Source organism: Rhamphochromis sp. 'chilingali' (assembly GCF_963969265.1).
Source record: "Rhamphochromis sp. 'chilingali' genome assembly, chromosome: 5".
In the NCBI taxonomy this organism is placed as follows: Eukaryota; Metazoa; Chordata; class Actinopteri; order Cichliformes; family Cichlidae; genus Rhamphochromis; species Rhamphochromis sp. 'chilingali'.
This window is the reverse complement of record NC_137932.1, coordinates 10,399,980-10,531,172: the sequence shown is the minus strand read 5'-3', so window position 1 is coordinate 10,531,172 and position 131,193 is coordinate 10,399,980. Positions and strand designations below refer to the sequence as shown.

General features: G+C 42.8%; 3 protein-coding genes across 4 annotated transcripts; 1 reads left to right on the top strand and 2 right to left on the bottom strand.

The window, feature by feature from the left end:
- The first annotated feature begins 19,435 nt into the window (after nt 1–19,435).
- Nucleotides 19,436–64,715, top strand: LOC308396437 (tyrosine-protein phosphatase non-receptor type 14-like). The gene is made up of 20 exons (XM_080881730.1): nt 19,436–19,844; nt 33,575–33,987; nt 35,754–35,929; nt 49,483–49,580; nt 50,977–51,044; nt 51,437–51,507; nt 51,613–51,700; nt 51,788–51,876; nt 51,987–52,074; nt 52,272–52,354; nt 52,595–52,655; nt 54,185–54,263; nt 55,219–55,688; nt 55,780–57,057; nt 58,353–58,493; nt 59,480–59,698; nt 62,743–62,871; nt 63,092–63,326; nt 63,439–63,602; nt 63,878–64,715. Exons 2-20 carry the CDS (start codon nt 33,814–33,816, stop codon nt 64,004–64,006), a joined length of 3,840 nt encoding a protein of 1,279 aa, XP_080737856.1. The 5' UTR covers nt 19,436–19,844; nt 33,575–33,813; the 3' UTR covers nt 64,007–64,715.
- Nucleotides 64,716–65,771: 1,056 nt separating this feature from the next.
- On the bottom strand, nt 65,772–78,026 carry LOC308396438 (N-lysine methyltransferase SMYD2-like). Its single transcript, XM_080881731.1, has 12 exons — nt 77,659–78,026; nt 76,004–76,067; nt 74,513–74,623; nt 74,352–74,412; nt 73,443–73,567; nt 71,792–71,859; nt 70,075–70,177; nt 69,281–69,391; nt 68,141–68,261; nt 67,438–67,612; nt 66,771–66,879; nt 65,772–66,102 (listed from the first exon to the last, which is right to left on the bottom strand). Exons 1-12 carry the CDS (start codon nt 77,826–77,828, stop codon nt 66,022–66,024), a joined length of 1,299 nt encoding a protein of 432 aa, XP_080737857.1. The 5' UTR covers nt 77,829–78,026; the 3' UTR covers nt 65,772–66,021.
- A 21,556-nt stretch (nt 78,027–99,582) lies between these two features.
- LOC308397017 (prospero homeobox protein 1-like) lies at nt 99,583–130,828 on the bottom strand. Of its 2 annotated transcripts, none has more exons than XM_080882740.1 (5): nt 130,446–130,828; nt 125,345–127,399; nt 121,338–121,445; nt 116,166–116,360; nt 99,583–104,572 (listed from the first exon to the last, which is right to left on the bottom strand). In XM_080882740.1, exons 2-5 carry the CDS (start codon nt 127,331–127,333, stop codon nt 104,387–104,389), a joined length of 2,478 nt encoding a protein of 825 aa, XP_080738866.1. In that variant the 5' UTR covers nt 127,334–127,399; nt 130,446–130,828; the 3' UTR covers nt 99,583–104,386. The 2 variants fall into 2 exon arrangements, with proteins under 2 accessions (XP_080738866.1, XP_080738867.1); XM_080882741.1 differs by lacking the exon at nt 130,446–130,828 and adding an exon at nt 130,153–130,397.
- Between the last annotated feature and the right edge of the window lie 365 nt (nt 130,829–131,193).

Sequence of the window (131,193 nt, the reverse complement as noted above, 5' to 3'; positions counted from 1 at the left end):
AAAGAACCACAGCTCGCTGGATATTTTCTCTTTTTTGGCCATTCTCTGTAAACCCTAGCAGCCTGCCCATCACCAAAAACCATGCCACATTCAAAGTCACTTAAATCCCCTTTTATGCAGATTCTTAGTTTGCTTAGTTTGAACTTCAGTAGCTCGTCTTGATCATCTCTGCATGCATAAATGCAAAGATTTGCTGCCATGTGACTGGTAGATTAGATATATGCATGAACAAACTGCTAATAACGTGGTTGGTAAACGTATATACCAACTAAACCCAAAATTGTGAGACTGCTTGTGAAGATATTTTAGCATCTGTTTTGAATTTAATCTTTTTTTTTCACGGAGAATAGTTCATTCTCTCCCTGCCCCTCACTTTCTGAAAATCATCCAAAGAGCTTCGTGTCATGTCAAGAATTCCTGGTTTTCTCTGTTGTCACATGTTAAATAGGGCTGAAGTGACTGTGTAGAAAAGTCATTCAGAGTCAGCGCTTCTTGGTCTGCTTTGTTTTTCTCATATTGCCAGTAAAGCTTTGAAGCTTCTAATGATGCAGTTGATCCGGTGGAGTTTTCCAACTCTGGAGAAGCAAAACACCCCCAGACATGAATCTTCCCACCTCGGTGCTTCACTGTGGGTTTGATACACTGTGGTGTCATTATTTCTCCTGCTCATCTCCTTTACATACTATTTTCTGATACTCCCACTAATCTCCTAATGGATTGATCAGCAAATAGCTAAATTTTCCATCCTTTACTGTGAAATACGAGGACACACCGACACTGAAACTGCAGCCTTCTTGTGAAAGAACCTCTGCTGATTGCAGTCTTGCTTTCTTTATTTAGAAAATTTTGTAGCTTCAGTCTCTAGGACCACAGTGTATTGATCTTCCCTTTGGGTCCGCCTGGACGTGCTTTGACCACAGCTTATCCCGTTTTCACAAAGTGTTTTAGCGAGCCATGCACTGCCACACTTGGAAAATAGAAAATTTGATCAGTAACAAATAGAAAAACAAAGAAATTATTACAGTAATCATATTAAAGCTTTGGGTGAATTGTGAATTAAGCATAAAATTAAAAATGCTGATTATTTAACCACTTATACAAGAATCAATCTTTAAAATATCTTAGCCCCCTCAGATAAACCTTTAAATACTCTAATATTGCATTAATACGCCTAAATGTAAAATCAATATCTCTACTTTATATACAGCATTTTCACACAAAATATTACCTCTGTTTTTAGGTAATGATGCTTAGTTTCTATGAATATCACCAATACACACCAAAGGCTGAAAGGCTACTAGTTACTTAGATGAATGTGTTTCCTGGCAGCCCTTTAGTTACATCACAAATCCCGGTCATCACTGTCGGCAGGAAGAGAAAAAGATAAAACCTTCCAGATCACAACTCTCCTGAACCGCCTAAGGCTCGGATAATCATCAGTGATAAGGAAGTATAACTCTTTGGTTATATTTAGGGGTATGATGTTTGTAGCTTGAAGGCGAGACAGGAAGTGGCATTCTGAAGTGGGAGCTATTCTCTCCTCTCTCCGCAGTTTTAACCTGCTTAACCTCCATGTGGCCCTGCTCTGCAGGTGGTGTTTGTTCTGGACAGCGCCTGCTTGTGAATTTGAGTCATTACTGGATGCGAATGCTAAAACAAAAAGGACATGCTTGCTAAGCCTCCTCTTCAGTGGAGAAATAAAGGTTATAACAAACAGAGATGATGCATTCCTACAGCACTTAGGAGTGTAATTCAGCTCCCCGCTGATGTTGATTGCTTCCACTATTTAATAACACTGCAACCCCAAGGCAGGTCTGTGCAGGATGTGAATCACCACCAAATAATAACTCTGTCTAAACACCTACCATTTAAGTATTATCATCTCATAAATCCGTTTTAGGTTTTAGAAGTGTTACAGATGATGGTGGAGAAGAAACATGACTTGTTCCTTCATTAAACTGTACAGCTTCACAGTGAATGAGTGTTCATAACCAGCATATATAAGTGATGTCATGCACATTATTTAAAGTGTCCACACACTAATTCAGTATATGTGTAGTATTTCAGCTATTTTTAGGAATGTACTCTAGTCAGTCTCCCACTCATGATATAGCATCAGCAGCATCTGTCTCCTCCTGTGGCCCCTGCTTATTGCCGTTGGGTTTCTAATGGCTAGTGGGCATTAGTTACATGGATCTGATTTTTACCATTGAGTTGGTTTCTAAGCACCTGTCCTTTGCAATGTAGGATCATTTTATTGCAATGAGAATAGTTATTGCTTTAGTGGATTCCTAAATATAATTACAGTCATCGTGAGTACTATAAGGATATAGGTTTATTATTTTGACAGAAAACCTGACCCTGTTTGTAAGATACGGTACTGCATCTTAAACTACCCATCATTTCTTTGTATTTTTGCAAGGAAAATGGGAGGCTGGTGTGAAAGTTTAGGCTTCATTTTTGGATCAAGGCTTTCTGTTTAGACAAATTCTAGCCACTTCAGTAATGATGAGGTCCAGATTCTGAGGAGGCTACTCCACAATTTACTTCTTATTCTGTCTTCCACCTGCAGAGTTTCCTCTGTTATTTTAAGGACATGCTGCACACCATGACATGGTCCGGTTGAGTGGCTGTGTGTTTCCTCCAGGCTCTGGTCTCTGCCCTTGAGTGGAGCCTCTTCAGCCTTTTCATTGCCTACACCTGCTACTAATCTCCGTGGTTGGGAGATTACAGGGACGTAATTTCCAGGGAGGTTAGGGGGGTTATGACCATCCCCAATAATCAGACCCAACCAATATAACCCCCCCAATAAAATTAGGAATTATCTTGCATAATTAGGCTGTTGATTTTCTTTACTCATTTCAGGTATTAACAGCAAAATAGTTGCCTGTTTAATAATCTGGGAATTTACCCGGATTTATTTATTTAGACAGAGATCTTGACCCCCCCAATGTTCAGCACAAAGTTGCGCCGATGGCTGTATATAAGACCAGTGCTCTTCGCCAGATTGTCTGCTAACCTTCGTTAGTCCCGGTGGCTAACTAATGTCTAATCTAGTGTCTAGTCAAGTCTTGTATTAGGGCTGTTCGACATAACGATATATATCCAGTGTTGGGAAGGTTACTTTTAAAATGTATTCCATTACAGAATACAGAATACATGCCCCAAAATGTATTCTGTAACGTATTCCGTTACGTTACTCAATGACAGTAACGTATTCTGAATACTTTGGATTACTTAATATATTATCGTGCTTTTTACAACAACGTGAATGTACTATTGCTGTGTGATTTATTACTATTACTGAAGGTCCGCGACTCCGAACTGTAGTAAAGGGACCTCTGGCTAATACGGCAGGGTCCCTGTCGGCTTGTAGCCGAAAAATAGCTTTACTTTGTTGTGTGGGTCAACTTTTCTTGCGAGAGACAGAGAGAGGCGTTGAAAGACTGCTCCAACGGAACTTATTGTTTTCGGAGGAAAACACGAACACGGTGTACAGTCGAGTTTTAATAGCTTACTTACAACTGGGCTCGTCAGGCACTCTTCTTGGCTGAAGTGGTTATTATTATATTTACATGCTTCCAGCTCCCGTTTTTCCTCGATGACATCTCGTACCTTTCCACTCCCCCTTTTCTCCCTCCTCGCGCTCACACACCCATAACGTGTATAACCCATCCATTCTCCCTGCAACACGGACTACACTGCTACATTCTTTAGAGCTATGCTTGTAGCATTCTGCCTGTTAGCTTAGCACAACAACAACAACGAAAAGGCGCTCTCTCACCCAGGAAACACACAGTCGCAGAGAGAGAGAGAGAGCGTCGCCCTGTAACCATGGCAACCGTAACGCTGCCGCCTGGAACGACAGAACGTAGCTGTCAAACAAAACCCAAACAGTCCTGACCCGCGACAAAATGAAACAGGAAAGTACCGCAGTGTAATCCATTTATTTCAACAAAGTAACTGTATTCTGAATACCACCTTTTTAAACGGTAACTGTAACGGAATACAGTTACTCATATTTTGTATTTTAAATACGTAACGGCGGTACATGTATTCCGTTACTCCCCAACACTGTATATATCAGATGACGATATAAAAACATCTATCGTTTCATTTTACGCTATCATTTTGTTTCGTGGTGTCGCAAAATAAACTGTTTAAGGCAATATTTTTTATCGTTTTGATGGTCACTGTAGTGGCTATATTAATTTCTTAAAGTTCTCTCTTTCTCTTATATTTAATATAACCACACTACAGACGGACAAGCGCCTGTTCTCATGCGTTGTCCGCTTGTTTATTTTCCACATAAACCTTTCACAATAAAGCTCAAGATCCTGTTGAGACTTTTCAAAATAAACTGAATCACGTGAAAGAATATGCAGAGTATTTACGGATGAGAAGCAAAAAAAGAGCTGTCAGGTGCTAAAAAATAAACCTTAGACTCAAACGTTAGAACAGGCTTCGGTGCCCCGGAGGCGTCCTCGTCAACCGACCAACCGGTGCGATGAGCCTGGCCACGTGGCGCGTGACTGCCCAGCACCAGCCCCGAAGACCAGAACTACGCAGCCTCAGGGAAACGAGGAGGGAGCGGTGTAGCGAGGGGACCACCGCTCCAGCTTCCTGCCCCCCTCCAAGGACGATGCACGGTGGTGGGCCGAGTTGGGAACCTCAAGGGACTCTACCTGAGCTGCTGTGTTGAGGACCAGCCATGCCAGGCCCTGGTGGACACGGGGTCTACCATTTCCCTGATACGACCTGGCATGCTCCCTGGAACATCCGGGCCACTGGTGAAGGGTTGGTTGCCCATAGACACCCAGCTGATGACAGTGACGGGGGAGAAAACTGTTATGCGGGGGAAGAAACCGTTGGGAATCCAAGTGAAGGATCTGGAGCTGGTGCACGACTTCTGGCTCGCCGACATTCAAGACCGGTGCATCATTGGCCTGGATCTGCTGAGCCGCTGGGGGGCCTGCGTCGACATCGTGAAGCTGGCTATCACTCTTGGCGCAGAGACTTTTGCCCTCCAGCGCGGCCAAAAGCAGGGAGCGGAGGGGACCAGACAAGACAGGCGTCGGGCAGCTGCCGCTCAGCTGGATGGCAGCCCGAGGTTCTGTGTGGACTATCGCCGTCTCAATGCAGTCACCAAGAAGGACTCGTACCCGCTTCCGCGGATCGACGAGGCCCTAGATTACGTTACCGGCTCCTGCTGGTTCAGCTCCCTCGACCTACGCAGTGGTTACTGGCAGGTGGAGCTAGCCCCCGAAGCAAGGCCTAAGACTGCATTCACCATTGGACAGGGCCTGTGGTAGTTCAGGGTCATGCCATTTGGGCTCTGCAATGCGCCAGCGACGTTTGAGAGGCTGATGGAGAGGGTGCTCGTGGATATCCCTCGTAGCCGCTGCGTTGTGTACCTGGATGACCTGTTGGTGCACGGTGGCGACTTCGACAGTGTACTGTCTCACCTGAGCGAGGTCTTGAGTGCCATCCAACGAGTTGGGCTGCGGCTCAACCCCGCGAAATGCCAGCTGTTGGTGAGAGAGACCCCGTTCTTGGGCCATGTGATCAGCGCTCGAGGTGTCGCCACTGACCACGCAAAAGTGGCTGCAGTCCGGGACTGGCGGACTCCCTCGAATGTCCAAGAACTGCGGAGCTTCCTGGGCCTAGCCTCCTACTACCATCGGTTCATCAAGGGGTTCACGACGATGGCCAGCCCCCTCCACCGCCTGACTGACAAGGGACAGCTGTTTGGCTGGGGGGATGCCTGTGCTGGGGCTTTTGCACAGCTGAAGGAGGCCCTCACCAGAGTCCCAGGCCTGGCCTACCCCCACGCCCGGCAACCTTTCATTGTGGACACTGATGCTAGCAATGTAGGAGTCGGGGCGGTCCTTTCCCAGCAGGACGAGGCTGGAGAATGGGTGGTGCGTACTTCAGTCGTGCCTTGGGGCGAGCCGAGAGGAACTACTGCGTGACCCGGCGGGAGCTGCTGGCCGTAGTGCTAGCGGTGCGGCACTTCCAGCCATATCTGCACGACTGCCGGTTCCTCCTGCGCACTGACCATGCGTCTCTGACTTGGCTCCTGAACTTCAAACACCGAGAAGGGCAGGTGGCCCGCTGGCTGGAGGTCCTTCAGGGCTACGACTTCGAGATCCAGCATCGGGCAGGTCAACAGCATGGCAACGCTGATGCGCTCTCCAGACGGCCCTGCGTAGCCGTCGAGTGCCGCTACTGCCTGCGACAGGGGGAGCGGGCTCAGGAGGTGCTGGGGGTGGCTACTGCTCAGGCCACAGCTGGCGGAGGGGGGTGGCTCCCATTGACAACGCAGCAGCTGAAGCGGGAGCAGGAGGCCGACGCGACGTTGGTTCAGGTGGGGGCCTGGCTGAGGCGGCGCAACACCCCGCCTGGACGGGGGTGTCGGGACAGGAGCCCGAGGTGAAGGCCTACTACTCCCAGCACAACAATCTTGAGACCCATGACGGCCTCCTGTACCGGAGATGGCGGGCTCCCGGTCAGGGCAGAGATCTCCTGCAGCTGTTGGTGCCTTGGTCGCTGCGGTCACAGGTGCTTGAGCTGGTCCACGACTCGGTGGGGGCAGGACACTATGGGAACGCCAAAACTCTCCGCCGCCTCAGGGGATGGTTCTACTGGCCTGGCTGTCGACGGGATGTGGAACTTCATGTGCACTGCTGTGACACCTGCACGGCACAGAAGGGCCCAACTCAACGCTTCACTGCCCCCCTTCAGCAGTACCTGGTGGGGGCCCCAATGGAAAGAGTGGGAGTGGACGTCCTAGGGCCTTTTCCCATCACAGAGTCAGGGAACCAGTATGTGTTGGTGGCTATGGACTATTTCACGAAGTGGCCAGAGGCCTATGCGGTGCCGGACCAGAGCGCAACGACGACGGCCGAGAAGCTGGTGGAGGAGATGTTCACCCGTTTTGGGGTCCCGGCTGAGTTCCACAGTGACCAGGGGCGTAACTTCGAATCAAAGGTCTTCGGGGAGATCTGCCGGCGGCTGGGGGTGGAGAAGACAAGAACCACACCGCTCCACCCTCAAAGCGATGGCTTGGTTGAGCGCTTCAACCGCACGCTGGCCACCCAGCTCGCCATTCTCACCAGCCGCCACCAGCGGGATTGGGACTGACATCTGCCCCTGGTCCTTTGGTCGTATCGGACTGCGGTTCAGGAGTCCAGCCAGTGCACACCTACCGCTCTGATGTTTGAACGGGAGCTCCGGACGCTGATGGTGGGCCAGAGATGGACTACTACAGGAGGCTGAGGGAGCGGCTGCAGGTGGTTCATGACTACACCCGCCAGGCCCTGGCCAGCGCCGGAGTACGACAGAGAAGAGCCTACGACACCAAGTGCTGAGGGGGGGTTTTCATGCCAGGCGACAAGGTTTGGGTATACTGCCCAGTCCACAAGAGAGGAGTGTCCCCCAAACTGTGCAGTCACTGGCAAGGGCCCGTCCTCTCGCTTCGCCTGCTTGCCTCCCTGCCTCCCTTCCTTCGTCAGTCCGGACTCACTGGGCCTCTGGAGTTCGTTTACCTTCACTAAATGGACACTCACCCTGATTTCAGCACCTCCCCCATCAGCGTAACTTTGTGCTGAACATTTGTGTGTGTGTGTGTGGGAGGGGGGTATATCAAGATCTCTGTCTAAATAAATAAATCTGGGTAAATTCCCAGATGATTAAACATGCAACTATTTTGCTGGTAATACCTGAAATGAGTAAAGAAAATCAACAGCAGTGAAGTGAAGATGAGTGAAAAAGCAACCAACGAACCATTGGATATAAACAGAGAGTAGCAGGTTTACTATGTTCAGCAAAGACTTCCCAGCCCCACAGAACTTAGTGTGCTGGACATGTTGGAGTGACTCCCTTATGTTTGACTGACACTTGCATCAGCAATGCTCAGTACAGAGAGGCCTCAAAGGAAACAATAATAAGAACAGCACACAGGACCTGATTAGATGAACTCCACAAGGTGGGAATGCCATATTCCTGTCTGTATTATAGTTGCTGTCACATCCCAGGCTGATGTCCATGAGCTATAGATGTCTGGATTTGTATTAATGTGTTTAAATGTTTCGTTTTTTTGATACAAACAAGTATAAAAAGTACACCTTTTGCTTTTTTTTAGGAGTACATTTTCCATTATAGTACCTATAACAGTTATAATAGAATGATTCATTTCCGGTTATGAAGCCAGTCGGAGGAAGAGGATGTTATGAAGCAGAAACTAACCGTTCATGGAAAAGGTTGACGTTAACAGACTTAAAGACTTTGTGGATCTTCTGTTTGGCTGGTTTTCTGAGTTAACAGTAATTCCTGTGCTACTGCGCTGTAAACTAATCCCACAGGAGTCCTGGCAATTAGGTAATAATGTTTCCTCATGCCCTCTCTCCTGCATAACAGTAGGTCCATCCCTGGAGCTTTTCTCCAGTTATTTAAATCCTCATTGACTGTCTGCAAACCTCTAACCCAGATATTGATTGTTGGCCAGCATCACTTTGAATGTGTCAGCTGTTTGAATGCATTTTAAATCAAAGCCAACGTTTGCTCTTGCAGACTTCAACTGACATTTTCAAAAAAAAGGTTCACGGGGTCTCTGATGAGAAAGCTCTTCCACTGATGTTTTCCATCCTACAAAGAATCACTGATCTGCAGTGGGTCTGTGTTAAGTACAGGGATACAGAAATCCAATACAAAGGGTGCTTGAATGCCCGATTTATAAATTGAATTGGAGGGTAAGGGGATACAACACCTTACCCGTCTCCTTATAAGGTGTCATTTGAGTCATTATTGCATTCTTATATATTAACTAGAGATAAGTTTCTCATGTTTTTTTCATGTTGAGAAGGTATCTCTAAAAACCAGAGAATATATTTTGAATTTTGTGACAACGCTTAATGGTTAGGGATTCTTTACAGCAGGACTCCTTATATATTCAATTCAGTTCAATTCAGCTGTATTTATATAGTGCTAAATCACAATGAGTTGCCTCAAGGCCCTTTATTGTAAGGTAAATACCCTACAATTATACAGAAAACAGCAAAAACCCCAGATGACCCTCTATGAGCAACTGCTTCGGTGACAGTGGGAAGGAAAAACTCCCTTTTAACAGGAAGAAACTTCAGGCAGAACCAGGGAGGGGCAGCCATCTGCTGCGACCAGCTGGGGGTCAAAAAACCAAACATAAAGGTTTTCATAGGACTGTGCACTCCTGTGAAATATGAAGTACATGCTTATTGCTTCCATAGGAGCCAAGTCGTGCTAATCAAATGCACTTGATTAACTGATCCTCAGCAAGTGTGAGCATCTCTATAAAAAAAATAACTTCGCTGGTCTGAAGCATTCAGGTCTACATTAACACAATGCCACTATCCAAGAGGGGTCATCCCAGCAAATGTACAACAAGGTCGGAGCATGCAATGCGCTGAGAAACTGGAAAAACAAACCAAGAGTTAGATGTTTAGACTCTTATTTAGTGTGTTAAATGTTAAAGCTCATGACAGTACAAATAGAAAAACACTGACTATGGTTATACTATGGTTTACTTTGAAGGATTGCCACAGAGAAAGCTTCTCTCTAAAAATAACATGGCAGGAAGGTTTAGGTTTGAAGAGATGAATCTGAACCAATGACAAAACATCTGGAAAAATGTCTTTCAGACACATGAGATGTTTGGCCATAGTGCACAACACCACATTAGGTGAAAATCAAACACAGCTTATCAGTACAAACTGTGAAGCACGGTGGTGGAGGGGTGACCCACCACCTTGTGGAAACCTTGTGCACTAAAGTAAGGTTAAGACAATGAGCACAGCCGTGAATCTACACCAGAATGGCTGAAAAAGAAAAGAATCAAGGTGTTACAATGATCCAGCCTGAATGAAATACTGTGGTGGGACCTTAAAATAGCTGTGCATAAAGAAATGCTCGCAATCCTTAAAGGCAATATGGTTAAGAGGAGTAGCCAAATTCCTCCACAATGACGTGAGAGACTGATAAAACCAGCCAGAAAGCAATTACGTCAAGTTATTTTAAATTATTGCTTTTAAAGGTTGTGCAAGGGGCCTATGGGAGTCCTGAAACCTTCCTTTTTTATATAGGACTACATTATTTCTGATACCACATTAGGGATTTTCACACGGTGAGAGCAAAGCTTCTCACAGGTTCTCAGTCGGTGACATTAAAAACAAACCAACAAACAAAAAATCTATTTGACATTTTGTGTTTGATTTTGTTTAACGTGTCCTTTCTTTTGTCCTCACCGGTTCCCGTGTAGGAAGTAGAAAGCATGTGGTCACTCTAAGTTTGATTGTGGATGGTGAAAGAAAAACGAAACCCATGTCTACACAAAGGATGTGACCATATTTTTACACCTTGGAGTTATTTGGAGGGTGTGATTTATATAATAAGTGAATCATAAAAAATGTCATGCCACCTTTTTATTAGTCAGCTAGGCATCTTGTTCCTTTCCAAGCATCTCAGCTCAGCCATGGTGACTTATTTATTTCCCCACCAAGCAGCAGAGTAGGCTATTACATCAAATATTAAGGCTACCTATTCTAGAGCCGAATAGATTGACTGTGCCTGTAAACTTTTACAAACTAATTATAGACTTTAGGTGAAATATTTGCCACTTTTCTGACTGTCCAGAGCAATTCATGAAAGCCGAATGTCAGGCTGTGCAGCTGTGCGTCATGACCAGGCAGATGTCACTTCAAGGTATAAAAAAGATTAAGGAGGGATGTCCCATATGGAAAATGCAACTCGCTTTCATTCCTTCCTTGCGTCACGGGGGAAGGAAGCTGAGGTTAGAGAAAACAGACTCAAGTAAAGGAAAGTGAGAAGCCCTGTTTACATGCAGCAAAAGGTTAGAAAGGTCAGATTTTTCAAAAGCTACATTTTCTATAACTACTGTGGAGATGTTTTTAAAGTTATCCCCTTTCAAGGTGGGTCTTTTCTGGGTGGGAAACGCACATCTCTGAAAAAACAAGACAGAGCGATCGAACGTGCGTTTTCAAAAGTATTCATTTATGTGGCCATGGCCTCAGCAAGTAAATAAAATATACCTCTTGTCATGGATCAGGGCTTTGAAGGCCATACTGGCTAATACTTAAACTACTTAAGCTACAGGTTAAAGAAAGTTTAACAAAACGCCTACAAGGTTCTTTATCCCAGGATGAACTTTTTTCACACCATCAAATCCCATAGCATAAGCTTCAGAGAAAAACTGCTCTGGCTTTAAGCCAGGCATGAGCTTGCCTCAGGCAAAGCGATGGACCCTGGTTCATCACACAGCAGGCGAGCACAGCTCGAGAGTGGTGTAGACGTGTGCATTAGAATTTAGCTTATAAAGATATAAACATGCTGTCTGCGAGTCCCAGACCTTTAGAGAGTTTTCTTTTTATTATAGCTTAGTTGACACATTTATTACTCAGATGATTATCATGATTTGACTCATAAATGACTGCTATGCTTTTCTGGCATTCGCTAATTCTTTGTCATGTCTCCAGCTGTTCAGCTAATTCTTTTCACATTTGTTTTTGTGAGGGGGCTTCTTTTTTTCTGCCGCGAATTCTTTGTTCTCAAACTGTGAGTAATATGTATTTTCATTTGAAGAATTTTATATCTCATAAAAACAGCAGATGCATAAAGTTAGGATATTTGGATTGGGTTGATGAGTGGATGTTTATGTATACTCATCAAGGAAATACATTTCATGGTAAATGTGGGAATTGTTCTTTTTCCAGGGGTCAGTGGTTGTGCAGCATACATCTTTAATGACTTTTAAAAACAAGAATTAGGTGCACAAGTTTAAACTTGTTTTGGATTTTCCTGTAACTCACACTCGGTGAAAGTTAACACAAACTTGCGGCAGAGGTAGCACAGTATTGCCCCATCATCAGAAGGTTGGAAAGTCGGGAGTTCAAATCCATCGAACAGCTACCCTTGAGCAACACACTGCTCACCGGGCACTGGATTGGTAGCTGCCCACTGCTTCACTGAATGAATGCGTTAAATGCAGAGGACTAAGCCATTTCCTACGGTATTAATAAAGTATGCATTATTATTATTAAACTGTCCGCAGTGAAGCGAGTTTTACATTACCATGAAGGTGAAGGTGCCAATCAAAAAGAAGCTCCTACTCCAAAATCAACATCTTTATCCTTGACTGAAATATGCAGCTGCCAACATGAACCAGCCTAATGCCTTCTGAAGAAAGGTTTTATGATCAGATGTGGCACAAATGGAGTTATTTGGCCGCAATCAATCCAGAAGCATGTTTGGAGGAGTAGAGGTGAGGCTTTCAAAACTCAGAACACTGTACCAAATGTCAAGCATACTGGTGGGTTCTCTCTGGGTACTCCGGTTTCCTCCCACAGTCCAAAGACATGCAGTTAGTGGGGTTGGTGGGGTTCGGTTAATTGGTGATTCTAAATTGCCGATAGGTGTGAATGTGAGTGCGAATGGTTGTCTGTCTCTATGTGTTGGCCCTGGCGACCTACCCAAGGTGTACCCTGCCTCTCTCCAGCTGGGATAGGCTTTGTTTGATGTGTGTAGCGGCAATTTTCTGACCTTTTGCCGCTTCTGCATGAAGTTTCTGACTCCTGCTTTTTAGGATGAACCTAGATCAAGATCAAACATGACGAATAACACAAATTAGAGATTAAATTAAACATGGCTCAACATATTCAAGTGAAATATTGGCCTGAGTTCTCCACGGCTCTAATAGAGTAAAAAAACACACTGATGTCCAGTCCATTTATGGGTTTCTCGATCCAACATGGCAAGGGTGCAGTCTTGAAAGGTCACATAAGATTGGCACCTGTCTGTGTTTTGGGGTCAGGTGTTCCTCATTTTCCTATACCTCACAGCTTCCAAGTCCTTCTGGAAAAAGAAATCAACATTGCGAACAAGCTTGTCTGCTGATGGGAGCATGAAGTGCTGAGAAATCCCCTGGTAGCTGCGTTGACTTTAGATTTGATCAAACGTGGCTTCCCAAATCATCACAGAGAGTGTGAACACACTGGACTTCTGCTTGTCTCTGCTTTTCCTTCAGACTCTAGGACCTTTAATTTCTTTTTTTCCCTTCTTTTTTAATTTAAAAAGAGGTTTTGGACCACACTGTCAAGTCAGCCATCTTCCTCGTGACTGTGGTTGCCGGTACAGAATTAGACCAAGAGAGGCTGGATTACTGAAATTCTTTCTTTCTTTTTTATATGTATTTTGTTTTTTGCATTTATTTGATTGTACAGTGGAGAGAATACAGGTTAGCTGGAAAGAAAAACATGGGGACCAGGTGCAGGAAATTGCCTCAGAGTAAATTCAAACCCAGGCCTATGTGTTATCCTGGTTGCATATGGGCCACCTGCTTGATTCAGTGACCTAAACTAGTCCCCCGGGTATTACTGGGCTTTAAATGGATTGGCACCTTCATACCTCTCCGACCTTTTCCACCTTTATGTTCCATCCTGTGCTCTACAATCTCAGGATTCTGGCCTTCTAAAGGTTCCTAGAACCAGAAAAAAGACAGTTGGGGAGCGTGCTTTTTCTTTTCGTGCCCCATTCTTGTGGAACAACCTCCCTCAAGATATTAGGCAGGCATGCTCTGTGGAGGTTTTTAAAACTAAGTTGAAGACACATTTGTTCACCCTATCTTACATGTCTTAATTCTATGGCTTTTAGTTTAAATTTAAATTTTTATTGTTTTTAACTTCTATTGTGCTTTTACTTGTACTGCTTTTTATCGCTTTTATTCATTCATCTTTGTAGTTTCAAATAGCTGTACAGCACTTTGTTTGAAAGCGCTTTATAAATAAAGTTATTATTATTATTATTATTATTACTGAATTCTGATTTTCATGAGCTGTGAGCCATAATTTAAAAAAAGGCTACACATGTTTTAGTTTACATGTAATGAATATAGGAAATACACAATCTATATTTTCTCTTTTCAAATTAAATTATGAACCAAAATATACTTTCACAATAAAACTTTGGTTTCAGACCTCATCTCTTCCATTAAGTTGCATTTTGAGTTTATTTGAAAGAAAAATAAACTGGTAGTAATCAGAATTACACATTTCTTGACTATTTTCCACATTGTACACGTGGTTCTGATTTTCTTTGATTCTGATCTCGTTCTCTGGCTCAACATTTTTCTGAACTTAAGACAGATTGAACCCAGCAAGGAATTTAATTTTCTGCATTTAACTAACACCTAGAACCACAGCAGTGGGAAGCCTGTGCAGTGAATTAACATGGCATGTTTTGATGGCAACCAGTGTTTCCAGAGTAAACTACAGATCACTTCCACCAAGCCGGGTTCAAACCCAGAACCTCCTGTCGGTTAACAGGAACGTGGACTCAAATACTGGACTCAGACACTGGCAGCAGTTTACAGATTTTATTCATAGATAATACTGAAACAGAAATAATTAACTCAGGTAAGGGCAGCTCAACAGGAACATGACAGGGGATTCTTTTTGCAGGAGAGGGGTACAAGAAGGGATCCTGGTAAGTTAAATGGCAAAAGTTAAATCAAGTTAAATGGGTGGAACAGAATTTTAGAAACGTAACTCCACAATTGCGTTATACATGTACAATGATAATGAAAGATTCATTTTCCAAACCAAGGATTCCAGCCAGTGTGACGAAAGCAGTCCTTCTTGATGAGATCTTCCAGGAGAGATCTTACTGAATAAACCAGCTTCAGTTAACTAAAGGGCAAACAAGAGAATCAGATTACTGATAGCATATTCTAAACAGGACAAATGAGTTCAGCACAGGGCCTGATTACCCCCATTGGTGACAATGATTTGATGAAGAATGTATGTACCAGCCAGTCCTTAAATGCTGCCTTAAAATCCAACAGAAAATCCAACCCACCACTAACACTGAGACTGAGACAGAAGAAAAAAGGAGCAAACTCTCCAGGGCCAGCTGGGACCATGACACTTCCCCGCTGTAGGGCAACAGCGCTGACCTAAGAGTAGCAGTTGAGGAGAATCAGACATAAATAGAAATAGAAAAAAATCTAGGAAAGACTTGACACAGGACCTGAGAGATACACCTAACCCTTCAGTTGATCCATTTAATGTTCTCTGAAGCCTCATCAGAAATACTACAACAATTCTGCTGAATTCAGGAGTGTTTCAAAGTGTAGCATGGAATGAAGTAGTGATAGTATTTCGCGCTCCCAAGGCATCTCCCAAAGGAAATCTCAGGAAGTAAAAGGCAAGGCCTTTCTCCAAAAATGCCTGAAATTGAAAATAAAGAACATCTATAAAGTTTGAGAAGTTGGCAGTGTGATATTTCATCTGTCGTTCCAAAAGCAAAATGCATCTGCTGCTAATAATTACTCCCCCATGATACCATAGTTTATGATTATTGCTTGGAAGAATAGATGTTTAATATATATAATATATATAAAGCAGGAGAAGGATGGAGGGTGGAATTTGGACCTCAAGGCAACAGCTTACCCCTCCTGTTATGTTGGTTTCCAGGAACACCAATTATGCTCCTGGGTTAATTTGACCCGGGGCAAATTTACTCATCCAAAAGTGTCAGAAACACTGGCATTGATTATTTTACAATTTTCTTTTACAATTTAGATTTTTTTCGTTTTCTGTAGTGATGCAGATGACATGTGACATCTCTTCTGTTCTGGGTCAATCTGACCCGCAACATAACAGGAGGGTTAAACTGTCAGTTTTCTCAGTAGAAATATTTCCTACATAATTCTTAAATGCAGGGGTTTTGCTACGCTGCACATTCAAAGCTGTCCATCCCACAAAACTGCAGTTGCTGCACGCATAAAGTGTAGGGGTGCAACGATACACAAAATTCACGGTTCGGTTCGGTTCGATACTTTGGTGTCACGGTTCGATATTTTTTCGATACAAAAAAAATGTTCATGCCTTTTTAATTTGTCATTTATTAAATTTATAAATATACATTTTAACTCAAAAGTACAGTTTTTAAATTTAACCCTAACCCTTGTGCATGTTTTTTATTTTGACAGCGAATGCGCACCTGCACCTGTGCAGCCCTGGTTATTTAGCTCGTCATATTGCAGCCACAGAAATTCTTTTGTCCATGAAACCATAAAGCTGCACTTTCTTTTTGCCTTATAGTCTGATTTGTCATAACTTCTCCGTTTTGTGGTAAGCTTTTCTTTGGCTGTCACTTCTTCACCCTGACCTGTCTTATTTGGCTCAGCAGAACTAAAATATATATCCTGCTGCTTTTACACACACACTCACATAAGCTCAGCGATTCTCTGCGCGATCAACCTCTCACATGTTTAAGCTGCGGGAGATTTCACTTGTCATGTTTGCATAGTAAGCTAACGATTGATAAGACGATGTCAGAGGAATTGGTGCGCAAATTATCATCACTCACAGATCAGTGCTGTCGCTCTCTATACACAGTTCGCGCGATTGCAAAGTGAAAGCAAAAAAACAAGCGCAAATTCAAACGCGATTTCAATGTCACATATTGACAGTGGCTCACCGATGCCAATGACATAATTACCCAGCTACATTTCTGAAAGAATGCAAAAGCATTGACATATATTTTCCCTACAATAGCCCGACGGGCAGGGCAGAGATAGATTTTGGTAGCCCGACTGAAAAAAATCGCTAGCCCCAGGACGTCGGGCTAGCGATATTGCGAGCCCTGTATCTGATTGAGGAATCACTCATCTTTGGAAAAGAGAGTTTATTACAGAGAAATGTCTCTTTCCAAAATAAAAGCTATACTATCCGCTTCTTCTGGGCTATATTCTCAGCAGCATAAGGAGAATCATGTGCTAACAGCTGTCTAAATGACTCGGCTAAAGTTAGTAGCATGCTTGTTGTTTTTGTCTTTGCACTAGGATGATGTCAGCGTAAATGTGCAGTCATATTCGTTGTGTTCCCACTAGTGCTTTCAGGTTAATCTCGTTGAAATGACCTTAACGCCACAACACGGCAAATCTCCGTTAACGAGCTACCGCTGATCGCCCTGTGCGTGGGGCTGGACGGCCAACACGTTAACGAGCTAACTGCGCTAACACACTAGTTCCCACCCATGTAATTGAGCATTGCATGGCACATCCAACATACTGTTTTACTTTAGTCCATGACTCGCTTACCTTCAGGGTCATACGTCACATGAAAACCAAAATAATTCCAAACGCCAGATCTGAATGAGGGTGGGGGAGGTTCATGTTGTAAGGAGAGCTTAGCTTCTGTCTCGCTAGCTTGCCCTGCGCTCTTCCTTCTGACTATGCTGTCTGTGTTGAGCGCTCAGTGGATCTGCGCTCGACAGTGCAGCCTAGGCGGAGTAGTCGAACGCAGATTCACTGAGCGCTCCACACAGACAGCATCGTCAGAAGGAAAGTTGATAAAATAAATTACAAATGTTGTATTGTTCGATACATATGCGTACCGAACCGAAAGCACTGTATCAAACGGTTCAATATCGATACGAATATCGTTGCACCCCTAATAAAGTGGTAGGCTGTTAAATGCCACAGGTGTAACACAATATTTGCACTGAAGCAATAATTCATTTCAGGTTACTGGAAGTTCCAAAGGCTGGGTTTAGGATTAAAGATGATCGGTTTCAATATGTCAATCAAAATCAACACCTGTATCAAAATTAGAGTCAGCTTTATTACGACTACTTGCCAGATAGACAAGGACAAGGTCATGTCCTTATTTTCTTAGCTTACCTTTTTCACTTATTTCAAATTCTTTGAATGATTTAACTAGTATTAATCAAGATCCTGGTTCCCTGCTCCTGCTTGCTGTGAATTGCATTTGAGCCACAAGAGGCTGCAATTTGGTCACAAATAAGATGGCTTGTGCTACCTTTGAATTAGTGCTAATTTTTGCCCTACAAATAAGCCCTATTTTAGTTTAGAGTAAATTAAAAAAGCTGAGAATTTCGCTTCTTTTATGTGAAAACAATATTTTGAGGTGACTCTACTGTACATTGATTGCTCTTACTGAGCCTCAGATCTTCCCAAAGAGCTCAGCTGAATGCCTGTTTAATAAAGCTAATAAAGCTGTGAGGGATGTTAATAATGAATCTGCGCTTTTTTTTGTTTTAAGTATTTTTGCTCTCCTGTGGTATAATGAAATATTCCGCAGTGGTGTGCTTGTAGGATGCAAAGACTTATCATCAGCAGTGATATTTATGGAGGTTGCTTTGAAATGGTCACTCGGGCTTGTAATGGCATGAAGCTAGTGGGTGAGGCATATTAAACAAGATATATTCTTGCTTTATAATATCCTCAAAGTCACTTATGCAGACAGGCATTGCTCTATACATTACTGTATAATTGTAAGTCTGTCAGTCTTAGGTCAAAACAGTTGTTTATATTTAATGAAATCTGAATATAGTCGACATGCATTTGAAAAAAAGGCTGTAACTCAAAAGATCTGACATAAATAAGAGAGGGGACTCCTTTGTTCGACATTTAGTCACCTCTGTCCCCCCTGGAAAACCATTAAACGAAGAGGACTTCTCCCAGGAGCCCGGCATTCCTCACATTCCTCAGGTCTGATGTCAGAGTAGAGGGGGGCGGCGCTCAGGATGGGACGGCGCTGTTGCGTTCAGGTCCTCTTTGAGAGTGCGACCTCTGAGGTGTGTGTGTGTGTGTGTGTGTGTGTGTGTGTGTGTGTGTGTGGGGGGGGGGGGGGTGCAAATGAGTGGAGAAAACGGCACGTCCAGTCTCATAGCCCAGTTGTCTCCTGTGGGTTTTTTTTTCCAGCCAACTGCATATGACGCAAGACGGCCATTTACTCAAGCAAGAGCAGTAATAATTTAACAATACGAAAACCCTCCAAAACTTTTAAACTCCATGAGTAAAATAATTCATTTTCGATGCTTTGTATTATTGTGTTTATTCAAAATTAGATTAGGTTATTTTGTCCTATCTTATTTTAATGTAAGAAAGCCTGCCTCAGATTAGGCTACTGCAGTCTATCCAAGCAATTGTATTCTAAACGTAAAACTGCAATTTTTCACCAACTTACTGAGACTTATTTTAATTAAAGCTTGCACAAAGGTCGTGGGCAATCACTGCAATCCACTAAGACTGTATTAAGTGTCATAATTACAAGCAGGCCTGCCAAATTCCCACCTTACAGCTTCTGAGTACATTTAGATAAATTCAGTCTTTCCTTCGATTTCTTAATTTGAAAAATGTTATAAATTAATTAATTAAAAAGAGAAATACTCACATATGATTAAAAAAATAACAAATACTCTCAATAAAAAGAAAAACTTTAATATGACAATTAATTAATACGTTTTTTCTTTCGGTCCCCTGTGAACTTCGGCCTCTTGGGACGTTCAACGTAAAGCTCATTTTTCCGATGCCGTCTTCAGCTTTTGAACGTAGCTGCAGCAAGCGCCTCTCTCAGCCTGTCCTGAACGCCTCCATTGGGCTAGAGGGACCACTATAAACATACGAAGAGTCCCAGCGAGAGAAGACCACGTCGCTTTATCCAAGTCGGACAACTTTTTGTGACTGTTTGTGTTCCCTAGAAAAAAGAAAAAAGAAAAGGCAACAAAACTGCGAGAAGAAGGAGGCTCAGGATTTGGTCTGCCTCTGCGACTTTTGTGGTTGTTGTAAAGGTTGAGCTCATTTTGATGTGAGAAGACGCAGATTTTTCTTGTTCACGCCGGATTTTTATACTTTTTTAAAATATATATTTTTAAAGTTTCTTAAATAACTTAAGGTGGATTATCTGATTGCCGTGAGTTCCAAACCTCGACAAGCAAAGAAGAGTTTATTCAGCTGGGAGAAGAAATCGGCATGTAGCGCAGGATCAGGGGTGAGTTCTCTTGCATGGGGGGAAAAAAAGCGAAAATCTACCTCAGTCAAAAAGACTTCAGTTTTGCTCTTCATGGTTTCCTGCAGATCTGGAAGTAGATCCAAACTCTTGTAAAGTCCACAGTAGGAGTGCTTAGATGTAGGCCAAATGACTTGGCCACGTAGGGCAAAAAGGAGATCCAAACTATTTTAATGCCCCCCTTTCTCCTGCACATAAACATGCATCACCATCACAGACAGAGCCTCTAAATCCCCCTCTACATCTAATAAGATAGTAGTCTGTGCGATTCCAGAGAAACTAGGAAGTTGGAGAACCTGTGTGTGGCTGGAAAACCACTGAAAGATTCCCCGGAGTTAATGAAGTAATCATGAAATCACACGACTGAACAGGGCTTTGGAGACCCGAGAGCCCTCTGTAAGACCCAGTTTGGGTTTGGGCAGTGGGCTCATGCCATATGGAGTGCGCAACACCTGGAATATCTGGCCCTTCCTCATTTATTTCTAATTTTTGCATGTGTACATTACATTTCCATAATCGCTGAGAGAGAGTGCGTCTGTAAATTCACCTCGTTGAATTGTATTAAACAAGCTTGGTGGCTGAATGGTGTGTTTGAGTATGAGCAGCCTTCCTCTATAAGATGATGATGGACTGATGTCCTCACACCCTGGCTGCAAACTGTGTGTACATGTTTGTGTAAAAAAGAAAAATGTGTTTGAACATGCACCTTGGACAACTAGCATTACTGTAAAAGGGGAGTAAAGGCAACACAGCATAGCTGCTGGAGGCGTAGGGTGCACACACACACACACACACACACACACACACACACACACACACACACACACACACACACACACACACACATCTGGCTGTCTTTATAAGCTCAAAGGCATGCTGCGTAAATTACATGGTGCCCGAGCAAGTGGCTTGGGTGTACACAGCAGTTTTAAAACACTGGTGGAGATTTTTAAAGGCCTAAAAGGCAGAGTAGAAACCTCCATCCATGCTTATCTTTTGTGCAGTAGAGAGTCACAAATCTCATTTGTCTTTCAGTGCCATTTTTGGCACTCTATTTCCTGCTTTTTATTCAAGGAAAGTTGCTGAAATGTTAATTCCCAAAAGGGGTGTTTTGTTGAAGGTCAGCCCGGTAAGATCATAATAGGTGTTTACTGCTTAATGTGAGCCTGCGTCTAAAAGGAAAAGTGGCTATTGTTTGTGTAGCCAATGGTCATTTGAGTCTAGTGGCCATTTGATTACGGTGTGGTGCAAACATACCTGTAATTTTGGTCAAGTGCTCACACTGCACCACAGGAAGAGAGGGGGGAAACAGGCAGCAGCAGCAGTTATTGTAGTTATTGTTATAACATTTTAACCAAAGTGGAAGAAATGCATCGAATTCCTTCGTAGTCAGCTTGTGGTTCACTTGTTATTTTACACCATAGCTGCACTGCAGTAGAAAATGGAAGGTGTGAAGAAGGCTATGACCTCTTTTTTGTGATTAAAGTGATTACATGTCCAAGGCATTGACTTAAATACAGATGAAATTAATCTGCAATGAAAATAGTTGTTAATCTGCTGATAGCTTCTTCGGCCATACCCAGTATAAAACACTCACATGTGCAACCAAAAGTCTCACATCTAATAGTAATGACACTGTAGTGCATTTTACATAAATCAAGTGTTTCAGTGTGTAAATATTAGTCCCCTATATCACCTTACATGCTAATACTCTACCTTTAAATATACTTTTTGTGTTGGAAAAATTGATGTTTAGCAGTTATTTCTTGTCCTTGCAATGCTTTTAACTTTAGTTGTATACAAAGACTGTATTTAAATGATGGATGTAAGCACCTCTATGCCACCCTTCACTTTGTGAAGTCCTGTTTTGAAGGCTCGATGCTAGTCATTTGCCTTTGACTATGTTGCCGTTTTGGTGTGAGAAGTGACCGTATTTGGATGATTAGGTGAAGCTCCGACTTCTTAGATGGGTTGTTTTGGTTCTTTTAAGCCCACACAGAAAATTATGTTGCATTGTTTCACCTCAGCCGGTCGTGCACCTCTCGATTTCTGTAAACTGGGTTGAAGACACAAGCGTACAATCATGTCAGCTTTTAACACCATTTTAATGATGTATCACTACAGTAGCTCCAACATTGGGAGATGTTGGAGCAGTTTGGAAAAACAAGACTTTTTGGGGGAAAAAGCTAAAGAAAACAAGACGTTTCTAATCCTGAATTTACAATAGCTAATGGATTCTGCACACTGCAGGTGTGAGGGGAGTTTATTCCACAAATGACCCACACTAAATCCTGCCTCATCTTGTTTTCTTCTATTCCTGGGAATGTCAAGTAAACCTGTTCCTAAGAGGCCCAGAAGCCTCATACCCCTCAAGTAGGTCAGCAATATATTTATGCTTTATAAACCATTAGCAGAATTCTAAAATCAATCCTTTTACACACAGGAGGCCAATGCAACGAGTTCAAAATTGATGTAATATGATCCATTTTCAGCATTTTGAAATAGCTGCAGCTGATTAATTGATGTTTTATTAAGTCCAGTAAAAACTCCATTACAGTAATCTAGCCTACTGAAAACAAGTGCATGAATAAGCTTTTCAGTTCCTTTCTTTGCCACAAGACCCTTGGTGAATTAGTGAAGTGTGAATCTATTCCCACAAGGTGCCAGCAGCAACAGCAGCATTAAAGCAGAGATGCAATATGACATCGAGTGACACAGCATAAATCAAATGTAAGCACAAAAAGCTAATGTTTTCCTGCAAATTATAAGTAAAAGTAGTACGTGAGCGCTTAACACTTCACTTTAACAAGAATTAAAGTAACTTAACCGTGTACCTTTTCAGGATTTTGCACAACAAAATGTCAACATTTGTTTACATTTGGGTTGCACATCACTGGCTGCTGGCATCTCCTCCTTTGTAGCCTGCTTGTATTAGATGTCATGTTTTTTGCCTCATGTGGTGGAGCAAGTTTGTTGTCTTCATCTTTAGCGGGAGCAGTTTTTTTTCCACGTAGCTTGTAAAGAGCTTTGTTTGAAATTTGTGAAGTAGCTCCTTTTAAGGTACCTGGGCTTGGATCACATAAAAACGTATAGAGTCTTTATCGCGAATGATATGATCATTAAAATTATCATGCCTCTAACTTTGAGCCCCAAAAAAGTGACCCCCATGCAGTTGTAGTGAAGGATGAGATGTGCACTAGAGACCGAAACAGTTTCTTCTACGCGGCTGTAAACATGTTTATTTCTGCTGTAAAGTTGGACATTATAACATGTGAGCCTATGGGGATTTGCAGGCTTTTAAAGAATGCCTCAAGTGGCCACTCGAGGAACTGCACTTTTAAAAACCTCCCTTGGTGGTACTACCAAGCTAGTTCTAAAGAAGTATTAAAGTTTTACCAATCAGCTGTGCTGGGTCGGTATCAGTAACAATACTGAACTTCTACCTAGGAGCAGAAACGCTCATGAATGAACATAAATCACTTACTTACCAAGAAAGCAGCTATTGTTTACAAAATTTCTATAAAAAGCTAACAAAAGTGATGTTACTGTGAAGTAATAATATAATGGCTGGCTGTAGGTGCAGCGTATGACTGTGAGGAATATCTCTTGTGCATGTGGTGAGTGTATTCAGTCATGCACGGATGCTTTTGTCAGATTTGTGCTCTCTGTGAGCGCTCTGTTCTCTCAGCCCAGCAGACAACAACAGAGTAGAGAGCGTGCTGCGACCTGTCCAACTCTCCCACACTCCACCAGGTGTTTTTCGTGCTAGGTGTCAGTCACTGCTAGCCCTGCCACCCACACTTAACAGGTTTGACCCCCGCTACCTCTGAACAGCCCAGAATTTAAAAACATGTGATTCTTCCTGTGATGTGGGACTCACTGTTCACAGAGTGGTTTGTGAGGAAGTTTGAGCATCAACGGGTGAAATTTTCCATTTGATCCTTCGTTTAAAATGTGACTTTTCCTTCCTTTGAGGCCGTTATGGGTCTTAGATACAGCCGGATGTCAACACGAGCAAAACCAAAGTGTTTCTGCTTTCATAGGCCTGTAAACTCAGTGCTACTGACGTCCCCGTTGGCTCCTGGGGGCTCAGCCATGAGAAAATACTGAGTGGCTTTTGGGTGATTGAGCTTGTGTGTGTGTGTGGAGTTGTATTTGTGTGTATGGTTGTGAGACCGTGATGTGGTTCCCAGGAGGAGATGAGAGGAGGGGGTTATGGAAAATGTGAAGAGCATTGCGGTTTGGCTGCTGCAGACTCGGTGGCTGACGATTGATGGTCCTGTGTTTTTGTTGTTGTGGCTGGGAGCCGCCTGCTATCAGTTCCACTGTCCATGTTTACGCACTCCTTCCTTTCTCGCCATCCTCACCAACTGAACCAACACGATAAGAGCCTGAGAATCACCAGCGTTGTGTCTCCTCTTTCCTTTCTGCTGCCTTTTCCATATCCTTGCTTATCTAAAGCCTTTGTTTTCTCATTCAGGTGCTGGGAATGACTTATATGTGAATTTTGAGGGCACATGTATACACACAATCCAACTCTGTGCCTCTCAGTTAAATATCCAAGTCTGCCTGCATGACATCAGTTCTCCGGTTTGCCTCCTGGAATATGAGTCGGCAGAGGAGCGTCATTGCTGGTTTGGAAAACCAGCATACGGACAGTGTAAAGCATCTGCCTTTGATCCTCCTCCTCCTCGTCATGTTTTAGTGACACTGTTTAGATTTCAGTGCCAGTGGGAAACATTGGGCATTCCCTATCTGTGACTGTCACTACTGCTACTGTAACTTCTATTGTTTTCCTGCACTTTTCCTTTGTTTCTATGGTATTTCCGGTCGTCAAAAGCTAAATATAAGCAGTTTGGCATCTCATTTGAATTCCAGTTCCGGAAAGTGAGGTTATTTTGAGTTTTTTGTGATTGTGACAGTTGTTAGTGCTCACTGGCATGTCTCCTTCACTTGTTTTAAGGTAATGAGTAGCAGCTGAAAAGTAATTTAATCTGTTGATTGAAAAGATATACCGGACAAAATGTGCTGATTGCTTAAAAAAAAACTTTTTATAGACATATCTTTGCTTGGGATGATTCAAAGAATTATCAAAATGCACACAAATGTATGTACGAAACTTTGAATCGAAGCTTCGTTTTGAAGGTTTGCCAGTGCGGTGATCCTTTCAGAGCAGTTCTGTGAATTTCAAAACCGGGCCTGATGTCTCCTTCGCTGATAGCAACGGGTATGTAAACAATGTAATTGGCGAGAGTCTGCTCTCACTTAGTGTAACAATTTTCTTCACCCATTTAAGTCCAGGTTGAAGTGAGATAAAGCTGCGCGCGTGTGTGTGTGTGGGAAGCTGCAGACATGGCCCCTTCGCTGTCTGCACGTCACAACTGTGCGAACGCTTTGCCCTGTGTTTGTGTCACTCTCGCCGCCGTGTCCTCAAGTGTGTTATTTGCGGGTGTGTTTGTCTCGGAGATATGGGGCTGGAGGAGTTAAAAAAAAAAAAAAAAGCGAGCTGGAAAGTGAGAAAGCAGATGCGCTTGTTAGAAACACAGTCTGGTGGCCTGCCTCCACCATCTGTTTGCAGCTGTTAGTGTTTGTGTGTGATATACAGTATGTTTGTGTCTGTGCAGGGTGAGTGAGTGGAGCCTGTGTGCGGGGAAGAAAAAGGAGATGCATATATATATATATATATATATATATATATATATATATATTTTCTCTTTTTAATAAAGTATTTTTTTAGGTGTAAAAGTGAGCACACACACTCACACACACACACACATCCTCTGGGTCAGACAAAAACACACATGGCCAGAGTGTCAGATGACAAAGAGGGGCCTGATCCACAGTGCCAATGTCCCTGAGACGTGTCTGCAGAATAATCTCTGTAGTACTGTGCTTTCTTCAAATGTCTATGACAGGGCATTAGATCCACATTAAGAAAACACACGACTGCTCATTAGGAGTAACAAAGTCAAAATTTTGAGCAAAAAGTCAAAATATTCTTTTAGAATAAAGTCAAAGTTCAATTCAATTCCGTTCAATTCATTTTTATTTATATAGCGCCAAATCACAACAACAGTTGCCTCAAGGCGCTTTATATTAGTAGACCCTACAATAATACATACAGCGAAAAAACCCAACATATGACCCCCTATGAGGAAGAACTTTGGCGACAGTGGGAGGGAAAAACTCCTTTTTAACAGGAAGAAACCTCCGGCAGAACTAGACTCACGGAGGGACGGGGCCATCTGCTGCGACCGGTTGGGGTGAGACAACGAAGACAGGATAAAAGACATGCTGTGGAAGAGAGCCAGAGATTAATAACAAGTGTGATTCAATGCAGAGAGGTCTATTAACACTTTTAGTGAGAAAGGTGACTGAAAAGGAAATACTCAATGCATCATGGGACTCCTTCAGCAGTCTACACCTATTACAGCATAAGGCAAGGCAAGGCAAGTTTATTTGTATAGCACAATTCAACAACAAGGTGATTCAAAGTGCTTTACAGAGACATTAGAAACAAGAACAAATAAAAAGCATGATTTAAAATTGATTAAAACAAGCAAATAAACTAACTAACTAATTAACAACAAACAAACAAACAACAGTATATATAAACAGTATATATAACTATAAACTGTGGAGATTGACGTTGCTTTACCCTCTATAAAATGCCTTGTGTAGATGACTTAGTGAAGTTTTACTAGAATCAGTTTTAGTAATAAGTAAACTACAAAGGAAATTACAATGTAACAAGTTTTTTCTTAATGTGGCCTTAATACTCATTGGTAAATATCAAAAGATGGCAAAGTTTATGTTTTAGTCCTGTACAGATTGTCCAGTCTGTACACCAAAGGCCAGTCAGACAAATACTGCACGTGTCTCTCTACATGAATGGAATGAGTACAGTGCTTTTTCAGATTTCGACATCTGCATACATGTCTTGACATCACCATTGCAATCATGAGGTGTTAGTGATAATACAGCCACATGGGCTACTTTGGTGCATTTTTAATCCACACATGAAACGAGCAGCAGCGGTGATTGTAAATGACGTTAGTCTAGTTTTAGTCAACTGGGAGCATGGGAGCTAGCTGTATGCAGTACTGTTTCCTGGGGGCATATCATATGCGTGTCTAACCTTACACCACAAGGAAGTTACTTCTGATTGGATTGCTTCCAAACTTGTCGCACCTTTCTACACAGCTTAATTAGATCTGATTACATCTCGTGTCATATTAGTTTTTATTTAGTTATCGTCTTGTTTTTGTCAGGAGGAAAAAGGCGGCACCAAGAGGATCGTGTGTGTGGCTAATAAACAGAAAAACACCTGAGGAGCAGCACTAATATTAACTGGGGCAGCTGGATAAACAACTGAAAATTCACCTTGTAGTAGCTGTTTAGGTTGATATTACCACCAGAGAATGAACCTTATGTTGCGAGAACCATTATTTTTAATTGTTGACCTGAACATTTCTTGCAGTGTTCATGTGTTGGAACTTTATTTGTGGTTGTTTATTTGGGTACAAATCACAGATATTCTCCGAATGCCTCACAAACTGACCAAAATGCACATCAGAACAACTTCAAACTCAGTGCTGCTTATCATTAGGTCTCCAGTGATAGTGTGAAGTAGATCGGATAAGCGCTCGTCGAGAAAAGTGAAGGGGACATGGACACACACACACACCTTCATTCACTGCTAAGATAATGCTCTGTCCAGGGTCAGCTAATACTCAGACAGACTTTGGTTGAATGTTTCCAGGAGTGTGTGTGGACTTAGAGGTGTGTTTCCCCCAAAACATTTCACTACTGAACTCAACTTTAAGTTAGTGGGCCACAAGAGGATCAGAGTCTTAAGAAGATTTTAGAAATATCAAACAAAATCTGTCAGTATTACCAAATTCTTTTGATTTAGCTGTGCATGGAGTAGCAGTTCGCTGGGTTACCAGATAGGACAATACAGCAAGTTCACATAATACAAAATAATTTAGGTTAAGTAGGTCTTTGTTGTGACTGTTAACTGTCTGAGTGCTCAAACTATTTGTGAGTTTAGCTGCTGAAAAATGCAAGTGTGTGCTTGTTTTAGCCTTCTATGAAACACTCTATTTGTATTAATTATATAAAAAAACAACCAGTAGTTCCATATTTCTTGATTTATGAAAACCAAATGCTTTAATTAGTTGTAAAAACGTGAATTCTGAGCACAAGTTAGCCGATTTACACTCCAGCTATTCGGTTTAGGTTCACAGACCAAATAGTAAAATGACTGCGCAGGAGGAAGTGTAATTACGAGCTGTGAAGCACCCATTTGTTTTGCTACAGTGCTTGTGTATAACAGGAGGGTAGCTGGGGGTGTTGGGAGGGCAGCGTTGGTATTTCAGACAGAGACAAGCAACAGAGATGAGATTGATTGAGTTACGCACGCTACACTTGCTTCCTCGCCTCTTGGCGGCCTGCATCTAATGGTCTTAGCAGTAGGTGACAAAGTGCTGTTTTGTTCCCGCTATTGTGTGGACGTGAATGGAGCAAAGCGACACAGGGGCTGGCATGAACCAGAGCAGAGGGGGAGCACGCACGTTAGCAGCTCTGCTCCTGAGAAGACGTTATGTTTAAAATGAGTCTTTGTGATGGTAATGTAAAAGAAATGGATATCGCAATTATGCCTGTTTTGATTCTAAGTTAGCAGCTTTAACCACCACCTTTTTTTTTGGCCTGTAAGTCACAGCATGTTTTGATTTGGTAAATTTTTAGGTGACCCCAGAATCTATCCCTGAGTGGGTAGAGAGGTGACTGGCAGAAAAACACTGCAGCCTGAGGCAAGCTGAGGTTTCTGCAGAAAATAAATCAGTCGAGTTGGGGACAATGCAAGTGAAGGAACATCTACTGGTTTTCTGCAGAAATTCCCCAGCTGAGGAAACCCATGTCAGCATTTCTTAGAAGAACACCAACTCATTTTAAATCCATCTTTTGTCAGCTGCTGACCTGTAGCTGGTTTTCAAATCCCGCCCACTTTAGCAACAGTTTTTACACCTGTCAAGCTTTCTATTCTAGCTCAATACAAAGGATCTCACTTGAAATTATTTGGAATTGGTCTCAGTTTTTGCATGCAGGACTTTTCTTTTGTTGGAGATTATGTATCGGAATTTCAGGAGCAGGACCACGCCTCCAAACACGCTCCTTCCGGTTGTCATCTATATAGGTTCCCCCAGTTCTGCAAGCTGTTCATTCTCGTTTACATGCCCCACCCTCCCTACCTCCTTGTTCTCAATTCTTTAACTTCTTCATTTCTATTTAGTGCATGGGGATCTGCCAGGCCCGGGAGTCATCGCCAGTCCCCTTCGAGGCCTTCCCTAAACCGCAGCTCAATTCATGTCAAAGCATTCACTTTTACCTACTAAAACACTGTCAAACCTAAAATGAGGATGTGGCCCCAGCTAGTGAAATGAGTATTTCCTGCTGTGCCCTTGTTTTGATTGTTGGCCTTAAAGGATGGAGAACAGGACAGGTATCTTAGAAGACAATTAGTTCAGAAGCTGATGAGACTCACGGGAGCTTCACAATGATGAAAACAGTTTTTCATGGCTTTGGTATGTGCTTAAATGTTGCTGATGCTGAAGTTTAAACTGTTTGTATTCTTATTTGCCACGTGTCACTTTATAAAAGGCCAGGACTGCTTTTTTTCTGACACTGCGTCACGCAATCTCGCTGAAGTTGCTGAATTGTTGAGCCCAAACTCAGACGTAGAATCCTGAACCAGTTTAAATACTGCAAAAATGGAAACTCCACAAACAAATTTACTTTACTCACTTAGTTAAAGTTGGTTAGTTAACGCAAGAATCTGCTTTATTTTTTCTTTCTGAGCATAATTGTGTGTGTCCAATTGTTTTGACATCCACAGAGTATGAAAAAAGAACATCCTCTCAATTTGTTTCTTTCTGTATGAATCAGAAAGAAAGCTAAAGTGTAGCACTTTTGCCTAAAGGAGCATCCATTTCATTCAAGCCTTTGTCAGATAATTTCACACAATGCTTAGTAACCCTATTAGCGGCAGGCATATCTCTTTGCATTTCAGGGCACTCCAGTGCACATCAGTAGCATTTCTTATGTCAGCTACCAGTAAATAAGCTTTCCAGAAAGGAATAGAAGGAATCACTGAAACTACAAAGGTATATGTAGAATGCACTCCAGACACACACTGGTTATGCTCACAGATGTCACGTTTATTTAGGGTTTTATGCAACAACCTGGGTGACCATCCCTTGACCACTACTTTCACTTTTTTTGTGGAGAAACTCGAGGCACTACTAAGCCAGCCAAGGACCAAATTTGTGCAGACACCTCGGAGGGTGTTTTCTCAGCACCACAACTGACCGGTACAGCCTCTGCATCTCTGCTGACCCCACACCAGTCTGTCTCTCAACCCGTTGCTTCCATCTTCCTTCACCCAGGAGCAAAACCATGAGATACTTAAACTCCTTAACTTGGGGCAGCAACTCCTTGGAGTAGGTCCTCCACCCCTTTCAGACTTGCCACAGTTGGCTGCAAACGGGAGGTCGTTACTAACAGAGTCCCATCAATACATCTTCTGCCGCCTCTTGGCTGTGCCAAGAAATTTTGTCCCTTTAAAACAGAATCATAGTTACAACAACTATGATAATTCCACCCAATATTGACCCGTGGTTTTCTGGAGAGCTGTTACACCTCTGATATTGTGTAGTGACAAAAGCAGATTGAAGCGTGATGGTAAAAAAAACCAAAAACGTAGGACGCTTAAAACATTTTTAATTAAATACTCTCATTGCTAAATGAGGAAGACACAACTCGTGCACTGCAGCGTCAAATGAGTAGTGTTGATTCTTTGATGCACAAGCACAAAAATGCTCGATTAAAGATGTATCTGACACCAACCTGACAGAGAAAATGCAGATGTTTGTTTGCCATGGTGCTCAGTTAAAAGCATGCAAGACTAAAAGGTCAAATTTCTTCTCCTTTGCTCTTTTCGGCTAGCTCCCGCATAATCGTTTTTATCATGATTGATGTAAATGTGTGTAAAAATGTCATCCCACAACGCGTCTTTCAAAAAACCCCTATATACTTGAGTGGTAATGTGGTTTCTGGTCTAAGCACGCACGTTAAAGGGGAAAAAAGCTACTTGATTCCAACTTTCTTACCCCTGTGCAATATCAGTTGTGGGGTAATATAAAAAAACAACAACAACAAAAAAAAAACATAACAAAAGATGGGAATGGTTTCACATATATTTAGAAAGAGCTCACCCCTCTCAAAAAGAAAAACAAGCCTCTTTCCTCAGTTTTCCCTCTCATTTCGTCTGTGCCACAAAATTACAATGTGCAAATTCATAAACGTATATGGTGTTTTTGCACGCTGGAAATAAACATGACGGTCAGGAGAAAAAGTCGCTGGAGCAGAACTGAAGCAGGGCATTTTTGTTTTGTTTTGTTTTTTTTCATCAAGGAGTGGGTAAGAGCCCAAACTATTGTCTGTCTTTCTGTCTGGCTTTACTCTACCACACACTCCTAACCAAGCCACTGATTACTAGTTTAGAGTTGCACCAACTGCTGTCTGGTCCTTTGGCTAACCTCTGAGGAACCTGGTGAAGGGGTGTGTGTGTTTGAGAGAGATCTTGTGTATATGTTTGCGGCGTGCCCTGTTGATGCTTGTCTATGTTTGTACACTACACAGTGAAAGTATGCGTCTTTATTTGTGTCTTTGTGTGTTTGTCTGTGTACTTGTTGACAGTGATCTTGGAGGCCTGGGTGCTCGGGAAACACTCTTGAGTCATTTTGGGAAGGTTTTACTGTCAGCCTGTGATGTCACTTACCCTAAGCAGGAGACAGTGGGGAGGGTCGCAGGGTCTGTGGTTAAGGGTCATGTGACGATTGGGGTCAGCGTGCACATATATCCTTAAGCGAAGCTGATTTACTCAACCGATGTCACTCGTTGAGGTTAGTGCAAAACGGCCGTTTAAAAAGAACGAAAGAAAGAAAGAAAGAAAACAACAACACACGAAGAAGATGATGCCACATTACCGTCTCAGAAGGACTCAGGAGTAAGGAATTTGTTACGGCGCCCAAAGAGGCAAGGCCATTACAAAAGATGAGCGTGAAGCAAGTGCAATTAAAATTGTAGCAAACAACCCGACTCTGTAGCTTCTTGCCCTCTTTCATTCAAGCCTGCCTCCCCTGTGTCTTTTTCTCCTGCTCACTCAGCCTTGTTATACACACACACACACACACACACACACACACACACACACACACACACACACACACACACACACACACACACACACACACACACACACTTTTCCTTCCTTGTGGTGCATACTTGTGTCAGGTGTGCTCTGTTTTTCCAGTCAGGGTAGAGAGGAATCTGGGCCAGGGTCCAAGCTGACTATCAGCAGCACATAGCCAGAGCCCAGGACAAGAAGCAACACATCTTTACTCCACCTCCTTCTCCCTTGCTCCTCACCTAATCGTTGGAACATTGCCTTGTCATGTTTTTGCTCTTTTTCCCTCACATTCATGCATGTGTGTATTTATTTTCGCATAATTTTCCTTGCTGTCTTTTGTAGTGTTCAATTTTGGGTCTCTTTGGTTTGTCTGTGTTTTAAGGAGAAGTTTTTTCCCCCTTCTTTCAAGGTGTGGAGCTTTTTTTTTTTAGTTTTGTAATCTAGTTCCTGTCTAACAAGGCTACAAAGTAGCCACCACCCTTAAAATGACACTGCTTTAACTATTTAAATTTAATCCCATTGATATTAGCGGGATTATTTGAAATTCCTTAGCGATTGCTGGCTAACAGCTCAGTTTAAAGCTTACTTTTTAAAATATGATTGAGTATGTGCGATATACAGAGTACACCCCTACAGGATGTACTCTGTTCCGCCTTTATATCTGTCATGCTCTTTTTCAAAGCACTTTCCTCATTACAGACATGAAAGCTATGAACTGATGAGCACCCCAGTTGCATTCAAAGTCATTCCCAAACACCTAGCTCAACCTTTTAAACTTCCCCGTGTGTGTTCTCTTGTTTACCTCACGAGTTCACACTTCTGTTTCTTATTAACAACAAAGATGTGGGTTTTTTGTTGTTGTTTGGTTTTGTGTCAGTAGCTGGCAAAAAGTGTTTCTGTGGCAACATATGTGCCACCACCGCAGGCGTGTGATCTTACACACACCGCTGCACTGTACTCCACAATGTCTGGCACTGTGCTGCTGTCGAGCAGAGAGAGCAGAGATAAAAAGGAAAGGAAGGGCCTCCCACACAGGCAGATAGAAGCTCCATTAGTTCCTCAAAGCCAGCTGCCGGGTTCAGATGGATGTCTGCGCACGACCGTTTGATGTCTGTTCATCCATAGCCTCACATCTCTGACTCTGTCTCCCAGCTTCGCCCGACACCGGGCCTCATGGGAGTCCAGAGAGCGCAGCTGCCCGAACTATAGGATAAAGCTGTCTGGCTGCTGCCGTACCATTCCTGTGCTGTGCTAATGCTCTAGCACCACAACTACTCCTTTTTTATCTGCTTTAGTTTCTGCTTGTTTATGAAAGGTGGGAGGGATTATTTGAAAGAATATTCACTGATTAGAAAACCATCTTCGTTCTTAGAAAAGGGAATGTATCCATAAAACTCTAAATAGTTTTTTAAGCCAGTTATGTGTTTGACTGACCCTCCTCTCTTATCTCTCTTTGCAGCACCTGTTTGTACTCCGTCTCCTCCTCATCTTCCTCCTCCTCTCTGGACACCTTTGGGAATGGGCCAGCGCCTTGCCAGGTTGCATCTCTCCGCCCGGTGGTGTGGCTGGCGTCGTGCGAGAGTGAGGAGGGCAGCAGCCAGGTCATAGAGCCCGCCCACCCCTCTCTCTGCTTGCTTGCTCTCGAGTGACATTTGACCTCTGACTCTGCCACGGCCCCGCCTTGACCTCCTGCCAGCCATGCCCTTCCGGCTGAAGCTGCGGCGCACAAGGCGCTACAATGTCCTGAGCAAGAACTACTTTGTGACGCGTATCCGCCTGCTGGACAGCAATGTGATTGAATGCACGCTGTCAGTGGAGAGTACGGGACAGGAATGTCTGGAGGCGGTGGCCCAAAGGCTGGAGCTGCGGGAGGTTAGTGTTGTGACACATGTGCACGTTAGTTTGAGATAGTATGACATGTGATAGGTTTCTGACACATTTGTCTTATCTGAGCTTGCAAGTGTTATAAATTGTCTGCCGTTGGCAGCTACAGGATGTAATTAATGGGGAGTTGGAGTGGGCATTTGTTTTTACTCTGAGTTTGGTTGTGTCTGCCACGCGTCTCTCCCCACACCCTGTGCATGTCTCCCTGCCCTCTGCTGCGTCTCTCCTTCACTGTCTTTGTTTGTCTCTAATGAAGCGTGCTTACGTCTGTCCTCTCTTCACTGCAGAAGAAAGACATACTGCTCGTCCTCTTGTCTCCCCTACCCCATGGGTCCTTCTCATTCCTCTACTTCTATTTCCCATTATTGTCAGTGCTTTTTTTCTACCAGCAGGTGGACTTCTGATGATTTTTTCCTTTCCTTTCCTGTTCTTCCACCTTAAAACACAAAGTAAACGAATTGTCTGTAAAAAGCATGGTTTGTCTAGGTCAAAGATCACATGACGATTGTGTGCGTGTTTGGCTCAAGGGTGATTAAATTTGATGAACATCCGTGCTCAAGAGTGTGTCTGCACCTGCTGGAGCTGCTGACAGCGCAGAAGAGCGGGGGGGGGGGGGTGTACTCACACAGAGTTGTGGTATTTGCTGGGTGTCAGTGATGTTATAAATGAGGCGATGAAGCACCCCAGCTGTAGCGGCTGTCTGCCCCTCGTGTGCACACCGTCTCAGGATTATGTGTGCGTCAGAGTGTGCGTGTTGTTTTGGTCTTCGCTGTTAAATCTGAGGTCTGAAGCGTGTGCCCATCTGCACGCATGAATGTGTGTGCGCCGTTTCAGTTACCAGCTTTATTACTTTCTCTCTGACTTTTTACTGGCCAAATCTGTGTGCTCAACCTTTTATGAAACCTATGAAAAATGCACAAATACACAAAATAACCAAACATTAAAAACATGACATTTAAATGACATGTTCTGCCAAATGTACTGCGTGAGATAAAACGGTGGAAAAAAAGTTCACGAGATCTTTACACAGAGACAAACCTGTGCCACTAGTATGTTGTGTTTTTACAAAAGTCAATGGATTGTGAGCTGATGTGTGTGTTTTCATTATGCATGGATTTCCTGACAACATGGTGGCATCTCATATCAACAATTTCTTATCAGAAACATCATACGTGAAGGGAGAAATAAACTGGTCTATTCTTGCTTTTTGTGTTTCACTTTCAGTTTAAATATGTTCGTTTTGTTTGGATAGGAAGACTAATGACTTTCCCTGGATTTAGTGAGCTAGGTAATGATTCCACTTTAATTTTAATAGTGTTACGCTGCTGACGTCAAAGGTTTTGTCGGATTTTAAGGAGAAATGTGTGCTTTTAATTCAGGCGCTTAATCTCTCAATACTTTTCAGTGTATTTCTCAACTCATTTACCATTTCTCTCCTGAGAAATCCCATCTAAAGATGCACCAACTGCAGGTTTCTTGGCTGATTCCAATTTCTGTTTTTTTTTTCTATGCGTGACCTGCAGATTTTGATTTTTGCTGATTCTTTGCTCACTGAAAAAACTGAAAAGTAGGGAAAATAAAGATGTAAAAATAATTGAAAATGAATTGCTGTACACCCACTTTTACCTGATATATTTTACTCAGTTGGTCTCATTAGCCCTTTGCTTCCACTATTGCGAATTAATTTATTTGGCTCTTTTATACTCCTTTTGGTTTACACAACTTATTTTTGTTTCCTCACCCCCTGTATTTAGACACATTACTTTGGACTGTGGTTCCAAGGGAAGACCCAGACCCCGGAAAAACGTTGGGTGGAACTCGAGAAACCCCTCAAGAAGCAGCTGGACAAGTTTGGCAATGAGCCACTGCTCTTCTTTGGAGTCATGTTCTATGTTCCCAATGTTTCCCGGCTGGAGCAAGAAGCCACCAGGTAAAGAATCTTCAAATGGTAACTGTGAGACAGTTACGCAAGTCACTGAGAGAGCCACATAATCAGAATGCAGATGTGCTTTAGCTTTATATAGAGAATTGCAGTAGTAACAGTGCTTTCCAAACGCTGCCATAACACTGCAAAATCGTCTTCTCATGACTCTCATCACTAATTGTCAATATTGGTTGACGTTTCAAAGTGGTTCTGGCTACAAAGAAGTCAAATGTGATCAGTCTCCTAAAGTAGATGATTACTGTCCCATAACTCTTCATTATTTAGAATGCCAGGAGCTTAAAAGCAGTCACTTTGAAAATGTGGAGAAATAAAAATGTAATTTTACATTTAAACACCAGCTGGTTTTGAAAGTCTGGTGGCCTTCATGGAGCTTTTGACTTATTTCATGGTGCCTTTTGGAAGTTTTTTAATGAAATTATCAGACAAATAATAATGGCTTCCTGTGTAGTTAATTAGACTGACTGTCAGTTTTAGTAAATTACATTCTACTTTTTATGTTTATTAACAAGCTGCAATACAACCATAAAGTTTATAGATGGATCTAGCTATCCAGTCTTATTATTCTTAGCCGATAACTTCCACGGCCAACTGCTCCCCATCCTTGTGAGTAATTATGGTCGTTAAAATTCAAGCTAATGTTGAAATTAACAAACAACTATGGTGTTGTCCATCCTTTATATACAGTCTCTTGCAAAGATTTTGGGGAAGGTTAGCCTGCGTCTATCATAAGGTAAAATATATCCATAAAAAGCAGCATAAACCCCTAGTAATTTCAAAGTTATATCATTTGATAGGAACACAAAAAAGTGGAGAATGTTTTGTACTTAGGGGGATTATGCATCTTCTACCTTCAGACAGAGCCAGTTTATTTTTTCTCTGTTAACAATCTCGGGCCTCAGTCTCAGACTGGTCAGCGACCATCTGATAACTAGTACCTCCCTGGTTATATAAACACTGCTCGCTTAGGCAAGGTGTGTATTTTGCAACCGGCTGCTGTAGGTTGCTGGCTAGCGTGAAATACACGATGCTGCACTGAATGGTGCACCTTTTCCTTGGATGGTGAACATTCTCTTTTTCTCATTTTCAAATTTCACCACAGTTTGGTGAGTAAATGGCAAGCGTTTGCAAACAAGTTGCCTTCTTCCATACAAAATGTACAGATGACTGTGGCAATCTGCTAGCAACCAAAACAAACATAAGGAGGTTTTAGGTGTAGCATCCTTTTTTGGCCGATTTCACCACTTGCCATCCGGTCGCGGGAATACAATCATCTTTACCTCTTGACCAGAGGTTGCCAGTGGTTTGCCGACCTGTCTCTAAGCCTCTGTGAATGAGGGCTTACTGGTAAGCCATCCTAACTTCTCCTGGCTTTAGCTTCATAGTTAGCATACCAATATGAAGGGGAAACTGATCAGCAGCTAATTCCCAGGAAGACAGTGAATCAGAGTTTTCCAGAAACTTCAAAGAAACTTCCTTTAACATCTCTTTGATGACATAGATAATGGCATCAGCGGCATCCAGTCTTTCCTTGTGCCACTGTGTGTGTGTGTGTGTGTGTGTGTGTGTGTGTGTGTGTGTGTGTGTGTGTGTGTGTGTGTGTGTGTGTGTGTGTGTGTTTGAATGAGTGTGTGAATGAGCATGTTGGGTATCTGTGAAGAGTGCAGGCAAGGGTCAGTGTGTAATGGACAGTCTGCCGTCTCATATTCCTTCACACACTCTCACACACACTGACGCGCCGAACTCTGCAGGTCTGCCTCACACTGAGCTGGTGAATTTGTGGCTTCTGCTTCTCTGGAAGTGGGAAAGGTTGATTGCAGGTCACAGCTTGACGTTTTCACACTATAGTTTTAAGGTGTGTGTGTTTTTGCCAGCGTGTTAACCCTTTTATAGTAATTCTGGGAACCATGCATGCCGCACTTAGCCTGTTTTGAAAGTGGTGAAGTAATTTATTTGTGAGCGATCTGACAGAGGAGAGTAAATTGTCTAGAGTGTGTCTGCAGGTTTATTATACAGAAGCCAGGATCTGCTCTGGTAAAGCAATGGTATTCATGGAATCCCCTGAGGGCTCTTATGATGTGTGTGTGTGTGTGTGTGTGTGTGTGTGTGTGTGTGTGTGTGTGTGTGTGTGTGTGTGTGTGTGTACACAGGGGTTATAGGGTTGAGGGGGTTATGATGGGGGCTTAGGGGCAATTTAGGAAACAATGGCCGTCTTTTTTTTTTTTCAAGCCCCCCTTTCTCTTCCTTGCAATCACTGTACATGGTGTCACCCGTCTACTTTTTATCAAGAGCAGATCAGCTTAGTCCTACATTTTTGCTCTTTCTCAGTGTTCCTGTGTCTCCTTCACTTTTCTCTTTTCTTTGTTTTCATCTGTTAGTCAGGAATGTTGGCACGACCGTCCAGCGTAGGAGGCGGACCACACATTCCTTGCAGCAGAAGTGCGGGGGGTAAAGGGGATGGAGAGAAGAGAGAAGGGGGGAAGGGGTGGGGGGGTCTGGTTTACAAAACATATGCACACACACACCTCAAACAATCCCCCAAGAATCCTCTCAGAAGCCAGCTGCAGCCCTGTCAGAAGTTACAATACACCACATTGTGAGAGCGTACGCATACCCACGAGGCAGACTTTTCCAAAAGACCCATCCTTTAAAAAAAATAAATTATATATATATAATTATATATAATTATATATATATATATATATATATATATATATATATATATATATATATATATATATATATATATATATATATATATATATATATCCAGGCCTCTGGTAGAGGACCCGAGCTTGAAGGATAAACCGCCCGCAGGGGCGTGCTGGGTGTTTTTATATAATATATATATATATATATATATATATATATATATATATATGTATATATATATATATATATATATATATATATATATATATATATATATATATATATATATATATATATATATATATATGTATAAGGGGTGCAACGATACACAAAATTCACGGTTCGGTTCGGTTCGGTTCGATACTTTGGTGTCACGGTTCGATATTTTTTCTATACAAAAAAAATGTTCATGCCTTTTTAATTTGTCATTTATTAAAATTATAAATATATATTTTAACTCAAAAGTACAGTTTTTAAATTTAATGTTGCTGAAACAAAAGTAATTAAAAAAATAAATATATCTCAGGGCTCTCAAAATTTCAAAATCCCTGGTAGCCCTTCGGGCAGGGACTCTTCAGTTTTTGGTAGCCCAAAATAAATGTAAGTAGCCCGAATAAAAAAAGAGAGCAATTTTTTGATTGATGTTTTGTTTCCTGTTTTGTTTCCTTTACAATATTATACATTAAAGTATAATATTGTAAAGGAAACAAAACATTAATCAAAAAATTGTTGAAAAACAAATTACAACATTGTATAAAAATTACAATCATCAACTCAAATACTTGGTTCTAATTGAACAGAAATTTCTATGAACTTGTAAGAACTGTGTAGAACATGAATCAGTCTGCGTCAGATCCTGAATTTGAAATTTCCGCTGAAGTCACGGGTAAGAGACAAGTGGAACCAAGATCTAGGCCATTTGCTTTTTGAAGTTTGCAAAGACTGCTAAATTTTGCCAGTGGTAGTTCACTCTTTGCAACATAGTACGCTGTTCTAAACAGATTTTTCAGGTTTATTTTTAGTATGTTATTTTCAATTGGTGTTCTGGGAAAGATATTGCAGACTGAGCAATAATGCATTTCTCATGGGTTCTAATGGGGGCCTTTCTTAAAATGACTGGTCCCAGTAACAAAGGCGCTTGTCGACTCAGAAATCGAGAGAAAACCAACAACACACCCGGCAGAACATTATGTTATTTACACGGGTGCACACAAGTGGTCCGCATGTGCGCATTCGCTGTCAAAATAAAAGACGCGCACCAGATAAGAAGTTGCAACGCGCGTTTGCGTCCATATAAAAAGCACTGTTTTTGTCCGCTAGAGTGGGATTTTCACGGCACATTCCGCACCACATCTCTGTGCGTTCATCATTTGTTTGAAGCCAGCTCACCTCCTGCAACCACTTTTCTGAGAATACGTGCTTCTTTTGTGGTTCGGACTCCTGACATTTCTTTGGAGGTGGAGGAACACCAAAGTAATTGCTTAAAGGAGCTTCTTCGACATCTTTAAGAGTTTTAAACAAATGTCTGTTCTCCTCCAGAAAATCTTATGTATGCAAACACGCGTTGCAACTTCATATCTTGTGCGCGTTTTTTTATTTTATTTTGACAGCGAATGCGCACCTGTGGACCACTTATGTGCAGCCCCGGTTATATAGCTCGTCATATTGCAGCCACAGAAATTCTTTTGTCCATGAAACCATAAAGCTGCACTTTCTTTTTGCCTTATAGTCTGATTTGTCATAACTTCTCTGTTTTGTGGTAAGCTTTTCTTTGGCTGTCACTTCTTCACCCTGACCTGTCTTATTTGGCTCAGCAGAACTAAAATATATATCCTGCTGCTTTTACACACACACTCACATAAGCTCAGCGATTCTCTGCGCGATCAACCTCTCACATGTTTAAGCTGCGGGAGATTTCACATGTCATGTTTGCATAGTAAGCTAATGATTGATAAGACGATGTCAGAGGAATTGGTGCGCAAATTATCATCACTCACCAATCAGTACTGTCGCTCTCTATACACAGTTCGCGCGATTGCAAAGTGAAAGCAAAAAACAAGCACAAATTCAAACGCGATTTCAATATGTCACATATTGACAGTGGCTCACCGATGCCAATGACATAATTACCCAGCTACATTTCCGAAAGAATGCAAAAGCATTGACATATATTTTTCCTTCCTACAATAGCCCGACGGGCAGAGCAGAGATAGATTTTGGTAACCCGACTGGAAAAATCGCTAGCCCCGGGACGTCGGGCTAGCGATTTTGCAAGCCCTGTATCTGATTGAGGAATCACTCATCTTTGGAAAAGAGAGTTTATTACAGAGAAATGGCTCTTTCCAAAATAAAAGCTATACTATACGCTTCTTCTGGGCTATATTCTCAGCGGCATATTGTAGCGGGTCAGGGCTGTTCGGGGTTCTGTTTGTACAGTTATGTTTTGTTTATGTTGCCATAGTGACGGGTGACGCCCTCTCCCTGCGACGGTGTGTCCTTCCGGGGTCAGAGGGCGCCCTGTGTGTTGTTGTTGTTGTTGCTGTGCGATTGCCGCGCTGAGCAGTTAGCTAGCGGCAGTGTTCTTCTGCAGATGTCAATAAACGGCTGTGCTCCCTGGCTAGCTCACGGGAAGCAAGACCAAACGACACCTCCTTCTCCTCGTTGTCTGAGCTCGCCACATTGGTGTCAGAAGTGGGATGATGGTGGCACCCCATGTTCTGACCCGAGTGACTTTTCCCCCGCCGGTCGTGACCGGCCGGTGCGCCAAAAGAAGGCACCTGGACATTTGCAGGACTTTGTGTGGGGCAATGGGGTCGTCGGGGACGACTGACCCCTTAGGTGGGGGGCTATGTAGCGGGTCAGGGCTGTTCGGGGTTCTGTTTGTACAGTTATGTTTTGTTTATGGTAAATGGTAAATGGCCTGTATTTGTATAGCGCTTTTCTAGTCCCTAAGGACCCCAAAGCGCTTTACACAACCTGTCATCCACCCATTCACACACACATTCACACACTGGTGATGGCAAGCTACAATGTAGCCACAGCCACCCTGGGGCGCACTGACAGAGGCGAGGCTGCCGGACACTGGCGCCACCGGGCCCTCTGACCACCACCAGTAGGCAACGGGTGAAGTGTCTTGCCCAAGGACACAACAACCGAGACTGTCCAAGCCGGGGCTCGAACCGGCAACCTTCCGATTACAAGGCGAACTCCCAACTCTTGAGCCACGATCGCCATTATGTTGCCATAGTGACGGGTGACGCCCTCTCGCTGCGACGGTGTGTCCTTCCGGGGTCAGAGGGCGCCCTGTGTGTTGTTGTTGTTGTTGCTGTGCGGTTGCCGCGCTGAGCAGTTAGCTAGCGGCAGTGTTCTTCTGCAGATGTCAATAAACGGCTGTGCTCCCTGGCTAGCTCACCGGAAGCAAGACCAAACGATACCTCCGTCTCCTCGTTGTCTGAGCTCGCCACAATATTAAACATATCAGGTCCCCATAAGGAGAATCATGTGCTAACGGCTGTCTAAATGACTCGGGTAAAGTTTGTAGCATGCATGCTTGTTGTTTTTGTCTGCTTCCACTTGTCTTTGCACTAGGATGATGTCTGCGTAAATGTGCAGTCATATTCGTTGTGTTCCCACTAGTGCTGTCAGCGTTAATCTCGTTGAAATGACGTTAACGCCACAACATGGCAAATCTCCGTTAACGAGCTACCCCTGCATGGGGCTAGACGGCCAACACGTTAACGAGCTAACTGCTCTAACACACTAGTTCCCACCCATGTAATTGAGCATTGCGTGGCACATCCAACATACTGTTTTACTTTAGTCCATGATGCGCTTACCTTCAGGGTCATACGTCACATGAAAACCAAAGTAATTCCAAACGCCAGATCTGAATGAGGGTGGGGGAGGTTCAATTTGCCATGTTGCAAGGAGAGCTTAACTTCTGTCTCGCTAGCTTGCCCTGAGCTCTTCCTTTTGACGATGCTGTCTGTGTTGAACGCTCAGTGGATCTGCGCTCGACAGTGCAGCCTAGGCGGAGTAGTCGAACGCAGATTCACTGAGCGCTCAACACAGACAGCATCGTCAGAAGGAAAGTTGATAAAATAAATTACAAATTTTGTATTGTTCGATACATATGCATACCGAACCGAAAGCACTCTATGAACGGTTCAATATCGATACGAGTATCGTTGCACCCCTAATATATATATATCGAGCTGTAAACGATCTCCTCAACTCTCAAAACATCTTTATTATCCAATACGCCTTATGATGGGTTTTACTAAATTCAAATCGCTCTGTCCTTTGAGAAATCAGCCAGTCAGCATGGGAATAGGCACAGTCACAGCTCCCTTTTTAAAAAAATACACGACATTTATTGTCTGAAGGTTGATCGGGATCAGATCCAGGAAGGCACATCCCTGTCATTGCTTCTACACACCTGGTCTGATGAGGGTGAGGTGGGCGGGAGAATGACAAAGGCAAAGAGGAAGAACAAGTGGGGGCAGAGAAAGTAAAAGCTTGGCAGCAGAACTCAGCTCACGTTTGAGCCTTGTTATTTATGTGGTTTGAGCTGTCTGCCTGTGTGTATTTATCGCAAGACCTTTTACATATTTATGTATCCACGTGGTAAAGTCTGTTTGTTTGGGAAAACCGTGTGAGACAGAGTAGATCTGGCATTTTAGGTGTGGTGCTTTGAATTAGTTTTATTTCCCAAAACCATTATTGAGAAAAGTTAAATTAAAGGGCAAAAAAGGTTATTATTTTGAATGCATGCTAACTCTTTCACATTCACTAAGGTAAGATGTGATGCATTTTGGTGCATTTTAACAGCAATTTAGCAATACGAAAACATTAAAAAAGAACAAGTAGAAATGAGACGGGCAAGACATTTGTAGACGTTATCTCTTCTGAGAAGGTAATGTATGGTGTGGTCAGGGCTTTGATGTTCAGTATTTGGCTGATATGTAGCCTGATATTGGATCTCCCGCTCTTCCCATCCGTAGAGTCATCTGTTTCTTCCTCCCTCGCTTCCTTTCTCTGCAGCGGCAAAAATGAGTCAGAGCAGGGGAAGCTGGGGTCTCTGCATCCATTACTGTATATACTTACAAATTCACCATGCAGAGTTCTCCAATATACCCTATAGTCATAATATTTAAATGTTTGGTCACTCCTACTTCAGTTTGTAAAAACACAGACTCTTTGTGCTTGTGTGATGAAATATGTCCATAGCTGTTATAATGTTTTTCTAGGCGTCTATCCAAATTGTTGTCGGATATATATATTTATTTTAATACGTTGGGGGCATTTCGTCATATGTGTCCACTTTCACTTGGAATGAAGGTTGAACCCAATAGATTTTGGTTACAGCTCTCTGCGATCTCACTAAACAATTAAAATATTTCACACTTAGTCAGATACTAAATTGGTGATAATTATCTTTGATTTACTCTTGTTAAATTCCCCATGAGCATTAATTTTTATATATTATCCTTAAATGACGTGGATGTCAACAGTACAGTTACTAGGCAGCAGTTACAGATATACTGTACAACTCACTTGTAAATAGAGCACTTTTACCTGTTGTCAACAAAAACACATCTTACACTCTTGCATAGAGTGAGGAGGTTAAAGCCTTCTGCTACTTGTATGTTTCTGATAGAAAGGAGAGAAAAGCTGGCTCGCAGACTGAAAATGAGGAACCTGAACGAAGAGCCGTTGACTGGAGCATGGCCAGCTGGCCGTAGCAGCCCCTAAGGCTAACAGCACCAATAGCCTTGAAATCCTAGCTTTGTTCAGCTAGTTATCACCAGTACACACACGCACGCACGCACGCGCACACACACACACACACACACACACACACACACACACACACACACACACACACACACACACAGCTGTACTCGGTGGTGCCCCTTGCTGATTCAACACATTTCAAAGTGATATTCTCCTGCCTCCCACACAAATCGTCTAGACGCATCCTGGGGGCTGAGGGGGTGGTCACCTTACCACCACCAGAGGTGGTCGAGATTGAGGAGGGGCTGAAACATATGTACACACATACTCACATTCATGCATGCAAACATGCGCATATGCTCTCAGGCCTGTTGTCCAGACTGCTTGGACATCTGGCAGCATGTCTTGAGCAGGGTTTGAACATGCGTGGGCATATAAAGGGCTCTTTGTGCCTGCGAGGCTGCCTGGACTGCCAGCAGAGCACTCTGCCATAGTGGAAGTCCCATGAAAAGCCCTAGTAAGGAAAGCGCTACCTCATGTCCATCTATGTATATTCACCTGCTGTTACAGCATTGTGATGTCATTCTGACATACATGCCAGGTGCGTGCTACAATAAGGGTTTCTTTGTGCACAAGTATGTGCAAGCATGCAAGTCTTGAACGTCATAAAATGTTTTTCTCCTGCTAGCAATTTTATGTGATGTTTGTCTTGTTCTATGAAAACACAATGAGCTGATTTTACCACAAATTTGCTCCCTTTTACTACAATTTCAGCAGTAGTTTAATCCCCTATTTAAAAACTGGTATCATTAAATGCAGTTGAGTGTTTTAACTCTTTATTGAAGCTCCTACATTTTATACTTGTTTGGTAACCTTGGAAGTTTCTGGATCTGATTCTAAAATCATTTTGTGGTGAGTTTTGCATGTTTTATTTTGTAATTTAGCTAACAGTTAACTGCCATTCAAAGACAGTGCCTACAAAATAGTAACATTTGAGGACTGTTGTATTTATTTTAATAAAGATGACTATTTCAAATTTGTTTAAAAACCCTCTTGAAATGCCACAACCTGGGTCATTAACATAGTTTTTTAGTACTTGCTGTCTGATGGTTTTGCTGCAGTTCATTTCAGGTTTTATTTCAAAGCAACATTTTCAGCTCTGCAGATGAAAATGCACCCGGGGCTATTAATGAGGAATTTAATTTCATGCCATACTTGAGTCAGAAGATTTAAAAGCACTGAAGCATGAAAATGAAAAACAGTGAAAAAAAATACAGCTGTCAAAATATGCAGATTTAAGCTAGTTAGGACTGATGAGACAAACTCATAAAGTGACCTAAAGGCAGATGTTTGTATATGAATATGCAAACTCTATAGGCAAGGAACAAGATTTGTGGAAGCCTTCTGGTTCTTCTTATCTGTTTGGTCATTAAAACCCAGACTATAATCATGTTTAAGCAGGTTGTAGATTAGGATGGAAGACATCAGTGGAAATGAAACCTGGAAATCACTGGCTATCCTTTGAATACACCGAAGCTTTTTATTAGCTTTTTAAAATTAATCTGCATTCTTAAAGAGTGACACGGCATCTTGGCTTGGATATGCGTTGGATACACCAAAAGCCCCCGCCCCCCCAACTTCTCTAATGTACTTTTAGAAATGTACCAGTAGTTTTCTATCTTTGAAAACTGGAAAATCCAAACCCCTCCTTAAAAAGCCAAGACACATGGCGTAAAAGCCTTTGCCACTTTGAGTGAAGAGCTTCCAGAAAATGCTGGAGATGCCTCATCTGTCCAATTGTGGTTGGTCTCAAAACACTGGAAGGATGTGCTCTTTCTAGAATAACCATACTGTAATAACCACAAGCATAAGACTGTGATTAATGAAAAGTGCTGTATGACTCGTATGGGTTTTATTATTTGTGCAGAATCAGGTTGTAATCATAAAACGGGTCAGTCTCTACACTTCTTAGACTCTCTGTAGGCTTATTAACCTCTGAAGCCCCAACGCCCCCTGATACGGGGGCAAAAGGCAGGAGATCAGGTAGGCTTGGGGCTTAAGAGGTTAATGAATAAACGGTTCCGAATTTTAATACATGGCAAAAAATATTATTGTGCTTATTGTCACTGTTACACTCTTAAAAGATTAAAAGCCATTTGATTTTAATAATTCCCTTAATCTGACTTAATCAGTTACAAAAAACTGCACTTGGTAGTTAGAAGCTTACCTCTGCATAAAGGGTAACTAATTTTGGGGTCAGTTTTTGTCAACCTGTAGAGGTTTGATTTCAAGGCCAGAAGCCAAAAATACAGGAAACCACAGCTCCATAAGATGTGGCTGCGTTTGTGGCTGTTCTGTGTAAAGTGGACTCTCCCATGAGGGATGCTCTGAGACTTTTACTGTCACGCTTCCACTTGTTCAGAGTTATTTCAACAGTTTACTGTCCGCCTCACCACTGCTGGCTTCGCGTATGTATAAACACCATCATGTTGTTACCATTGAACCTCAGAATGAGAGCCAACCTCTGTTGACCTCAGCGTTCCTCCAGACCCCATACAGCGATTGCTGGGAAAACATAGAGAGTTTTTAAAAGCAAAGTCCACAATCATTTGAAGGGTTTTGTGTCCCGCTTGGCTCCTCCCCTCTAAACCGCATCAGACTCCGCCTCTCGCTGCAGCCACTGTGGTTGGGGTTGGCTAATTAGAGGGTTGCCACGGGAACGGAATGGCAGCTTAGCCAACGGGTGTAATGACAGGGTGAGGGAGGAGGGCGGGGTCAGATTATAGGCCCAGGAGTATGCTGAGAGGAGCTCAAAAAAGAAGGAAGAAGTGGGGAAAAGAATGCCAAAGAGAATATGAATCATGAAATATGTGAGGAGATAATGGCGGGCATGAAAATGAAACTGGGGGGTGAATAAAAAGATAGGTGGGAGCTAATGTGCAGGCGAGGAGTGAAACCAAGTTTTTCAAAGAAAATGAACTAAAACTTGTGAAGAAGAAAAGTGGGTGAATGACTAAGCATGTAACTTAGTGGTTTCCACATAGATGTTTGGTTACTCTGGCATGGACTTGCATACTCTTTCTGACTGTGTGTGTGTGTGTGTGTGCACATCAGAAAAGGTGTCTCACAGCTTACACTCGGTCTGTGGTCGCCATGGCAGCCAACAGGAAACGGCGTGTGAGTTTTTATGCGGCTGAGCCTGGTCACCCTGACAGTTCTCTCTTTCCTCTTGTGTGGCCACTCCATTCTTCAAAAGACAAACATCCAGCTGGACCACGACTAAAAGTGGACAAAAGGAGCACAGAAACTTTAGGAGCTTGGTGTATTTCAGCCTCTCGGTTTTGGGACTTTTACCACATTTTGTGAACGCAATCTGAGCTGTGTCATCATATCAGCTTACGCTTGGCAAAGCTACCACTGCCTAAAACCACGGTGAAATGACTCCCAGTTTGCCTCACATTTGCACTGCAATTATAATGGTCCACTTTTGTCAAGCTTATGTTGCTCCTGCTGAAGATTAAACCCCGAGTTAGTTGCGTCAGCCCCGTGTAACATGCCTTTTATAAAATCATATTGTGCAGCCCCATTGGCATACATTTGGCATTCCACTCAAGTCAAAAATGACTCACTGCTGTTTCAAATAGAGGTGATTCACTCATTCCTCACTTCAGCAACAGGCTTACTGATATTGTTTTGAGCAGCTAATGCTGTTGCCAATACTTTCTTGACACATACTTTCAGTTGCACAGACCAGAAGCAGAGGAATACATCTCTGTGGTGTCTCAGCAGATGTTGGCCATCTTTCAGTTGCTAATGTGCAGAGCCTTGAGCACAGCTCCTCTTACTTTCTTTGGACAAATGTGTCAAACTGGAACTCATCATGTTTTCCAACTCAATTTTATATAAGTGGTGTTTGGAGACACTGTGGCTTATATGAAAAAAAAGGGTTTTTGAAAGCGAACAACAGTGCCAATGCTGCCACCCACTTAGTCAGTGTTTTGTGCAGTTTGGCTATAAAATGCATACAGATGCAGTCTGATTTTAAAAAGTTATGGTCTGTATGCTTTCTAGCAACTCTGCAAGGCTTTGAGCTAAAAGCAAGCATGCTTACTTTTTAGCAGGTATGGCAGTTTTACCGTGCTTACAGTCAGTTTGCTAATTACCATAAAATAACATGGGGTCACTCCCAGTTTAGAAATCTGTGAGAAAAAGATCATAATTTTCACTTGGTCTGTGACCAGTATAATTTTTCCAAATGATTTTTATGGTCTCAATTTAGTTTTTCCTAGATTTAAAGCTTCCACATGAAGGTATTGAGCTCAAAAGTGACCACTCTTATTTTTTTTCCAAGGGCTCTAGAAGTGAATTTCCCATTCATTTGCTCCACTGATATTTCAGAAAATCCTTATGTTGGATTTTGCAGTCAAGTGACTGCCAATCATGTAAAGTTAACTTGTCTTCTATTTTGAACATGTGACTATGCAGCCAAGTGAATAAGCCTGCAGTCACACAGGCCTAGGCCTGATTGCTAGCAGAATACGGTGGTTGTTTATAGTTTGCATTAAAGACGTTGAGTTGTCTGCAAACACTTCCCAACTACTTTCCAAGTGATAGCAAAATAGGGAAATGTGCAGCACACAGCAGAAATGGAGACTTTCAAATCAAAAGTTGCGCATTTTGATATGTGTTGGGTACAGTGCTGAAACACAGCTTTTATTTTGAAGTTTAACATGCTCCGTTTTCCGGTTTGCATTGCTACGATCATGTACAGACCTTTTTCCCCGACTGCAATCAGTGTTCAGGTGGTTTCTCGACCTGATGTTCGCAGGTTTAAAGATTCCCATGGTAACAGCGCCTTTGATGTTGCTGTTTCAGTTTAGCTTTATGTGTCGAGTTTTGTCAACGATCGCATATGTAACAAAACTGACATTATATAGTCGTGTGGTTTCAATAGGAGTACATACCATTTTGTATTTAGCTTAAAGTAAGTCTACTTTGGATGGTTACAACATAATGGCTCATTATTAAAATCCCTATGGAGATAAATAAATCATAAATCAATGCAAATTAAAAATTTTACTTAACACGGTCTAGGTATCTTTTTATCCCTGTTGTGTGTTTTTTTTACCTTCCTTTCCTGTTTTTTTCTGTAGGTATCAGTATTACCTGCAGGTAAAGAAGGAGGTGTTGGATGGACGTCTACAGTGCTCTGTAGAGCAGGGGATCAGGCTCGCTGGCCTGGCAGTACAAGGTAAGACTACACGAACAAGTCTCCCAATGAGAGACAGACAGCAAGTGAGAGTGAGCACAAACTCACACTTTCTCAGGTCATCTTGACTTCACTACCTTGTATGGCTGCATACCGCAGGGAGAACCCAGTCCACTTGAGTTCCTATGGTATCAGTCCTAACACATGCACATACACACACACCCACCCTCGCTCCATCCTTTCAGTTCCTGGGTGCTGTCTGTGTCCCAGGGGAATGTAAACAGACAGCTTGCTTATCAGCTGCTCCAAGGTTAGCTGTAGCAGCATCAGGAAGGCTCTTATCTGTCGGGAGGTGAGGATCCTGTGCTAGACCTCCTTTTGCCCGGCAAACAGCAGAAAGCTTTTAGGTACTTAGTACAAGCAATATCAGGAGAACTGTACATGTTATAGAGATTGTGCAGGTGGTTTTGTTTCTGTTATGTAGATATTTGTTTTTGTTATCTTTAATAGTATTGCACAGTACACAAGTTCAGAAATATTTCCATCTAATAAAACAAGAAACACTCAGAGACACTTTACGACTCAATGGACATGTCCACGGCCTGAAGAGCACATTTGCTGCAGGTAGCTTCATGTGATTTCCCCTGGGTAACCATGACAACAGCATGACAAAGCATCTACATGGATGAAACCTGCATTGCTTTGACCATTGTGGATGCAGTTGAGTTGAGATGACAGTTGAGCTAAAACAGACTTTTTTCTAATGTTAAGCATTTGCTTTTCTAGTCTTGAGGAGTAATTTTGCAAAGCGAGCTAGCAGAATATAATAGGTATTTGGACAAATGAAATTGCCTTAGTTTTAACTGGAAAGTCTGTATTCATCCCGACTTTTTGTCCTATTGGGTTAGCACCTTCATAACATAAATTTATTTTATTTTTAAATCAGTAGTTTTTTTCTTATTAGGGAAACTGTATAGATCGAAGAGAAAGGCCAACCAGGATACCCATTGAGAACCCACGCAAGAAGCATTGCAGGATGAACACAGTGAGTCCATATTGGACTGTACCGATTCCTTTTTTCTACTCTACTTGACCACTCAGAACTGAGAATTGGCACGTTCTGATTAATGCATCAGTTCAGTATCTTGCCCAAGGATACTGAGCCAGTGCTAGGGATCAAACCACCATCCTCCCTATTAGTAGATGACCTGTTCTCCTCCCTCTGTTACAAGTTCCCAGCTGACCTGCGAACCCAGAACCTTCTCGCTGTGAGGTGGCGCTAACCCTTGCACCATCATGCCACCTCAATTGAACAATATCAAACACAATAACAAACTCACAGTCAGTTTATAGTGTAAAGGCTGCGCATTACAGTGTAAAAATGAAATTCATTGTTTTTGTGTAAATAAATGTGAACATCTGTGTTTGTAATTTTTAGCTGACTTTGGAGACTTCACTCAATTCCTGTCTCAGGACTTCCTCAGGGAGTACGTGCTTTTCCCAGTGGTGAGTCCTCGAGCCTTTACCGTTCAAATACTAGCAGTGTTTGTGTGTGTGTGTGAGAGAGAGAGGCAGAGAAAGTCTGTGTTTGTGTGTTTTTCTGTGTATGTGCTGCCTGAAGGCACACATTCCTGTGACATCTGTGTACCTCCTCCCTCTGCATACCTGACTGACAGGCAAAAAGCAAAAAGAATAAAGAAGAATTTGAGTTGGAGGATGGGATGAATTAATATGAACTGATTACCAAATAGAAACAAAATATTAAATTATGGAGCATTATTTTTTTTTTTAAACATTCCCAACAATATGATGTTCACTTGAACCTATAGTCATAGGTTGCTTTTCCACAGCTTTCTTCTGCATTGCTCTTATTTGCTGAATAATGTATTTTCTCTCAGAACTGGCGTAATGGAGAAGAGGCGCTAGAAGAGTGGACCCAGAAAGTTGCTGAGGAGCACAAGAGTCACTGGTACTGTTAGCTACTTTGTATACTGTATGCACATATATGCATGTATCACCAAGACAAAGTAAAATAGAAACAATAAGATTCTTGGTACCATTCTGTGATTTCCAGTCGAATGCAGGCCGCTGAAGCAGAAGTGCTGTACATCAAGGAGGTAGAAAAACTGGATGGGTTTGGCCAGGAGAGCTTTCCAGCTAAGGTAGATACATTACATCACCCTCAACCTCTCAATCAGTATCCTTTGAGAGATTTTAAATGAGTTCTTGTGTAATACTTTCTTCCACAGGACAACTATACCAATGACATATTCATCGGTGTGTCTTTCATTGGAGTGTTTGTTAAACACAGAAATGGCAGATCCATCATGCTCCACAAGTAAGTTTCTCCTTTCAAAAAAGAAAGAAAGAATTGTCATAATTTCCTGTACTCATGAGGAACCGTTGTTCCTTTTTTAAAACATTTGTTTGCATCTGTGTGTTATAAAGGTGGAAGGACATTGGTACCATTGCACACAACAAGTCAGCCATCACAGTGGAGATAACGAGCAGAGACGACACCATCGTCTTTCACATGGTGAGTGTTGTGTCTGCAGACACAGAGGTTTATAGTGGGTGGTTAAACATGCAGGAAAAGCATGCGTCCACAAAATACCTGTAGAGGGACAAACGAACTGGGGAGAGTTGATTCTTGACTTCACAGAAATACTCATTTTCTGTTCACCTTAAATTTTCGGTGTTATTATTAATTTTTTTCTCTGTTTGTGTCTGCAGGAGGATATGGAAATGGCCAAGTACATCGCCCGCCTTTTCACAGCCAGACACAAATTCTACAAACAGAACAAGATATGTGCAGAGTGAGTTTCAAGGCCACACAGAGAGGCCAGCTGAAGGCCATTAAAACACTAAGATATCAATTGTCTGTCATTTATTTTTTTTAATGGGTATTTCAACAACCTGTTGAAGGTTATACAAAAAAACCCCAACAAAACATATGCTATAAAAGACTGTGTAGCATTCACTGAGCTTATAGTACATGACCTGGGTGCATTTAATAAAATACTAATTTGTCACATAATGTGTCTGTTTCTTTGTAGGCCCACTCACTCACCTGCACCAATGAGGAGGAGACCCACCTGGACTCATCGCCTGTCTCTGGTATGTTGACAAGCATTTGTATGTTTTGAAGTGATTTGATACAGCTATTTAATATTGCCTCTGGTCAATATAAAAGGGACGAGAATGGAGGACAGAGGGGGAACACAGAAACGTCCACAATTAGCAACCTGATCCGCTCTCCCACTCAGGGAAGCTCTTAATCGTCCAGAATACAGACATACAGACTAATAGTGCCTTCCACTCCAAAACTTTAACTCTTTACCCTCTGAAAGCCTATTAGGAGTAACTCTGAGATGTTTCTGTCATATTCAGGTCCAGAGCAAAATGAATGGGTTTGTATCACAGGTTTATGAGAGTGATCTATGCCTATGCAGCTACCCTCGAAACTGTTGCATTGGTCATCAAACCACTGAGGTGTCAAAGCCCATCAATTAAGGGTACTAGGGTGGTCATTTAATGTCATCTTCATGAGGAAAGAGTTTAAGGGGAAAAAGAGAACACTGTGACACCATCAGAACAAATACTTGTGTAAATACTTGTGTACAAATGTGTACATTTCCACAATAAGTTGCCACCAGGTAGATTCCAATACTGGAAAGCATTCTACACAATAGCAAAACCACTTAGAAACATACTATATATATATGTGAAAAGGCTGTATATGAAATATCACACAAAAGAAGCATGTAATCCCCCAAAACAAAACAAAAAACAGCTTAGGAGTAGTTTCTAATTCCAGCCTTCAGGGCTTTCTGTATGTAGTGCATGAATCCAATGTGAAATGATACCTCTTCTTAAAAGAGACGTCGATCGAAAGATTGTTGCTATAAAGGGAATACTACTGGATTCATGCACTACAAACAGAAAGCCCTGAAGGCTCAAATGAAGAACTACTGTTAAGTTCATAGCGCATGTCTGCTGCTTTTGGCATGGTTTTCTATGCAGATGTTTTTCATCATGCAGTTAGAGCTCTGCTTTCTGATTGTTGGAAATTGGAATTTCACACTGATTTTTATTGTGATTGTTGTTTGTCTTATATTGTGCTGATGGCAGTTTATTACTGAAACATGCATCTTTTTGCCCTTTAATAAATATAAAGAAGCATTTTTTTGAGAGTTCTGGCGTTTTCCTTCTATTCTATAAGCTCTTAATTGTGCCATGGAGCCTTGGTTTTAGCATGCGTTGGTGGTGTGGTGGGTGTTGTTGGAAAGTTAGAAAGGGTGTTGCTTGCTCTGATTTCCGGTGCGACAGCGAAGGCTGTGATTTCTGCGTCTCCCTCCCTGCTAGCCAGACAATGGTGGGGCTAAATGTGGCACAATAGATGTTCAGTCAGACCACTGGAGTGCTCAGATGACTGTCTGGAGTACCGCAAACTTTGTCCAATGACAGATGCGCAGCACTAGCTTCAATCTGGCTTGGTCACAGTCAGCCATTGTGATTGATGTGTTAAGACAGAGAAGTAAAGTGATGGTTTCATGTGTGATGTAAAGAAACTGAAATATCACTTTGAGGATCAGGAGATCTTACAATGTCACACTTTATAACCGTTTTACAATTTCTTCATTTAGCCACGGCCACAGTCCTGTAACTTCCAGTCAGTGCATTCCCAGTTTGGAGACCATTATCAAGACACACAGAGCTCTCAAGGTAGGTGTTACTGTTTTAGAGTGGCTTTCCTCCCCCTGCTTTAACCACAGTGTGATTTAAGATTTTTGCCTCCCTGACAATAACTCAAAACAACAGTCCTCCTAATTGTGTCTTTCCCATCAGGCGTGTGACTCACAGCCCATTCGCATTTTAACAGTCTCCCAGCCAATTAGAGCCCAACATTTGGGGTGCAGAGCAGTGACCTCATTTATGCTTCACTCTTTCATTGACGTGTTCACACACTCAGCCTGCCTTATAATCCGAAGAACTTCACTCATGTCAGCTTGACAATAAAAAGCGAGCGAGTGGAAAAACATTCTGGGTGTGCTACTGCGTGTGGGCGTGGGATCGGTCTCGAGTGTGACCTCAGGCATCATACTCCGATTGTGCGGACAGAGATTATGCTTGTCTTCCTTCTCCTTGTGAACATGGGATAGTTTCACACGGGAGAGCGCTCTGCTCAGCGGGAAGGAATAACATGACATATTTTTCTGTGGTGGTTGGTGCAGCTGTGAAACCAACAAAACAGCAGTGATCATTTTTCCCACCTTCGGGATGCCACAAAGGGTGTTTATTTCAGCTTGTTTATAACAGCTTAGACAGTTAAACTGCAAGACTGGAAAACCCCCAGTACCACCTTCACCATACCACTGGCAAGATTACAGGAACATTTGGTCTCCCTTCATTTTTTTTCTTTAAATTTGTCAATGTTCCTTTTTGATTTTCTTTCTTTCAAGCTCCAACACGGTTCATTGTGCAAAGCGTGTGTTCTTTTAAGTTTTTATATGAAATACTGAGGTACCAAGTATTTGAACAGTCATAGAACTTCAAAGATCAATAAAATCTTTGTTTGATTAAGTTTAGCTTTAGTGCACAAATTGCTTAAAAATGTTTGCAGCTCAGATTTTCTTGTGATCCTCTTTACACATTTTTCCATGCCTCCTTTGCTGTGCAGACAGTATCTTCCACGATGACCCGTATTACAAGTCAGAGAGCAGCCTGGATCGCTGTACAGTGGACTTTACCTACCGAAACGGTAACGTGCCAAACGGAAGCATGTACAGCAGCCCCAGCCTGAGCTCCCTCAATCGTTCCCAGAATTTTGTCCCACCCTCGCCCATGTCCTCCAACCTCAGCATCCCTGGCAGTGAGCTCATGCGGCCTGACTACATCCCCAGCCACCGTCACAGTGCCATCATTGCACCATCCTATCGGCCCACGCCTGAGTACGATGCTGTCATGCGGCAGAAGCGGTGCATGCTCCCTGCTCACCATGACCTTCACAGCCAGTCGCTACGCAGTCTCAACATCAGCAATGCCTGTGCCTACAGGCAGCCTGAGCCTCTAGTGTACAGCCAGCCAGAGATGCGAGAGAGGGGCCCTTATCATGGTGTGGCACCCAGCCCTGCTCCGTATACACCACAGGTAAGGGTTAGGATGCTCTGAGATTATTATTTAATTAATTGTAATTAGCTTCCTAGTTCAATGCATCTGTTTGTGACTGTTCATCTTGCAGATCACATATAGTAAGCCGGTGTCCCATGGCCCTCATCAGGGAGGACCAGCCAACAGCCAGGGTCCATGCCATTCACCCCATGTTAACGAAAGTGGAGGCAGCAGCAGCGGTGGAGGTGGAGGAAGCTCCATCTCCCATACAGTCAGCACACCCGAGCTGGCAAATACCAAACAACAGGGGAACAACATTGGAAACTATGCAGCTACAGCCAACATGCTGAGGAACCACATGTCGCGGCCCCCTCCACCTTACCCTTCCAGCTCTTTTCGCCCAGCCACCAGCACGCCAGACCTAGCGAGCCATCGGCATCGCATTGGCGGCAGTAGTCCAGAACTGGTTACCCGCATGGTGCAGCTGTCAGTCAAAACCTTCCAGCCCGACAGCTCAGCTGTGGTGCACCAGTCCCTGCAGGAGGTCAGTGAACCATTAACTGCAGCTGCTAAGCACCGGTCCACGCTGGGCAAGAGACACAGCATGGAGGTTATAAGCAGCATGAGAGGAGCGATGGAAGGCCTTATGATGAAAGGAATGAATGCTCCTCTTCATCGGCGGAATACTCTGAGAGAACCTGTGATGCCATCTCAGCCTCAGTCCATTCCACAGCCCCAGCCTCAAAACTCTCAGTCACAACCTCAGCCGCAACCTCAGCCTCAGCCTCCAACTCAGCAGCCAAAAGAGTTGCCCATGAAGCCTGCCAAGAATGCACCCGAGGCAGTGACTTATCAGCACCAAAAGACTCTTTCTAATGCTACCATGCTCATACACAGCAGTGAAAGTGAAGAAGAGGAAGAGGAAGAAGAGGAGCGGCCTGAACTGGACGTTCAAATTCCAGGTCTCAACGAGAACATTAGCATCAGTGCACAGCTCCAGGCTGCTCTGGCCAAACTTCCCAATAAACCCCCTCCAGAATATCCGGGCCCTCCTAGACCTGCAAGCAATGCTCAAGCTCGCACCCACACTCACAATCACAACAACACCCACCACACCAACCATAATCAAGGACCACAGGGCAACCAGGGACCAGTGGACCAAGGCCATGGCTGCGCCTTAAAGACTGGACAGAGCCAGGGTGTTAGTGGGCCTGGGGGTGGTGGTGGTGGGACACTGACCCGGGGGGATCAGAGTGTTGTGAATGGAGCAGTTTTAGGTCCATCCATTTCAGAACCAGACTTGACCAGTGTTAAGGAGAGGGTGAGGAAGGAGCCGGTCAAAGAGAGGCCAGTATCAGAGATGTTTTCCTTGGAAGACAGCATAGTGGAGAGGGAAATCGCTCAAAGGGTAAGATACTCACTCATTCTACATCTTCACAGCCGTTCCCTCAAATTTTAGAACTAACACATTTCTACATTTTAACACAGTGTAACGATGTTTTTACGTAAAGCAATGTAATGCATTTATTACTTAATATTACAATATAACACATTTACTCAATAATACAATTTAACACATTTTTACTTAAATATAATAATACCATGCAAAACATTTTCTGTTTAATAATACTTTTTTTTAACTTAATAATACAATGCAACATATGATGTTAAATTTTATCTATGTTTATAACATTCACAATTTTTTTCTATTACCTTTCCATATGGAATAAAAATGTTTAGCATGAAATTATTAAATATAATGTCAGTGCCTGACACCTCTGAAGCCATTGTACTGGTATAGTTTTAAATATTACAGTCTGTTGTCTGCTCACTAGTTTCAAAGCTCCTGATTAGCAGTAATCTGGAGTTCAGCACCTAAAAGGGCAGCACTGGACTCTGAATTCCCCGAGGCAGCTAAAAGCCTTACTAAGCCTTCCGATTATTCTTCGAGTTGGGTGTTTTTGTGTCGGTGGGCCTTCTGTTAATATGCAAACATCTGACCCAGCACCAGTCCAGTCATAAATAATTGCCTCCTAGAGATAAACCTGTCTGTCTGTGATTGCAGGTGTGTGTGATTTTAGCCAATAAAACTTAAAGAATGTTTTCTTCTCACTGCTGTCCAAAGCTGCTAAAGCCCTTTTATGCCAGCTGCTTTATCTTATGCATAGAGGGTACCCCTTATGACCCCCAAGCTGTTGTTTTGACTGCCCCATGGGGGATCAAGAAGGTGGAAAGGGGAAGGGCGGCGCTGTCCTGGAGGTTTAATAGCATCAGAGATTAGGAGAGGTAATCCTTCGAGGAAGGAGACGGTGCAATGTGGGTCAGTGTTTGGAAGCGAGAAAGAGAGTCAGGATGACAGAGGGTGTGTTGTAATCAAACAGAAGCTGAAGAGGTAGGTGGGAATAAACAAAGATGAAACAATTAATAACATGTAAGAAGGACAAACGAGGATGAAGGCAACCAGATGGATAAGAACTCTTTCTTAATAGGCTTTGTGTAGTGGGCTTCCTGTTTCTCACCTTTGGACTTATTACAAGGGGATTGGTACGGGCAGTTTATGCACATGCACGGGAAATTCTCCCCACCCACTACTGCTCATGCACATCTGCGTGAACACTGTACTTGTGCAATGGCAGGTCAGTCAGTCTTGCAAACCTGCTGGTGCCTGTAAGCATGACAACAGGATTTTTCTCTCTCTTGAAGACGCTGGAGAGACAGAAGATGTCTGTGGACTCCATGAAGAGGCCGCTGATGATGGCCGCACTCAACGGGCTCTACGTCGCCCGGATGCCTGTCCCCGAGAGTCCAGGGGAGGAAGGCGCCAAGGCGGCTACTGATGAAAGGGTAGGATGCTTGCTTTTTGTACAACATATACATTATTATGGTTAAAGTTTAAGGGTTTCATGACTGTAACTTTGTATTATTCTGTATATTTTGTAACATATAGTAAAAAAGTCCTGCTAATTTACAGACAACCTTTAAAAAATATGCTGCTGGGAATTCATTTTACTCATCTGTTTTGTTGCTACTTTATTACTACATTTACTTTACCCAAAACCTTTGGGATTTACTGACATGTATGTAATTGGAAACTTATCATATTAAAGATAGAAAAGGCTTTTTAAGCTCTTAAAAAAAAATCACAATTACTAAAACGAGTATTTAAAGAACTGATATCAAGAATAACATACCAGAGTTGATGTTCAGGATTAGGTCTTATTTAAGCTTATTTAAACCGAATAATCATAAAAGCTTTAAATCTCCCCAAAAAGTTTGTTTGGTCATCGTCACACCAAAACTCACAGTCTCTATTAATCACATCATTTTAATGAATTCCACTGCCCAAGTAGATCCCCAGTGTGTTTGGCTCCCTTTTGAGCGTGGAGGTGTGAATCCCAGTCTTTGTCCCAACTGTTGCTAAGCTAATGGGGGCAAACCCTAAGTGGGCTGTGGAACGTGTGGCACGGTAGTGCTTATCGCCTCTGGGCCTGCTGGTATGTTAAGAATGTGACCTGAGAGAGAGCGAGCCAGACAGAGAAAGAGAGACAGAAAGAGATTCTGGCCTCTCAGACATGACTGGCCTAATAAACACCACTGCTGCTGCGTATTCGGCTCTTTCCTGACTATATTGATTCAGTATGAATACTTGTGAGCATCATGAGGAGACTGAGGAGAATTTAAAAACGTGAGTGTTATACGATAACAGTGTTGGATTCGAATGCCTTTGTCGGGGTGTGATGTAAATGAATGAGTGCCTTTTTGGGGACTGAAAGAGAGACTTCTGAATAATAAACACCCTCTACTTTTTCTCTCCCTCTCTCTCTCTCTAGTGTAAGACCTTGGAGTTGAAGCTAGAAGAAGAGCGGGTCTTTACAGAGTATGAGCAGGTGCCCAAGAAGAGGGCAGACTGTATTCTCACAACAGCAACTCTGCCCGAAAATGCAGAGCGCAACCGTTTCCGTGATGTTGTTCCTTATGAGGAGAATCGAGTTGAGCTTGTACCCAACAAGGAGAACAACACAGGCTACATAAATGCCTCGCATATCAAGGTATACACAGCCATGCTTATCTGTGTGTGATCCAGGCTTTTGCAGTACTGTTTAAAAGTCTTGAGTTTCCCTTCATTTCCTTTTCTGTAGTCTTCAATAATACTTCTCCATGTTCCTTAATGGATAGTCAGAGGTCTTTTGTTGCCCCTGACTTTCAGTCCAGTTCTTGTGTAACTGGACATACCTCAGGTTTTTCTTACTGTTTAGGCTTCCTTAAGAATGGTGTTTCCTCTTTTTTTTTTTTAAGGTCACACTACACATTACACCAAGATAGCCAAAGTATTTGGCTAAGAGGTTTTTGGGAACCACCTTCCTGTTGAGAAATTACTCAAACGGAAACAGAAAATATGTGTCAAACTGAAACTGTGGAAGTTATCTTTGTCATATTTCATAGATTCAAATATATATCTGTATCTATACATATCTATATATCTGTATCTATACGTATCTATATACATATTTTGTTTCTTTTTTTTATATACACACAAAAAAGAACAAAAAAGATGAGTAATCATGACTCCATGACTCATGCACAGTGCTGAGTTTGACAGATTTAATGCCTTCTGTGTCTGCCCATTAAATTTGTGCATTTTTAAGAGTGATGTCCAAAGAAAAGCTCAATCCAAACTTAAGAAGCTAAACTCATCAATCAAGATATCTTTATCCAAACCAAAATCCGAAGCACATGTTTTTCATTGGACAGCGATGATAAGAGATATTACCCCAACTAATGTAGCTGTGGCTTTCTTCGGGTGGCTCAAATAATGTCAGCTCTGCAACTGTGACTTGATTGCTGGTTGGTTTCAATTTAAGAAGAAATACTTGAGTAATAAAATATATCACAAGTTGTTTTACAATACTTAGGTTTATCTACATGACTCTTAAACAGAATAGCTGTCTCAAAGTGCTTTGCAACACCCACATCATACAGCCTAAATGAAAACAGAGTATAAGGTTGATGCTTTCAGTTTTGTTCTAGTCTTTGTTGCGGTCATTGCTAAGCAGGGAATGGCTCGGAGGAAAGGATGAAAGGCAGCTATTGAAGGCTGTTTGTGCCTTTAAGCTCCCAGAGCTTGTGGAATTCCCAAAGAATGTTGTCCAAACTCCAAAACCCTCTTAAACAACCTGAGTCGCTCTCACTGGCTCTTTATTCATGTTTAGTTGCAAACAGCATGTGTATGCAAGCTTGTGCATACGCGTGTGTCTGCATGCCATGTGTACGTTGTGCACCAAAGCAGCACTGAGTCGCTGCCTACCACAGTGTAACCCTCTTACTCCCCTGTCATTTAAGGTGGTTGCCGCAGAACAAAAAGACCTTGTTTATTCCCCATCCGTCTCTTAATACAGTGTTTATAGTCACGAGGTGGCCTGAGAAATCAGCTGAGACATGCCCTTTATGTAATAGTACTGAAGTTTCTGTGGTCGGAGTGAGCTAAAGATTGGACGTATTTAAGTGTTATTTGTGGTCTTGTGGTTATCAGGAAGGGGAAATGGAAGAAAACTAGAGATAAGGAGTTAATAGAGTTATAAATGAAAGAAAAGCGATCCCGCTGTGGATAAAAGTAACAGGTGTTTACACTGCCCTCCAGTGGTTGTGAATATTATAGATGTCTGTAGGTGAGCTGAACTTCTGTGAGGAGGCAGCACTATTTTTTATTTATAGTTTATATACAGTCATTGACTTTAATACATTGGTTTCTGTCAGTTCTGTTCTGCCCTGTAAGACAGACTTTAAACCTGACCTGGACTCCTTTTAGCTTGCCATTTACTCTGAGCAATCGCATCAGTCTGCCATTAATCATTTACGATAAACTGCGTTAGCTGTTTATCAATGAGTACCGTCTTTTCAGCCATTAGCTTTCATCAGTTATTTTTACTTCCACTGTTCTATTAATCGACCTTTATTCTATTTAGCAGCTGATTATTATCAGTCTAACATTTTCAACAGTTAAACTTTACTTATACTCAGCAATTTTAAACGCTGGCTGTACTTTTATAAATAAATAGTTTTCACTAGACTCTATACAGTTCTGTGATATTCTAGGTACATCTCATGATTCAGTAGCTTGTAGAACGAATGTAATGATTTTCTGTATGGTTTTAATTAGTTGCTCAGATTGTTGTGGAGGAATTTAAGTCCACTCTTTTTTTTATAATGCTGCTTCAGTTCATTCAGGGTTGTGTGCATTCATTTATTCACAGTTCTTTGAAGGTCTTACTGCAGCACTTTAGTCGGTTTGAGTCTGGACTTTTGGCCATTGGAGCGCCTTGATTCTTTCCTTTTTCAGCCATTCGATTGTAGATTTGCTGCTTTGGCTTTTTGTCACATTTGACCCAGTTTTTGGCCAAGCTTTAGCTGTCGGACAGACTTCAGATTTGACTCTAGAATACTTCTTTTCGTGTGGCTGCAAAATAAACCCAAATCATCACCTCTCCTCCACCGTGCTTGACAGTGGGCAGTGGTGTTTGTGCTGGAGGTGTTGCTGCATTATGGCCAAACATCTCCACTGTGGTCTCATCTGTCCAACTTTGCAAACCTAAGCCATGCTTCCATATTATTTTTTTTAGAGAGATGAGGGTCTCTCCTATCATTCCTTCCAAACAAGCCATACTTATTCAGTCTTTTTCTAATTGTACTGTTGTGAAGTTTAACATTAAAGGCCTTAGTTAGCATGTTAAGAGTCTGAGATGTAGCTCTTGGACTTGATGATCATTTAATCAAATGCATTTGATCAGCAGCACCTGGCTGCAACTTTCCAATTTTTAATCTTACTGAAGCAGTGTTGGTGTGCTTAGTTTTTTACATGACTGTATGTTGAATATCTAAACTGCCAGTCATTTACTTTTAGCTACCTGTCAATGTTTCCATTTACCCCATGCTACTTGCAGACATTGTTCATTACTAGACCTGCTCCTGTGTTTGTTTTCTTTCATTTGGCTTAATTTCTTGATAAACAAAAAAGCGTTTGTTTGTATATTTGAGGCTGATTGCATATGCACTGCATACTGTAATATCCACTAATTGATTCTGCATGTCTTCCCAGGTCATGATCAGAGGGGAGGCATGGCACTACATTGCTACCCAGGGTCCACTAGCCAACACCTGTGCTGACTTCTGGCAGATGGTCTGGGAGCAGGGGGTCAACGTTATCGCCATGGTTACTGCCGAGGAGGTACACTGACACACACATACACACAGATGTGGATTTTTTTTTAAGCTTCCTGTCTGTGAGAGAAATGACACTGTGGTGAGTTTGTGTCACTGTGACTTTAGGTTTATTTCTAAGGGCCAGGACTCGTTGTTGACATCTAATTTGCCTCATCTGCTTCTTTTCTTCATTCCCATCACCCACGAATCACTTCTCATCTGGCGCTTGTCGTCCTTTCATCTAGGAGGGCGGCAGGTCCAAGAGTCATCGCTATTGGCCTAAACTGGGCTCCAAACACAACTCAGCCACTCACGGCAAGTTCAAGGTGACCACCAAATTTCGCACGGACTCAGGGTGCTACGCCACTACGGGGCTGAAGGTTAAACACCTGCTGTCTGGCCAGGAGAGGACGGTCTGGCATCTGCAATACACAGACTGGCCTGAGCAGGGCTGTCCTGAATATGTACTGGGATTTCTCTGTAAGTACGGCCGCCCCGTCATTTATTAAAAATATGCTTTATCAGATATGTGTAAGGACAGAGCCAGCATAAAGACTAAACATGACATCAATGTGACTTTTCTTATCTGAAGCATATCTGGAGGAGATCCAGTCTGTGAGGAGACACACTAACTCTATGCTGGACACCTCAAAGAGCCTCAATCCACCTGTGGTGGTGCACTGTAGCGCCGGTGTAGGTCGAACTGGAGTGGTCATCCTAACTGAGCTCATGATCAGGTGTTTGGAGCACAATGAGGTGTGTGGATGATTTCCTTAAGGGGCTGCAAATTTAAAATTTAGTGAAGGTATAGAACATTTTTAGAGTCCCTGACTTTCTTTGACAGTCGCAGGATACATGCATCCCTTAGAAGCATGTTTTTAACTTGGTAAATTAGGATATTTTACATGCAAGATATACATAATCCCACTTTTATCTAATTTTATTCCTACATAAAGTTACACCTCAATCAAAAACATTTGACCGGCTCTCACTGTTGTCCTTTTCTTTCTTTTTTCTTCTCTCCCCTTCAGCCCGTGGAGGTTCCCACAATGCTATCAGAGCTGAGGCAGCAGAGGATGCTAATGGTACAGACCATATCCCAGTATAAGTTTGTCCACCAGGTTCTTATCCAGTTTCTCAAGAACTCCCGCCTTATTTGAACCCGAGCACCTATCGGCTGCTCCGGAGTACTTAAAGTCAGCATGAGGACAGTACAACAAACACAGTATACTGGTAGCTGGAGGGAAGGAAGAACAGAGATTCGTGTTTTCTGTGTGGCACTTCATCTGTATGTAAATTCTAACCCAAAACTCACCTCAAGGGAGGAACGGATCTGGTGGGCTTGTATAGAAACTGACAGCCATTTCTCCTAATCGGTGTATTTCAAATTTTGTTCCTTCTCCCCCTTTGATCTTGGACTTTTTGTGTGAAACATGCATATTCCTTCAGGTTTTTTCAGCTTCAGGTTTCTAAAGAAGTATCTAGAGAAATTAAATCTCAGTTTCAATTAGGAGATATCGCACCACTGGTACATTTCTCATTTAGCCATCATTAGAAATGGCATTATGCTGCATGAACAGTAGGTGGCAGCAGTATTATTGCTATACTCTGAAAGAGTTTGCCAAACAAAAGTATTCTTAAATCGCTGTTCTAAAATGATCCTATTCCTGTATTGATTTAATACAGCAAGTATTTACTTCAAATTTGTAAGAAATTTTTTATTTATTTCTATAAAGGCTGTGGTCACCTTTGCCATGGCAACCATGTTGATCTTTTGAACTCTTTTTAAGTTTTTGGAAAAACTCCAATGTGTTTTTGTGAGGAGGCATTTCAATTAAGTTCCTTTCAGGCAGACAAACAAAGTACACTTTAGCAATTCTTTATCATCTAAAGAATTTTATATATATATATATATATATATATATATATATATATATATATATATATGTGTGTATCAAAACTCTGGAATTGGTGATACAACTTTGTCCATATGCAGCAAGTGCTGTGTATAATGTGTCATTGTGCCTTATTGTAGTAATATGTAACTACGGGGAGAAGCTGATGGGCTGATACACTCTTTGTACTGTTTAGGTTTTTGGCTAAATTCATTACTTTTTAGGTTTCATTGTAGAAACAAAGAAATTCTAATAATCGTATCCAAACCCAGCTGAAGAAAAATGTGTTGCCATGTCCTGTTTGTAAAATTGCGTTCTGAATGATTTTTTTTCCCATATTGCATTAAATATGTTTTCCTGCTTCTCTGAATTGTAATGCAAAGCCAGCCATGTCCAGCATAACTCTGTACATAATGGGCGTGTGAAAAAAGATTTCTGCAAGTGTTTTTATAGTTTCCTTCCTTGACTTGGTACCCTTAAAATACCGCAACATAGTAAACTATGCATGGATTAAAAATTTTTTTCAATGTATATATTCTCTGATAAATATAAGCTTCGTGCTCTCTTGACATTTAAGTGTTTTATTGCACTCCTGTTCTCTTTGACAGTATTTTCTCACACAGCATTCCACTGTTTGTTAATATTTAATTTTTCCCCTCAAGTTGTCTTTTTTAATTTTTTTGGCAGAACTTCTAAATACATTTCAATATGTGTACATATGTTTTGTATATGCATTTTTCAGTTTTCTCTCCCCAGACATGTTTGAAGCTGTTGTACTTGCTCATTATGCAATAAAGCCTTATTTTCTTTAAAAGTGCAGCATCGAGATCACAGTGAAACATCAACATCAGATAAAAGGAGTTCTAGGAGGTGCTGAAGCATCCACCATCACAGGGATACATTAATTTTATTTAACAGGCCCCATATGGTGATGCAGCTCTCCTGATTGCATGACGCATTGATCCTCCTATTTGCGTACCTCCATAAACAACTCAACTCTTGGGTTACAAAGTACAGCTGTAGTCTCAAGCCAAATCAAAGTTATTTACTTGATTTAAAAAACAAAACACCTTCCACAAAGTCATATTTTCATGCAAATTCCACAATAAATACCTGCTTGTTGCAAAAGTATCCTGCGTCTAACTGATAGGAAGATGCAGGATAAATAACCGTGAAGACATACTCCTGAAAAAACCAAGATAAATTATTTGGATAAGACAAAGTTTGGAAAGTGTATGCAGTCCTTATGGATCAGTCTTGATATTTCTCTCTTGTTCTCTTTATTTTTGTGCTATCATTTTACGCAGCTCTTCAATGTAAAAGTGATCCTTCCCATGAGCCACCTCCATTATAGCCATTGCCTGTAGAAATGCAAGTAAATTTATTATTAATTAACATCACACAATTGCTGTATGTATGTTATTTCAATGTGTAGGTATACTGAAGGTGAACACTTTTCTATATTCAGGTAGTCAGCTGACCTCATTTTTTGGGCACATAATACCTGACCAACTCAAGTAAACCCAATCCTAACACTGCCCCCCACAGGCTTGTACTGTAGGCACTAGCCATAATGTGTGCATCACTTCATCTGCTTCTTTTCTTATCCTGATGCCTCATTACTGTGGAACAGGGTAAAGCCAGACTCATAAGACCTTTATTGTTCCAGATCCAATCTTTTCTAATTAACCAATTGATAAGTGGTTTCCTTAGGCCTACACAGCCGTTTGATTCCTGTTTCTCTCTTCACATTGTGAATGTAGAAATGCGCTTGATTTTACTATTAAACATAATTATACATTTCCGACCTGGTTGTTTTAAGAAATAAGAGTTAGTTAGGGTTAGCCTAGACATTTCAATCACTTCAAGTAATTATACAGAGATAAGTGCTTATCTGTTTAAGTTTATTTAAATCCAGCTGGTGACTTTTATTTGGCCAGGCAGTGTAATAGAAAAAACATTGCTATTACCTTATTAATAGTTGTTCACTGGTTAGTATTTATTTCGTATTTAGACAGTCTAATGTTACCTTTTTGAGAGCGCTGGTGCACGCTGATTGCCTCTCTAGTCCCAAGTACAATTGGCCCAGTTTCAGGTAGACGGACGAGACATTAAGGGAGTAAGGTGGATAGAGATGACTGCATTGGACCAAGATCACATAAGCAAATGAAAGAAGAAGAAAAAAGACACATCTAAGATAACACCGATCTTTTTAGATGCAGTACAGTTAGTAAAAAAACACACAGAAAACCCCCAAACTTTGCAAATTTTCAAAATTATACCAGCTTTTGGGAGATTGGAATAAAAATACTACTTGAAAAATGCTTTTAAACATGAGCTAATATCATAACGGTTGATAAAATGCAGCGATTTGAAAAAGGCTGATTTTAAGCTGAAATTATGTATTTATGTATGGTGGCTTATTGGTTTTAGTTGAGCATAATTCATTCATATTTAGATTTTTCTGATGTAAACAAATAGAAGATTAAGGCACAAATAAACTTAGATGAACACATTACCCAGAATAAAGAAACCTGCAGGAATACAGTCTGTAATATCTGACTAATTTTAAGTACCCAAAAAACAACAACAACCCCCACCCTCCAAAACAAAACAAACAACAAAAACACAGCAACAACAAATACATTTGGAAAGAACAGCAGAGGGGGGGGGGGGACATGTTTTTATGTTAATACCTGTAAGGTTTGAGAAGCTTCTCGCCATATCTGATAGCTCCATCTAGATCTTGCATGTACATGCAAATCCCCATGGCTTGGTACATCATGTGGAGCATGTACACATTGGAGTCATCAAACACGGCTCCCATTTCCTCCAGGCTCTGCTCGCACATCTCCAGCAACTCACTAGGGGGTGGCACTGAGTCAAGGTTACAAGCTCATAGTTGGCAAAGGATTCAAATGGGCTTCTGTGGGACAGAAGAATTCCACCTCAGAAGGTCACAACTCAGTACTTGTGTAAATCTCCAATCCTCATTTTGTTCCCAGTTAAACGCTTGTTAACTTTTGTGACTTTATCTTTGATATCAGGGTTTATCTTTATGGCAAACAGTCATATAAACGTGTTAAGGTACAGAAATGTGTTGTTGTTGTAGTTCCCGTCGGTCATGGTGTTGCTGCTGGTAAAAATGTGCAGTAGCTAAATAAATTATTTAAAAATGATAAATGTCAAGCAGCTATTTCATCTGTAAGACAATAATTATAATATACTGACTGGAATAAAGCAGGAAAATGTGGAACTTAGGCTTGAATGCTGAACTATTGCTGATATGTTTCAACTTGTTGACAGTACTCTGACAGTTCTCTTCACCTTTTGGTCCTTATGAAGTTTACGATACAATGTAGAAGGCACAAAACGATATCTATTGATACTGAAGGATATTCTTTGTGTGTTTGAATTCCCGGAACTCTCTGATAGTTTCCTGGGCGTAACGAACCATGTTGTTGATGACATCTGGCTCAATGGAATCACTCTGCTTACGTACTTTTAACTTTGCCTTGTCCTATAGATGACGACAGGAGAGAGAGCGTGAGAGTCAAAACAATGCTTTCCAAATTCCTAAATTATACTCTCACTGTCCACTTTGTTAAGTACACCTCTTCACCTGCTTGTTAATGCAGATATCTTAATGATCCAAGCACATAGCAGTAACTGAGTGCATTTAGGCATGTAGACATGGTCAAGATGCCCAGCTGAAGTTCAAACTGAGCATCAGAATGGGGAAGAAAGGACTTCTTTTTGATCTACTGGGATTTTCCTCACACATCCATCTCTAGGGTTTATAGAGAATTGTGTGAAATGGAGCAGTGCTCTAGGTGAAAATACCTTGTTGATGGAAAATTGAAAAATGTTGCCTGGTCTGATGAGTCTCAATTTCATTTAGATGTTTTCGTCAGAAATTAATCTAAACAACATGAAAGTAATGGTTCAATGGTTCAGGCTGCTGGTGGTCTGATGGTGTGGGGGGTAGTTTCTTGGCACACTTCAGTCCCCTTAGTACCAACTGAGCATTGTTGCTGATCATCTCCATCCCTTCATGACCACAGTGTACCCATCTTCTGATGGCTGCTTACAGCAGGAAAATGTACCATGTCACAAAGCTCAGATAAATTCAAACTAGTTTCTTGAACATGAAAATGAGTTCCCTGTATTCAAATGGCCTCCACAATCATCAATATCAGTCTAACAGATCACCTTTAGACATGTGGTGGAGCAGGATATTTGTATCAAGGATGTGCAGTGGACACATCTGCAGAAACTGTGTGTTGCCATCATGTCTATATGGACCAAAATCTCTGAGGAGTTTCCAGCACCTTGTTATGGCACGAGGAATTGAGGCACTTCTGAAGGAAAAAGGAGATTTAATCCAGTACTAGCCAGGTGTATCTAATAAAGTGGCCGGTGAGAGTACATACCTTGTGGCATGTAGCATTTCCCAGTTCTTACATGTGCACCCATCCAAATGATGCATATTATTAATTTTTGGCTTTAATCTCCATTCTACATATTACCAGGTCTTACCTTTGACTTGCTTTTACATTCCTGGCAGTCACAGAGAAAGTAATAGGACTCTCTCAGCCTGTTATTGCGGTCATCTGTTGGGTAGAGGAGGTCTATGTAGCTGATAAGCACCTATAAGGGGATTTAACACACACATTCAAAATAAAGCACACTCTCTGTCATTGACATTGTTTTTTCTCTTCCTTGTTGCCACATAGCTCCTAAGACGCAGGGCAAAGGTTTTGCTAAAAATAACCCGTCTGAAATCTGCTGCTGCATCCCTCCTTCAAACCAGATCTCCTGCTTCTCTTGACACACTGACCTATCATTGACATGGTGCTTTTCATTAGCGATGTTGCTGTTCTCTACCTTTCCCTTAACAATTTTTAGACTGGTGTGTCAATCACATTGTTCTTCTTCTTTGATCTTTTTTTAAGTAATGTACTTGTAACTTGTCATTCTAAGAGTTTTATGCTGATAAAACAAACAAGATGAGTTCAGTTGAAATAAACTTTATTGTTATAATTGTACCTTTTCACCTTTGCCAGGCTAGCTCTTTTCCCTGTTTCTAGCATTAATGTTAAGTGATTATAATAAGTTGCGATTGCACAGTTTAATTTTTAACATAAAAAAAAATCAGTTTCTCACCAACTTAAAAGTTGTTCAGTCAATCTTCCATTGACAAATAACTCTGACATAACTAGCATGTGCTGCCCTAGCATAGGAAGGCCAGCCAACTCCTCCACACACACTTAAAAGAAAAAAAAAAGATCAAAACCCAACCCCCTCTAATAGCAGCTGTCTCTTTTCCTCACTTCATCTCCAGGTTTCATGTCCTGCACTGCCCGAACTTCAGCCGATGTCCCTTTGTACGTGACTATGACGCTGGGAAGGCAGCTGTGGTTTATCAGGGCCATGCTGTGCAGAGAGAAAGATATCAAAAGAAAGAAAGTGATTTAAACAAAAGCGAACCCTTCTTACTATGGATAAGAAGGAAAAACTGAGGCTTAGTATTACTCCTAGCATTTGCATGATCACTCACTATTTTTAAGTGGTATTACTACAAGGCTAAAACTGTGCTTGCACAGAGCTCTTGCATGACACTGACATATGTTATTACCAGGGCTGCATGCTGGAAAAAAGCATATAACAATAATCAATAATCCAGCTATTCATCAGTATCATGAACAACAACTGCAGTCAGAAGTCAGGGCAACAGACACATTTTTTTAAGCCTGTGCCACAAACTCCCACCATTTTTTTCAAATAGGTTACCACAAGCCAAAAACAGATTTAGCTCGCTAAAGTAAAATAAGGACAACTGCAATGTCTGTAAGCATGGAACAAACCAGAGAAGCCCGTAAACCGCAGGTCCTTGCAGACTGACTGGATGAAGTCACTGTACCAAAGAAGCCCCATCCTAGAATTCCCCATTCAGCAATCATTTCCAATTGACCAGCTTCCTCATGTATTACATATGCGCATATTACAGTACGAGTGTTCAACATGTGGTAACAATATTTAAAATCCTTTACAAAAACACAAATTACTCGCCCATCAGAACTTCATCTTTTGGGTCTTGCACTCAGCAAAGTCACTGACAACCCTGCTCAAATGAAAAGTCCTGGCGGTATACTCATCCTCCTCTCTTCTCTCCTCTCCTTCTAGCATCACATTGTTATGCTGATTTGGTTTTCCGAAGCTAATTTACATATTTTGGGGATTTAAGCTTTTATCCTATAGACATTAGAGAGAGGACAGGTAAGCTGGGAGAAAGACAATAAGAAAATGGCTTTAGTGGTGGATTCAAACCCAGGCCTCTGCATTATTCTTATGGCATATTGGTTGCCTGCTCAATCCAGTGAGCTAAACCAGCACCACTCTTTGCTAATCCTAATTTTTAAGCCAGCTGCACTGATGAACTACTCTACAGTATAAATAACTAGGTGAACTGACATTAACAGATCATGCATATTGCTGCCTGTGGACAGTTAGGCCTTTGGTGACTTCAAACCAAACAAAGTGCCTTTTAAAGCTAAATAAAAAGTCTGACATCCATAGAAGTCATTAGAAAACACAAAGTGCAGGAAATCAAAAACAAAACAAAACAAAACACTGAGACACAACAGTAGGTAGAGTTATGTAAGGAAGTACTTTGCAGTATATGTGCTGCTGAAACCTTACATGTGTTCATAAAACCTTTCATGGTGTGGGGGTTGTATTTAAGTCAATTCCTGTTTTTAAGGAAATCCCAAAATCAGTTTCACTTAGCTCTTCTACTTCCTGTGTTCACTTTTCCCCTCCAGTTGTCAGCACGCGCTGTTGTAACACTGTCTCTTCGGACTTTAAAGCTCATTTCAATTCATTTCATAGTTTGATTACTTCCATATGACCTTTGAGCCAGTCTCTTGGACTTTTGCTTTCTCTTCCTATTGTCATATATTATTGTTTTATGAAGAAAAGTTATGCCCATTCCTTTGGGTCATCAATCAAAAAGTGCTCATATGCATGTGCGTGACATTTCTTTCTTACTCTGGATAGACTGCAGTACCCAAGTGGGAAAGTTCATCATCCTCTATAGTGAAACCATTGCAGCCAACCTATTGTTTAAGACAAAGAGAAGAACAGAGAAGAGTTATGATAAAAATTAGACTACAACTGTGTGTGCTGGCTTGGCTTAGCTATCAGCTAACTAGCTGGCGTTTGACACGTCACCCAGAAGTCAGTAAAATCCAGTTTGGATCAACAGACCGTATTGATTCCTTCCTATACTGATGCAGAGGTAACACAAGTGACTGTGGAGAATGGCTGTGGGTAATTAATGGGTCCTTACCACCAATGTTCCCTCTAATTTTTCACTTGTCTGAGCGAGCACACAAACTCCCTGAGCGGTCCCTTGGACCACTGTGAGCAACAGCAGACGTGTGCACTGTGGTCACGCCGGCATCTAATCCATCCAAGTTACATGGTTTATTAAAATAATCAAATTACAGCATTTACATTTATGTTAGATTACTTTTAATTAACTGCTTTAGCCCACTTACCATGAAAAAAAAATCTATTCATTGACCTGTGTAGTGCACAAATTATTTGTGCCACTCCAAAAAATTATTTCTGTCCACTATGAGATAAAGAAGAACAACAGCCTGATACCTGCAGGCCTGACAACAGCAGATCACTCCTGTAACACCTGTAACATTCAGTAGTGCTTCCTTGTTCTGACACAAACAACAAAACTATTGACTACACTACACACTAACTACAAAAGATTTGCGCTAAACGTCTCAAATCTCTCACATCTCAAAACACCGCCGTCACTCCTAAAACTTCACCCCGTTTCTTAACAACTAGATGCCACGTTGCCATATCATTTTTTGATTGGTCGACATCGTACTTTTTTGGACGAATAGGAAAGGAAGAGGGGGTGGGGGTTGTTTTTGCTCACAGGTGGAGAGCGCTTTCGAGTCTTTTTTTCTTATAAAACGCCGTTTTTATCGTTTCTTCCCGCAGTAAATATAAACAACGATAGTATTCAGGAAGAAAACCAAACATTGCATTTTTTTTTAATCACTACTCTGGTTTTACGTGGCCTATCAACACAATTTAAAAACTGGTATAAAGTCTACACTTTTTCCATCAATTGTTCCGTCTGTCCTGCTCACATCTCCAATGGTTGTACACGTTGTCATTAACGTGGCTTCACTCCACATCAGCCACGCCGCTTTGCCAGCTAAAACACCGGTGTCGGCACATAAGGACGCTGTCATAGCCTGTCAATGGCGTTGATTGGCTGCGTATATACGCATTATTGGCTGAACTATGGGATAAGGTGGCATCGTTCTAATCCCAAATGGGAGCAGCCAGTCACTCACTGACTAACACTGCAAAACAGGATTGTTGAAGTATTAATTTTAATTTCAATTCAGGTTAGATTTTTTTTGTGCGCAACGCAGATTTTCTGTGCGCAGAGACCATGCCAGCAGTGCGCAATTGCGCACGTGCCCAGCTTAGAGGGAACATTGCTTACCACCCTCTGCACCACTTTTATAACACCCCTTTCAGCTCAGTGGCCACAAGGACAGATACAGAAAACTTTTACTACTTCATACCACAATACCTGCATTTATTTTTGATATTTAAGGTCCTCACTGTATCAAAATTACATGGTGTAACAACGCATTACCTGGGAGAAGAGCGTGAGTAGCTCTTTGTAGTCCGGCACATCCAGATGTTTGGAGTAAAAGCGATGGAATCTGGCAATGTCTGCCTCGGTCATCTCTCTTTTCTCATTATCTTCATCCTCTGTGTCTGTTACAATAAAAGAATTTGGTTTCATTTAAAATAATTTATTGTTTCACTGGTTTCACGGTGCTGTGCTTTTTTCACCCTAAGATTTTCTTTTTTGTTTGGTTATACATGTTGATGGGTCTAGAGAGGTCTAAAGTGTGTGGATTCCTATTATTTTCCTGTCTTATCAGTAATGTCGAGGCTTAAGTCTAATATATTTTTGAGCTCTGGTTACATTTGAGTTTTTATTAAATATTTCTTTGAACTCTGAACTAATGTTCAGCCCAGTCCTCGTACCAGACCATTTTTTTTGTTTGTTAAGCCACTAAAAACGGATCCACTTGTACTGAACTCTATTTGCGTTTACATGATTTATTTGGATTTTCACATAAATTAACTAAATGCATTTTTAATGGTTTGCACTGCACTAAGAACTATAAGTTTCTTCTTGTTAACTTGGTCAAACATCATTTGACTTGAGAGACACTTATGCAATCTGCGCTGTGTTCCCAAGAGCTCCTATTTCACGTTCAAGCATTTACACTTGTTATGTAGTCTGGACACCACTTGACCCACATCTATAGGGTATATATAGATGTGGTTGAGGGTGTTTCTCAGTGGATTTTTCTCTGAGATATCTTGAGGGTATCTAGGGATCTCTTGGACTGACTTGTAGAGTGTTTCTGCACAGACACTACACAGGTGGCTAGATAAGTGTAGTTCATAAAGAGCAACCACAGCCAAGTCACCATCAAGAAATCATGTATGTTTTTTCTCCTTGTGTTGTAAAGAAATAAGTACTCACGTGATTGCATCTCTCCTATGAGCAACATCTTCTCACAAACGCATCGTTCTTTCTGCATTTTCTGCAGAAAATAGACATGTTTAGCAGAAATGACCTTAAGAAACTCTGGACAGCGATTAAAAAAGAGATTATTGTATTTTATGTATTATTAACTGCCCAACCTTCTTTGCAAGGATTCGCGCCACCAGCCTGGATATCTCTGACGGGCACCAGTTCTCTCCAAAAGCAACCATTGCCGAACACTCCAGCTTGTGCATGGCCCAGTCCCCTTTCTAAGGAGCGCGTAAATGCAATAATAGCATAAAAAAACAAAAAGCCCCTCTTTACTTTATGGCCAAGTGAAATGTGAGTACATTCAATTCAGTCAACTATTGACAGTTTATGTCCCACTACAACAGAAGGCCTAACAGTTGGCAACCCCTAAGCGACACCACCAGCTGTGGCATTAAGCTGTAGCATGGTGGCATGCTGGCACTCTGTTAATCTAATGTTACCCTTGCTTCTTCACTCCTCCAACATGGAATGGCCCACTCAATTATCTGCTTAGTCCCCAACTTTATAAACAACACTGCATCCTACACACTCCATAATAGAGCATGCTATGCATGCATATAGAAGTGCATAGAACAACCAAGTTCAGCTAAGCTGTACATCTGCTGAGACTACATTAGAAGACACATGAATGATATATTTATGTCATTGGACACTGGATATGAAAACTAAATTCTAATTTGACAGGTCTGAGAGAGAACTAGACGAGTACACCTGCTCTGGGATCTGTTTTCAGGCTAAAATAATTGAGCAAATGTTGGGAGACTTTGGCCAATAGCAGGTCTTTTGAGATATTTAACTAAAGATCGTAGAAATCCTTTCAAGATGTAAGCTAAGCTCTCATGGTGCAATGAGTTAAGCTGATGACTTTCACCAAGGAGAATCAGGTTTCAATCTTACATAAAATCAAATGTTATAATTGACTTACTTTGTTTATATGTGCACATGAAGCATCTGCAAATGCCTGCGTTTGTCTGCTGGGAGGAACATTGAGAGCAGAGCTGCAAGAGCAGGATAATTTGAAAATCTTTTTGGCTTTTATCACTTATTGTCAACTGTACCTTTAGTAGTACTGAAGCAGAAATATAGAGCTTAGCTTGATGATGTGTCGCCACTTGTTTGTCCTCTCTACAGTCGCACATTTTTTTTTTGTCATTTTACACTTCTTAGGATTTACATTTGAAGAGCCTAAAGACATTGATTAGATGTCATGTTTACCCATAAAATAATGATGACATATGTAGTGAATGCAGTGCATGGAACAGTGGTTAGCAAACCAAGAGGGTTCTGGGTTCAAATCGAATGATTCAAAGAGGCCCCATGCCTGTGTAGGTTTCTTCCCACGGTCCAACTGGTAGATCTATTTTGGCTGTAAGTATGAGATGTGAGGGTTTGTGCTTGTGGGTTTGTGCTTTCTCCATGTGTTGGCCCCTTTGGTGGACAGGCGACCTGTCAGCGATGTACCCTGGCTTTATGACTACTGGAATAGACTTTTTAAGCTCCAAGTTTTAATATAGATGTGTTTTGTTTTTTTTAATTATTGCGCAGTGCACTTTAAAGAATTCACACAAGAGCTGTGACTTTGCAGGATGTTTTCTTACCTGACATTTCACATTGCAGTAGAAGGCTTTCTTGCACTTCCCACATCTTGCCAAATGCTGTGTCCTATAAATTACAAAAACAGTTTTTTTTTATTACCCTGCAGATGGCACTGAGTTGATATAAAAGAAATCACCCTGAGACCGTACACATCTTTGCACCATTTATTTTCAAAGGGCCAACATATCCACAAGAATGCATCTGGTTATGTAATACTGAATTGTAGTAGCATAATAGTATTCAGTTGTGCATGTATAGACATTTAAATGTTTGCTCCATAACTTTGACACATGAAATAGCAGTTGCTAGTAGCTTGTTGTAACTGATAGCAATGGAGGGCTTTAAAACCTACTGTGGTATTAATAGAGCAGACCCTCTGACAGGCCAGCTGTCTTTTTAACACACTGAATCAGTAAAGCTGCCAAAAAGTTCACCAGTATAATTCTGAGGCTCTTACCATCCGCAGTCACACTAGGTTTACATAAGGCACTTACGGGCCGGAGCAACCAGTGGGAAAGCATGACACACTAAAACTACCTATTGCAAAGAGCAACTGTAACTCAGGGGTCAACTTACCACTGAACTGTGTAAAGTTGAGCAAGTCACAAAGGACGTTGTCTCTAGGATGCTGTCTTTTGCTCAATTGTTGAGTTAAAGCAAGCTTTACACAACTGATTTTAATGGTTCTTGATCAACAATGATCTTTCAGTATGTCGAACCAATTTATGAACAGATCTGCCTCCACAGGTTCTGTTTCCAAACTGAAAGTTAATTAAAAGCCTTTCCAAACCCCTTTTCTTCTACTTTTCTGCTAGAATATGTCACACATCTCTTAGATTGACATGATTAAAGCCCGGACACTGTGATAACATATTACCAGACTATATTTTTTCACTTTAAATTGCATATATGTTGCAAATTTGTGGAACAGGCTATGTATAATGTGGCATACCTTTACTCTTGCTACTTTACAATTTTAAGTGCCAAAAACTAAAGTTAAAGGAACTTCCTGTGTTACAAGAAGTTTGACAGACTTTCAAAATAAAATTCTAGAAATAGTAAAAATATCTTTTTAATTCCTAAAACACTTGGCAACTGACCAACAGTCTCTACATTTTGTTAGCCAGATCTTACTAGACTGTCAAAATAAACACAAATATTAAACCTGCAGCTTGGGGCTTATATGAGATGCTGGCTTTTGAATATGGCATAACAGATTCTGGTGGTTGATTTAGGGTCTCTATTTATGACAATTATTGTGTAAATAGGATGTTAAAATGGCCATTCAACATCTGTTTGTAACTGTGAAGCTAACTTTTATGATCAAGCTACATTTTCTCCCCAATACGTCTTGCAACCTGGCAGCTCAGAAGATGCACTGGCAGTCATTTATTCAAATTTCTTGCATGCAGAAACAAAAATGTCAGACAGCACAAGCACCGATATTTGTGTTTAAATATGCAGAATTTATATGATCCTGCAGGAAAAAGGAGTAGTGCATTAGTTACAATTCACATCGTCCTAACTACTAATAAGCACATTTCCAGTAAAAAGCAAAACAAAACATCACAGTGGCTTTGTAATTTCCTAAGAGAATGCGCTTATATATGTATACATTTAATGAGGTGAGCAAAAGATGCACTGCCAAAGTGTTAACCTGGTGAAGCAGAACTCGCAGTAGCAGCCTCTCTCTTTCACTGACAGCACGTGGGAGTAGGCTGGGCAGGAAAACAGGAGCTCTCCAACTTTAAATGGTCTGGTTACCCGGAGCCCTCGTCCCTTCCCCGGGCTGTCAAACCTCTCGAGTCCTTTGATGCTGCCCATCATTGTGCCTTCTGCCCGGGGTGTCTTCTCTCAGAATGAGCCCAGAGACTTGGAAGAGAAGGGGGATGTGGCATCAAGTGTTAGGGCGTTACCATCCCAATAATAGTTCACAGTGGCATCCAGGCACAGAATGGACCCAGCAAACAAGCAGCCGATGGGTTTTCGGAGCTACACAGCGATTTTACAGCTATTAAAGTGTTAAGCCTCTTGGCAAAAGTCACTCATGCCCTCACAAGTGTAAATGTCTTCATCACTGAACTTGTCCACCCCATCCTCCCCACCCCCCCAGGTTTTTGAAAGATATGTGGAGCAACCAAAAATGAGTGCAACATCGCCCCTAGTGGACACGGAGTTAAACGAGTAACAATCGACAATCAACATTACAACATTACACCCAACAGGAAATTAGTATGATTAACGTGAAACATTCCGCATTCCTGCAGGTGTGATGTTGAGCTCTTCATCTCCGTGAAAGGTATGGATTCTCTTTGGCGTCAAGTAATGTTTTACAAATTCACCGATACATTTCTCTCTGATACATCTTCAGTGCCGTTGAGCTTTCTTTAACCCCAGCGTTGCTAAGTTGCTGGAAACATTGCTCACAGACTTTTGTCCCACGTTTCTTGTTCTGGTGTTTGTGGAGAGCATCTGAGTATGCCAGGGAAAATGTCGCCCACATCTTTACAGCACTACCATGAGGCCGAGGCGTTAATAAAGGGCAGGATACACCACATTCTTCTTTTGTCCAAATTTGGTGAGCCTGTGCCAATTATAGCCTCAGTTTCCTCTTCTTAGCTGGCAGGAGTATCATCCAGTGTAGTCTTCTACTGCTGTAGCTCATTTGCCTTGTTGTGCATTCACTGATGCTCTTCTGCATACCTTGGTTGTAACAGGAGGTTATTTGAGTTGGTGTGGCCTTCCTTTCAGCTCAGAGCAGTCTGGTCTTCTCTGACCAGTGTTGATGAGTTGTTGAAGTGAAGTGACCGGTGTGCGTAGATCAGTTATTTACTTAACTTTAAATTTATAAGTGAGAATCATAACCAATTTATTTTTAATTTAGTTATCAGAGTGATTTGGCTCCTTCTGAAAGTAAAAGGTAAAGTAATGTTTCATTTATGTATCACCTTTCAGTATAAATGGCACAAATACCACAGAGTCAAAAGTTCTTAAGCTCAGTGGGAGAGATCCTGCACAGCCTGCAGGCCCCAATCACATGATCTCAGGGACCTGCTGGGTACGTATGAATATAAAATTTCTCTTCATTAAGTTTGTTAAGTCTCGTTTAGTTTTGATTTATTAAAAATATTATATTGGTCAGTGTTTATTTTCTTTTAAGTTTTTATTTTTGATTATCTAATTATTTGAGCTTAGTTTTAGTTAACTATATAATAACCACGACTGGTTGTTCAGTCACCTGTGCAGAAGGTGTTGCTTTTAAGAGTTTCTTAATCCTTTTAATTTGTGGTATAGCTAATCATTGTATTGGAACAATAACCAGTTCTCTTATTTTCAGTTATTTCACTATTTCAGTTTTTTCTTTCCTGTGCTGCATATCTTAATGGACTATGAATACACAAGAAAGGTGTAAGACATATGTATGGCCTGCAGTAGATCCACAGTGTTATGTTCTTAAGTGCAATTCAACAAGGCCATCTGGTGGTAAAGGCCAGGAAGGTCTTGACACTTGATGCTCACGCTGTGGTACAGGTTAAGTCGTTGAGTTGTGGGCGCTGTTTTTTGAAGTTACCATAAAAATAATAAAGTTAAACATTTAGCTATAATAATATTTGATTACTTTGTGTAATAAAAGTGGGACATTATTCATCTTGGAGATCATGAATGCCCAGATTAAGAGAGAGAGAGTTTTCCTTTTCTATCTGGCATCCACATTTGTCACATTGTGCCATCATGTGGTGCTTTATTGTAAGCACAGCCTCAAGTGATTGAGAACCCATTCAGGAAGCATCACAGTCCACAAGCCACCTTAGATACAGACAGATTATCTGATTGGACAACTAGGACTCCTGTGGGGTTTTTTTTTTTTCGGGGGAGGTTGTTTTGTTTTTTCCCCACTAGTGCAGACAAGCTCAGGTCAGGTACTTGATCTTGAGCAAATTGAAATATTTCATAACCAACCATTCCCAAACATTACAGTACATGTGCGCGTGCCTGCTCGCTTTCTCGTACACATGCACGCACATACAAGCACAAACCACTGTGAAGATTTGCCCCTCATCTGTATCTGAAGGCTTTATCCAACCTTGCCCCAGATTCCCCCGATTTATTATAATTCCATTTTTCCAGTCTTTCAATCTAAAGATTTGTTCCTCCTCATTTTTTAATAACGTGGCAAGCAAGGGAAGCATGTCCCTGGGAGATTATGCGGTCGTCTCTGGCGTCTCGTCTTGATTACATCAGAGGAACCTGATTTGATTTGGAAGAAACCCCCTTGTTCCAGTACGATATCTCTTTAGACCTCCCCGTTGTGCTGATTTCTTGCTCTGTCAGAGGGGATGATCTTGATGAATATGATCTAAAAGAGAGGGAGGTAGTAAGAGATTAGGTGAATGGATTATAATTTTCCAATGATGAGGAACAATAAGAAACAATAAATCCTAAGTAGATTTAGTTCTCAAGAAAACCCTGTTAGGGCAAATCAAAAGACGAGACAGGACAGAGGTATTAAATAGATACAGTAGGTCTGACCTGTTTGGCCTAAAACAAGTTCAGTTTTTTTTTATCTTGCTGTCAGGAATTTGATTGAGCCCACTTTGAGATATTTTACTGATACTTTATGATAACATGTCTCCTGGTTGTCTACCATCGATCTAATTCGTGTGAACGGGAGATCTCTTGAATGCATTTCTGGGATTTCACAACAAACTTGAATAAACTCAGTTTTGTGATCAAGGGCTGAAGGTATTTATGACCCTGTGAAACACATTTTTGGCCTCAATTTGAGTATTTATTCAAATAATTCAAACAGCACTTGATTGATCATATAACTGACCATGCAAATCAAATCAAATCAAATCAAATCACTTTTATTGTCACATCACATGTGCTGGTACATTGGTACAGCACATGCGAGTGAAATTCTTGTGTGCGAGCTTCACAAGCAACAGAGTTGTGCAAAATACAATAACGTAAACAGGCAAAATATACGAATGGCTAAATCTGAAACTAATAAATATACACTGAACAAAAATATAAACGCAACACCTTTGTTACTGCTCCCATTCCCCATGGGATGGACGTAGAGACCTAAAATTCATTCCAGATACACAATATAACCATCCCTCCCAAACAGTGGTCACAAATCAGTCCAAATGTGTGGTAGTGGGCACATCTGCTATATTGAGATAATCCATCCCACCTCACAGGTGTGCCACATCAGGATGCTGATCTGACATCATGAGTAGTGCACAGGTGTACCTCAGACTGCCCACAACAAAAGGCCACCCTGGAATGTGCAGTTTTTTGCGCTATTGGGGATCTGGGGACCCAGAACCGGTCAGTATCTGGTGTGACCACCATTTGCCTCATGCAGTGCAACACATCGTCGCATGGAGTCTATCAGATTGTCAATTGTGGCCTGTGGAATGTTGGTCCACTCCACTTCAATGGCTGTGCGAGGTTGTTGGATATTCGTGGGAACTGGTACACGCTGTCGTATACGCCGGTCAAGCACATCCCGAACATGCTCAATGGGTGACATGTCCGGTGAGTATGCTGGCCATGCAAGAACTGGGACATTCTCAGCTGCCATCTGCCCTGAACAATGTGAACCATGATTCATCCGTGAAGCGCACACCTCTCCAACGTGCCAGACGCCATCGAATGTGAGCATTTTCCCACACAAGTCTGTTACGGCGAAGAGCTGGAGTCAGGTCAAGACCCCGATGAGGACGACGGGCATGCAGTTAAGCGTCCCTGAGACGGTTTCTGACAGTTTGTGCAGAAATTGTTTGGTTGTGCAAACCAATTGTTCCAGCAGCTGTCTGGGTGGCTGGTCTCAGACGATCTTGGAGGTGAACCTGCTGGATGTGGAGGTCCTGGGCTGGTGTGGTTACACGAGGTCTGCGGTTGTGAGGCCGGTTGGATGTGCTGCCATATTCTCTGAAACGCCTGTGGAGACGGCTTATGGTTGAGAAATGAACATTCAATGCACGGGCGACAGATCTGGTTGACATTCCTGCTGTCAGCATGCCAATTGCACGCTCCCTCATTGCTTGTGGCATCTGTGGCATTTTGCTGTGAGACAAAACTGCACATTCCAGGGTGGCCTTTTGTTGTGGGCAGTCTGAGGTACACCTGTGCACTACTCATGATGTCAGATCAGCATCCTGATGTGGCACACCTGTGAGGTGGGATGGATTATCTCAATATGGCAGATGTGCCCACTACCACACATTTGGACTGATTTGTGACCACTGTTTGGGAGGGATGGTTATATTGTGTATCTGGAATGAATTTTAGGTCTCTACGTCCATCCCATGGGGAATGGGAGCAAAAACAAAAGTGTTGCGTTTATATTTTTGTTCAGTGTATGTACAATATATAATAGTATATGCAAAAATAAATAAATAAAAAAAAAATTCTGGATGTGTATACTAAATGTTTTTCTACGTGTGTGTGTGTGTGTGTATACACATATTTTACAAATTAAATAGAGTCAACAATAAATAAAATATATAAAAATATACAGAGTTGAGACATGTGCAAAACAGTGGCATTACTGTACAGTATGGAGTGCAAAATGTTGAAGTTCCAGTAGTGGAGGTGAGGTGTCTATGAAGTGTTCAGCAGTCTGATGGCCTGGTGGAAGAAGCTGTCTCTCAGTCTGCTGGTACGGGACCGGATGCTGCAGAACCTCCTTCCTGATGGAAGTAGTCTGAACAGTTTATGGCTGGGGTGACTGGAGTCCTTGATGATCCTCCCCGCTTTCCTCAGGCACCGCTTCCTGTAGATGTCTTGGAGGGAGGGAAGCTCACCTCCAATTATCCGTTCAGAGCACCGCACTACTCGCTGGAGAGCTTTGCGGTTGTAGGCGGTGCTGTTGCCATACCAGGTGGTGATGCATCCAGTGAGGATGCTCTCAATGGCACAGTGATAGAAGGTCCTGAGGATGCGGGGGTTCATGCCGAATCTTTTCAGTCTCCTGAGAAAGAAGAGGCGCTGTTGCGCCTTCTTCACTGTTTTGTTTATGTGTACTGACCACGTAAGATCCTCAGCCAGATGTACACCAAGGAACCGGAAGCTGCTCACTCTCTCCACAGCAGTGCCGTTGATGGTGATGGGGGTGTGTACTTCTCTGCACCTCCGGAAGTCCACTATCAACTCCTTTGTCTTTGCGACGTTGAGGGTGAGATGGTTGTCTTGGCACCAGTGGGTCAGGGCGCTGACCTCCTCCCTGTAAGCCGTCTCATCACCGTTGGTGATAAGACCCACCACTGTAGTGTCGTCCGCAAACTTCACAATGATGTTGGAGTTGTTAGTGGCTGTGCAGTCGTAGGTGTAGAGTGAGTACAGGAGAGGGCTCAGTACACACCCCATGTCTTTGGACTGTGGGAGAATATCGGAGAAAACCCCACGCAGAAAAACACAGTCAGGGCTTAAACCACTGACCTTCTTCCTGTGAGATTAGAGTGCTAACCATGGTACCATCCCATAAAGATGACATTTGTAACCATTAGAACAGTTTCTGGGTTTTTCCAAGGGTAGCCCTAGTAAACTGTAGAGGCAGAGATCACTCTCACTCTCTGATACCCAATCATTTTGTTCTAGAAGCAGACCTGAAATATGACACAAACTGCTGAGTTCAGAAAAGAAAAACAAGGGTTATCCCTACTTGTGTCCAAGGGGGAAAGAGTTAAAGTTAGAACAAGATGTTGTAGACTCAAGGCCTGTTTGGCCCAAAAGAAAGTCTTTTGTATAAACAGGTAGATTTTTAGTCCTTGGGTTAAACCAGGGGTAGGGAACGTTGGTCCTCGAGAGCCGGTTTGAGATCGCACCCTGGGTCACCACACCTGAATCAAATGATTAGTTCATTACCAGGCCTCTGGAGAACTTCAAGACATGTTGAGGAGATAGTTTAACATTTAAATCAGCTGTGTTGGATCAAGGACACATCTAAAACCTGCAGGACACCGGCTCTCGAGGCCTGGAGTTCCATATTCTCTGGGTTTAACCCTAAAGAAAATAAAAAAAGGCTGTTACTCAGCCTTCCCAGTTTAAACAAGACTGGGCCAGTGAATTAAAGAGTGTGTTTTCACGCTTTGGAGATGTGGACTAGGTAAGAATATGCAATTGTGTATAGTGTCAGTGCTGGTTTGTGTAGTTTTTTCCAACCTGATCAAACCAAAAAGGTTATAACAAATCAGTTTTACCATCTTCATATCACCAGATCTCTTTTTCTCTCTCACTTCTTCTGTTGCTGTTTTCAGGCTCTTATAATTGTGGCCACACTATTAATGGAAATATGCAGTATAGCGTCGCATTGTTGAGCTCGTAAAACAGCACCGGCTAATACCTCTTTACAGTGAGGTCGTGGAGGAGGGTTGTGTGTGAAATCCATTGTGGTTAAAGACCTTTCCTACTTTCGGATTTGGAGAGGCAGTGACCGAGCCCTCGTCACCTCGTACTCGTGACCTTGTCATCGCAAGCTGTTTCCAGGCTGCTGTGCTAACTACAGGTCAACAGCAGTGCACGGCTTGAGAGATGGACAGTGTTGTGTGTTTGCATGTAGTGGAGAGAAGTGAGGACAGAGTAATTGATAATTCCAGGCTGTGTTTTAGAAGTGGGTACATGCCAAGACCCTGTGTAATTGTCCCTATATTCCCCACAGCTGAGTTGAGGCAGTTTACAGTAATTCCTCAGTCTTTCTGATGAACTCGTTGACTTGACTGAGACAGTGTCTTTCATCCTACTTTGTCCTTTGTCTTTCAGCTGGGGAGCCAACCCTAAAGCCTTAACCACACTGTCTCCACTCCTGGATAGGGGGGGAATGCAGTCCCTGCTTGCCTACTCTGCCGTCTTAGCTCTGTGAGCTTTGCAGGCGCAGACCCTCATCTCCCACTGTTTATCCATGTGTCTTTGCTTTGGCTCTTGCCTTACACTATAGGGCTGATTGGGGTCTACTGCCCTGTGTCACCCACCTAAGCTCTGCTTTCACTGTAGGGCTTAGCGCCTCAGCCATCGGCTGCTTTATGAGCAGACAGCTGGGCTATTCTGTCTCAGTCTTCCTCTTCTTTTACCACTTGTGACAATGAGACCATTATTGTTTTTACCTTCTGAGCCTGTCCGTCACTGTGTGTGTGTGTGTGTGTGTGTGTGTGTGTGTTTGTGTTTATCAGTAGCATCAAAACCATGCAAGACACAGTCAAAAAACTTTAAAGCCATCTGGTTTGTTCAAAAGTAAGTAAATAAAGTACTTACTTAGTACTGTATACGCTAGTTGAACTCAAAACAGAGGATCTCTCAGAGGCATAACCTCTGAGTTCATGGACTTTGAAGACAATGAAGATAAATATAAATAAGGTTAGATATTATGCAGATCAATTTAATCATTTTAATCTTATTTGAATTAAAACCACTTTAGGTTACAGAACACAAAATTCATCCTAAACAGAAACGATTTAGGAGTTTTTGAATATTCAATTTTATTTGTTTTTAAATACAAAATGGAGCTTTAAATGATGATTTCATTTATTAAAGGAAAAAAGTTATCCAAACCTTCCCTCTCAAATAATCAAGTTCCTCACCCTGTCGCTAGTATTAATAATTTTCAGTCCGTCTTCCTGAAGTCTACAACCTATGGGCATTAACAAATACTGTGTTTCTTCCCTTGACATGCAACAAAAGAATTTCTCGTGTAAAGGAAATGACATCTTCTTCAGTTCACGAAACTGATTTGTCGACTGGAACTCCATAATATGAATATCCTGTTCCACCACATACAGATTTCTGACCCAGCTTTCTGAATGTGGCGACAGAAATTGAGATTCATCACATCAGGCACATTTTGTCCAATCTTTTTTGTCCAGTTTTTGGTGAGCCTTTGTGAATTGTAGCTTTAGTTTCCTGTTGACACTCCTGTTGGAGCGGCCCTCGATGTGGTCTTCTGCTACTATTACTGTTACCCTGCTTCAGCACGAAGCTGTCCAGCTATTCTCCTCTGACCTCTGGCATCAATAAGGCATAGTCACCCAGAGAACTGCCTCTCACTGGGTATTTTCTTCTTTTTTTTTTTTTTGCTTTTCTTTTTTAGACCATTCTCTAGAGATGGTTGTGTGGGAAAATCCCAGTAGATCAGCCATTTCTGAAATTCTCAGACCAGCCTGTCTGGCACCAACAACCACACCACATTCAAAGTCACTTAAATGACCTGTCTTCCTCTCGTCCCCATTCTGATGCTTGGTTTGTCTTCACTAGGTCGTCGTAACCATGTCTAAATGCTTAAATGTTGCTGTGATTGACTGATTAGATATTTGGTTTAACATTCAACCGAACATGTGTACCTACTTGTAACATTTATTTTTTATTTTTTGTATTCTCTCATCCTTCCGTAATTCAGGCTTTAAATCAAGCTTGAGTTGGTGTTTAAACTTCAGTATTTAATGTTAATTCAAAGCACTACTGTCTCGGGTTTATTGAGCCCATATGCTCTGGATGCAGTATTCAATTTAACCTTGGCTGTACCAAGCAGCTTTTGTGTTGCTACAGAATTTCCACTGGCAATGCAAATGCAAGAAAAAAGCCCTTGAAGGTTTTTAGTTACTGGGGAGCTCCCAAGTTTGTAGGGAATCCACAAAACTGTTTGGTTCAAAACTGTCTTCAGTTCCTCCCTATCTTCTTTCTGTCCTCCATCTTTCCCTACCCTATTCCTATCCTCTTCCTCCTTCCCTCCTCCTTCTTCTCTTCGCCGTCCTCTTCAGCCGTCCAGCTAAACTTAGAAGTGACAACAGTTGCAGGGTGACAGCAAGGGCTAAATAAGACCAGAACAATAGCTTCTCCCCCTCTGTGCTTCGTCTCACCCCCTCATCTTCCCCTTTAATAGACTGCCATTGTTCTCTCCCTCCACTGTTGCTCTTTCAGGGAGTTTGTTAGCTATGCTAATGAAGGTTGGGCTTGTGTGGGTTTAGCGAGTGGGGATTTGATGCTCTTTAACTGGGCACTTTTAGAAAGGAGAGGCGATCATAAGTGTGGCTGGGCAGCTATTCACCGCCAGTCAAATGTCACAGGCGTGTTGATGTGACACAGCAGAGCAAGTACGTAAGAGATCTGTTACATTTCCTAAGCACTTGCTTCTAATTAATATCTGTGCACTGAAAGTGTCACAAAACAAATAAATAAAGGATGTATAAACAAATAAAAAGGGAGTATTATGGAAGAATATGTACCACTCATCCTCTAATGTACATTATACTGTATTCATCACCAGTCCTTGCAGAAAAAAAAAAGAGTCACGTAAGACAAGATGCAGAGACTACAGTTAAGTATAGTGCAGTCAGTCATCCAATCAGTCAGTAAGTCTGTAAATAGCCTGGCCGATGGCTCCTTTGAGCTTTCCTCTAAGAGGAATTCTCTTTCTCCTTGGTGTATTAATAGTGCCTGTGCATTGTTTCCTACAGCAGCACTGCTGCAATCAAAGGAAGTTGGCCTGCCAAGTATACAGATATTTTCCTTTGTCCCTATGTTTAGCAGGCATGTAAGAGTCAGATATGTGTGTGTGAGAGACTCTGCCTGGATGAAGGTGCTGTGTGGCTGCAGAAGCAAGTGCATGCATGCTGATGGGATTATGTTAGGATGTCTGTTTATTTATGTGTGTTATCATACATGTACGATGAGACATCCTGGAATGATTTGTGTTTGTCAGTTTGAGTGTGACACACAAACTCTGTGACCTTTTATTCGAGAATTCAGGTGCATTAAATGATTGTTGGGGTATTTCTGTTAGATGGACCACATTAATACATTTTACAACATGCTGTATTGGTCCACAGGTATGCGTTATAAACGAAGGAGATTGGGTACAGTGTGCATGGTCATTTAAAGTTTTGTTTTCACATTTCATCTAACGTTCTTTGAGCTTTTCTGAATGGCTTTTAAGTGCTTTTTCTTGAAAATGAGATATTGGAGCCAACATTTCAATAAAGTAATTAGGTTTATTTGAATGGAAACCATTACATGCTAATGTTCTCTGTGGCCCTTTATTCATTTTAGTTGAGAGTGTCCAATCGAAATATGATTGTCTGATATTTTAAATGTCACAAGATTGAAGTCAGTAGTGCAAGTCTTTGCAGTAAATTCATTAAGTGTTCAGACATTTTCACTTTTTCCCCCAATTATTTTGTTAATTCAAAGGTAAATTAATAAAATTGCCACTTTTTGCCCCCCAATCTTTTCTCAAAAGTCAAACCTGTCATTTATAAAAATATTTGGACAATTTATCACAGCACCGGCAAATTTTGTCCATTTTGGCACATCCTATTTTTCTTCCTTTTTGTTAATTATCGGGAACTTTACTGGAATTTGCTAAATCTCACTTCATGTCGGGTAAATAAATCAACTCCAAGAAACTTGCTATAAATATTTAAAGAAGATGTGGCAAAACAGACTATTTCTAAATTCTGCAACCTCAGTAACTCTGAAATGGAAGTTTAAAACTAACTCTCTAAGCTTTTGGACAAAATAAATAACTAAAAAATAAGGACTGGTCAAAGTCTTGAGCAGTCAGTCGAACATATCTTTGGAAATCCTTTGCAAATATGGGCGAAACCTGCTGGAAAGACCACCATCCCACTAGTGCTTCCTTTTAAAAGGTCTTTATGATAGAGTAGCTACAAAGAAACTTCCTTTGAGTCAAAATCTTACGACACTGGGAGTTTTCCAAATGGCATTTAACAGCTCTGAAGGCACGAGGGAAGGGATTCTTTGGTCTCATTCAACAAAAAACTCTACTCGTTGAGCACAACTCCGAGCACTATGTCTACCACGTACACCATCCACTAAATACCCATGCATACCCTGTCATACCCCTGCAGGCATTAAAATACTCGGGTTAATCATCCCCCATTGCACACACGCACATTAAATGTAAGACATGTGCGGTTATATCCTAAGTGAAGCTGGTTGGTCGTCCAGTGGCCAAGTGGTGGCGTTGAGGCATCATCAGTCACTTGGAGTCTGTCAGTGACTCACCAAGGGCACAATGGAATTAGTGAGATTCTCTGCAATGTGACAGCTTGCTCTGGCTAAATGGTGTAATAATCTACCCCTCCTCTCGCAAACCTCCAGCAGCACATGCACTCGTACACACACTCATTCACGCACCCCCCCACCCCCAATTTGCCCTCCCCATACCAACTGGCACAGATAACATTGTCTTAAGCTATAAAAAAAGATTTTTTCTCCTGCCTCCATTGCGGTAATTATTGAATTAATGCAGATGGAGAGAGACATCTGCATGTTAAAGTGTTGGCCTCTCTCTTATGCACAGCAGATGTTCCCCTGTCATTTACTCAAATTATGCTGCTTAGATACAGAAGAGAGAGAGAGGGAGCGAAAGAGAGGATGCAGGAGGGAGGGACAGAGTGACAGAGAAAGTTGCTCGACATTGTCTTACAGTCCTCCAAGTGTCAGCTACCGAATTCATGTTGGATCTGTCCTTCAAGTAAAACGCCTACTTCTCTCACTCAGGCAGTCCTCACAAAATATTTGCTACTTCTTTTATTATAAGTTGTGGCACCGTAAATTGAGCAGGATTCACACCTACAATTTATGTAAAAGGAATTTAGAGAAAAACACTTGATTTTAAACTAAAATCCATCAAATCTAAACACGTTTAGGAGTTACGTACGACTATAATAGCTATTAAATGCACGCTATATTGATGTCAATATTCACTTTGATAGCTTCACCCAGCAGTTGACCTCTTGACCCTTGCAGTAAAGATGAAACCGAAAGGACAAGATCCTTTTAAGATTATGAGTCGATTATTTGAAGCGACGGCGAGACATAGAAAGAGACTGTGTATTAGCGTGTGTCCATATGTGTGTATGGGTGTGTGTCCCTGATGACAGATAACCAGGGGACCTTCTCCTTGGGATTATATTCCAGGTTGGTTTGGCCTCATCTCTCTGGATTATGTTGATAAAAACATTCTTGTATTATATTTTCTGTGCTTATTTTATTAATACTCTCAGGCAGTTCCCAGAAAAAGCTCCGTCCCACGCCTGCTTTAATGTAATCTTCTTCCACTTGAGCTTTTAAAATGTTTTTGGGGGGGGTTAGCTGTCTTTGTAATACCTATTCTCTCCCACTCTTGAGGTTATATTTACCCCTTGCTGCATCATTGCGCACTGTAAATGACAAAATTATTATAAATATTTGGAATCGGGAAGTCCCTGACTGGGCTAAAGCTTTAGAAAGTTTCTCCTTAAACACAAGTTATTTTAGGATATCTTATTGTTGTTCTGTAATGATAAGATTTAGCTGCTTTTAACAGTCAAACATTTCAGATGACACGTGTAATAGAAAAAGCAAAGCATTTCTATTACATTTTTTGAGAATGTGAAATCAGTTTTCAGCATTTCAGCTTGAAAAATCAAACAATTCCCAAATTATCAAAATTACTTGACAGTTTGTTTTTTATTCCAGTTCACCTTGTGTAGCTCTTCCATTCATTGGTGCACAGCATGTGACGCTTTTTAAAAAATTATTATTATTCCTACTCACAAATGTAGCTAAATAGCAAAATGCTGCCATCCAGGCTTAGAGAAGTAGGATGTTACTTTTCCCAAATGGGCTTTGGAGATGTACATCATGAAATAGGTGCAGCCTGTAAATTGTATTCACCCTCATCTTCAACTTGAGGCAGCTGCTCAGTAGCGCACAAACATAACCGAAATGCATTATAAAGGTGGTGTTTAGACATTTTAAACGCATGAGTCAGATTTCCAATTAGCAGGCAGTGCACTGAAAACAGACCTCATCGTGTGAATTTAAGCTGTTTTCTCTGCTTGTGCATTATTTCCTGCAGTTTGTGGCACTGAAAGAGGTTTTGACCATAAGTTAAAAAAAAAAAGTCAGGAACTTACATCATTTTCCAGTATGTTTAAAAATCATCAGATAACAGGATATCAACCCTTTTTGGGTTTTTTTTTTTTCACTTTTTTCCACAATTTTCTTTGTAATTGCTTTGATCCATTTTTCACTTTATTAGCTTTTTTTTTTTTTAATATACATCCATGATTGACTGGATGATGGTGATTTAAACCTAATGGACCTCATTAGGTCTTGTAGAAATGTTTTCGTGCTTTTCCCTCTGTGCCTTACTTTGGCGAACTACATACTAGTGTTAGTGTTTTAGCTTTGAGTGCTACAGTGTAATTTTCTTGTGCTGGTTTGCCTGCAGTGCACATCCAATAAGTAATATGCAATCAGACCTGCATGAGGCTGACTGACCAGTCATTGATCTCAGCCCAGATCAGTGATACGTCAGTGTTTTTTATATCAACCCTTGTCTGAATGTTGAGTGACTATCAATTTTTTGGGGGGTTTGTTTTTATATCACTGGGTTTTTGAGGGTCAATCCTAAATACATGCTTTTGGAAATTGACTTTCTTGGGGTTTGGGAAACTGCAGTGCCTCCAAAAGTTGTGTTTTGCAAGTTCTACAAGGTCACATTAGTTTTTTTTGTGATCTACTTGCAAATACACAGTGGACTGTGCTTGCTCTCACATGTTCTCATGGAAGTTTTACTTTATTTTCCCGAGAAGCATTCTATGAATCAGCCCATCCACACACACGTATACGCGTACTCGAAGCCCCTACCTCTTTTCAAAACCCAGCAATCCAATGGAGTCTGTAAAACTTCTGTTCTCAAACCAAAAGCCTTAAAGCCAACAGATGCCTTTTCGTTATCATTGCCAGTTATCACTCTTAGCTTCCTCTGATAAGACTTTACTTTCTGACCCACATGTTAAGGAGTTCAATTTATCAGATGCACCAGAAGCGCGGATGGGGAGGTGGAGGGATGAGCGAGTCTCAAAAATACCCAGAGGCTTGAGAGATGAGACGTAATATGCCTTTTTTTCCCTGCCAGGCTGGTGGTGTTTCTGAAGCGGCGTTAGTACAGTAAGGAGCTCAGCATCTAAAGAGGCTTTGGTACATGCGGAAAGATGGGACATATTACAGCGAGGCTAGAAGCCTGCTTGATTAATGGGCCAGGATAATCACCTCATCAAATCACTCTCACTTATTAAATCTTGTTTAATATCGTAATGAGGGCCCTCCCGAGCTGCTTTGGCAAATTCCCCTCTCTCCCCGACTCTCCACTGCTCTTGCTTTTCCACTTCTGCCTTTCCGTTTCAGCAGGAAGGCTGCCGGTGCCAAGTTCCCCTCTGTCCTTGTCTGTCTCGCTTCCTTTTGTTGTCTTAACTTCCCTTTTCTCTGTCTTCACCTTTGCTCTGCTCCTTAATATACAGAAAACTGAACCTTTAATTTGCTGCTGTAGCTTTCGAGACTGTGCAGTTACAATACATCATCTCTAAAGCTGGAATTGTTGTATCCACAGCCTCAGTCTATTCACCTAATCTCCCTTATTTATGATGGATGATGTGCTAGATTGTATGATCATAAATCAAAGTATGTGTGGGTCAGGACCTGATTGAAGAGTGATGCTACTTCCCAAGGCTTTGGTACACTGGAGTTTATGGAAACACTTCAGGTGAGGTAATATCTCACCTGTCTCCTTCCGCATGATTTGTGATCTATATCTGTAGTATCACGGCATTCCTGAGGTTACTTCTACGTGTGCATAATGTGTGTGAGGTTTCTGGAATGGGCTGGCATCTCCTTCACTTGACCTCCGAGCGAGACGATGTGCCTCAGAAGAAAACAACATGCCATTGTCTTATTTATGGTGTTCCATGTGTCACTGTGCAATCTTGGTCGCACAGCTGTCACTTTGCAATTCTTCCAAGGAAATAAAAATATTTCTCCTTCCCTCTTTTGCCCGCTCTCTCTTGTCTCTCTTGCGAATTATATATGCCTTTCAATATTCATCCCCCTTCCACTAACTTCATCTCAAAGTTGTATTCTGGTTTGTCGTCTCGGAAGGCTGGCAGGCAACAACTGGCTCAAGGTGACCAGTTCAGGCTTGGGATAGAGGTTAGGGCTGCATCTTCTCCCTAAGTGCCTTCCATTTTTTGCCTTTATTGTTGGGGAGCAGCTGTTGTGTACCTGGACCCCATGAGTGGCGCCTGTGCTGGGTATCTTGGCAGCCAAGCTCCCTAGCTTTGGATACCAGAGTGAATCAATTCTTAAAGATGACTGTCTGCGTGCCGTGTCACATGGACAGGCCCAGAGTGAAGGGCTTAGGGGGCTCTGGAGCTGGAATGCTCTTTGATGGAGGGGCTGGAGAATGAGGAGGGAGGGGAGGAAAGGAAAATATGGAAGGGTATGGTCCTATTGTTGTGCCAAGGAATGCCCTTGACGGAGATAGAGGGGTATTGTTTTAATGTCCATGAACTCTTTTGGACATGGAAACCTAAAGGTGAAGGAACTGCAAGGGTGATGAACATCATAGCATCTTTGCTGATTTCATACATGCCTGGAGAAGTTCAGCTGTCAGATCCTGCTTTTTGCTCTTAACTACGTGCTGAAAGTTTCTCTGGGATGTGGCATGTGCTAGCAGCTTAGCATCAAGCAGCCATGTGAACGTGTAAAGGTTGGCCAATTATTTGGGGGCTGATATCGCCCCTCTGCCATAATACCCACAGAACCAAACTCATCCTAAGCAGCGACTGACAACAGCTGACCAGGACCTTGGTGATCTACCTGGCTCATAAGACTAACCTGTCTAAAGTCTGCTCAGAAACCTGAGAAAGTGAAGACTATAAAGGATGATAAAAACACATTGCCACATAGCCTGACCTCCCTCCCTCCCACACTCTATCTCTTTTTCCTTCTTCTTATCCTCCTTTGGAAAACAATACCATTCGGACCGCCCCCTCCCTACCTTTCTACCTTGGAAAAAGCAGGTTTATTAATAGTTCATAGCAAGGTGCTTGGGGCAAACTGCACTAGAAGGTTAAGGATGAGGTGAGTTTGCAGTCGGTGCTCAGCAGCCATAGCAGCAGCAGTAGCGGTAGCAGTTTCTTTTTTGGAGAAAGAACCTCATGGTCATCCCGTGTCCGTATCCATTTCATGACAAATGAAATACCACAGGCCCTCGCCAGAAACAATGGCTTGTTTGGCTGGAGGCTGTGGTTGTGGAACGGTGTGTGTGTGTGTGTGTGTGGTGGCGGTTGGGGGTAGTGGGGATGGGTGAAGGGGGGATTGGAATAAGATTGGCTTCCAACCCTTGCAGCTGTCCCGGTTGTCACTCCTTGTCTTAAGGCTCACTCCTGGCTCAACGCTCCAGCCCATGGATCAAGGGGATGTGTGTGGGTGTGTATGTGCATGCATCCCGAACCCCAAGAGATACTGCATGTCGATTCTCGGTACTGAAAAATGGCTCCAGACACAAAAGGCAAGTTGTACGGTGTTAAGACCCCTTCGGTATGGAGCAGACCCCAGGCATGAGGTCATCAGCCTTGCTTTAGCAGCCTTTGTCCTACTGCTTGATTGACAGGAGGGGTGGCTATCAAAGACAATTGTGGGATCAGTTACAGCTATGGGTGTCGCTCAAGATACAGCAGATCTCAAGTCAAAACACTTGTGAATGTAGTTTAGAAACGTAAAACTAGAACCACGTAGACTGTGTGCAAATGCGCTGCGATGTTCAAGCATGATAATGGTTTCGCACCTCAGCCCTGGTGGGCTCACCTTAATGTCAATTATAAAGTCTGTGAATCTTTTAATCTGCGTTGATAACAGGTGATGAACTTTAATACGCAGCTAAAATTCCATAAGCAAGCCTATGTGTGCATTACAAAGAATAAGACAAATTTCCCCCCCACCCTTTATCGCTCTCTCTCTCTCTCTCTCTCTCTCTCTCTCTCTCTCTCTCTCTCTCTCTCTCTGCCTCTCTCTCTCTCTCTCTCTCTCTCTCTCTCTCTCTCTCTCACCCTTATGTCTCAGAGATTAGCCTTTGCTCAAACACCTCCTGTTCATCTAAGTAATTAAAACATTAGAATTACTAGATTATAAACTGCTTTCCATTTAATCCAGCACTCGATGCTCCCATCATCTTGCCAAATGGGTCAAAAGGAAATATAATGGGGCTCTGTGATTTCTGTTTCAGGGATCTGGAAGAGGCAAAGGATGCCAATAATGGCTATTAAAAGAGATGTGTGTTTGTGTGTGTGTATGAGGGAGTGATGGAGAGAGAGAGAGAGAGAGAGAGAGAGAGAGAGAGAGAGAGATCCCAGACTGGCTTTGCCCCGAGTGCCATCTGTCTTGGACCCACTAGACCCAGTTTAGCCTGGAAGAAGCCAAACCAGTTCAGCTTCTATCTCTGCCCCCAATGCACAGTTATGTACACACAAACACGTTCCCTGTGAACGTATCTTCTTTAAGTGATTAAAGAGCTTCTTAATGAAGAAAAACATCTAAAAGGGAGTCTTTCATCATTATTTGAGAACTCTACCAAGGTTGGGTGTTTGTGTGTGCGTGCTTCATAAAACCTGTTAACAGGTGTTTGCCCTTGGGACACCCACCTCATCCTCACGGCCTTAGTGGGTGTCTTCAGTGGGCTGATATGTTTTATATATAAAAATTTCTTTCTTTTTCTTTTCAACTGGCTACTTTTAGCACATGTTCTCACATGTGCACACATTCACAAACATTCACTTTTCTTTCAGTTTTCAGGGAAGTCCCTCCCTTCTCACTTCGCCCCCTGTGACATTTCTTGGCAGCTAAAATGAAGGGGTGCTGCGGGGATTCACAGTTGCTGTCTTCTCACCTACACTGTCTATACTAATTTGGATGATCAGTATGTGCTTGGCATGTTTTCTGTTCGTGCGTGTCTCTGAGTTTACATCCCATATCTTTGTGCAGCCTTTTTATTTATTTATTTTTATTCTGTGGTTATGGAAGCACGCGCGTAGTCTCCTCCGCAGCATGTTTTCTGTCGGTGTGTGTGTGTGTTTTGTGCGCTCGTTCTTGATGGTTTGTGTTTGTGCTCCTCGCAACAAGAGGTCCAAGTTGACACAGTGACAGTTCCTCGCAGAGCGACAGTGGGGCCCTGCCATCCAACAACAGAGGCTTTGTTGCTTTGCTCCTCTTGGCTTGTTACGGACTTCCTTCTTTCTCTCTTTCTGTCGCTTTCTCTCCCTTTTTTATTGAGCCCATTTTCTTGTCTGAAGTCTTAATTTGGGGCGCTGGCCAGTGGGGAGAGGGAAGAGAGGGTAACCGAGGGAGGGAAGAACAGGGGGAGAAAGAGAGGGAGAGAGAGGAGAGGAAGTGCAGAGTGGTGATAGCTGCAGATGGACGGCACTTTGTTCCTTCTTTCCCAGGCTCCTCTCTTGAGCCTCCGAGGCTCCAGTTGCGTTCAAGCCTTCCAGGGAGAGAGAGAAAGAGAGGGAGACTGGGAGGAAAAAGAGGCCACAATGAGCTGCCCAACTGGAATCTTCCAATTGCACAAACGAATTTGCACACATGGAGGAAAAATGAAAGCAGAAGAATTGAAGAAATAAGTGAATGAAGAATAAACAGAAGCGCGCAAATAGGGACAAGATGGGACATGCTTAAAAAAAATCAGTGAGTCTAAACTGTGCATACTAACCACTAGGTGTCCCCATCACTGGTGCCAAAATGTGGGCAGCCCAGAGTTAATCCCATGATTCTGCCAGTGGCTCTGGAGCAGATCGGTGTGCTGCTCCATCGACAATAGCTGAAATCCAGTGTTAAATCACCAACACATGCAGAATGAATCCATCAATCTGTGCACTGCAGAAATCGCTTTTCATGGTTTCAGATTAAACCCGAATCATTTTTTCTGTTTAATTATAGGTCCAATAATCAAATAAAAGCACAGATGAGCAAGAAAAGGTGATGCACAAATGCGGGCAAATGTCCATTATCTGTATAAGGACGGAATTATTCTACGATTCAGGCTTTTAGCCCGCAGTCATTTTGCAGGAGTAGGTGTCAAAATGTTTCAAAGAGTGGACAGCTCATTTGGTCATTAGTAGGAGGACTGCACAGAGAAGAAATCGAAATGAAATCCTAAGTCCTTGTGTTTCTTCATCACAAAGGTTCCCCAGTACGGGGAATTACGTCAGCTCTTGTGTGTGGTAATATTTACTAAAAGTTCTTCTATTTGTTGTTGGGTCGGCGTGCTGTAAATCCCTCGCTGCCACAGAGCTGTAAAACACACTTTTAGACTAAATGCATGATGAAAGCTTAAAAGAAGCCTTTCCAGCTTAAAACAACACTCTTAACTAAATGGAAAATGTTCTTGAACCTGAGTGTGTGTGATAACAAGTGATCACGAAGGGAGGAGGGACTTGGATAGGGACCTTGGGGACCATGTCAACGTTTTGTGTGCCAGAGCAGGGACAAACATTGGACAAACATTGGGAAAGGCTGGCAGCCTTTGAGATAGTGGGCCGTTGATCTAAGACTGAGGAGCTAAAGTCCACTATCTCCTGTGTGATACGGCAGCCAAGGTCTTTCTGACACACAGAACAAACATGGATACCTGAAGACAATGACCTTTGAACCCTCAGCAGGGTCAGTGGAAAAAACAGGAAGCAGGGAAAGTGACTCTAGTGACTTCCTCTCTGCAGGCCAAGAATGAATCAGGTGGAATGATTGTAAGTACACGGGTCACTGTACATAAACCATGCGCGCACACATACACACACAGGTGCACACACAATGTTCAAGAGTAGGAAGCACAGATGTGGTGTGTGTGCATGTGCCTGCTTGCGAGCTTGTGTGTGTGCGCGGAGGAGGAAGCGAGAGAGTGAGTCTTCAGATGTAGCGACAGATGGTATTTGATTACAGAGCAGACGGTCGGTGTTGTACAAAGATGCTGTCTCAGCCCAACCTAAGGAGCTGTAGCCTCCGGTTAAGGCGAGCGCAGGGAGGCAGGCAGAGGACGAGAGGGAAAAAAAGAACACGAGAGAGAGGGAGAGAGAAAAGAATAAAAGCAAGCAAGCAAGAAAGACACAAAAGAAGCAACTCCAAAAATGAGCATCAAAGCAAAAAGAGTGAAAAGCAGTCAGGCAAGAACAAAGGAAGAAAAGGAACAGCAACGGGCAGGCGTGGTGGAGAGTACAACCGAGGTCACCATAAGAAAAAAGCAAAATGATACAGAGAGAGCGAACCGTGCCTTTAAAAAAAAAAGAAAAAGTCCCACGTTCTTCGTAAGTGATTCCTAAACTCACAAACACATATTTTTAGAAAACTAACAAATAGGGAAAATATAACGGGATGAGTCATGCATCTTCTTGTAAAATGATTTTTTAATCAGCGTCTCTTTTTTGTGGCCAAACATTATTGTAATTTGAAGAAACACGCACACACGCACATAATTTATTGGTTAAAACTGCAACGATTACATGGATAATTGCCCGATGGACAAATAATGAACATTAATGATGACACATTTTTGAATAAAAACATATACAATGCGTCTCATCTTCATTTCTTTTGGATTGTTAGCCGATCAATAGAAACGCAACTGCTTCACAGCATTTCTCACTACTAAAAAAAGCGTGACAGAGACAATAACCACAGATTAATAATGAAAACGACGACTCCTCAGCTTCAGTTGTGAATTCACTTTCAAGAGGTTTGTCTCTTTGCTCGGTCCTCAGACTGTTTTCTAAACATTTATAATCCCCCTTTTCCCACTTTACAAAGTCTTTCATAAATCCTTTAATTATTTCCTGCAACCCTTTTTTCTAATGAGGAGAATACTTCACTGTGTGTGTGCGCCTGTGCTCGATTGTTGCATTTAGCCTGATGAGGCAGCACCTGCAGTTGTCTCCGGAGCCTGTAGAGAAACTATGATGGGAGGACGGTTCTCTGCAGCCAAACTCCTAATTAATGATCACTCTGCGAGCAGGACAGCTCTGATTCACTCAAACAGGACAGAATAAATTGCACTGTCGCCAGTGATCCTTTGATAACCAAAAAACCTGGGAAGCAAGGTAGTAAATTTCAAGCGAATACCATTCACCATTAAATTACAGTAAAGTACTGACAGATTTCCCAGCATGAAACGGTGTACCTTCGATAATCCATAACATTTTGTTACTCTAAAAAAGATTTGACTGTTATCATACCGTTATTCTTCTTCTATTCTTCTATTATTTTTGTCTTTCTTGACAAGATATCCCCTTTGTTGCAGTTTTCCTATCCCTTTTATCATGCGGTTAAATGAATTTGTTACATTCAAATTTTAAAAGCTACCCTGAAGCTGATTAGTCATTACAGAACTCTCAACTATGGCCATTACTAGCTGAACCCTATTGCTTTTTGGCCACAGAAACCCAATAAACTGCTTTATACACCCATCAGCTTATACAGAAACTAACTGAAATTACCACAGCACTTCTAAATTGATCACTTGATTATTTCAATTTCCATGATTCTTTTTTTTAATGCTTGCTAGCGGAACAAAATAGATTTCTGCTAGTATGTTCTTCACTGAAAGCACCAGCTTTTACAGCATTCATGTATATCTCTAAGTATAGATATCTTTATAAAGTCAGATTCCCCCCCCCCCCCCCCCCCCCCATGCTTTAAACACAAACACAGAAAACAAACCACAAACAGCTGCCACTTTTCACTCTCTTTTTCATTTTTATTTCAATTTTTTATTCATTTTGCACAAGCTTGCATATATACTGCACATACATTCAGTTCATAGAGGGTGAAGGCACGAAAGGCAATTTGACTACTGGTTGTTTTTGGGCTGGGCCAAAGCAATACAAGGGAAAAAATCTCAAGAGAAAATACAAAACTGCTTCAAACTAGTTTCGGCTTTCAAGTCCACCCTCTGCCCTGTCAAATCCAGTTTTTTTTTGTTTGTTTTAACTGTCCAGTTTCACGTAGCTGCCAAAATCCCCACTCATCTTTTCTGTCAATTTAACTTTTTTCTTTTTTGAAATTGTAAATTCGTTAAAGTGTAAAATCTTTTAAGTTGGTTCTACTTATTCAAATGCAGTACAGCCTTCCCTGTTTGAAAAAACAAAATGAAACAACATCAAATAAATTAGGATAAATTAAACCAATAAATTACACAAAATCTGCAAGACAAATAGACACCGATAACAGGAAAAAAAAAAAAAAAGCAGCCATGTCATGAGTTTTATTTTTACAACCTGTGTAACTATTCAGACTGTATCTGAAAAACATGGCTGTTCCAGTTGGAATTACTGCACTAAAATTGAATAATAATGTCATACAAAAAGCATCAACAAAACATTATTTACATAACATATTGCTAAAGTTATACAAAGGCAGTATTTATCACTGTAAGTCCACGTCATTGATATTTACAATAAAAGAGGAGCAATGTGATAATAATAAAAAAGGAATTACTACTGAAAGCATCGAGAAACAAAAACCTCTTTCAAACAGGTCAGAAAACAGATCAGAGGAAATTATCGCAACACACACACACACATGCGCACACACCAAACACATGTTGCCAAACGCTTAATGAGAGTCATTTACATGTCAGGATGGTACTCCCAGGGGTGGGGGAGGGGCCACAGTGTTGAGAATTGTGTCACACACTGGTTCACAGGTTCTCATAATCGGTCTTTTCTCTCACGCAGACACACGCAGTCATATACAGTGCACACACACACATGCGCACGTACTGCAAAGCATACAGAAATTCCACAAAATTCCAAACTTTCATCAACTTTTAAACCCAGTGAAAAGGGGGTACAAATCGCTGTTTTTTTTTTCCCTTCAATCCGCAATCTGGTTTTTTTTTTTTTTTCCCCTTTAATCTGTCACTGTACAGTGTTCCCCATCCATGGATGGCACTAGTCTTCTGATGACAATGAGTTCCTGTCTGTCTCTTGGGTCAAATCTAGAGCTACGTTGGCGGAAATCTGCCCTTGTTTTTTTGGATGACACAAAGAGCACAGGCTGCCAACGGGCCGCGCTGTGACATCACCGTTACCCCACCGTTACCCCACCGCTCGTCTGATGCATCGTTCTGTTCGGAAAATTAAAGAAATGAATGCTGGTGCAACTTCAAGGGCACTGCCGATGGGAAACCGTTTCCCGTTAAAGGCATGGCAGAGGGAGGGGGGGAACAAACAAACCAAAAAAAATACCCCACTCCTCTGTGGATATTTCAGAAGAGTGCTTATGAGTCCAGTTGGAGAGTGGGTGAAGTCTCCTTTTTTTCCTTTTTTAACCACTCACCCCTCTCTAGCACTCTGAGTGATAATAGAAAAAAAAATCTGTACAGCTATTCTTTGTTTCATCCTGACAGTATTTACAGCAGCGACAACAATATTTCATACTCTGAAAAGGTATTCCAAGTTTATTTTTCTTTTCTTTTTTTGATCTCCAGAAGACAGCCATTCAGCACAATACAAAAAAGGTAAAGAAACCAAAAGGAAAAACTGGTCACAAAACCTGCAAAAAACCTACTACTATTGCTCCTAATCTACCAACAACTCATTCAGAATACAGATTGCAACAAAACTGTCACTAAAAATACCCTCAGGATTTCTTTTATGAAACAGTTTCTAACAGTGCCTTTCAAAGAACTTCCACTATATATTTTTTCCCATAGATTTATACTTTACATTATAAAAAAAAGGCTATATATGCATTTCAATAATGTTATCCTAAAAATTAAACGACCCCAGAAAACAAAACCTGACAAAAATATTCTCAACACGGCGTTAAGGTCTTGCTAATCCTTATTTTATTTATTTATTCTTTTTTTTTTCCTTTTTTTTTTTTGCACACAAGTTCTTCATTATCCTGAATTAATCTTTTTAGACGCAGGAACTCTTTAAGTTTAGGGTGGAGTTGCAGGAAGGGAGAGGGCATGGAACGATAATAATCTGCGCATCAGATAAAAGTGTCCTTTCCTTTCTTTATCCTTTGTCTGTGGCGCTTTAGAGCCCTTGGCTGGTGCTTTGAGACTGAGACATGCAGGGCCTAGCCCATCCTTCAGTGAGAAATGTGCGCCGCTCGCTCTCTCAGGGCTCCGGATCTTAAGAAGAACACTGTCCGGGGAAGAGAAGGGGGACATAATGAAGGGAGTAGCTCTCTGTCTTTCTCTGCCTTCTTTTGTCAGGCCTTTTGTCTCGCTTAGACAAGTCAGCAGGTTAAGCAACCTGCCCCTTTTGATCTTTTGTGCCGCACACACAGACACACTATAAGCCAATGTCGCAAGGTGAGATCACCAGCTAGCTCGCACGCACCAAGCAAAATATCAAAGTCCACTCATTGCTTCAAACTTACCTCTTCAAAAAGGTCATCTAATATCTAATACTTACTGCTTCGTAAAATCTTAACAGCCTGAGAGGATGGGTGAAGGTAAAAAACAAATCAAAAACAGTACATATAGAAGTTCAGCTCAAGTGAAAAAATTTGGGATTAGAACTTCAGGTAAAAGTGAAAGGAATGCCGTTTAACAAACTGGGCACAGTGGCTTGAACAGAGACACACTTTGGGTCTTAAAAGCTGCCGGTGTGGGACGGCAGGACAGAGCAGAGGGCTTCAGGTGCATGTTGCTCCTTGCTCTGCGCCTTTGTCCCTGGTCTTTGTAGTGCTGAGAGCTTCTCCGTCTACCCCCTGGGGGAAGAGTGCTCACCTCTAACCTCATGTTGTTGCACTGAGAGAGAAGCTAAATCACTCAGCAGCAGGTGAACATAGAGGGAAGGAGCATTGTGTGTGTGTGTGTGTGTGTGTGTGTGTGTGTGTTGTCATCAGGGTAAGTTCTACTTGAGGCAGAATTAATAAACGGCTGTTTATCAGCCTCAATAGATTCCTTTTATCTTCACGTCTGTTCAGTTAACAAACCGGTACTTCAGGTTTTGATATATTCAAGTATCGACTGCTATTAAAGTAACTTCATAATGCCATTTACACCATATATAAGCTAACCACATTAAGAGCCAGCAGTGTAAATATGTTAACTTCTTTCACGTGAGCTGTTTAGTGCTATAAAAATTAAAAACAAAACAAAACAAAAAATCAGACTTGCACTTATTATGTATGTTCACTAATTCAGAACACAGACGTAGAAAAATATTTTGTTATTAGATGAAGAAGTGCTCTTTAAGGGGGAGCAGATTAGTTTTCAAAGGTGGAACAGCTATAGTAAATCAAGAAAACACACTTTTACCAAATACTTCTTATTTACTTCATGTTTCTTTAGACTATGTTGGTTATTTTTAGCATCATTACTGGACTGATCCTGTGCAGGATGAGCTTGTCACTACAGGTGAATAGAGAAGCCAACTCTAATAAATTCCCTGGAATAAAATCCAAATCCAGCAAAGTTGCCCCAGCAACCAAACAGCGAAACAAACAAAACAAAACCAAAGTCCACGCCAGTGATGAACAAACTGAGGAAAGTGAGTAAGGAGAAGGAAAATGGGGAATGAGGAAGGTGGAGGAGGAGGAGGGGGGAAATACTTCAGAATCTAAAAATCTTTTGGAATAATATTCATAGCAATAATTTATTTCTTTCAGCAACGGCATCAAGGGACAAACAAATCTTGAAGTGCCAATCTTCAGCAAGCAGTAGTGACAAATAATAATCATAAACAACAACAATAAGAATAGTAATCAAAAATAATAATGTACACCCAATAAACACAATGCCCCTATTTGCAGGGAAAACACACTTCAAAAAAAAAGAAAAAAAGAAAAATGGTAGAGCTCAGTAGCTATTTGAAACTGGTCCAAGTCTCACAGACCAGTACCAAAAGTCCAGTTTTAGTCCAGTCAACAACCTCACTAGGCCTTGCTTTTTGTGTGCATGTGTGCATGTGCCTGTCCTGTTAGGGACATCTTCAATAGCACAGTCTATTAGGCACCCACTTTGTATTAGGGAAAGAGGGGGTAGGGTGGGGCAGTTCACATGGATACCCCCCGAATTGGAGGGGCCTCTGTGGGTGCCACGAGTCAAGTCTTCAGGGAACCCAGCCTATGTTCTTAGCAGTATAAATGGGAACTCGGGAACTCTTTCCACACATGGAGGGCGCCGTTAGTGTTGATCACAGAACAGGCCAAACAGAGTGTTCACACGGTCCAAGAAAATAAAAATAAAAACACCCAATAAGATCAGAGCCTCTTCAATTCAGAGTCATAGAAAAACAAAACATATAATAACCAGCATAATATAAGAACAAGAACACAATAGCTAGGTCATTTAGGAACTGCCACAAGGGGCTTTAGATTGGGAATGCTACTCCATAACTTTCATACATTCAAAAAAAAAAAATAAAAATAAAAACAAACAAACAAGAAAAAAAAACAGGAAATCAAAAGTAAAGTTGAAGAAAAGGGAAAAAAACAAATCATAATATAATTTTGAAATTCTATGAAATCAGAAAAACAAAGAAAGCGCAAAGCGGTAAGCAAGGAGGAAGAGGAGGAGGAGGTGAAATTTACTCATGTAGAAGCTCTTGGAGACAGTTTGGGGACTTAAAGATCTCTGGGACCTCGCTGTCCAGTTTGCAGATGACCTTGTAGATGGCCTTCTTCCAGGACGGGTCCACGTCTTTGCCGGCCACGATGGCATTGAAGAACTCTCGCAGTGTGATTTCTGCCACCTCCAGGAAACGATCAGGGACCTTCGCGAACACAGAAAGGAAGGAATGAGCAATTGTGTAAACAGATGTGAGGAGTACACGGAGGAAATCCTATTTTAAGGTATTTTAAGTCTCACTGCAAAGTTTGCGTCCTTTATGTCACTCGACACAAAAGCACCGTTGTAGTGGTTTGATTTTAAGGCACTTCGTTATAATGCCAACCCTAAAAGTGTTTCGACCACTGAATACTGAGGAAAATGGGAACGAAACTTGACCGACTGCCAAAACCCAAACCAACTTTCCCAAACAGCGACAGTCTTCGCCCCCCCCAGTTGTAGAATATGTTCATATTTTCAAAGTGGATGTAAAACCATAAATCTCCTGTCTCTTGAGTCGCTACTTCCTTAAACGCCGGTTGAGGTGTTGGCCTGAGAAAAGTCACTTCTTGCGAATTCTCAGGTTTCTCACACCTCCCACTTCCCCCACCTTCCACCAGCAGCGTGGCGGGCGTGACATGTTTATGAGTCCCACTGTAAATCTGCGACCAAACAAGAGAGCGGAGCTGAAGAGCGACAGAGAGGTGCTGGCGAAAGAGGAAGTACTAAATGCTTTGGGAACGGGGAGACACGCTGCCTCTTTAGTGTCCCTGACAGCAGCGCTCACCGACACCATGGAGATGATTAGTCTGGCAAAGATCTGTGACACCTTCCCCCAAGCCAACACTCTGTCACACACAGACACACACGCTTATGCTGGTGTGAGCACACACACCAGCGGACACACCTCCTTGTGCCAAGGAGATGACACATCCTGTACTGTGACAGAGCTCTACATAATGCTCGCTGCACGCACGCACACACACATACACACTCACGCACCGGGTACCCTGGTGTATTTGGCTGAGTCTCTTTCCTCGACTCAGAGCTCCAGGGCGACGCAGCCTTCAGGGGTCACCTGCTTGGATAATGCTGACTGTCTGCCTGCCCGCCTCCCTCGATGCTCACACACACAAACACATATTGTCTCACACACATACAGCAGCAGCCTGCCCAAATGCCTGACAGTGCGTACTCCACTCCTCTCCTCCAGTGTCCTGCAGATACTCATCAGGAGTGTCAGGACACAGCAAGGTTAGTGGCCACTGGAACACACACACCGATGGACAAGGACCCACACACACCGACAGGCCTCTTCAACCACACACATATGCACTTAAACACACATGGGACAGCTACCAACCCCCCTCGGGGTGATGAATGGAGGCTAAGATGCCTGTGTGTCTGGTTGGTGTGTGTGTGTCTGTCCACTACTCAAGTGAAAAGGTGAGTTGTGAATAAGGAGCTTGTGCACTGTGTGTCTGTGTGTGTTTGACAGAGAGAGAGAGAGAGAGAGAGGGAAAGGAAAAAAACGAAAGATAACCCAATTCCCCAAATATTGAATTCCCGTCTGGTGGGATAAAAGTGGATATAATTCATTGTTTGGGCTGCTTGTCGTTCACGGAATACTGGCACAATGACCCCGCTTTGAGGCCAGCTACAGTAAGTGTGTGTGTGTGTATGCCCGCGTGCACTTTTCCCGAAAGACCTCGCTAACGGGACGGTGCCGCGTAGCGCCCTGGTGTTAGATGCAGGGAGTGCCGCATTACTAAGAATATTCCTGCATGGAATTTCTCCTGACGTTTTGACTATAAAAGGACAGCAAAATGCTGACTGCAAGGAGAAAGCAATGTCAAGGAGAAAAGGGTATTGGTATTTCAGATCCTCTTGACTGAGAGAGTGAGAATGGGAGGGAGGGAGAGATGGCGAGAGAAGGAGGGGCCGAGAAGAGTCTAAGGAGAGAGAGCGGCGCAACAGAACAAGGGAGTTATTCCTGTCCCACAAGCCTTTGTTTTGCGAGTACATGTGAGTTGTGTGTGTGTGTGACTGAGCTTCCTCCTGACCAGCAGTGAGCCTAAACTGTTTGCACCCCCTTCCACCTTGTCCAATTCTAACCCCCCCCCCCCCCCCCCCCCCCCCAAACCGCCTCACTGCCTCCCTCCCTCCCTCTTCATCTTTCTATGTCTCTCTAGGGTCAGCTGTTGGGCCTTTGTTCCAGAGGCATTGTGGGGGATTATCCAGTGTGGCCGTTCATTCGCTCGGCTGTCCGGTAAATGGGGCCAATCGCGTGGCTCACAATCCTTCATACATATTTCATAGGGGTTTTTAACAACTTCTCAGCAGAGCCCAAAATTAAAGGACAGATGTACAAACAGAGAGGGAGGAGAGAGGGATGGATGGAAAGAGGCAGCGAGGTGGTGGAAAGGGAAGGATGTGGAGGTGTGTGTGTGTGCGTGTGTGTGTGTGTGTGTGTGTGTGTGTGTGCGTGTGTGTGTGTGTGTGTGTGTGTGTGAGTGAGAGGAGTGACGCCTGGAAAAGGCAAACAAGGTGACTGAGAGTGAATCTATTGCCAAGCAGGCTAAATCTGAAAACGAACCTTTTCTCTTTGACTTTTGGTCCATTTTTCAAAAGTGGAGTAAAAAAGTAAGCTTAAATGTAATGCCTTTAATTTGGACTAGCAAAACACGGAAGGGGTAAACTTTCTTGTCTTGCTCATGTTGAATTTTGGCTGGCAAACGCGTGCGGCAGGCAGCGGCAAAGCATTCAAAAATCAACCAATAAAGAGCTCTCATGAAAATGAATGCTCTCGCCCTGTGTAACACAATATGAAAAGCGGAAGACGGAGTGGGAAAAGGGGTGGAAAGAATCGGCAAAGATGATAAGGCTGCAATACCCTGACATTTACATTGTGCTTGGTGTTAGGGGGCCTTCTAATCAAGGAGAAAGGCAGGGTGGAAGAAAAAGGAAAGTAGGGTTGATAGCACTAAGGCGGTAAATCAGTCTTTTTCAATGGCTGCCCCCTCTCCCCCACGACACTCTCTCCCCATTCTGTCCATCTCTCTCTCACTCGTGACAGGTTGCTTTGAGACAGAAGGATAAGCTCTTTTTCAGAGAGAGGGAATCGGATTTCCTGCTTTTTGATGAGATAATAAAATATGACGGAGGACAATAGGAGCCTGTGGACGGCTTGCTGGGAGCTATTCACTCGAGCAGCAGCCCTCATCTTAAGACTGCTTAGACAAACGTTTAAAAAGGTAGCCAGAGGCCCAAGCCCTCAAAATAAAGGCTACTGTTACACACTCTGTGTGCAAGTGTGTGTGTGTGTGTGTGTGCGCGCGTGCACGGGCCTGTGTCTTTCGCATGTGTTTCGGTAAAGCCTGAGAAATCTCTTCTCTCTCGGTGACTCAGGGTTGGCTGTTTGTTTGACCAACGTGTTTCTCCCCTTTGCTTTTGGGAACTGTCAGGAGATGTATTGCACCTTCTATTTGCACAGTGTTAGCCAAACAAGACAAGACCCTGGAAGATAAGGCTGTATGCGTGTGTTTGTGTGTGTGTAAGTGTGAGTGAGTGTTCTAGCAAGCTTTTGCCTTGAAGGATGAAATGCAGGGACACAACATAAGCCCTCGCTGCAAGCCAGGTTAATTCCTAACCCCAACTCAGCCTGGGAATACCAACACTTCCCATGCTTTTTTGGTCACTGTGTTTGTGTTTGTGAGACGTGGAATTTATAGATTTTGTAGCGCACTCAATGCCACAGATGGGGGGTTATCTGACTCTGATATCCAATAAGTATTTTTGTGATACCCGTGTCTTAAGTAATCTAAAGTTTGCACACAGTAAAGGGTCTGAAAACAAGAGCTGAAACTGACATTTGAGCGAGTCAAGCCAGAGGTTTGCAAACCTCGAACATGCACTGGCCCATAAGCCTCCCGTGCCTCACATATCTGCTCCAATCAATAATCTACAAAGGTCTTGATAAGCCCCTGGTCCATACTGTCATTTTGGACAAACACAACCCATGTCCCCTCTCTTCCTACCCCTCACCACGCTTGCCCCCCCAGCCCCCCAAGCCTCCCATCCGATAAGATTGTGCCACAGCTGAAGAATCTGACCAATCGGGAAAAGTCACAGAAGATCCGTAGTTAATTTTTTTTCTTCATTTTCGCAACATTGTCCAAAATATAATTTCATTCTTGACATCTCTCATTGGAGAGGTTTGCACCAGCGTTTAGGAGACTGCTGGGACGGGAAATGGGCCTCAAAGCTGAGCAAACATCAGCCACCCTCACTCCACTGATAGCCTTGAGAACAGGGAGCCTTGAGGGTCTGTCGTGCATACATGTGTGTGTATATCTTGCTGTCTGGTGTGCTTATGTGGACACGAGCATAAGCGTCACATGGACTTTTCTCAAGGTGCACCTCTGCTGGCGAGTCAAGGGCATGCCAGGGTCAAAGACACTGATGAAGTCGCTCTCCTATCCCATCCACAATGGTAATTTTTCTTTCCTCTCCTCCTGCTGTCCCTTCAGTTTCAAGAAATTGTCAATTGTTTGAAGGCTACAATCGACAAAACGTGGTGTGTACAAAGAATAGCTGCTAACAGCAGGGGAGCTCTGAAATCACAGTTTGTCCCATGTCTGGAGACTTAAAAATTCATCGACTCAGCTTGCATGGGTGAGAGAAGCCAATCTGGGAGGGGGGGGGTCACTGAGCGCTGTAACAGGGCCTCCTGAGGTCAGGAAGTCAGCTCAGCTTTGAGAGACTGAGAGCGCAGGAGGCAGAAGGGAAAGAAAGGAGCAAGGGAGTCTGGAAGATAGGAACAGGACATCTGGAGAGGAGGAGAAGAGGGGGAGGGAGGGAGAGGAAGAATAGAAGGGTAGGAGGAAGGAGGGTGTTGGGTGGGTGAGTGGGTGGGCAAACAATAAAGGATGGAGCGCAAGGAGGTGCGGCAAAGGAGGGAGGATAGAAGATGGATGGACGGATAGGAGTAGATGGAATGGAAGGGCAAGTGAAGGAGCAAGATGGCAGGAGACGAAAGAAAAATAATAAACTGCAGATTGGATTGAAGGAGGGAGCGTCTGGCATCAGTGGGGGAAGCATGAGTGTGTGTGTGCGTGCATGTGTGTGTGTGTGTGTGTGTAAGATATTGGGGGGTTGCTTTGACACATCTGCAGCTCTGATGCACGCCCTGGTCATTTTGGCATGCGTCCCTTTGCCACGCTTCATTAGCCTCTCTCTCTCTCGCTCTCTCTCTCTCTCTCTCTCTCTCTCACACACACACACACACACACACACACACACACACACACACACACACACACACACACACACACACACACACACACACACCAAGGGAGACCAAAATGGTCCAGAAATAATGACATAATCAGCAGCTGTGCCACAGAGCAGGCTGCCCCTCACAAGGTGACCAGGGACAGAAGGAGGAGCGAAAGAAGGAGGGAGCAGAGGGGAGAAGAAGAGAGGAAGAGGAGGATGAGGTGGGTGTGCGCTGTTGGAAAAAGCAAGCTAGCACAACAAGATGGTGTGTGTGTGTGTGTCTATGTGCACGAGCAGGTGAAAAAGGAGCAAAGGGATCATGTAGTTCTTTAAGTGATTCCTTGCTACCCCTGTTGCCCCAGGCTCTACACGCAGCTCCGGTCATTTAATCGGAACACAGAATAAATCTGTAAATCACATATATGCACACACACACACACACACACACACACACACACACACACACACACACACACACACACACACACACACACACAGCCTTCACAGTAAAGAAAAGACCTGTCAGGGTGTGTCAAACGGGGGTCCTTAATAGCCCCAAGCTATTCAGCGAGAAGCAGATGATCACACGCTCTATTCTTTTCTTTCTCTAAGTCTTCTCCGTAAGAAAAAAATTCAAAAGTCATGAGACAAGTTTGAAGTGGCGCTCACGGTTCAGTAAAGGTCTGGGTTGATATCTGAAGGTTTGTTAGAATAAGATCCATTTTGTAGATGCGCTTACTCCTGCCAGCAGATACCACCTGGGAACAGTAATCTTGATGCAAGTCTCACTTTGAACAATTAGCACCACAACAACAAATGTCTTCACTTCTTTTTCGGTGGTATCTTGCCAGCTTGTAAGAAAGCAGAATTGAAGTGAAGAATTGACGAACAGATTATCCAAAAGGTAAGTAAAGTTGTTGCTTTTTGGGGAGATGCTGATTTTTGAGCTTCAAACAAACAAACAAACAAAATTCCTTCCACCTCAATTCCAGTGACACGGCAGAGTGTAATATCCCTAATTCTATGACGGCAAACTTTGGAAAACGGACCATTCGAGCCTGTTATCGTCACCAAGTTATTACATCTCACAGTCTTATTTATCTCAGCCCGAATCTACGAAGGTCTACCTGTGACTCAGTTCAGGTTTATTAAAACAACAAATATGATTGCACAACGCAAGACATTTCCCGCCCTCAGGTCAGCATCGTTGCCTTAACTCGAAGGCTTTTCATCATCTCTCTGAAAAGCAAAAGGCAAACATATTCATGAATATGTTTACACAAGACGAGTGGATTATTTTACGTATTGCCGCTGCGCGTGACGCATTGCTCTGCAGATTTAAATGTTCAGGAGGAGAGGTGAGATTTTAATAGGCAGGAAAGTAAACCAAAGTAGATGCTGTGTAGACGAGATGAGGGAGAGAAGAGGGCGATGGGAGGTGTGTGTGCATGTGTGCTGTTGACATAAACCCACTGGCAAATTGTACTGGTTGTATTTTTGGCAGGTCTGAACCTAAATCTATACCGCCAGCTTCTCATCTCTCGTGCTCCATCTTCTACCTCCTTTTGTCTTCAATCGCTTTTCAAAGAGAACCCTAGAGCCGTTTGAGTACAAGCGCTACACCTGTGTGAAAGCCTGTGTTTTTAGGTACTTATGTATGTTTATACTTGTTTGCGTCACTGTGCATCCAATGCAGTGACTCTGACCTTTTCACCTCAAATTCCCTGAGGTCAAATGCGGTCAATGCCACCCCATCCCACCTCCGAGCCCCACAGACACACACAAACACACCGTAGCGTATGTGGTGAAGGAATAGGGGGAAAAAAGGGGGTCAGAAATGAAGGAGTGCAAGACGGGGAGGGGATAAGCAACAGTGGCGGCAGGAGGAGGAGAAAACAGACATTAGCCTCTCTGGGTGGAGAACAAATGGAGCCCCGAGAGGGACGTGAAGAGGAGGAACGAGGGAGAGCGGGGGGAAGGAGAGGTGAAGCACACAATGCTATGGGGCACGGCGGTTGGACAGACAGCATCTGCTCTCAGCTCTCTGTGGCTCTGGTAATGGATGGAGAGACACTCAGAGCACGGGAAGGAGGGAGACGCTGGGAGGAGAAGTTGGGGAAAGGAAGAAGAGGATGGACTAAAGAAAGTTTTGTCCCTTAGCTTTAAGAAACAAATAAAAACACAGCAGAGAATCTCCATGGCAGGATGTTATCAATTCAAATAGAGAGATGACAGACGGACAAAAGGGGAAGAGAGAGAAAAGGAGTGAAACATCTTTGCAATAGAAAAAAGAGCAGCTGATAAGGGAGGACACATGATACCCGGGTGTGTGTATGCAGACGGGGGCTTCTCACCGCCTTTGCTGGTACCTCCCTCTCACATAGAGATCACAGGGACTTCCTCTTTAAGCGCCCAGGTGTGTGTATGTGTGTGTGCCCTCTGTGGGAGGAGTGGTCACTGACAGAGAAAACTTGGCCTAGGCTGCCTTATGGAAATCTGAGAGTTTCCCAGAGCCATCATAAAACTGCCTCTTTATGAGACCCTCAAACTCTTTCTCTCCCCCCGCTGTCTCTAACCCATTACCAGGTCACACACATTCCTGTCTTATGAAAGATGATGTGTGTTGTCATTGGAGGTTCAAAGACAGGCAGAGGGGCTGCAGAGTAAAAAGAAAAAGGACACTAAGTGAGAATTTTCACTTGAGTCCTCACATGAAAGCGCTGCTCGCTCAAAGTCAAGGCTTTGGGAGGCCGGGTGTGTTTCGGAAGACTTTGATGGCGATGGACAGAGCGAATGAGAAGCGGAGAAGAAAGAGAAGAAGAGAGGGGATCAGGAGGGGGGTTTGAGAAAAGAGGAAAGTAGAGCCGGGGTCTAGATAATTAACGGCAAGCTCTTTAATTACTGCTGGTGTTCATTGTGCCAGAAGGAATGTGACAATTATGCCATTAAAACTTCCTAATAGGGGGGGGGGGGGGGGAATGGGGAGGGATAACGGAAGACATGCAAAAAAGAAGGATGAAAGAATGAAAGGAGGGAGGGAACAGAAGGAAGAGAGAACGACGAGAGGGAATGAGGGAGGAGGGATATGAAAGGAAAAGGGGAAACAATCGCGACAAAAGAGAAGCTGGGAGGGAGATGGGGAGCGTTTTAGGCCAGCACAGTGACAGAGCAGATTAGCATCAAACAAGAAAGGCCACAGACGTGTGTGTGTGTGTTAATGTGTGTTTCAGTGTGCGATCACTGAAACAGAGGACATATTCATTCCAAAGACGCCACCAAGGTGGATGGAACTTTGATGATGCAGAATCTGGCAAAGGAAAAACTCTGTGTGTGTGTGTGTGTGTGTGTGTGTGTGTGTGTGTGTGTGTGTGTGTGTGTGTGTGTGTGTGTGTGTGTGTGTGTGTGCTTGCTGAATCTGCGTAGGCTCCTGTTTCAAGTGGTGGTGCAGGCAGGTAGGGGAGGAAGAGGAGGAGGAGGTGGAGGAGAAAGGGGAGAGATCCACAGAAAAGGGCCTTGGGGGCATCCTGATACACATCCAGTACATTTCCATCTCCACATTACCTCTATGACTCACACACACACACACACACACACACACACACACACACACACACACACACACACACACATAAGACGGGAAAAAAAACATAACAAATGTGTCCGCGCACATATGTAATACACACAAACACATCATTCCCACACAAACATCAAAAAGCAAAAAACACACAACCCACGCACCCGCACTCACACACACACACACACACTCACACACACATTAATAACACCCACACATGTGCACCGAAAGCCACACACTAACACTCTTGCACGCAGAGTCTTCGTGCTCACCAAGGCGGTTGGTTTGTCAGGGGGGTTAGAATTTGCATGGCTGGGCAAATTTTCCTTGTGCTAAACTCTAATCAGCTCCTGTATCTCTCAGACACCTGCCCAGCAAAAAAAAAAACAAAAAAACCTTAATATGCAAAACACCTTCCCACCCTCCTCCACCGCTGCAACTCCTCGGCCAACAGAAGACTTATTCACCTGGCCTCTCTCACTCTTTTCCTCTCTGTCTGTCTTCTTGCAAATTTTTACATTTATGTATGCAAATAGGCTGTTCCCCTTAAGCCTGTTTCAACATTAACTTCCTGGTTCCAGGAGAAGAATGATAGTCTTGTCTAAAAGGTGCCTCATCTAATTTATGCTTCAGAAACAAGGGGTTTTGTCGGGGGAGGGGGTGGCATGTGAACGCTGTGTGGGCAAGTACGGGATATTCACTGGATGTTGCGTGCATAGTTTTTTAGGATTTGCAAACTCCAGTCATGGCGATTACGTGAGTCACGCAAACCTATCCAAGAATGTCATTTCGTGTGTTTTGTATGTATGGTGCCATTTGTAGTGTGAGCTTGTACGCTGTGTGTGTTTACAGGTTCACTTAGTTACATTTTTCAAATTTACTTACATTAAAAGCCAAAAAGCCAAACCTACTTGAAATTTAAACTCCATCTTCAGCCAACCTTTACTAGTTTAAGCCATTAGTAGTATTAATGTGCAGTCCACATATGAGCAACTATATAATTAATATATATCATTCTGCATAGAGCATCTTTTAAAAGATCTCTGTCGGCCTGACTGTACACCCAGCAAATTTCTGGAGTGGGGTGTTTTTTGGTAGCTCGTTTCCCAAAAGGGACTTCCATTTCCTGTTAGGGGTGTCAGGTGATTCCTCACAGGGAGAGCATAATTTGATATGAAAGCTGAAGCAGTCTTCTGGAAAATATCAAATTTAAGGGAAAAAAAGAACCCTTAATGATTAGAACACAATAAAGACATAAAATAAAATAAAATCCTTACCATTGTCCTGTCAGAGTAGGTAAAGCGCTGCTGTTGTTTTAGTTTAGACCCGAGTCTTACTGACTCACGCAATAATTTCTGCGCTCCTCACGAGCAGTTGAATAGAAGGACTTTCCTTCTGTTTTGCTCTGATGGCCTTTTGCCATATTAAGACCTCATATATATACAAGTGCCTGCTACACTCTTTCAAAGCCTCCCTTAAGAGGGTTGAAGATGGATGTGGGGAACTGCGTGTGTGTGTGTGTTTGGGTGCACATAGAAGAGCCCCAGTGGACAAATAATGACAGAGAGAGATAGACGGAAACACAGAGAAAGAGAGTGAGGCACTTTAAATGTGAGTGCTTGCAAAACTCCCACTGCTCGCAAGGGCACTTCGCTCCTGCACGTCATCTCTCTTTCTCCCCCCCATCTCTCCTTCCACCCTTCTTTCTCCCCTTTCCATTCGCCCCTCAATTCCCTTTTTCCATCCCTCCCTTCATCGCTTTCTCCTTTGTCTCTAAGCTCTCACCCTCTATCCCCTATCTATCCATCTCCCTCTTCCCCCTTACCCCCCTCTCACTCTCTTTCTCTCCCCTTCCCCTCACTAAAACAGTAGGACGCTTAACCTTGATAACAGTGAGATTTTTCCCCCCTCAAAGTGACACACACACACACACACACACACATATGCTGGAGAAGTGCTTTGCCAGCATGCCAGGCCGGTCCAAGGGACGGCCGTACCCTTCGAGGTGAACAGGACACTGGGAAATGCAGCAACAACAAAACCCTCGCATACACAGGCTCAATCTCTCTATAACAAATACACAAACACGAGTGCTCACCTGCATACACACACACATGCGCGCACACACCCCAAATCCAACTCTCTTCAGGGCCATCTTAAAACAAGCTTTTAAAAGGTCTTTTGTCAGCTGACATTGAGAGAGTTCGGGTGATCCTGAAACATCATACACACACCGCCACACACGCACGAAGGTAGGCAAAAGGAGAAGTGAGAGAAATGAAACACATTAAAGGTGAAGTTGCCTGCTGAGAATTTATGATTGCAATACGCTAGAAGATACACACATAAACGTCACGCCACAGTGACAGGTAAATGAATACGGGGAAGTAAAATGTCGTTTTTCAGAAACAAACCTGCAGACACACACACAGGCGCCCTCCCGAGAGGAAATTAACAACGATAAATGCAAAACTGTTAAGTTGTCAGCGAGGCTTCTTCCTCATTAGATGAGTTTCTCACGAAGACTGGAGTGAAAAACACGGATCTTCCGATCTGGTGATTCGGAACTTTCCCTTCACACAAACCCTGAGAAAATGCACCGTCACAAACAAAAACACTCTGGGCTTTATGTGATGGCGCAAAAGCTACCTTATACTGTGCATTACAGCACGGTGTCACAGGATGTATAAGACACTTGAACTCAGCATTGAGGACAGTTGCAGTGAGACAGTGTCAGAGAGGACACGGTGTCACAGTACCCGCCTACATCACCAGGTATCAGGTGAAATTCAGCAGTTTTTTTTTTCTGCTCATAAGGGCGGCATGTGTACTCAGTTCCTCCTTAGGAGCATGTGCAGTTTTTACGGTGTGGCGTGCACAGAATCGCTGAAACCTGGCTGGTGTTTACCTCAAAGTCGTTGGCCTTGTTGTAGTGCATGTTGAGGGCTCGGAAGAGCTCGCAGTCTCGGCTGACGCTCAACTCCTCTGCTCCGGTGACTCCGTCATTGATGGACTGCCGGGCAAACTTCTCCATCTGAATGTAGTAGAACTCCCGGAAGTTGCTGAACCACTTTATCAGCTGGGAGGTTATGCAGCGGTTAAACTGGAATAAGAGATGAGGGAGGGTTTAGCACGTTTTAGGAAGACTGCTTCACACGAAATTCAATTCAAAGACATTTTGAAATATGCAAATACGCTTCGTGCAAACTTTACAAAGACAAGGCTGTCTTCTGTAGACCTAATTAAGCTGTTGGATTTGAGCGTGAGGGGAGAAGAAGTGTAAGGATGACACAGTGTCTTTTCATATACGAGAGCTGAAGCGTGATCTGAGGTGGCGAGAAACCCGGGTTATGGAGTGAGGGAAGATAATAGAGATATTAACTAAGACAGCAAGCCGTGAGGGGGGCAAGGCGAGAAAAGAGGGAGTGGAAGAGAGTGTATGTGTGTGGCTGTGGTTCATCTTCCCCGCTGGGAGCAGACCTCCCCCCTATCATAACCCTGAGAGTGGAGGGAGAGGTGGAACAGAGGGGGTGAGACCGCAAACACATAATTGACCAGAAAAACGATTAAGTCATCATCTGAAGCGCCCTGGCCCGCGGGGGGCTCAAACATGTACTTAACCCCATTCACCAATTACACTCTGATCCTCCTCCCCTTTCCGCACCTCCCGCACAGGAAGAAAGGAGAAGAAAAAGAGCAAAGAAAGAAGGAAAGGAGGAAGAGAGACAGAGATAAGCACTGTGGCTATCTGATCTGTGCCACTCGGCTGGATTCAATAGGGCGAGGTAAACCTATTAAGAAGCTCTACGGGTCTCCCAGCTCTTTTTTCCGGCTGGCCTCATCAGTGAAAACACACTGTCTAAACATCCATACAACTAGATAAGGACACCAGGGGCTCAGGATTTTGCCTAACCATAAAATGTTGCACTCAAAGTTGTAATTTAATTCCTAAAAACACATACACACAGAACATTTTTGCTTTGCTGCTCAGACTCCTTGAAACTGCTTGAGCTCAAAATTTTGAAAAGCTTGTACCCCTAAACCATCGCCCACATCCACACACACAAAAATACACACACACACACACTCACAGGCCTTCACTCCTCCCTCCTTTCTGCTCTTTCTGTGGTGCTTGAAGAATAGGAGGACAAAACGCTACTAAACGCTGAGCGGACTGCTCGCTGGGGAGGCAGAGCGGTTTTGACATGGAGATTAGACTCTGGCCATTGTTCGACAACACAGACACACAAACACACAGACACACACACTTTGTAATCTGGGATGGCAGTCAAACACACGCAAGCGCACCAAAATGGGAGGAACCAAACGGGCAGAAAAGTTGGGGAACCAGAGGTGGTGAAACAGCCGCACCAAGGTGGAACAGGGCTAAAGGAGTGGGCCGTGCCTTTCTGGAATGATCAGCGGATGACATAATGGCGGAGTGGAAAAGAATAAGTCCGCTCGACATTGTTTGGCAGGGGTTTAGGAGGGTGTGTGCAGAGAGGAGGGGTAGCATGGCGGCTGTCCTAAAGTGCAGGGTGAGCATAAATGGGGTGGAGGGGAGGGTTGCAAGAGAGGAGGATGGGTGCAGGTCAGTGCTGTCGGACAATGGCGTTTCACTGGGGGTGGCGGTGCGGGGGGTAGAGGGTAGGAACGTGAGCAGTCAGCAAGCTGGGGTCGTGACATCAGAGTGTCAAACAAACAAACTACTGACACTTACAAATACCTGGGCTGCACGGGGCTATTCTTAAACACACATAATGCAGCAGGCTGGCGAAGTGTGACGGTGCACAAACGCGTTGTTTCACTTAAGTTGTCAGTGTAGCGTAAAGCATTTCTCGCATTCTATTGGGGGCAAATTAGTGAATTGGTGTTTGTTTGGCGAATCCACGAGACCGTGCGTGTGCGTGCGCGCATCTGAGCACATGCACAATTGAGGACTACATACTGAGATTGAAGTCAGTGAAAGAGTTGCCATCGCTCATGCAGGAGACCTTAGGTGTCACTACAGCTGAGTGACGGACACATTTGTCACTTCGGACAAAGATTACTTTATTATACCGACAGCTTGGGAGAAGATGTATTAGGGCTCGACTGCAGTAGCACAGGGCATACAAAAAAAAAGATACAATATTTACTAGAGTGCAGGTAAATACACTAAATTATATTATAGCCGCATTAACTGCACTCAATACACTCAGGGATTTAATTTTGGCAAGTCCCCCTACAGCTTCCAGCAGTCTTGGTTCATTAAGTTGCTGGTGGGGGGACCGACACCCCCTGATAGCAGCTAAGGACGAGTGTGTTCAGTGTAAAAGGAGGGAATCGGTTCAAAGGAGCACATCACTGCAGCTCCTTAATCAGAGCTGGCAGGGGTCAGCCAGCACAGACATGAGATGCAGTGAGGAAAACGTCTGTGTGTGCATGTGCGAGTCACACACACACACACACACAGCATATAAGCATATATAAAGGTGTGTGTGTGTACGTGCACTCACTTGGCTGAGAGGCAGATGAGAGAGAGACAGTGAAAGCGTGTTTCTCACACTCACACTCGAGAGCCTGTGAAAGGTCAGCGCTTAGTGTTAAGAGCACAAGATAGAAAGCGCCGCACACACGCTCACACGCATGTTGTGCTCATGCACAAACGCATACTTAAGACCACAAAAGGAAAACACTGCAGTATCTTTAATCTGAACCATATTAGTAGCCTGCCAAAAGTATTCCAGTGCTTTGACTGTCACTCACAAACTTCACACGCACATCATTCATATTTATGTAGACTGTTTTAGATTAGATTTTGTTTTTTGTGGTGTGGGGTTTATTCAGATGTTATTCAGATGCTGAAAGGCATGCAGATGAAAGGCCAAACTGTCTCTCTCGCCAACATTTTCTCTGATATGGTGGTCAACAATGGAGCAGAAAGCACACAGATGACCTCAGAGCGCTAAGCTACCATCCAGAACAACCGGAGAGGAGAGCAGAAAGACAGAGAAGCCTGTGCGGGCCTCCCTCGCTCTCTTTCTCGTTCTCCCGCTCTCTCTCTCGTAAGCCCCTTCACAGTCATCAGGGCTTTCCAACGTTTCCTGTTTTCGCAGGAGTGAATTGTGGGAGATAATCTCTGGCTGCCTATTGGCTGACTGCACACAAAAAGCGGCCCTGGAAAGCAGGCTTTTGTTACTGCGGTGACTCAAAATCCAGCCGCTGGCTTTTCTTTCTCCCCGGCCCCGCCGAGGCGCACATACCATGCCACACCATCAGCGAAAAAAAGAAAGGAGAAGGAATGACATATAGAAAAGAGAAAAACCGTCCTGGCCTCTGCTGCCGCCACAGCACATGACTGGCCCAAATGCTGAGGCTTGTTGCTAAAAGCCACAGAGAGATGGACCAGAAAAATAAAAAGTGCAGGTGAGGGAGGTTGTGGCTGCTTGAAAATGAAAGCGAAATGTAGAAAAAGCAGCAAAATCAAAGCTACCTATAATTCATATACTGTAAAGCCAAAGTACAATAACTTTAGCTGACTTTATTAATTGACTGAATACGTTTATCTAATATTTCATTATTCGCCAATCATTATAACAATATCCGTAACAATAACAGAGATGTCTTCGAGCTAGTGAGAGGATATTCTGTCATATCAACAATGGAATCATGACAAAACATTTAAAAAAACACCTCAAAGTAAAGAAAGAAAGTCATAAAAGAAGCTTAATGAAGGGGAACAACAGTCATGGCGTCCTCCACTTGTTAGGGCAACCCACTTCCCACGTTCACAGGGTTCTTGACAGTCCAGACTTGATTAGTCAGGACCCGATTAGCCTTCACGACTTTTTGTCTGAAGACAACCACTCGCTAAGAGGCTGCGTGGGGTGAATCTAATTAGATGGTCTCATTCCCATACATGTCTTCTAACTTACAGCTCGAGTCTATTGTCCTCCTCTGGAAACAAAAACAGACCAGTGTGTGACTCATAATCCCCTTAATTATCTTGACCTTGTTTAAGTATCTGATGAGGCCATTCATGAGGAGAGGCCACCTCCATGGGAATGATTAGTCACTGGAGCAAAATGGTTAAAAGCCTTCAATATTAAGTGTTTGCGCTGTTTAAAAAAAAAAAAAAAAATAGAACAGGAAAATTGAAATCAGTCTGAAGCTGTAATGTTTTGTTTTTTTTTTTTGTTTTTTTTAAATGATGTGAGAATTTCCAAACATCCAAAGAAATCACGAGTGAAAGTCAAGTGAACCGCGAGTCACGGTTGGTGGTGACAGCACACAAGAGCAGAGGGGAGAAAAAAAGGGAACCGTTATCTTCTGATTTGAATGAGAAAACCTGGGTCTGTCACAGTGTTTACTCCTCTGTGTAGTCCAAAAAGAAGCATACATACATAAAAAAAAAAAAAACGATAACACAAAACGACCATGTTATCTACAACGGCCATTGTGTTACTGGTCCTTTTTTTTCTTGTGCAGTATTGTTCTTCCTTTTCCAAATTTTTCGTTAAACTCCCAAGTGGCGCTTGCACTTATCCCTTCCGTCTTCCCCGACTGAACTTGTTTGCTTCGCCTCTCCCTCCATTAAACCGTCCTCCTTACACCTGCTCAGATAACCACTCCTCTGTCTCTAGGCTCCATCCTCCTCTCTGCCCTCTCCACCCTTCCATTACTCATCCCGGTCTTTATCTTTAGAATACTTATAGGCTCTACAGCTCCCTCACGTAAACCCATTCCACTTCCTCTTCTTTCGTCTTTTGCATAAAGCCAATGCCTTAGTAAAGGAAACAACATCGTTTTAAGGGAAGACAAGTGTACATTGTTCGTGGCAACCGAAGCTGGCATATCACAATTAACAAATCAAACTTCCCCTTTTAAAGCAGGTGTGTTGGAAGTAGAGAAGAAACTGGAGCAAAAGACAAAGTCGGAGAAGGTGTCTGCCTGTCTTTCATTTGTTACACACGAGACAGCAAACAGAGAGATCGTCAAAGCAACATTAAAAGCAAATTATTGAAGGGTGTCTGGCAAAAATGGAAAGGTTTGTAAGGTCAAAGAAAGTCTGTAGATCATGAGCATGTTTTGGACTCACCTTGACATCAGAGAAATACATCTTGAGCATGTTAGAGCTTGGGTAGCGGGTATAGAAAAACATGAGCTTGGCCTTCTTCAGATGATTTGGGGAGAGACCTTCTTGGATCTGAAAACAGCTGGTATTAAGGAAAACGACAGTAGTTTGAGGGGGGAGAACATCAAAAATAAACTTCTACATCAAGCAAACACAGACATTGCCACAAACTAGAACTTGGTAATAAATGGCAGTAATTTTGGCAAGAAATAATCATTTGGATGGTGGGTAACCAAATTTCCTTTTAGGCATGAGTGCGGGGTTACTGCAGAGGGGGGTTGAGGAGGCTGAAGACAGTGCACCAAAGCAGAACCATTTGCTTGCAATTAGCATCGTGTGTATCAGGTGTGAGAGCGTCACGGTAAATAAAAAGCTGGCCAGCACTACAGCTCTTGCTTTTACATAAGGAGGCTCATTTCACAGTCAAAGCGAGCAAACGCCTTTGCCTACACCCTGTGCTAACCTCCGCCCCCCCCTAAAAAAAGGAAGAAGAAAAAAGGAGACATTTGCATATCACAGACAAAGACAGCAGTTAACGCCAGTGACGGGCAAGAAGGCCTAATGGCTTGGCGACAGCACATGCCAAGCCTGAATATGACTGTCTGATGTTGGCTTCATATCAGTGACAAAACAAGGTCTAGGAGATAGTCCTGAACACCGGCACAAAAACCCAGCTCGTGCTCACAGAGACTATATTCAAATACACGTCAGATTCCCTCGTCTTCCTAATGGATCGCCTGGATTGAGCAGCAGCGAGCGGATGGAGATGGGTTGGTGGGGGCACCTTGAGGGATAGCATGGTTCCAGCCTTCAATTACATCCCCCTCCTCCACCCCCTTGCTCCACCCCTGCCCCCCAGCTCCTCTTATGCTGCCAAACCCTTGGAGGAGCAAAAGAAGGAGGAGGAGAAGGAGAAGAGGGGCTCTGAGGCTTTGGACTCAGCCAGTGATGGGGAGAATGAAACACATCTGCGCCACCGAACGGCCCAAGCCATTTCCATGGTGAATTAACGGCCGTATAATGCAACTGATAATATCAATCTGGAGGATAAGACATTGAAAAGGGAACAGGGGATGGGGGGCGGGGGAACGTGTTAAAACCCCGGGCTGTTTCAACAAGGGTTTTCATCAGCGAAGCAGGGATTTATATCACACAGGAGATACAGCTCTAAGTTTTCCCGAAGACTGTTTACACTTGAGCGGACAGGATACATTGCTCGACATAATTTATGATGAACCGGGGTGACTGCGGCCGTTAAAATCAGTCAAGTGTCCAGATGTAGCTGTAACTATAGAGCGGGAAGAAGGCATCAGCTGCTCGATTGGATTGCCCTTGGCCTCGGGGTTACACGGCAAAGCCAGCAAATGCTGAACCACGCTGGGTTGGCTCCTTAAAGACCCTGTCTACTTTGTGTGATTCAGTAAGAGAGAGAGAGAGAGGGGAGAGTCAGTTGTATACGCAGCGAGGGTCTTGTGGGGGAAACCCTGGCAGGCTGGTGTTACTCTGACAGGCCTGGCCAAAAGAGCAGCACTTCACTTTCCACACCACACCATCTGCTCCGAGTGGAGGGGATACAATGGGATCTTCAGACAGAGCGAGCGAGAGGGAGAGGCAGAAGGAAAAGAGATCTCTGTTGCAATAAGGCAAGGTGGGATTTGTTTGAAGCCACGCTTTTACACTTAGATTAATTTGTTTTTGCTTTTTCAATTAGTATACGGGTCGCTTCATCCCCCCCCCCCCCCCCCTCTCTCTACGTCCTTATCGCCGAAATTAAAATTTGTTCTAAGACAAAGATGTTAAGGTCTCACCTCTCCGGTTATATCACCATACCACCTCCACTGAGCCACCAATTAAGAAGCTTCATATTTCCTAATGAGACATTTCTATTTCCAATTCACTCACAGCTTGCAAATGTAATTGTGATTGGACTTAGGGGTGGTGTGCAAGGCTATTATTTTGTCATGATGGTGCACTCACACCAGCTGGCCCACTGTTCGCCTGCCACATCTGACAAGACATCATCATTCTCACAACACTTCCCCAAAGCCCAAAGTCATGAGAGGAAAATAGCTGCTCTACTTCCTAATTCCAGGTGTAAGGACAAGAAAATTTGGAGTCGGACTGTGAACAAATGAGGAAATTGATAGCAGCCATCTGCTCCACAATACTGCCGAGACCTGGTGAACTTGAACACACCTCGCAAAATGTCTGACAAGCTGTCCCTGACTTCTGAGGCTTAGGGAAAAAAAAACACACTAATGGAAGCTGCTATAAAAACAGATGCAAATTCAAACAAACAAATTCATACATGTCACGCTAATTAAAATAAAGAATGCGCAAAACTATATCTCGTAAATGGCCAACTTTGCTTCGAAACCTGTGGATTGAGAAATAAAATATGAAAAAAATAAAAACAAGCACATGTCAAACACATGTGGACATGTTCTTTCGATTCTTTTCCATTTAAGAGTACATCTGTTAATGCCCTGAATTTATAAATGCTACAATGAAAGCCACAGCATCTGGCATACGTGGTTTGATTGTTCTCTACGTTCTCTCAGTCTCTGTATGTCTCTCTCTTTTCATCCCTCCATCGGGAGCCTGTAGAAGCAAAGGATTATGGATCTCTGGAAAGCGTTCACCCTTGGGTCAGAAGACAAGACAAGGCGAGGTAATGAAAGATAAACAGCTCGCTGCAAACACCTGTTAACGTCCGCTTCAAAGAAAAGACAGAAAGGAGGGAGGAGGGGGGTGTGGGGGGTTGCAGGGAGGGAAAACAAAAAAAGAAGTATTTGGCTGCCAAGCAACAGCCGAAGGGCCCCCCGGGCTGTTGACAGATCTTTATGAAATGAAAAAAAGAGAGAAGAAACGACAATGATTGTGGGCTTTTTACAACAGCGATGGATGATAAGAGGAACACAAGAGAAAACACAAGCAATCATAAATATACATCTTTCCCGAATCCTCGGGCAAACCTTTTGTGACACGCACACACAAAAAGACACGCACACACGCATCCATGCACACAGACACACAAAAGGCTCTGCACTCAGGTGTGCACAAACGAGGGAACCAAAGTGTTAAGTGTACATATTCACTCGCTAATAATATCGACAACAGGTACAAAGCGGTAGGATTAATTAGTTAAGCACATAATGAACGTTAATGATACGAAGACAAAAAAAGGTAGTGTGACGCCAATCAAACTTTTATGAGGGTTAAGGGGTGTTGAATACTTAGGGACTAAGGAGGTACACAGGAAACGGAGAAGGCACTGAATGTTTAAGCTATTAGTCCCGTGTCCCCAGGGGATTCAATTTGAGCCTCCCATAGGGGATAGCCTCTTTATCCACAGGGCATGATTGGGGCACACAGGGGTTAAACTATAAGGCAGGCTATATAACACTATTGTGTGCCAAGTTCCAGGAAGCTATTCCCCTCCTTGCTCTTCCAGGCCATTTTTATAAAGAGAATTGGGGTGGTTAATGTCGTGGGGGGCCTAATCTTTTGCGAGTAAGCGATATGTGACAAGAAGGCTTTTAAAGCACTTAGGTTTGAAGATGGAAGAAAAAGCTGTAGGGTGCTGTGAGAAGGAAGAGGTATGAGTGTAAAAATAAATACAACAATGCAGTACAATGGAGAGGAGAACAGCAGTGGGAGGAAAAGTGATTCATCAACAATTTCTCAGTTTCTTAGGCTAGTTTCAAACATACTCAAAAAGATTTGATTTTTAACTCTTTGTGGCTCAGATGCAGTGTTTCGAACCTGTATCTATGGGGAATTACCACCAGAAATCTGATTTTTTCCCCCCCCCTGGCTTACAGAGGCATGAGATAGTCTGATGCCTCTGTAAGTTGGGACCACACAATGTTAAAACATTTATTTATTTGGCCTTTCAAGCGTCAAACGCAGCTGAGACCGATAACACGCGCACACTCACACGCACACCACCCTGATTTGTTAAAGGATACATTGCTGCCTGAGTAGGGTGAGATGTCAGCCATGTCCTGGAGATCACTGCACTCAGACTTGATGAGGGACAGGGAGAGCCCCTCGGCTGTGCTGCCGGGGTGTGCTGGAGAACAAGAGCGATGGTGGTGCCCCAGGTGATGACCTGACGACATCTTGGTCCTCAAGCTGGTGCTTTCCCTGGACAGGTCCATGGAGTCTGGTGAATTACGGTCCTTGCCTGTATAACTACCTGGGGGTGCGCCAAGAGGACTCTGGAAAGGGTAGCCCATGAGAGGCAGTGGAAAGGGGTGTCTAAATGATGGGGGGCTGAAGCCCATGGAGGCAGAGAGTGAGGAGGGGTGAAGGGCGGGGTGGTGGTTTCCACCGTGGGCACCCACAGCTGAGGCCTGGTGGTGGTGCTCACTGGGTGTTTTCCTCACTACTAAGGGCAGTGCCTCAGTTTGGTCATTGGTTGCGCCGGGGATCCCGGGCATGCTGGTAAAGGAGTCGAGCGGATTGGGAATGATGACATCGCCAAAGCACTGCAGCCTCTGGTTGGCGGTGTGAAAGTTGGGGTTGTCTCCATTGACAGCAGAAGGAAATCTTTCAGGAGGTATGGAAAGTGTAGGAAAGGCTTGCTGAGGTGTAGGGCGTGGAGGCTTTGCAAACACCTTAACCACTGTGTCCACCACCTGGGTCATGGCAGAATTGAGTTCCTGCTTCAGCGTTTCTGCCAGCTGTTTGCCTTCAGCATGCATCGAGGAACCCGGACCTCCGTGTCCTTTGTTCCTGCTAAGCCCTTCTCTTCTTGGCTTCTCTCCGTCAGCCAGCAGGGCTTGCTCCTGAAGCAATGCCCTCGCCCTGTCTATGAAATGGCCCGGATCCAGGTCAGACATCTCATTGTCTGAGCGCAAGTCATCTCCACCCCGATCGTCACCTCCGTTATCAGACCTGGCTGGGCTGTCCTCTGACATGTTTCCTATGTCATTGTGGAGGTCGTTGTGTTCTGAGTCATCAGTTGAGTCGTATATCTGAAAGAACTTCTCCTGCAGCTGCCGTAGTTGCTTCTGCATGTCCTCCAGCTGCAGTTTGAGCTGCCGTCGCTCTTCCTGCTTCTGTTCCTTTCTCTGGCATACCAGCTGGGTGAAGCTCTGCTGTTGCTGCTGTGGCAAACGCTGTTTACGCTTGTTCTCTCGGCTACTGCTGCACACCTCGCCTCCCCGTGGGCTGCTGGGGGCCTGCTGTTGAGACTGAGGAGGTGGGCAGTCCAGCTCCATGTCCCGTTCTCCATCCATATCATGGTCACGCTCATGACGGGTAGCAGCAGGTACTACCACGCTGGGGGAATGGCTCATGCCACGGATAATGTTCTCTACGCGAGCTCTCTTGGCACGCAGGTGTTCATCATTGAGACGTTCTATGTCAAAGGTGGCCAGGCCAGGAGGACGGCCAAATGGTGACAAACACTCTTGTGGGGTGCTGTCCTGGGAGGAGTTACTGCAGGCATCCTCTTGGGGAGCATCAGAACTTGCATTAGAGAGCCCTGATCCAGGGAAGCCAGAGTCCCCTCTATCACCCCGGTCCCCTCTTTCTCCCCTCTCGGGCCCTCCTCCATTTTTGGCGATGTTATTCTTGAGAAGCTGAGAGATAATGGTGGTGCCAGGGAAGGGCATCATGGTGTCCTCGTATGAGTTGGCCCTCTTCAGTAGCTTTCGGAGTACATTGGACTTGGACTCACTGTCACTAGCTGACACAACGCCAGGCCCACCATGTGGCTGCACAACGGAGCACTCCATGGAGTCGGTGTCTGATCCGTGGTGAGAATGAGAGCTCAAAGAGTTCATGGCACTAAAAATGGCTGCTTTGGCGCGGGCAATGTTATCAGTGGTGGCTGTGGTGACTGCTGCTGTGGAGGAGGATGTGCTGCCCACGGTCCGCTTAACACCAATGTCCACACGTCTTCGCTTGGTCTGTCTGTTCAGGAGGGAGTCGCTGTCATGGTCCGGCATCACGGGCTGCTGCTATTGGGCCATATCCCACACACCCAGTCCTCTAGGATCAAAGCCTCTGAGTACCTGGAGGGGGAAAAAAATCACAGCTGCATGACTCACCAAAGTGAAAAATATTTTCAGAATCTAACTCCCTCACTTCGGCCTGTCCTTAAGCAAGAACCAAAGCTGTACCAAAAAAAAAAAAAAGAAAGAAAGAAAAAAGCTTAAACATTTTTTCATATACTGAAAAAGTCAGAATCCGTTAACCTCTAGAGAATTGGAGTAGCCGATTCGATGGGTCTAACCTAAAGATATTTTTCTCAAAGCAGCAGGGAGTACCTCGTCTTAGTTTCTGCAAGTGATGAACGTTAAACATTCATGATTACATTTAGGTAGTAAGGACACAGGGCTAAAGGGAGACGGGGTCAGAATTAGGCCTTGGCTCGACATTCCAGGGCAAAGTCCTACATTTTATCCTGTCCCATGTTACATGCTGCGCGACACTGAACCAATTCCCACGGAACACAAAGCTGCATAAAATTATGATAATTACTTAAGTACTTGTCCTCATTTCCATGATTGTGCAGTGAGAGCCAACGTAGGAGCTCACAAAATCAAATAAAAAGAAACAGGGTTAAGATCATCAAAAAACAAAAAAACATGCAGGAGGATGCCGTACACATTCTACATATCACTGCACACACTTTACTGAAGCCTAAAACGCTGTCGGTCAATTCAACAAGAAATTTCAAAATATTTAAAACCACGTTTAGTCTTTGCGCAATTGTAAAAGTCCTGCATTCACATTAATCAATATGGCCATCATATCGTACTCAATGGGAAAAGTGACACAAAAAAGAAACACAAAATAGGCCTATTGATTATGGTGCCAGCATGAGCTCACTTCTGTGTTTTTTGTTTGTCTTTTCATCTGGCAAGGGCAGTTAATTCTGCTCAAATGAATAGGTCACGCGGGTCAACTCTGGCAAGGAGCAACTTAAAGCGCTCTTACAAAAAACCCTAATGCCCTTCTGAAAGCAAAACGTTTTGTCAGTACAGGGCTGCATCAATAATGCTATGTAAGCAGCGGTGGCAGTGCCTCAGTCAGAGCCATATCAGATGCAGCCTATCTCAAATGTTATTGTCAGAAACAATTTAATATTTCTGTAAAAAAAATTACATATTTTGAGGTGAGTAATTTGTGAATTGTTTCAGTGTTTTCTTAGGATAAAAGTGTAGGTGGACATTTTTATTTTTATTTTTAAACAAGACAGTTTTTGTCAGGACTCGCAATGGCTCAGTCAGAAAATGATAAAATCTAATGAATTTAAGGTAACTTAATTTTTTATAGTGTGCAAACATAAAAAATATTGATTTGGCTCACATGGAAATGCAGCTGCAGTCATGTCACATGGCGGATTCAGATCTATGTTTATAATTTAACATTCAAAGGCATTCATTTCAAAGGCTCTCTTTGAAGTGCAAGTGAAAGCAAACAGCAGGAGAAATTTCTCTCTTTTGATTCAGGAATACTTTTTCCTCAGCTACAACTAAAAGAAATGTATCATCTTTACATTGTCAGTGCATGTGAAAAGACTTTTTAAAAGACTTCTGTCTTGCCACTAAGGCCCACACTTTCACACTGCATGCACACACACACACACACACACACACACACACACACACACACACACACACACACACACACACACACACACACACACACACACACACACACAACATCGCTGTTGGCTTTGTTGCAAACTGTGCAGTGTGGTGCACATGTTGCACATGGTATTTGATGTAATTCAGGGAGGAAAAATTACATTTTGTAGCAGATAAAACTGTGAAAGTACAGACTTACTGGATGCACACTGGGTTAAACTGTGACACCAGTATTCTAAAATAAAACATTTGATAAATGCCTTTGGCTCAGGTCGTGATAGCCATATCCAGGCATACAGACAAGACCTGATACATCCACACGAGTAAAAAAAAAAAAAGAAGAAAGAATGAAAGAAGAAAAAACGCACTTCACTGTCTCGGGAAACTTGCTTGAAATAGTCACCAGCACCTGTCTTTGCCGAACACGCACCTGTCCCCTATTGCCCATGCGCACTCTCACACTCTCCCGTTCTCTCTCTTAAAGAAAAAAAAAACTTGCAACAATTTTAAGCATCTGTCATACTCACATACAGAAATTCACTCAAACTTAAAGGATACACCTTAATTAAAAACTCATAAACAATACACGCATAAAAGGACCATTTAAACCTCTCACGGAAAAAAAGGAAAATGCAAAAAGTTTTTTTTAAAGGAGCAAAGTTCAAGTTTTAAACTCAATTAAAAATAATTCTTTAAGGTTTGAACTAAAAGTCCGGCAACATTTCTTCAAGTGAGACTGAAATCTGTTGGTTTGGATATCTGTTTAGTTGCCAGCGAACAGACTTTGATATCAAAAGAGTTGCGCACACAATCGAAACACTGCGCTTTATCACATCTGTCCTAGAGAGCTACCGCACAAGATAGAAACCCCATTTACCAACCGGGAGGGCTGAGTACCTCGGTAGTTTACTGTGCAAGACTCTTTGTTTGACTTATCAATTAAAAAAAAAAAAAAACCCGTAATGAGTCGAAATAAGACTTAGCCAATGGGACAAAGACAATATGAGGTCATAGCAAATTCACAGTTTACAATAAGCGCGGAGGAGAGCCAAACACATGAAGCCTAAAAAAACAAAAAACAAAACCCAAAACAAAACCAAAAAACCAACCAAAAACAGCCCTTGTTAGAAATCACGATTCCTTTCGCACAAAAACTCGCTTCCCAAACTTACTTTTTTAAAGTTGGGAAATCAACTTGATCTCTGTGCTTTGATGAGGAAGGCTGGGCTACCGCTCGCAAATCATCCTCGAGACAAACACGGGCTGCTCGCGCAACTCTCACCACAGATCAAGATGAGGGTACGAAACAGAGCAAATAATGTCGTATCGAAATGATTAGCAGTTGATTACCATAATAAATTTCCCCGTTAACGATGTTTGATTTGTTTATTTTTTCCGCCCACCGTGCGCAGGCGAGGCAGAACGAGAACAAGAGAGGGAGGTATCCGAGGACAAGGTTACTTACCCTTTTGATGAAGAGGGGGACAACCTGAACTCCTGCGGGGGGGAAAAATGAGAATACGCGCAGGGCACCGAGGATTGTTGTATGCTGGAATATAACAGTGTCTCAGAGAATGAAGAGCTGGAATAAAGTCGGCGACGCGAGCGAAAAGAACAAAATAGGGGAAAAATATAGAAGATGAAAAGAGCTCTTGCGCGTCGGTCTCTCCCTCTATCCTGTGCTGTGTGAAAGAGTGAGAGACATAGAGAGTATGCTAGAGAGAGAGAGGGAGAGAGAGCGCGAGACCGCGTGTATGTGTGTCTCCGAGGCGCACTGGATGCAGAGGACTGGATGCTGGAGCGCTCCTCCGCCACTAAGATCCACTTTAAGACACGGCTGAAGGAAACAGGAAGACGTGCGCGTCATGAGCGGCGTGATGTAACGGTCGCAACCTACCAATAAGAAGCGTCCGTCGGGTCCGGAGAACAACTCGCTGAACTTGACCAGAGAATGGGACTTGAGCATGCTACCAAAGAGAGAGAGAGAGGAGGAGAGAGAGAAAAAAAGGAAATAGCAGTCTTACTAATGTTTCTTCACAAATCACCGACGACGCGAGTAAGAATCGTTACACACTTTGACATGACACTTCTTAAGCAGCGGGGAAAATCACAACACACAGACACACACATACACATGGCTATGTTATTTATTTTCATGGTTATTCTTTAAAAAAAAAAAAAAAGAAAGTTTCTGTAATAAACGGTTTAAGTGC

What these genes read in the sequence shown, in the direction of transcription:
- LOC308396438 (XM_080881731.1), bottom strand. Translation starts at nt 77,828, where the DNA reads ATGATGGGCAGCATCAAAGGACTCGAGAGGTTTGACAGCCCGGGGAAG. An exon ending in TGCGAGTTCTGCTTCACCAG is followed by an intron (nt 76,068 to 77,658) that starts GTTAACACTTTG and finishes TGTAATTTATAG; the next exon opens with GACACAGCATTTGGCAAGAT. An exon ending in CATAGGAGAGATGCAATCAC is followed by an intron (nt 73,568 to 74,351) that starts GTGAGTACTTAT and finishes TTATTGTAACAG; the next exon opens with ACACAGAGGATGAAGATAAT.
- LOC308397017 (XM_080882740.1), bottom strand. Translation starts at nt 127,333, where the DNA reads ATGCCGGACCATGACAGCGACTCCCTCCTGAACAGACAGACCAAGCGA. An exon ending in CACCCTACTCAGGCAGCAAT is followed by an intron (nt 121,446 to 125,344) that starts GTATCCTTTAAC and finishes AGCTGTTTTCAG; the next exon opens with ATCCAAGAAGGTCTCTCCCC. An exon ending in TGTATTTCTCTGATGTCAAG is followed by an intron (nt 116,361 to 121,337) that starts GTGAGTCCAAAA and finishes CTCTTATTCCAG; the next exon opens with TTTAACCGCTGCATAACCTC.
- LOC308396437 (XM_080881730.1), top strand. Translation starts at nt 33,814, where the DNA reads ATGCCCTTCCGGCTGAAGCTGCGGCGCACAAGGCGCTACAATGTCCTG. An exon ending in AGAGGGAAATCGCTCAAAGG is followed by an intron (nt 57,058 to 58,352) that starts GTAAGATACTCA and finishes TCTCTCTTGAAG; the next exon opens with ACGCTGGAGAGACAGAAGAT. An exon ending in ATATGTACTGGGATTTCTCT is followed by an intron (nt 63,327 to 63,438) that starts GTAAGTACGGCC and finishes TCTTATCTGAAG; the next exon opens with CATATCTGGAGGAGATCCAG.